Source organism: Nyctibius grandis, chromosome 28, assembly GCF_013368605.1.
Source record: "Nyctibius grandis isolate bNycGra1 chromosome 28, bNycGra1.pri, whole genome shotgun sequence".
Taxonomy (NCBI): Eukaryota; Metazoa; Chordata; class Aves; order Nyctibiiformes; family Nyctibiidae; genus Nyctibius; species Nyctibius grandis.
This window is the reverse complement of record NC_090685.1, coordinates 6110824-6227792: the sequence shown is the minus strand read 5'-3', so window position 1 is coordinate 6227792 and position 116969 is coordinate 6110824. Positions and strand designations below refer to the sequence as shown.

The window sequence follows — 116969 nt, the reverse complement described above, 5'->3', positions numbered from 1 at the left end:
TAGCTCAGGAAGAGGGCAAGGCCCTGGGCTGAGCTTAAATAGAGCTCCTGGCCCACGGCTGTGGGGCCAGGTGAGGCTGGTCAGGGCCATTAAGGTCCATTAGTGTTCTCAGGGCTCTGCCACTTGCAGTGTCAGATCCTGCAAAGCAAAGCTGGGTGATTGCCTCCAGTCCTCTGCCACTCTGACCCAGGGCACAGAGACCACGTGGAGCTCTTAAACCTGGCAGACAGCAGGGTTTGGTCCTGGCACTGATCCATCCCTGCTGCTGCTCTGCTCTGCCTGTAGGTGGTTTTGGGTGATACAGGAGCTATTTTCATGCCCAGAGAGCAATAACTTAAACTGTCCTCCCTGGTCCCAGCTCAAGGTTGCCATCCCAGGATGCCCAGATCACCCACCTTGCAGTGCCAGCTAGGGGCTGGCTCATCCCGCACTGGGGGTCACAGCATTCACACGTGGGGTCCTGGTACCAGGAGATGTTCAGTCCTCAAACTGGGCTTGCAGACCACCAGCAGAAATATCAATGCTAGGGGCTATTGCATCAGGTGCTATTAAAAGGAGAGATAGCAGGTAGGGAGAGAAAGGCCGGTGAAGGGGAGAGGAAGCAGGAGAAGGGGAACAGCTGGGTTCTCCCACCCGTCTCCCCAGTGTTGCTGTGATGGTGCTGCTGGAGCATACGGGGGGCTGCCTGGCTGCTGCCCCAGCAAAAGTCGGCTGCAAGCCCCAGGGCAGACTGGGCACGGGCCTCTGCTCGGGCAAAAAGTGTTTGAAGAGAAACTGATCCTCACTGCATCGAGCTGGAAATTTCTGGAGACACTTTAATTCATCTAATCCAGGGCCCTGACCCAATTAATATTCTATAGGCTCTCCTGGAGCTCTTGTTTTGTTCTGTTCTTGGCATCAAGGGCTGCAGAAGAAATTGAAAACAGATTATTGGGAAGAAAACAGCTTCAATTTTTAGACAGCTGTCTCTGGTGAAGTTGGCTTCACTTCTAATCATTCCCCAGGCATGATGCAAGCCTGGCTATAAAAAGTTTGTCCCCAGTGGCAGCAGAAAGGCTTTGCTTTAAAAGCAAAAGGTGAATATCCAGGAATGGTGCTGAGCAAAGAAAGAACAGGCTCTACCTGCGAACCTTGCTCACACCTCCAGCAGCCCTGGGCACAAAGTTATCATCAGCCCGTGTGTGACCCAGCGAAGGGGCGCGGGGACGGAGGGCGGGGGGCAGAGCGGGGGGCCGGGGGGCAGTCGGGGAGCCCGGGGGGATGTCGGGGAGCCCAGGGGGCAGTCGGGGAGCCCGGGGCAGGGATGCTAGAAGGACATGCGGGGCCAGGCGTGCAGCCCCTCGCCTGCGCCCGGCGGAGCCCGAGCAGAGTGGCCACGAGAGGGAGGCAGAGCCCGGGCGCTGCGGGGCCGGGCTGCGGAGCGGGGGATGCGGGGTCGGGCGCTGCAGGCTAGGGGCTGCGGGACCAGGGGCTGCGGGATCGGGGTCTGCGGGACCGGGGCTGTGGGGCCGGGGGCGATGTAGGGCTGTGGCCCCACCACCACCCGCCCCAGCCCAGACCGCGGCTCCAGCCCCCCCGGACCCCGGGCGATGGGGGCGATGGGCCCCGATCCAGCAGGGCAGCACGTGTGCCCCGGGGCAGGCCAGTCACCTGCGGTGGTCCCTGAACGAGATCACTGCCCACAGCCCCGGGGACCTTCGGTTCTTCTGCTCGGCCTGGCTGGGGAAAAGAGGATGAGTATTTGAATACAGAAGTTATGGCTAAAGTGCTCTTGAAGGGCTATTTTCTCCTCCGGTGTCAGCCCAGATGCCAAGGCTGTGTCCCACTCCCCGTTCACGCCACAGACATCAGTTGCGGGATGGGATATCTTGCAGGTCAGCAGCAGACCCAGGCAGAGGGGAAGCCTGGGAAGTCCCTGCAGTTCAGCTCCCATCTGTAAATCAGGGGCAGTCACCCCACTGTGCCTTACAGAGGGACCGTGCAGACACAACGCATCAAGCAGGGGATGGGCTGTCAGTCCCCATGGCTGTATGTCCATCCTTTGTCAATGGTTCTGGTTTGTCCACAGTTAACACCGTGACAGGCTGATGATCAGCACTGAGTGGGGTCAGGATCCCATTCCCACCACAGGTTTGGTGCCCAAATGGGCTCCAAAGGCACAGTCAGCGAGCCCCCGATGAAACCCCATCAGCAGAGGGGTGTCCTGTTAGCAGCCGGGCATGATCCGACAGCCCAGGACATTGTCACGCCCCTTGGGAGACTGCTGACACCGCTGCTGAAAGACACGAACAATCGCTGACAGCAAAGAGACCAGGCGCTAGTGGGACCAAACATGCCTGGCAGGGAAGAGGCAGCTGAACCGGCACGGACTTCGAGTGCAGACTTTGCAGTGACACGCGGGAGAACTGGCTCTGTGACACAAAAGTGGCCCAGGCAGTGACTCATGATAATCCGGTGACGTTTTAAACACCTTATTTCCAGCTAAGTGAAGACTTCTAAAAGAACAACCTGAGTTCAGCCTGGGAAGTTGTCACCATAAGGAAAACCACTCCTTGCAATAATCAGCCTTTTGGGGGGATGCTGCACAGAGGGTGGCACCTGTGGCACAGCGGAGCGGGTCCCCGGGCGCTGCCAGCACCCTCCGCGTGCGCTGCCAGGCCAGAGCCAGCAACGCACCCGGCCGGCTCTTGTCTGCCTCGTGGCTTTCTAAGACAGACAGAGAGCCCAGGGCTGCCCGCCCGCCCCGTTCGCCAACTCGGGAAAGGAGCGGGGAGGGCAGAGGAATGCAAACCAGACCGGAGGACTCATTCATCCTCCCGCTCCCGGCTTCGGTGCGCTCCAGGCAATCTTACTACAATGCAGCATTTTGTGTGCTGCAATCCATCCATACACACGCTCGCCTCTCATCCTCTGCCAGGACTTACTCTCCCAAGGCACCTAGAGCTGAGTCCGTAATAAATCAGGCAGCAGCCTCCATCCAAGACACGCACACCCCGGTTTGCTCTGCTGAAAAACGAGCGACTTGCTTTTCATCTGCGCACCTGCAGCAGGCAGGCAGCCGTGCTGACCCGGGGTGCCGTATCGCCTCCCGAATGAAAGGCACGTTGCTGTTCAGACACTGTCTCCCTGGCCGGTTTGCTGCACTCCGGCGTTTTCCTTTGGCCCTTACAGGGCAGGGAGGTGACTCCCACATCCTGAGCCCTCAGGCTCTGGATGCCCTGGTTTGGCTCAGTGCTGTCAAAGTGAGTTTGAGTCCACCAGCCTCTAAATTCAGTGATGCAGGTGCTGAGCGTGGCCATTGCTCTCTGACGAGCTGGTGAGAGATTGGCAGCAAAATCCTCCCAATGCGCGGATGGAGGCTGGGAGGGAGACCTGGAAACGGGCACATGGTGAAGGGATGTGCTCCTGCCCAGCCACAGGCACCTGGAGAAACATCTCCAGTGGGAGAGGTGGGCAAGAGGGGATTTTGCCCAGGGCTCCTGCGGTAGCACACCGGCAGATCCATCCCCGGGCGCAAGCACGGCTCTGCCAGCCACAGGAGGAAGAGCAGCAGTGGTGCTCGGAGACAACTTGCTGCACTGAGATGCTTGGGAAAGCCAGGAGAGTGACCGGAGCCAGGACATGGGGTGCAGGAGGGCGGCCACACTCCCAGAGACACCCAGTGAGGGTGGCCAGGTCCCCGGCAGCTGGGCCAGCGCATGGTCCTACCGCAGCACGGAGCCTGCGGAGACAGCGGCCTGAGGTGGGGGGCTCACAGCCTCAAGCTCCCTGAGCTGCACAGCGGGGCATGGCCCCGCTTGGGGTAGCTGGAGCCAGGGCCAAACCCGTCTGGCTTTGCACGCTGCTGAGATCTTTTTTGTTGGGTTTATTTTCACGCAGATCCCCAAACGCAGAGACAGGCAGGAAAGTGAGAGCTGAAAGCAAACAGGAAAAAGGCAGGTTCCCTCCACTGCTATTTTTAACACTGCAAACAGCATTAGTGTCATTATATTTAGAAAAAAAATTCGGAGCGTTTCCTGCCTCCCCTTTCAATACCTTCAGCTATTTCCTTGCAGATGTTTCCAGAGGCCAGGGCTCAGAGGCAGGAGGAGAGATGCTGGGCTCTCACCCCACAGACCAGCCCAGGGAGGGGAAGGTCCTGGAAGAGGAAAGCCAGCTCGAAGCAGGTGCCCATGGCCCTGCATGGGGACAGGGAGGACAACCAGGATGTGGAGGACGTGCCAGGGTCCAAGCAGAAGCTGTGTTCCACTGCAGAGCCTTCAAGCTGCCTCTCTGTGAGCTGTAGCACCTTTGGTGCCATCAAAGGTGGCACAAGGGTGAGTGCAATGCAGGGCAGGGCACAGCAGCACTGTCATGGCACAGGTTCAGGGAGAGTGGCTGCGGCAGCCGAGTCTGGAGGCACGGCTCTGCCCCGCGGCAGGGACCCTGGGCTCAGCAGAGGTGGCACCATCGGTCTCCTCTCACACCCATCGCTACCTCTGTGACAGGGATCACACGTGGGATGGGTGAACAGCGGCAGCAGCAAAGTGAGACCTCAAAACCAGGACTGCATGTAGAGGGTGGCTGATGTCCCTCGTAGCCACAGCGTCTGAGCTTGTCCCTTCTCCGCTCGCGCCTACCAGGCTGGCTCGGCGTCACCTGTGCGGCTCAGAGGATCTGCCCCTTTGCTCTGACAGCTCTCGGCTCGTTGCCTCGCGCTCAAGGACTGCGGTTTTCAAAGTGTTTTTGTTTAATTCTCACAGAGGCGATCCAGAGCATGTTTTCTGGATGGCAGGCCAGCGGAGTGGCTTCGCCTGCGCGGGCGGCAGACCACATCTCAGCAGGACCAGGGGATGTAAAGAAAACCGGGGTTTGAATGCGGTCAGCTTCTGGTGGTGGAGAGTGCAGCCAGCTGCCGGGGAAATGGCTCTCCTAACCCCAGCCGCGCTGTGCTAGATGTGGTTTCCAGGAAAATCACAGCACAGGGAGACCAGGATTTCTCCACATGGCCTGGGGAGTTCCCTGCTCTAGGAAGGACACGGAGATAATGTAGGAAATGCGGCATGGGCAGCGTGCACGGCAGCCAAAAGCACCTCATAAAAAACCCTCTAGCCCGGGCTGTTAGAGGGGCTGAAGAGCAGCCTGGCTGCCCCATGCACACGCTGCTCTCCACGCTCTAAGTTGCTGCCTCAGCAGTACCTGTAAGAGATGTCATCCTTTACTGGGCTCAGCCAGAGCAGGGAGAGCAGACATCTGTCCTGGCCCACACTGCCAGGGCTCCTGGGCTGTGTTTGCCTTCCTGGAGTTGGTCCATGAGAGGAGCTGCCTTGTGAGATTCTGCTCTAGGGCTCTGGATGACTCCAAACCGGAGAGGGAAGCCTGGCCAGGAGCAGCTCCCGGGACAAGCCAAGCTGCAGTCAGGCTGCCATGGCCAGCCCTGGGCAACCAGGTGCAGACAGTCCCATCGGTCACACACTCCCTTTCCATATTTCCCTCCCCAAAGCCCCGCAGTAGGTGGAAACCCAACCCCAAAGGGTCTTGATTTGAGGACTACATGAAGGATGTTCTGCAATTCCCAGTACAGCCCAGCCCATCCCAGTTCCCAGCATGGCTGAGGGCAGGAGGCAGTCCCACTGCAGCTCCACCATGAGCCATTGGGCTTTTTCCCAGGGTGGAGGCAATGGCTGCGGGTGGGAACCTTGCTCTGGTGAGCCCCGGCAGGAGCTCCTCCTATTTTTTGCCTGGGGCTGCAGGGATCTGGGCTTCTGTCAAGGCACACGTGGTTTTCACAACACCACCCTGCCCAACTCACCAAGATGTCCCTGCAGATGGTCCCGGAGGTCTGCGGCCAGCTCGGCGGGGCAGCAATGCTCGGCGATGCTCGGCGATGGTCAGCAGGCTCCTCTCGCCCCGGATTGCCCGAGTTCTCAAAGGGAGCTCACCAGCAGGCTCCTTGGAGGAGCCATTCCCGGTGGTGCGGTCAGAGCCAGGGAGGTGTCGATCTCTGTGCCAGAAACAGAACTGGACCGGTTATGCAAGTGGAAAAGGCAATCCGTGGCGAAGGCGACCAGCCCAGAGCGAGCAGATGCTAATCCAGAACCAGACACATCCCAGTGAGTCACGAGTCACGGGCTTTTTTTTTGCTTTTTTTTTTCCTCCTTTTTTAAGAAAATAATCAAAAAACTTTAGGCAGAAAAGGAAAAACTCCCAGAATAGTCTCCCTTCCCATAGCTGAGAGGGCCGTGGTTGCAGGGACCCCATGCAAGCAGGGTTTGCACAGCTGAGAGCCAACGGAGTCCCATTAAATAAGAATCGAGGAGTTTTCCTGCAGCTGCTAATCGAGCATCTCATGGGGTGGCTGCAGTGCAAGAGCATCAGGTGGTGGCTGTAACTTGCAGCCTCACTCTGCCAGGTAAAGACGGAGCTGTCACCACAGAAGATGGAGACATCACCTTGTTTGATGGGCAGCTCAAAGCCTGCAGAGCAGCTCGGGTGGGAAGGTGAAGCACTCACCACTCCATCTCCTCCTGCCACCGTGGTGCCGGGGTGCGGGTAGCTCCCAGCCCAGGGGCTCCGTTCCTCTTCTGTTCCTATTTCTGCCTGTCAGACATCGTGGTGTCTGGGGACACTCTCCTGAGAAGAAGCCTGGGTGGAGGGAGACTTTCATTGTGGGGTTTTCCAGTCTCCCTGGGGAACAGCAGGACACAAATGAGACAGTCACAGCCCTTCTGCTTCCCTTTCCTCACCACACCAGGGAAAACACCAGTTTGTGGGACACCCTCATGTCCCAGGACACTGTCCCAGGATACACAAGCCTCTGCTTGCCTTCTCAGGAGGAAATTCCTGCCATCTCCAGATGGCTGCAGGCAACAGCTTCACGGGGACTTGCTGTAGGGGGATCTCCCAGACTGCGCTTCCTCCTCCAGATCTGCTTTTGAGGGTGCAGCTCCCCCAGACACAGCTATGCCCTTGAGGAGGAAGCATCTCTCCCATGCAGATTGACACCACGCTTGACATAGCTCGGGCTCAGCCAGCATGAGGTCTGAGGACACCGTCGCCTCCAGCTCTGTCCCTGCAGTCCTGCAGGTCCCCAGCCCCACCAGTACCCACACAGAGCCCACCAAAACCTCCCCTCATCGCAGGGGCCAGCATAAGGCAGCACAGAAGCAGTCCAGCCAAGCAGGCTGGTTGCTTTTAATTAGGCTCAGGACCTGCGTGTGGCAGCCGCCTCCCTGTTCCTCTGTGGGGGGTTCTCATTTAGGGGCCACTGGTTTGCAATTAGCGAGTCGCTGCTCTCCCACCTCCCTCCCACAGCAGCAGGTCACCCTGCCCTGTGGGCAGCCTGACAGCCGGGCGAGAGCGCGCCCAGCCAAACACCTCTTACAAATCATTCTGCATAGTTTGCATTCTCGGCTGGTTTATGAGCATTTCAGCTCCTCATATTGATCAGGGCTGGAGCCGAAGTAATTACGTTCATCAGAAATAATTTCCCCTGATTTTGAGTCGTATTTGAGCGGGTGCCCACATCCTCCGCTCGCCCCTCGACACAGGCAGCTCTCATTGCTCGCTGGTACATACTTTCCAGGCGACATCGCTGCTTTCATAACCATAGTGAGACCGAGAGGTTTGTTTTTCCCAACTGGATCCCACACACCCACTGAAGGTTTCACTCGTGTCTTTATTGTCTTGGCTGGAGATGTGGACAAGAGGAGGTGGTTTATGTGAAGTGCATGCTTGGGAGGTGTCTCCAGATGTCTCTGGCGTTGGGAGAGGAGGTCTGGGGGTCTGAGACCCCTCTGCATCGCTGGCCTCAGCCTTTCTAGTCTTGCTTAGGAGATGCAGAGCAAGCCCAGCCCTTACTTTATTCACTGAGGTAGAGGAAGGGAGTGGGAGTCACCCTCAAAGCCTTTGGTGTGAGCCCTGGGGAGTAGCAGCAGGTCCCCTTGCCAACTGGTTTTGGGTGGTGACCAGTCATGTGGGTTTTTTAAGTGCTGGGTTTGAAAGAAGCCCTGGTGCAAGACAGGTGAGTTGACAGCTCTTCAGTCCTCCACAGACCAGCCCACTGGTCTGGGGACCAAGGAGCCCCTTCCCTGCACAGGCCAGACTCCTTCAAATCAGCAAGGATGTGAAGTGCCTGCTGCACAAGGTCTCTGGGAAGGTCCCAGCAACAACCAGGGGTTTGCAAGGAAGCTCTGCAGGGCGTCCACTGGAGATATGCCAGCTGAGGAAGGCTACCTTTGCCCCAGGTCACTGTCCCCTCCCCAGCACCATCCTGTCCCAACACCATCACCTCCCTCCCCTGCACACAGTCCCAGAGTCCTGGATCCACCGGTGCCCCGAGCTGCTCTGGCTCGCAATGCTCCTGCTGATGGCAAGCCAAGGCCAGCCCTGGGGACACGAAGGGCTGTGACATTGGGAGCAGACACAACCTGTATCACCCAAACCTCTTCCAGCACCACCCGCCTCCCAGGCGCAGCACTAGCTGCTGCACGGGTGCAGCGCTTGCATCCTCAAAAGTCTTCCCAGGGTCACAGAAAGTAAGGCTGGAAGGAAACTCAGAGGTCACTTAAGCTCTCCCGCTCTAAAGCAGAGCTGGGTGCAATTAAAAGGCAAGTTTGGCAAGAACTAAAAGCGTCACTGGCTGTACCTTAGTGCATGCCTCCATCTGCAGCCTGTTCGATGCTGCAAGGGACACGACAGCTGCTTGAGAACACATAGCACGCCTGAGCAAGACAAGAACTGAAGGAAAAACACAGTCAATTTTAGCCTGAAATCACAAGAAAAACAGAGATAGTTAAAAAGAATGAGCAATGTGATCAGGAAACATGAGTTAGCCATGCAGCTCCATGGAAAATACCAAGGGCCTGTCAGTAACCACACAAGGTCAGGATCTGGGGTTTATATCTTGTCTGAAAGACAAAACTTCTAGTGAGATTTTTTTAAAAGAAGTTTATGTTTGATGATGTTTGATACCAAAACTAAACTCTCAGAGGATCATAATGTTTGATATGTGATGATTTCTGACACTGTTTTCCAAATAATAATGGAAAGACTCATCTGGCTGGAGTTCCCAGGCTTTGTTTTACAAAAGTCTTATTCATTGGTTTATCTGAATGTTTAACTTAGGGGGACAATTATGAATTGCTCTTGTCTGGACTGCAGAAAAAAAAAAAATCACACAGAATTCCTGCCCGGGGTTTGAGATGTCTATGAAGAAAAAGCGTTGTCCTTTCACAACAGCTGATACAAGGCTGGGCTGTGCTAATGAGAAGCCCCTTGGTCTGAATGATGAGATCTCACTATAGCTTTGGCTAAGCAAGGTTGTGATAGTCCGTCTGCTCCCCGTGTAATCGCTCAGCTCCTTCCTCTTGGCAACGTCAGGCTTTGAGACCAGAACTAGCACCGCATCCCATTTATCAGTGCTCCTTTCTAATGAAACCTACTTAAAAATGCCTGGAAAATGGTGAAGGATCAAGTGTCCCCACCACCGCACCACCACGTACCGCTCCCCGTACAACAGACCCTTTCTCCTTGGAAGAGGGCAATGCCCGGCTGTTGCTCGCTCCCTCGCTGAGAGCTTGGAGGGGTCACTTGGTCCCAGATGAAGCCGAAGCTTTCTGATATAGTTGCCTGACCATCAGAAACTGGACGGCAGCCCTGAATTCTTTTCTTGCAAGTCACTTGGCCAGGCCCCAGATGGTAAATACTTTCAGTCTCTCCTAGCCCGGGTCTGGGGTGGAAGCAGTGACCTCAAGGTAAAAGATTGCCTGGCCCGTCCGTCGTCCCTCAGGGTGGCCAGTCCTCCCAGCCCAGCTCTGCTCTCCAGCTAAGGTGCGAGAACCAGAGGGAATAAAAATGGCCAGACAGGGATGGAAATGGCCATCACCACCTCTCTTGGCTCTGGCTGTTTGAAACTGGAGCTGGATTTGTTCTGGGTAGGAAACAACTTTCCCATCCTGCCAAAAATGAAGGTATTTCAAAGTTTCCCAAAGCCGGGGTGTTCCCAGAAGTCTCATGAAAAACAGCCAGCAGCCACCCCAAAGTGTCCAACAGCTGAGGGAGACCTGAGATATCTCCTTTTCATCTCGGAGCTCTTGGCTTTCCCAAGCTGGGTGTCTGCCCAGCTTTCCCACCCATGCTGTCCACCCTCCATGGACAGCCCTGCTCCCCTGCAGCAGGGATTTGAGCCAGGAGTGCCCAGAAGCGAAGGGAACATCCTCTCCACCAAGGTATGGAGCTGGGCTCACCCTAGACCCATGATTTCACTGTTGATACGAAGGGGAATAGAGCCAGCAAGGACCCAGGACAGCCTAGGTTCTCCCCAGCAGAAATGAACATCCAGTCCCTGGTCCGACTTCAGCCAGGTCTAGAGAGGGTGTTCAACACAGCAAAGAGTAAAGACAGGGAGAATCTTAAGCAAAGGAAAGGGATGGAGGGAGAATATGGTCTATATCCGTCACAGACAGATGCAATTTCAGCTGAGCAGGGTGCACAAATGAGAGCTTCGCAGTGTTATTCACGATGGCACGTTAAATGGCACAGACATGAAAAAAAACAGCTGTCTAAAATGTAAATTCACTGGGTTGGTTCCTTCATTTCTATAGAAACAGCAGAGCCTGCCAGCGGCTAACTCAAAGGAGATGTATCCAGATCCCTGGATCAACTATTTTCTTGCACAATTTACCACAAAAAGAAAAAAGTTACAACCCCCAAAAATCCTGACAATAACACCATGGAAACTGCAGAGCACAACATATGGGCTTAATTACTAGCTATGAAATCCCACGTATGCTACAGAACACGTATGGGGTGTGTGCTCCAGGTTATAACTGAGTATTTATAAAACAAACTGCTAAAGTGCTGCTCTCACATGGCTTCGCAAATCAAAACCTGCCCAAGGGCTGTATGGCTTTGCCAGGCTCTGCCCACAGCCCCCAGCCCCCCAGCACAGTGACCTGGGTGGGCACGTGGGACCCAGAGAGCCGGGACAAGAGAAGCTCAAGCCCAGGTCACCCATGGAAAAGCCTCCTCGGGAAGGCAGGGTCACGGTGGGCTTTGTGGGTGCCCCTCCAGCCGGCTCCTCCGGGCACCCCCAAAACGCAGCGAGGTCCCGCCGAGGATTGCCGATGCCAGCTGAAGTCTGGGCAGCTGGGTGCGCATGGGGCAGTGGATTTGGCCCCTGTCCGGCTGTGTGACTCTCTGCCTGAGCTCTGCTGGCTTCCTGGTGATGTCATACCATCACAGTGACGTCATACCATCACAGTGATGTCACCTTACTGCAACAAAATCTCAGTGGCATCGGGTGTGGGGGGGGAAGCAATGTCCCCTCTTGTCCCAAGCTCAGGGAGAGGGTAAAGAAGGGATTCCCACCCCAAAAAGCTGAACCTGTACCCAAGAGAGGGCAGGTGAGGGGGGGGTTAATCGCCAGTGGTGTCCCCTGGGCAGCCATGAGTCCGCTGCCCCCCCCAAGGCCTCAGGCACGGGGCTTTGACTGCTCCCAGAGCTGCTCACTGAGGGTGACGAGAGGTTTTTATTTCCCTTACCAGCACTGTCATCTGATTTCTAACTGGGAAATGAAGTCATGCCCATTAATCACAAGTCCCTAATAAACACAAGCCTGGAATAATTAATTGAACTTGCCGTCCCCCTGCAGCAAGACTGGATCAGGGCTTTGGCTGCTCTCAAGCCGTTGCTGATAGAGGCATGGCAGCCTCTATCCATCCGGGATGTCTGGCTGAGCTGTGGCACCCGAACTGCGGCGGCCGTAGGAATGGCACCAGCTCTGGGGAGCAGAGGAGAAAACGGCAGCACGAGATGTGCCTCCAGCCTTTGGCACCAAACGTGCTGGCTTGCGAGCAGCCATCAGTAGGGCCTGAACCCACCTGCTAGCGAGGACGGAGCGGTGTGTGGTCCTCATGCCTCCCCCCTGGCACCAGGGCTGCCTCCGGGCAGGGCTCAGGCGATGCAGGGAGCTGGCGCTCCTCCACGAGAGACTCCAGCGCTGGGATAAGTGACAGCAGCCTTTGGAAGGTGGCCTGGTTATTTCCACGAGCTGCCATGACCTCGTTAACAGACTGATTGCAGCTAACAAAGCAAAACCAAAGCGGAGAATCAGGGTGGTGATGGGAGAGCTCTGACTGCGCTCTCCTCCCGGCCGGGCTCTGCCCTCCCTGCTCCTGCCAGGCTCCAGCAAGTGGCAGAGCTGAGGTCAGGATTGCTGCTCAGGTGGCTGAGGACCTGCTTTGCAAAAGCAAAAGGAAGGGAAAAAAGGGTGGCGGGAGGGATGGGGTATCACTCCTAGTGACATCATTTCAGTGCCCTGCTCACACAGCACCCAGCCCCTCCTGCACGTTTGCTGACATATATCACAATACAGGACACACAGCAGCAGTTCTCGTCATGCCTGTGAGACATGGAGGGTGTCAGTTGTGCGGAGCATGATCCCAGAGGTCTCTTCCAACCTCATTGATTCTGTGATTCATCCCTTGGGCCAGGGCCCCAGACCATGTCCTGCAGGCAAGGGGGTGCAGGAGAGGAGCCGGGGAGAGCTGCAGGGCACCCACAGCCTTAGTTGAACTCAGGCCTTTCCTTCAAGCTCTGGACTCACAAATTCCCCTTCTTGCATCTTGTGATAAGATTTGGGGGATGGGAACATGGGGAAGGGGCTCAGTTTCCTGAAGGCCTTGAGATGTTGAGGTTTTTCTTTCCTAAGAGCCAGCCTCGCATCCCCAGACACAGCGGCCGAGAGGAAAGCTTGCACAGGGCAGACTGAGAAGTGAGAAAGCATTGGGAGGCAACTGCTGAGCACCCGCTCCTCTTCCCCAAACTTGGATTTTAAATTCTCATGATTGCTTAAGACGCTTATCATTTTTCAGGAGCTGAAGATGGGTTTACAAGGCTTGAAATCAGCGGGGCTAGACTGCAGCCTTCTCTGCATCATGTACCGAGGGCAATGAAACACGATGTGCCCCAGCAGCCTCCCCAGGCATCCGCAGCCCCACGCAGGATGGGGATGCTGTGGCAGCACCACGACCATGGCAAAACCCTTCCCAGCTCTTGCTGTGTTGGAGAAACAGAGAGGGAAGCGCACGGGTACTGCCCGGAGAGCTTGCCGCACAGCCTGCCGCAGCCTCAGCTGCTGGCGATCAAAAGCAAGTCACACGCTGTCCCCAGCGACGGAGGGACAGGGTCCTGCCCGTGGCTTCAGGGCTCCGTGCAGCGTGGGCAGCTCACCCCTCTCCCACAGCCTGCCACACGCTGGGCTCAGCATTAAATACTGGGGTGGGTGCCCTGTTCCTGCTTGGTGGTGGCCATGTCGCAGGGTGGCAGCAGGGACAGCCCTGCCAAACCCTTCGATACACAGGGGGAAGACACGGGATCTGTCTGGACGGACCTCGAGCAGTCGGAAGAGGCATGGACCTTCCCTCCATGGCTGGCAGTGAGGAGCTGGTTCACCCCACCAGCCCCGCTCCCCAGCCCCTCTCAGAGAGCGGCCCTTCCCTTTGCTCGCTGTCTCGGTGGACAGCACGTTCTCACCTCGAGGGGAGTGGAAATGGCAGCTGGAATGTGGGCTGGAAAAAAACAAAAAGAAAGAAAAAAAAAAAAGAAAAAAAAGAGAAAATCTTGAGGCTTGTCCAAACCTACTTGTGTTTATATTGGAGCCTGCGAATGACATCAGAGCAGGGAGAGTATAAACAGCAGCAGGACCTACACGGGGCTTTAAAACCTGCGAACACGCTGCCGCTGCCTCCAACTGCCTGGGGGGTGATGTGCTGAAGCGGCAGAGGGGAGAGCAGCATGAGGCTCCGGCTGGAGAAGCAGCTCCTCTTCCTCTCCCTCCTCTGCATCCTCTCCAAGGTAAGGGAGATGGGACCCTGGGGTGGCTTTAGCCTTGCTTGGGAAAGCACCCAAAGTGAGAGGCAGGGAGGAACGGGGGTTTCGACGAGCCTGGTGGCTGTGTTTATGCAGTCCCTATGCTTGGGAGAGGCATTTGCAATTAAGCAGCAGGGTCTTAACGTCCGTGGGCCAAAGGCGTTGGTGCTGCAAGCCCCTGGAGCATGCGGGAATGCCAGCAATGCACTTGGTTTGCTCGCCCGTCCCTGCAGCCCTCCGGGGCTGGGGTGTGCGTCCCTGCGAGCCAGCAGCGGTGGCTCTGCGGCCGCCTCGGTCCCTGCCCAGGCTCCCGGGGCAGGGGCCAAGCAGCGAGCACCAGCCTCGGCATTACTCCCCTCTCCTCCCTCCCCGGGATGCTCATGCAAAGCCAAAGCCTCTGACAGAATTTGGGTTGTTGTGGTGATTTTTGTTGTTTCTCTTGGACTCCGTGTGAAAAGAGTTGCCTGTGCAGAGAACAGGGAAGTTGAAAAGTTTGGGGTATCTCAGCTCCAACTTCTAATTGCTGCTTGTATCCCAAAGCAGAGCTGCAAGCAGGGTCATCATGGCAGCGTCGTGATAATTTGACTCCTTTCCCAGCCAGTTAAGATCTCTGACAGGAGCCACGCTGTCAGCTAAAGACGAGTTAATTACAAGGAGCAGGGGGAAACGGATTAATGGAGTTCGCTTGGCTAATCTTTCTAAAGCATTGATCTGTAATAGCAACCTCCTGCGAGATGACAAATGCCCTTGGCTGCCTGGGTAAGCTGTGATGGAGAAATGACTCCTGCTCCAGGCACGCTCATGAGGGGCTGGAGAATCACCAAGGGCCCTTGTGCCTCCAGCTCAGAGCTGGCCACCACAGCCGCTCCTTCACTCCCTGCCACGAGTCCCTCTCTGGTTTCTGCCACACTATTAATGCTGCTCACTGATAAACTAGACCAGAACCCAGACTGCCTGCCCCATTTCAGATATATTTTATCTCCAGCTCCTGGCACTGACATTTCTACAGGCCCATAAAAAACATGTGAACTGCTGCAAATGGGGAACAGACAGCACACCAGTACCCACCTTCTGTGCCTAACTGGTCATGTCAGACCTGATGCTACTGGGAGAAACTAAAAGAAAAATGGTGTCTAAAATACATGTAGTCCAGCTGAACCCATTGATCTCTTGGCAGCCCCAGCAGAGACACCAGAGTCTGGAGCAGCACAGGGATGAATTTTTTTGGTTGCACGTTTCCCGAGCTGCTGCCTGCATTGCACGTGCTGGCCGTGCAGCAAGCAGAGCAGCTGGGCTGCCGCTCCAGCTCCGCTGCCGATGCGATGCCCTGTTTCTTGGTGTGACTGAGAGCTGCCAAGGCTGTTGGAGGTGCTGTGCTCTCACCATGTGCGTTCAGCCCCAGCAGAGCCACATCTCCAGCTGGGCATAAGCCACTGCCTCAGTGGCAGGCATGGGGGCAGGCTGCTTCCCCCCCTTCCCACACCGTTAAATGACCACCACTAAATGGGATGTTCACTTTGTAGCTCCATCCCCCTCCTGTGTATTCAGAGCAGTGGGGCGTTCAAGTCCCCATCCTGCAGAGTGCCGAGCATCCCTGATTCTCCCTGGTTTTCCATAGGTGCCCGTCACGCTGTGCCCTGGGAGGACTGCATCTTTGCCGTATTCCCATGGATTTGCAGAGCCTCCCTCCACCGAAAATCTGCCCCCATGACTGAGAGAGGGTTACCCAGCTGTCCCAGTGAGAAAGCAGCCTTTAGCCAAAAAATAACCTGTAATTGAATCAGCGATGTCTTTGCCTCCGCAGGTGTGTGCCCAGCTGTGCCGGAGACCATGCTACTGCCCCTGGGTGCCACCCCGCTGCCCCCGCGGGTCCCCCCTGGTCCTGGACGGCTGCGGCTGCTGTAAGATCTGCGCCCGGCGCCTGGGAGAGCCCTGCGACTTCCTCCACGTCTGCGACCGGAGCCAGGGCCTCGTCTGTGACTACAGCACAGCGCCCGCGGGGACAGGAGCCACCTGCAACTGTGAGCACAGGGGTGCCCGCTCCCCACCAGGGATGCCCCCATGCCCCCAGCCCAGCACTCACCCCAGCTCCGGCCAGGGCCCCAGCCAGCTCCAGGCATCCCTTGCCGTTTTCAGGGAAGATGTTAAGGCTCTGAAAGCAGCTTCACTGAGGCTGAGGCACACAGCTTGGCTGCAGGGCTGTGCGGCACCTCCAGCCAGCTCTCATGCTGTTTGCCGATGGGGGTTTCGGGGTGGTTTGAGCAGGGATGGACACAGGGGTCCTGAGGATGCTGCAGTCACCCTGACAGGGTTGGAGCTGGTGGTCCTGCAGAGAAATTTCAGAGAAACTTTTTCTAGCCTGAAAACCCCAAAAGGCAGGGTCAGAACTGAAGGGCAGCAGGTTTCTCACCCACGGTGAGCTGCTGCTTTGAAAATACCGAGAGATGAGGAGGAGAGGAGGTAGGGAAGAGGAGAAGGTCGGGCAACTCACACGCTGCTACAAACCCCTATCTGCCCCAAACACCCCCCCAGTCACTTCTGTGGCCCCCCCGGTTCAGTCCCTTCGTGCCAGCCCCACGCTTTCCCCCAGCAGTCCCCTCTGCCATCCTCATCTCTGTCACTTTGTCCCTAACGGCCTCCCTGACTGTTGCTTGCAGTTGAAGATGGCGAGGAGGGCTGCGAGGTGAATGGCCGGCTCTATCGGGACGGGGAGGTTTTCCAGCCCAGCTGCAAACTCCAGTGCCGCTGCCTGGACGGGGGCTTCACGTGCGTCCCGCTCTGCCAGGAGGACGTCCGGCTGCCCACCCCGGACTGCCCCTACCCACGGCGCGTGGAGGTCCCGGGGAAGTGCTGCCCAGAGTGGATCTGCGAGGCCCGGGACCGGCACCTCCTCCGGGATGCCGGGGCAGGTAGGATACACGACATGCTGGCGAGGGGATGCCCACGCAGGTCTGTGGGGATGGTCCCTTTACCCCAGACATCAACAGCAGACACCTCATTGCCCATTTCCCCACCATGCAGGGCTACGTCCGCAGCACCCGCCGGGCACGCTGCACAGCACCTCGCTCCAACCACCCTTTTCCTCTCTTCTCTTTTCATCCAGCCCCTGGGGCAGCGTCCCCACTGCTGTCGTACCCCTGCCAGGAGTGGGGCACGGAGTGGAGCGCCTGCTCGGCCACCTGCGGCGTGGGCTTTTCTACCCGCGTCTCCAACCAGAACCGCTACTGCAGGCTGGAGACTCAGCGGCGGCTCTGCATGGCCAGACCCTGCCCGGCTCTGCCAGCAGCATCCCCGGCGGTAAGTGAGGGCCTCGGTGAAGCAGGCACCTCTCGGCCAAAGGTGTGACCGAGAAAGGGAAATGCCAGCCAACACGAGCCATGGACCCCCAATTACCTGTGGGCACCCCATCACCCCTCCCCAGTCATGACCTGGCCGTGTCTCAGGGAGAGATAAACTATCTCCTGAATGTGCGCTGGGAAAACAGCTGATGGCAGGTGCAGACCTGAATTTTGGGGCCTCTGGATATCTGAATCCAAGAGCACTGTGGATCCCACATAACCCTGAGCCCCACCGGTGGGCTTGACCTGCCGCTGTGGCTGGAGAGGCATTGGCAGCTCCTGCCTGGCTCCCTGGGTACACCCGAGAGTCAGGGCTCTGCCACCCCTTTGATTAGCCTGGCACAGCCCCAGGGTGGACACGGTGCAAAACTGCCTTGCTCATGTGCAGCCAGCACCCGCCCTGCCCAGGGCCCCTGCACACCAGACGTAGGGGACACGCCACCACCCCGCTCCATCTCCCCGTCACTCTCTGCTCTGTCTTTCCAGAGGGGAAGAGGAGGTCGTCCGTAGCTGTGCCTACCCCAGTCGCATCCTGGAGCCAACGCCTCATCCTGGCAGAGTCTGGCACAAGCCCACGGCACTGTGGTTTCGGTGGAGATGGAGGATGCATCCCTGGGAAAACTGGGGAAGAACTGATGGACTCTGGCTGCAAAGGAGGGTGGAAACAAAGAACAAGATTCCCATGTCACGCAGCATCTGCCCCCTCAGTGCACTCTGCTGCCCCAAGCAGGGTTACTGGGCAGCATCCCTGAGTTTCTTAGGCTGAATGAAATGGGAAATGGGGAAACCTGCCATGAGCATGAACCCATCTGAGAAACCGGGAATTGGTCCTTTCCCAGACTGGTGAGGCTTTTGGAGAGGTGATGCTCCTCCTGCACCATGTCATGCATGCAGCTCTGCTCTGCAAGGGCTGCAAGAGAGATCACCTCCAGCACCGGGACACCCACACCTCCGGGGGGTCCCTCGCACCCGGGACAGGAGGAGGCACATCGGGCTGCACACCCCAAGCCACTGCCACACCAGGCTGCACAGCTCAACCACACACGAGCTCAGCCATCCCACGATACCCATCCCGCAACCCAGCAGCCACATTCCCGGGCACGGGCAGAGGCATCCTCCTGATGGCAGCTCTCATTCACCTTCCCGCATCTCTCCAGAATAAACACGAACCTTCCCGCTCCGTCTGGCTGCCTCCTCCCCAAAGCGCTGGCGGTTTGGCAGGGCTTTGGCGAGCGAGGAGCTCAGACGCAGGAGACACCGCTCCGCAGCACCAGACATACCGCCTGCCATCCAAGCACATACCCCGCCAGCCGAGGCCAAAAGAAATGCAGGAAAAAAAAGAGAAAACAAATCACAAAATGAGTCGGGGCCATCTCCCGATACGCTGGAGCTGCTCCAGCTGTGCAAGAGTCGGCGCAGGAGAGCTGCTCGGCAGCTCTGCCTTTACTTTCTCATAGCAATAATCCTTGTGGGTGATTGAAAAATGAAACCCAAATGCCCTCTAACGGCCTCGCACAAGTGCGCAGGGACCGCGCAGCCCACGGCGGGGTGAGAAGGGCGACTGGGAAGGAGCAGTGGTTTAGGTGACGTGTCCCAGCGAGATCTGGGCAGTTTAGGTGTGTATTTGTGAAACTGAGTATGAAGATGTGCTCGTCTAGGTCTGGAGCTTGCCTGAGTGTGGCTGTGCGGGGTGAGCCCGGCTCCGGTGTGCCCTGGGGAGCCCCGCTGCCCACGGCCAGCTCGGCTCCTGCAGGAAAGGCCTGACCCAGGACGGGACAGCTTGGAGGCACCTCAATTCAGGCTGCTTAGAATAAGAAAATTTTAAAAAAGAAAAATATGTTAATTAAAGCACTGAAAACATTATTACAGTATATTACATCCTGGATTAAATTCTGCCCCTTTGCTTTTACCCAGCCATGAGCTCCATCTGCTCTGCCGATGGGACCGACCCTGGCCGTGGCAGTGCCCGGGTACCCACTCACTGCTGGGACGTGCGGGAGAGCACAGCACGGCACTGGCTGCGTTACTGCTGGGTCTGCAGCCCCAGGCACAGACCGGGCCGTGCCTCTTCTCAGCCTCCCAAAAACCAAAGCCCAAATTCTCCCCCTGCAACTCATGCCTCCCTCTGCCAGCCCCACACCAGGATTTCCCCAGCATCACGCTACCATCGTCACCAGCTGACTGTCCTCCCCACCCAGGCCAGTGCGATACCGGGGCTGATTTGGGGGTGCAGGTGCAAAAGGGTGAATGGCAGAGGGAGCTCGTCTCTCCTGCCTGGGGCAAAGCCTCCCCACAGGCAGCAGGAAAGGCAGCAGGGCCAAGGCAGCCACTCATCCGCTCCCCTGGCCCCTGCAAGTGCTGAAAATAAAAGTCAAAGATGCTTTTCCGTCACCTCTTGGGGTGGGAAAAAGAAAAAATAAATCTCACCGCTCACGCAGTAAAACATTGCTTACAAAGAGAATTATTTACTGTGATCATCTGGTGCCCGAATTGAAATCATTATTCGGTTTGACACGGGGGACGTGGTGAACCTCTGGCAGGCAGCAAATGAATGTGCCCTGGTCTGCAGCTTTTGTTGGCTTTTTTCATCTCTGCAATGGCTGTGCCAAAAAAGCCACGACACGAGGCTCATGTAGACTTTAAAACTACAATGTTCCTCGATTGACACGGATAAGACGTGTTCTGTATACTGAAAATCCTGGGGTTTAAGCCAGTTCTTGTTTCAGCATGTTGGGACACAGCCGCCAAGGCTGGGTGAGCTGCCGGTGGGGAGCACTGCCAGGGCTCTCGCCCCCTCCCAGATCCTGCCCAGCTGCCTCTGGGTGATGGCAAAAATCAAAAGGTCACTTTTTTAAGCAGCAACCTGCAATTCTCATCTCAAACAGAAATGACTCAACGCACCTCTGCTATAATTTTCTTTCTTTTTTTTCCCCTGCCAAATGTCATTTCTCCCTGATTCACTAAGCAGAAAATATCTAAATAATGAATTAATGAATCCAAATAAATCAGAGTTATTTTTCCCTAAGAATACAGGGAAATCAACTCTTGCAATTTGATTGCCAGTCTCACAGTATTTGCTGTTCCCTCTAAAGCCCTGCTACCCTGGAAACATGAGGATCACATTTATTGCAGCCCCTGATGCAGAGGGTCCTGGGCTTTGCCTGCTCTTGTGGGGCAGTAGAGAAACACTCTGCTGTCCACAATTATGGTCACCTGTAAAGATAATAAACCCCCGAAACCAGAAGACAACTCACCCCTGTCCTCACGGCATACTGCCGCATCTGCACACATAAACGCTGTGTGATTTGACAACCATATTCCCAAAGCAGCGGTGAGCAACAGATCACAGCTCATTTCAGCGCAAGCACATGCAGCAGCTGAAGGAGAAACCGTGCAGTAATGTGTGAGCAAACAATATGCACCAGAATTCTTTTTTCCAAGCCATTCTCATGACTGATGATTTTTAAAAGCATGGAGCTGGCTGAGAAAGGGCTGGAGGAGCCCCTGATTAAAGCTAAACGTTTTCAGATACCTCCCTGAGAACAAGAGGACTCAATAAAAAAAAAAGTAGATCAAGACCCTTTTTTCGCTGTTGCTGAAGAGCCTTGAATCGGTTGCCCGAAAGCCCATCGCTGAGGTTATGTGTTTGACACCTGCAGGAGCCATCCCAGCCCCGAGCTCTCGCACTGCCCTGGACGCCCTGGCAGCAGCATCACTGCCCTGCTGGAGCCGGGATCCGGGGGGACACCCCAATACAGGGTGCTCGGGCAGAGCTGGGCGGTAGCACCTCTATTGTGAGTGAGATCACGGGTGAAGTGAACCCCTTAAACACACCCGAGGCAGGCAGGAGAGAGGAGCCGGCAGGTCCGGGGAGCAGGGGATGTGGAGGGCAGTGCTCCCCGTGCCCTGCCCTGCTCCTCCCTCCCCATGGCAGGAGCCACCAGCCCCAAGCCTTCATTTTGGGAACAGAGAAAGTTTTCCCTACAGTGCCGAGAGCAGCTTGTGACCCGTCCCATGATTACAGCAGCCCTCCCAGCCAGCTGCTCTCTCTGCCTCAGTTTCCCCAATGGTTGATGCTCTCGGACAAAGGGGACCTCTCCCAGTTTGTTCCTCTCATCTCGCTGCACTTCTGCACCTCCATAATGTTGCTCTGCAAGTGCCAGCCCAACCCCGGGCTGCAGGAGCAGCTGAAATGCATGGAGGCAAAGGGGGCAGGAGCAGGGCAGGGTAGAGGAATGCTTTCCTGAGGGGTGAACACCCATGGACCCCCTCCTCTGCTCCTCCAGGAGCACAGTTCCACTAGAGCCTCCGCAAACCTCAGAAAAGCCATACTCTCACCCCACAGAAACAGCTTTTAAGCTTCACCTCTCATGGTCCGCCTGTAGCGGTTAGATTTTATCACGTAGGCAGGAAATCACGTACAGCCTCTCCCATCGTCTACCCGCTCCAGCAAGCACTTTTTGGAGTCAACACACTGATACTCACAACAAGCAACTACCACCACCTTGGGCTCCCCTACGCTGGCACCAACCTGCCATGCCTGAGTATAGCCCAGCGGGGATGTTTGGTGGCTCCCAAGTAGGGAAGGGCAGTCAGGATGGACTCACCTCACCTCCTTCTCTGTTGGTGGGTGAGATAACAGCCTTTTCCCACCCCCTGCCCGAGATTAAGTTCCAGGAAAGCAGGTGGCCATGGCCCTTCCCGGGCCCAGCCCTTCACCTGAACTTGTTTTGCCAAGGTCGTTTCCCTATGGCTTGCCAGGGTAAACCTTCTCCCTTCTGATTGCCTTTACTTCTGTACCCAGAGATAAAGTTATTTCTGGTCTTATGCTGCTCAGCAATGCAAAGAGGGGCTGGCTTTCCTTGGGGGTCCTCTTTGGGGTTGCTGGTTTTAGCTCTTGCCCCAGCCTCACAGTATCTCGTTGTCTTCTGCATGACATCCCCTGCGACAGGGAAGGCAGGAGAGGAAGGTCACACCACGCATTTCATCCCTGCATGGGTCAAAGCCACTCAAAGGAGGGGGGGAAGAGGGTTTAGTGTTTGGGGAGGGATGTAGAAGTAGGCAGCAAGAGCAGGGGGTTTCTGTGGGCTGCAGGGAAGGTGCAGGCAGCCTGGCACTGCCTGCAGCACCAGCTGCCTGCTCCAGCGGGGCTGGCGGCACGAGCTCCCAGTCAGCTGGAACTTCTCCAGTTAACCAGGACTGCCGGTAGATAATAGAGTGTGGTTTGGCAAGTAGAAGCAGGCTAAAGCTTTGTCCCCCGCCATCAGCCATCTCCCACCCGCTCCAGGGCAGAGCCACCCTCCCGCCTCCCTCCCGCTCCCTCCAGGCATGCACAGCGTCCAAAATAGCCGGGGCCTGCGCGCCCCCGCCGCCCGGCTCAAAATATCTCAAGTGGGCTGGCGGCGGGCGCCGGGAGAGCGGCGGAAGCCACCCGACACCCGGGCTCGCCCTCGCCACATCCTCCCCACGCTGCCGGGGAGAGCCCAGGCCCACAGGAGCCGGGGCACATCGCGCCGCCAGGGCTGGCTCTGGGCACGGCGCTGCTGGTGCTGCCCCACCCCTGCCACGGGACACCACTTCGCTGGCCACCGGCACCTTGGAGCACCGCCGCAACCAGCACCGCCCCGGAGCAGCCACCCACCGCGGTGCCCGATGGCCACGGAGGCTCCCACACTGCGGGCCAGCAATGGCAGCGGAGCCCTGTGCCCCGTGGACGCCGCCTTCGCCCAGCACTTCTTGCCTGCCGTGTACCTGGCGGTGATCCCCCTGGGGCTGGTGGGGAATGGGCTGGGGCTGTGGCACCTCTGCACCGGGCCCCGGCACGGCGGCCGCCCTCCCCTCAGCCTGCTGGTGGGCAACCTGGGCCTCGCCGACCTGCTGTACGTCAGCACGCTGCCCTTCCTCGTCAGCTACTACCTGCGGGGCAGAGTGTGGCTCTTCGGGCACGGCTGGTGCCGGGTCACCCGGGGCCTCTTCCACCTCAACCTGTACGCCAGCATCGGCTTCCTCACCTGCATCAGCGTCCACCGCTACCTGGGCATCGTGCACCCGCTGAAGACGCGGGGCAGGTGCCAAGGGGCAACCTCTTCAGTGTGGCTCAGCGCGACGGTCTGGGTGTGGGTCGTCGCGCAGGTAGCTCCCGATTTCGCCTTTAGCAAGATGGAAGGCTGGGGGATGCGGTGCCATGACACGACGGGGCATGAGAACCTGGGTGTTTACTTACCGTACACCGTGGCCGTCACCGTGACTGGGTTTGTCATCCCCTTCCTCATCATCATCGGGTGTTACTGCCACGTGGTGGTGGTGCTCTGCAGGAACGACACTGTGGACCCCAGCCTCAGGAGAAGAAGCATCAGACTGGTGATTCTCGTGATGGTCCTCTTCTCCATCTGCTTCCTCCCCTACCACATCTTCAGAAACCTCAACTTGTTGTCACGAGGCTGGCAGCTGCAAGGGTCCTGCACGCAGGCTTTAAAGAACATCTACGTTTCCTACCAGGTGACTCGGGGCCTGGCCAGCTTCAACAGCGCCCTCAACCCCCTGCTCTACGTGATGACCAGCGAAGACTGCATGTCACGCATGAGGAGCATCCGCCAAAGAGCCAGCCAGTCCCTGGGGAGGAACACTTCTTGCCAGGTGGATGAGAAAAAGAAGAGCATCATTCTTTGTGAGGAGGAGGCTTCTGAGGAGCTCTGAAGCACCCAACACCCCCTCCAAAGGATGCACCACTTCAGTTTGCGCTTGGCCCCTTCTCAGGAGCAGCCCCCACACCTTGACGCCTGTTTTGCAGTGAGATGGTGACTGCAGCATCACTGGCTCCAGTCTCACACAAGGGATAGACATCAGAGAGCAAACTGGGACCAGGTTTTAGAGCAAAGCTACTCAACCCATCTTTGCCTACAGTACGCCTGGAGATGGAAAGGTAAATGTTGTGTTTACTCCAGTCCTGAAGTATTTCTCAGTCCAGCCTCCAACGCAGCGGTCCGAGCTGGTTAACGTCCCCCTGGCTCCCCGGCCACTCATTGTGCTCCTCGGTGAGTGAGGGATGGGGATGAACGATGTCTTGTCCCCCCGCTGCATCCCCTTTCCCCAACTGGACATGGGTTTGAGACAGGATTCCCTCCTTCACCTAAGGAGAGGGCACCGGTAATTGACTACCTGCATCGCAAGACAGCTGAGAGGGTGATTTTTTGCACGGGGGAAGTGCTTTGGAAATGGAAATATTCATTAAAATATCAGGTTTTAAATATATGATTCAGCCGTGCCTGTTCCCGAGTTAGCTGTTCCTGGGTGACTGAGCTGCTTCAGGATCTGTGTTATCCTCTACTGCCCACCTCCTTCGCAGAAGAAAAAAGAATTTTAGCATTACTCACTCTCTTTTGGAAGAGCATGCAGCAGATAACAGCAAATTGGCATTTTAAAGTTTCTGGAGGCTGTTGGTTGGTGGGTTTGTTTTTTTTTTGCAAGGCAAATGACTGCAGTAGCCTGAACATCTGCTGTCAGCAGGCAAATCCCAGGGAGTTTTGAAATCTTCAGGTGGGTGACCGCACCTCACTCTTGCATCCAGCCTTGCGAGGGGATTAGACATGACTGTTAAAAGTTAGATGTGCAAAAAAAAAGCGAGGCAACGCTGGTTTGAAGGCATGTGAAGGCACGATTCGATGGCGAGGGCAGCCCACGTGTCATTGCCGGGGGGGCCGTGGGGATCTCTGCTTCGGGGGGAGCAGAGGCTCCCAAGCGGCTTTTCAGTTTTTGCTCTTGATGTAAAAGCTGCTCCACAAACAGCTTGAGCGTTTCAGTCCTTGTGAAAGGAGTAACGTGATTTGCAGCAGCAGATCTTGCAGCTCGGCTGAAGGAAGTGGGTTGTGAGTCAAAAATCAGCCTGTGCTGGGAAAGTACCGACCCACGGACGCTGCGGTCTTTGGACCAAAGCCCGACATCTATCACGGTCGGCTGCTCCTCGCATGCACCCACCTTCACTGCCGTGCAAAGGCAGCCGCTGCCGGCTTTCATACGGAGTTAATATGTCTAAAGTGCAAATAAACACCTAACGCTTTCAGTCGTGGGTCACCTGGCTTCTTTTAAAGCTTTATAGGGACACAGGAGCCAGCTGGCCTGCGGGCTGGAGCAGGGGCCTGCCTGCTGCTGGGAGCGGTGACGAGTTTCCCAGGTCTCTGCAGACAGGGAGCTGCTGGGAGCGGTGACGAGTTGCCCAGGTCTCTGCAGACAGGGAGCTGCTGGGAGCGGTGACGAGTTGCCCAGGTCTCTGCAGACAGGGAGCTGCTGGGAGCGGTGATGAGTTTCCCAGGGCTCTGCAGACTGGGAGCGGTGATGAGTTTCCCAGGGCTCTGCAGACAGGGAGCTGCCGGGAGCTGTGACGAGTTTCCCAGGTCTCTGCAGACAGGGAGCTGCCTGCCTGTGCGGTGAGACTTCAGGCAGCCAGCGGAGAGCAGTGCTGGGCCAGGCATGTGCTGAGGGAGGTCTCCAGAGTTTGTTCAGCATCTGGCAGGGGTCCAGCAAAGCCCTGAAACTTTCAGCTCCCACTTCACCCAGAGGAAACCCAAAGACGAAGCTTAAATCCCCAAATGAGATGTTCTTCTGTCTCTGCAGTAGGGAAGATCTTTGGGACATTAAGACCAGGTCTGGCCTCTGTTGCTCGCACGCACTTCCCAGATCTGGGCTTCTCCAGAGCTCTGAACTCTTCTCCTCCTTTCCTGAAAAAATACCCACACCTCCAAAAGCTGTCCAGCTCTTCCACCTTCGCACACGGATCCCATCCGAGGTGCTACAGCTCCCCACAGAACCAGCCTCGGCTCCCTGCAGCCCATAGGAGCTGCAGCACCCTGTCACTGCACCCACTTCGCACATAATTCATTGAAATAAAGCATCACCACATCCCCAGGGAGGAAGAGCTGCACAGGGCATGCCAGCAGACTCTGCTCTCACCCCCTGCACCACTGTGCCCAACTCTGTCTTCTCCAGTGCCTCTCATGTCGTTGTTAATGATGATTTAAAGATCTGCTTCCCAAGAAGCATCTCTGAGCCCTAGAGACAGTTGCAGCTGTAAATCTGCTCATTTTTCTGTGTCCCACATCTGTCAAAGCAGCAAAACCCATTAAGGATCCATGTGTTGGGCTGATGCCCCTGAGATACTGGGGTGTGGTGGGTGTTTTGTTTTTTTTTTTTGTATCTCTTGCCTTGCAGCCCCCTCAGTTCCCAGACAATGCTTCTTCCCCCGTGAACTGAAGGGATGAGCTTCTTCCCTTTATTAGCTGTAGGTGTAATTAAGGGCCAACTGCTGGCACATGAGACTGCATGGCCGGCTTTTGCAGCTGGTGATGGAGCAGCAAAGCAGCCCTCCTTCCTGCAGCCCTCGCCGTCAAGGGAGGCTGCTTTCCGCGGGACACTGCAGGTGCACGGTCACCGCTGGGGACCTGCCCAAAATGTGGTGGCACTGCTGACCCCTCAAAACCTCCCCAGTGCTCTTTATCCCCTGGGAGCTGAGGGGTGGGATTGTCCCTGGAGCAACTGGAACGGGCAGCTCTTGCTCTGTGCCAGTCCCCACTCATGGCATGGGGAGGCAAGGATGTAGTGCATGTTTTGGCAGTGGGTGAGGGCACAGGGAAGGTGGGGAGCTGCCATATTCCTCCTCCCCCTTCTCCCAGCGGCTCTGCCAGCCATTGGCAGGGCCACGCACAAGCATTTGCTGCTGGCAGGAGGGGGTCAGAGCCCACCAGAGCTGCTGTGCCGTGGCTGCATCCTGAACCAGGCATCACCCTGGGTTCCTGGCTGGCACCCACCTGCTCAGGGGCTGGCTTTGAGCGAGGTCCTTTCCCCTCTGCTGTAGGGACCTTCCAGCGCTGTCGGGTTCCTTCACACGAGCTGCACATCCTCATGGGGTGAGATGGCTCTGCAGGAAGAAATTAATTCATTTCACCTCTTTTGGTCTCCTGCCTCAAGATGATCTGAATGTTCCTCTTTCCCTCCCGTGGCTATCTGTGCTGGACTTGAAAATACCTAAAATCAGGCTAGAGGAATCCTGCCTGTTTTGTCTGCTTTTCCCACAGACCCTGGCACAGCGAAGTGGAGCAATGAACTTGTCTGCAAATCCAACCCGAACGCAGATTTTTAACTCCCTTACCCAGATTAGGCCCAACCAAACGTGGTGGGAACTCTCCTGACATTAATGGAATTGGGATCAAGTCTGGAAATTTGGCAGCATTTCTTGCTTCATTAAATAAACCCCTCTTGGTTGAGGATTTGTTGCAAACACAGTCAAGATTTGTTACGTTAAAGAGAACTTTTGAGCTGACAGCCCCGGGAAGCCGTTCAGGCTGAATTGACAGGCACACGCATAGATGTACAACCGTTTTCTTTCCCTAAAATGCAAAACTGTTTTTCTTGGCATCCAAAACACTCTACAAGAAGAAAATACCGCTATCAGCAGCAGCTAAATGCATAGGACTCAACTCTGTTTAATTCTTTATTTCACTTTGCAGAGATTTCTAAAAATCCTGTTTCCAGGGTCGTCGTGTCTCCGGAGGCACCGGCAAAGCGAGGGGCGAGCGGCTCTGGCGTGCGAGCGGTGGGGAGGGGAGCGAGCAGCGAGCGCTGCTGGAGCTGCAGAGGCTCCGTCCATTTAGCAAAACATTTGCCAGGCCTTGTTTAACAGCTGCTGGCTGCGGAGGTACAAGGCAGTAGCCCGCTGGAGTAGGAGGATTTGCCCCCGCTGATGAATACAGAGTTCCCGGTGTGTGATACATGGTGAAATCGGGCCCACCTCACCTCAGGGGGGCTGGTATGGACAGTAAAGCCCTCTTTGTTAAACAAACGTGGGTTGAAAACATGGATTTATGCATTTGTCTCCCTGTCAGAGATTTCCCCAGCCTGAGGGAGCAGGAGCTGGTGCTCGGACAGAGGCTGGAGGTGCCAGGGGGGTTGGAAGCAGATGATCTTTAAGGTCCCTTCCAGCCCAAACCATTCTATGCCAGGGTCATCGCTGCAGGACTGAGATGTTCAGCCCCGGGATGCTGCACCACGGGGTTCCCCACCATGCAAACAGGGCATCTCCATAACGTGAGAGCCCCCAGACCCAGGCGGAGGTGTGAAGACCACGTGCGAAGACAGAGAAGTGGCATGAGCAGGAAGGTCCTGCCAGTCTCAGCTCACCATTACGCCGGGCACCAGCCAGCGGGACTTTGTGGTGCATCTTTCACGGCGTGGTGTGAGGCTGCAGCGCGCACACCAGAAGGGGTGAGTCACTGAGGTCACTAATGAAAGGTCACAGCATCCTCAGATTCAGCAAGAGGCATTTATTTCTTCAGCAAAACCATTTCATTGCTCAAGTACCTTTGGCTACAGGGACAACAGACCTGACAGGTTATCTTATTTACCAAGGGTATCGATCAGACTGGGGAAGGAATAGTAGATGCAATTACTCCAGGTGACCTGGGAAAAAATGGTAAATATATCTGGGACTTGGTGCCATTGGTGAAGATTTTAATAAAAGGGAAAAATCCAAGTCTTTTTCTATGCTATACAGAGTGTTTTGTCATCTGTGAGACCAACAGCTTGTGAAGAAGAGCAAATCACATAAATAGAACAACACTCAGCGTGACTGCATGAGGCCATCAGTCTAATATTATTCCTGCAGCGCACGCAGTTATAAATAGGTGATGCCATGTAGCGTGGGACCTGGGCAGAGCGAGAGCTGAGGAATGCACTCGCGGCTTGCAGCTGTGACACGCATTTGTATGGGCGTTACACAGCGACTGCGGCTGCGCCCCGCAGGCAGGGCTCGGGCCTGGAGGACTTGGTGAGCCCAGGCTTAAGAGAGATGTGCCATTTTTCAGACCATCCCTCTAAACAGCCCCCAGCAGCAAGCCCTCCGTGCCCCTCGCCGTCAGTGCTGCTCGTTGCTTGAGGCGGGGGTCAGCCCAGGGAGTGGGGCACTCAGAAACCCCCGGGAGCTGCTCTGTGTGCCACGACCTGCGCTGCCCTCTCAGCAACCTGGGAGGAGATTGAATCTCCCTCAACATGTCCACTCTGGACCAGGAGATGCTCAGGTTGGAGCTGGCTCCCTGAAGAGCCCATCGTGCCAGGGCACAGCCCAGCCAGCGTGAAATTCTTCTGCTTGTTTGGGCTCATGGGCAAAAACGTTACCCTAAGGAGCATCAGAAAGCTCCCAGGCTTCTCAGTAGCACCACAGCTCCTCCTCGAGAGGCTGCTTCCATGCTGTGCAGAGGATGTCCAAGGACAGGAGACAGATTAACTCTGTCCTGGCTGCCTTTGCTCTGATGAGGAGGCGCCGCTCAGCAGAGGTGGGGAAGAATCGCACACTACAGTGCCCAGTCAGCCTGGGATCCACCCCACCCTGAAGCACTGCTGGGCCTCCAGTCCAGGCCATTTAGAGTGAGAAGGTCCCATGGAAACGGAAAGCTGCTGGCATGGAGGAGAGCTCAGGGGTAGGTTTGGTGGTGGTGATGCTAGGAGCCAGGCACTCTCACTGAATGAAGAGTTATTTGGTTGTGGAGGCAAAAATCCCGCTATAAAAGAGTGTGCAATGCTGGGATGGCAACACAGTGCCATGCTGAGAGCCCAGAGGAGCCGGGGATGCAGAGAGCCCTTGGGATGCAGCCCATCTGGGTGCCTGGGGCTGTCCAAGACCCCACTGGGTCTTCAGTACCCAGCAGGAGATGCTGCAGCCTCCCCAGCGCTCTGCAAAGCAGAAACAACAGTCCCATCACCATAGTCACTATCACACTGCGTTGAGCTGGGAGGTGAGGAGGAGCTCTGGCAGGTTTTCCCCAGAGCCAGCTGCAGAACCGAGACACCATGGTGCCCCGTGAAGCAGAGAGGCCCCATGAGCTGAAATATTAGGGAGAAGTCTGTGTTTTAACACATCCATCCATAGGGATGAGCATGAGTCACTTCTGCATGGCTGGATTTTATGGCCACAGCTGGTGGTGGAGGAGCCAGTCTCTGGGTGGGTCAGTGCCTCTTCCCCCTCCTTGCCAAGTCTCCATCTCATAACTCCTCATCCCCAGATCTACTGTCAGTAGCTCTGGGTAGTCCCAACAGGAGCAGTCCCAGCAGCACGGAAGGCGAGAGGAGGGTTTATTTTCCTTTCCAGTGCCGCATGGGTGAGGAGCAGAGGGTGGTTCATGGGTGAGGAGCAGAGGGTGGTTCGTGGATGAACCCAAGTAGCAGCCTCAGCCTGGGAGGATGAGCAGCATCCCCTCCCAAAGGCACAGCACAGGAGTGAGCGATGGACTTGGAGCTGCTCCTGCAGATCCCGGGCTGGGTGACAGCTGGTGGCTCTCAGTCCTCCTACATAAAGGAGACCATTCAAACGCAGTTCTCAAGCCAGAAATCCAAAAATGGCCACAGCCCGACTCTGTCCCTTGGCCCTCTGTGGAGGTGCCCTGGGGAGATACCCAAAGGAGCATCATCTTCAGTCACTGCTCAGCACCTCAGCTCCCACCCCAACGGACACTCAAACAAGGGACCTAAAAGTGAGCTGAATATTTCAGAACCTGGAGAAGCCTCTGGTTTCTTTTCCCACTTAGCTCACGGGGTTTGCCTGCCTCCAGAAAAGCCAAGTGTTAATTTGATTCCCTATAACTGATTCACGGCAGATCTGGCGTCCTGATGCAGTGACTCCTGCACTGCTGTTTGCTCTGCCCCAGGGACACCGCACAGCCCCTGAGCGTGGCTGGAAAGAAAGGACCAGGGCTGGAGCAGGACACAAACAGCTGGGCCAGGCGGGAACATCTTTGCATTTGCAATTCAAAGAGGATGTGTCTCATCTCCCCAGTTAATCCTTCCAGAGCAAAGCCTGGAGAGAAGCAGCTGGAAAATCTCTGCATACAAACAAGACTTAGCAAAATCTGCAATTTGGAGGTAGAGGAAGAAATGTGGCCCCAATGCGGTGCTTTCACCACAAAAGAAAACAAGTAATTCATTTTGTTGTATTCATTCCCCACGGGGAACCTGCTGTGCTCTCAGGCACAGCGCAGCTGGGAGCATTTTCACAGGGTAATTCACTGCTCCCTCGGCTGGGAAATCGCTGGTGGCCCCAAAGCTGGAGATGCTTCTGGCCAGCAGAGGCTGGCGGCTGGGACCAGCCTGTGCAGCATCGCTCACAGGGAAACAAAAAATGCATCTTGGTGGAATCAAACACGCCACAGAAATAAGCTGGTGCCTGGCCGGGAAGCGCAGTCAGCATCTCGGTGCCGGTTCCCGGAGCTGCGGAGGCAGAACAGGAAAGGACGTCTTGAGCGTTACAAATAAACGCATTTTTCCCCAGTTGAAGTGCTGGGGCCAATTTGTTTCCTGCCGGGTTATTTTTAGCATCGAAACAAGCCATTTGCTGTAAACTGTCTGCCTGGGAAGCGAAGCCCTGGGCCGGCAGCCGGGGCTGCCACAGCTCCCACACCGCGAGGTCACCGTCCTGCTGCCAGAGCGCGGCTCAGCTCGCCGGTGGGACGGGAGCCACCGCCGTTGCTCCTTCCAGCACACCCGCACACGGACCCCAGCCAGGCACACGCCTCCTGCCCCAGCCAGCCTGGGTGCCCTGCGGCCACGGGCAGGAGGGTGCCATGGGACCAGGGAACCCTGTTAATGAACTGACCCTGTGGGCAGGCACCTTCGGCACTGAAGCCACCCGCGGGGCTCCTGGCAGGGGCTGCGGCGCTCACCGGGTGCCATGTGGGTTACAACGTGGCACACAGCACGCTGGAGCCCATCGCTCACCCAGGGTGCCCCACAGGAACCCTACGGTGGTTCAGGACCTTTCCCATCCCCGCGGTGCAGTCTGCCTTGCAGGATAGGGGCGAAGCTGTCACAGGGCACCCTCTGAAGGAGCCTCACATATTTGCAATTCATTTCCGGATCCTTTGCCGCCCCCCCCCCTTGACCTTCCCGGCAACCTCGCGGGCTGCAGTGCAGGACAGTAATTTATAGCATCGCGACGCTGCCGTGGTGGGAGCAGAGGCACGCTTGGGATCAGGCCCTGCTCTGCTCTTGGCCAAGGGTTTGACATGGCTGTGTTTGTATGCTGAGTCTGCGGTCGTGGCCGTGGCAGCTCACGTCCAGATTAACCTTCCCAGGAGCGGGACCCTTCTCCAGACACACTCCCAAAGCCTCTCTCCTTCGTCACTGGGGTCTGGTGGCTCCTCGCAGGGACCAGCCCACCCCGGCGCCGGCAGCAGCACCACAGATCCTCCCACCCCTGAGCCCCAATCCAAATTGGTTGCCAGTTCTCATTTAACAGTCTCTCAGGAAATATTTCCACAAACTATTAAGCAGCAGCATTATTATTTTATCTTATTTTATTGTTAAAGCAAAGATCCTCAAACCAAATAAATTAACCAACTAAAGCAGCTGAGATTAAGAACTTGCTAAAGCAGAGCAGCACCTTTCCCTTTTGGTTGTGGTCCAAGCAGTTTATGGCAGGTACTTTGTGCCTGGCTGAGGTTCAACTGACAGCTTTCCAAGCATATAAAAAACTTATTAGGCTGAAAATAGAGTTTGTGACCATAAACTGTCAAGAGCACTGTCAGCATTTCCAGCCCAGGTTTGCTTCGGGTACAACCACTGGCAGATCAGGCTGCCAGGGGAAGCAGGGGTGGGGAGGATGGGGCTGTGCGGCCCATTGCAGGACCCATTTTGGGTAGGAAGGGTAACTGGGGAAGGGTCACTAATGGGCTGGGGGTGTCAGGACATCTGAAGGAGGTACGGCCGAGGTTTAGCATGGCTGGTACTAGGCAAGGTGGTTGAAGACAGTCATATGTGGAGCTGTGTCCACCTGCCCTGGGGTTTGAAACCTGCAAGCCACATCCATGGTGATCATGCAGAGACAATCTGCATTGTAATGGTTTATATGCTCAGAGGGCTGGAGCCCCTCTGCTATGGAGACAGGCTGAGAGAGCTGGGGCTGTTCAGCCTGGAGAAGAGAAGGATCCAGGGAGACCTTCTAGCACCTTCCAGTACCTGAAGGGGCTACAGGAAAGCTGGAGAGGGGCTTTTTACAAGGGCATGGAGTCATAGGATGAGGGGAACAGTTTTAAACTGAAAGAGGGGAGATTTAGATGAGATATTAGGAAGAAATTCTTTCCTGTGAGGGTGGTGAGACCCTGGCCCAGGTTGCCCAGAGAAGCTGTGGCTGCCCCCTCCCTGGCAGTGTTCAAGGCCAGGTTGGATGGGGCTGGGAACAACCTGGTCTGGTGGAAGGTGTCCCTGCCTGTAGCAGGGGGTTGGAACTAGATGATCTTTAAGCTCCCTTCCAACCCAAACCATTCTGTGATTCTATAATATCCAACACTTCATTAATTCCCTTGCTGAGTTTCCAGATTACAACCCAGAGCAAAGCGCTCGCAGCTACAAAGAGTCAGGGAGGAAGGCAGTGGGGAAATCCCAGAGCCAACGGGAAGCCATGAGGCTCCTGAGCCTCCAATAACCCAGTGCATGGCCCGTAGGACAGAGCCGAGTTAGCTCTGGCTAGCAGGAGGATATTTTACAGGAAGATTTATGGAGTCATGGGGCAGAAGCAAACTTTGCTATGTCCAGCCCGGATCCAGTCAGGCACGCTGCGTCTGCAGAAGAAGGCATCTCCATGCCCCTCGCGCGGAGAGGAGGGATGGCTCCCTGCACCCGGCTCACGGCAGCCTGGCTGGGGCAGCCCGGCAGTGCTCCGAGTCCCACACCCGCCTGGGCAGCTGCAGCTGGTTGTTATGCGTATCTCGGTATCTAATCCTTTTTAGAAATGAACTAATCCATTGCTTTAAAAATATCCCGTGGCACTGCGAGGCTGTAATCTTGGTATTAAATGGCATTACAGCCAGAATAGCTGATGCTTTTACTAAGGCAAAAGAAAACATCTATTTGTTCTCTAAAAATAACTGAAAGAAGCTGAGCACGCCAGGAGGGTCCCCAGGCTCCTGGAGAGCACATTGTGGCTAAAACCCGGGAGGGGGCTGACGCCTGCCAGACCCCGTCCTCAGCCCTGCTGCCACCCATGAGTACGTGGGCAGCGCAGGTGGAGGTGCCATGGCAGCCGGGACCATACGTCCCGCTAACATCAACCCCTTTGCTCGGGGACCAGGAGCTGTTGGGCCAGGCCAGCGCAGAGCGAGGCAGCGTCGGTGCCCGAAGCAGCTCGGGCAAAGCTGGTGGGATGCTCCCACCTCTCCCCATGCACGCTGGGCCATGGGACCATCTCAAACAGACCCACGCTGCTCGGCCCTATTTAACTTCTTTTGTCGGAGATGGTTAAGCAGCTTTGCTTATTTCAATCCATCAAAACTAGAAAAGCCTGTTAATAAATTCCCCGCCAGCCTGGAATTAGTAGACGTGAGCCAATGAGACACATTAATTAGGCACTGGTTTAAACACAGATGAGGTTTGACTTTGTTTACCAACCTCGGAAGGAAGCAGCTTCTCAAATTCACCTCCAAAGGACTGAACAAACAAACAAGGTATGTTCGTTCCAGGTCACAAGCACCTTTACAGCAGAAACACATCACTTCGACTTCTATTTCATTTTCAGCGCTCTTGCTTTCTCTCTGCCTCCCCATGCAATAAAAATGAGACATTTAATCTCATAATGCAACTTCTCACTGGAAATCAATGATAAAGTACATTATCCTGCCTGGCCTGATCCTGTGGCTCCCACCTGACCTTTCTCAAGCAAAGTCGTCACCGCTGCATTTGTTACCGGGGGGTTTCATATTAGGAGGTGGATCCTGCTACCCTTGTTCCTTCTAGGCAGCATTTACTCCACAGGAGCCCATGACCTGCATGAGGTCAAACCAAACCCCAAAAGGAGAAACCAGTGACATCCCCAACCCTGGTGAGAGTGATCAGCAGCCGTTTCGTTGTGCCTGTAGCTGAATGAGACCCTCTTCCAACGCTGCTCCATCAATGGCATCCCCTTTTCCGGACAAAAGATTTGCCTGAATGTCTGTAACTCCCAGCGTAGCAGGGAAAGGCCGTGCCGAGGGAAGACCTGTTCCACAAGACGTTGCCAGGTGAGGATTTCTGGTCAGGAGAAGACCTTGGAGTCAGCCAAGGTCGACCCACCACAAGACCCAAGGAGGACAGGGCTAGCAGAAATCACACTGAGGAAATGCCAAGAGCTGTTCTTACTGCAGGGGCAGAGATGGCTCCCCCTGGCCCAAACGGTCCCAGACACAAGGAGGGTGAGATCCCACTCACAGACCCCCTCCCTACGTAGGTAGTGCTTTGAGAAGGCTGTGCTCTACCATCTCTGCCCAAGCACTGCTGGCTGTCATGACAGATACATGTTTGGAAACAAACTGTGGAGGATTTAGGTAGTCCATGACTATCTAGGGTTGACGCTGCTGCTGCTAAAGGAAACTCTGCATGTAGCTTCTGCCTATCTTCTCCCACGGCTGGAGAGCTTCTCCCAGGGTTTTGCATGCTTGAACCTGCCCTGGTGTGTTGGCCCAACGTCTGCACAGAGCAGCAGAAAACATGCTACAGCATCAGCTTAATGCTCCAGTTATTACCTGGGGATCCCAGAATTTGGCCTGCCAGGCACTGGAGGCCCCAAAACCCTCCTAAAAGATGTGTGACAGGTACACAGTGATGTAATCACTGTGAGATCTGCTTCTTCTGTAATGGAACCAACAGGAGCTCAATTAGCAGCACTGTGTCCTGTCTTCAAGGTGGGATGTCATCGCTGACCAGTGGAAAAAATCCCCAGCAGCTGGACGGTGGCAGGTGAAGCGTATCTTCACTAGCACGTGGCCCCCACATTGCTCTGGGTCCCGAGGCTTGACAGCATCCCAGACCCCGTCAGCAGGGCTGCAAATGACACCATGGAGAACACAAACCAGACACGCTCCGCCAGCGGAGTCTTTGCCACGTGATTTAGGAGGCTGCAAGCGCTACGATGTCAAACAGCGATCCACCGACAGCTTGTGCTGCTGGTGATGGATGCTGGAGCCTGTATTTTTTCTTCAGTAACAACTTTCACTAATGGTGCTGGCACGGAGGCTCGGCAAGGAGGAGGGAAGTGGCAAGTGGCCAGGGTGAAAAAGAGTTCACAATTACAGCGGGAAAGGGCACCGTGTCCCTCGTGTTGGCCATGGGAATGCAGAGGACAGGGCTGGGAGGGACTCCAGGAGGACAGCGAGTCATCCCCTGCTCCAGGAGAGCATCAGCTGTACTCAGTGCACTTTCAGCAGACATCCACATATCTGCTTATCTTATTTTTAAACTCCTCCAGTCATGGGCCTGCCACAATCTCCCCAAGCAATCTGTTCCAGTGTTTCACTGTCTTCATGGTTAAAAAGTTCTTCTTATGTCCAATTCAAACCTCCTTTACTGCAATTAAAGCCCTGAACATCTTGTCCTCTCCAGAGAAGCGAGATGGATGAAGAAGGCTGTAAGCCTGCTCGTTGGTTTGTTTTCCTTGTTTTATTTGCTGTCAAAAGAAGGAGAGTTTATTTCTTGAAAGAGATGCTATCTCCTGCAACATACAACTCAGAGAAGTCTTTCTATTTTTAAAAGTGAAACAGAAGGGTTATATAAAAGCTCAGGAAACCCGTAATGAGAAACAGGGGCTTCACTTTGTGGGCTCTGCCTCCTACCACAGCTAATTTCCCCGCACCTCCGAGCCGACCGGGGCTGTCCGCAGCGCATCAGTACGGGAAGGGTCTGCTCGCTGTCCCCCACGCCAGCACAGGGCTGGTGGGCCCTCCGTCCCCCTGCGCCTGAAGCATCTGGGGAATAGGCCAGAGAAAGCGTCAGAAACACTGAACCTGGTTATTTTGTTCCTTTCTGCTCCCTTAAAACAGCACAGGACATAACGGGCCAGGCCGGCTGGAAAAAGCAGAGATAACACAGATAACACACACCACTGCACGTTCCTCGCTGCCAGGGGTGTGAGGTGGCACCTCCCTGCCCAGAGCTGGACGGAGCAGCAGGGGCGAGGGCTGCCCGTGACGGCAGCGCAGGGCTGCAGAGCAGTGGTGGTCCGCACAGCCCTGAAGGCCCCTGCTTTCAGGCAGGGCAGGCGGCGAGGGCGCTGGCACAAGGAACTCCTCCAGCGTGGGAGCACGCAGCCAGGTGCAGCTTTGGGGAAAGGGGCCGTTATTAATGTCACCGGCACAGGATGAAGCGCGGCCTTCTCGGGCTCGCCGGTTGTGCAGGGGCCAGTCTTGGCGCGAACAGGAACCGGTGCTGGTGCCTGCAGGAGCTGGTTGGAGCAGTGGGTGCCCGGGGAGTTGGTGCCTGGTGCGTGCAGGAGCCGGTGTGTGGTGCAGGCGGTGCCCGGTGCACAGGGGCTGGTGCCTGGGGAGCAGCTGGTGCCCATTGCAGCCGGTGCCCGGTGCATGCAGGAGCCAGTGTGCAGTGCAGCCGGTACCCAGCGCCCGCAGGAGCCGGTGCCCAGAGCGCAGCCGGTGCCCGGTACCCACAGGAGGCGGTGCACGGTGCAGGTGGCGCCCGGTGCGCAGGGGCCGGTGCCCCGTGCATGCAGGAGGCGGTGCCCGGAGCAGCCGGTGCCCGGTGCGCAGGGGCCGGTGCCCGGAGCAGCCGGTGCCCGGTGCACGCAGGAGGCGGTGCGCGGTGCACGGGCCCTCGCTGCGCGGAGCGGGCGCTGCGCGGGGCGCGCAGGGGGCGGGGCGCGGGCGCGCGGGGGGCGGTGCGGCGGGCGCGGGGGCTGCGCGGCGGGGGCGCGGCGGGGCCCGCGGGGGGCGGCGGCGGGGCCATGCGGAGCCCGGGCTGAGGCGCCGCGGCCGCCCCTCGCCATGAAGCGGCAGAACCTGCGCACGGCCGCGCTCATCCTCTGCATCTTCTCCTACCTGCTGGTGGGCGCCGCCGTGTTCGATGCGCTGGAGTCGGAGGCGGAGAGCGGGCGCAAGCGGCTGCTGGAGCAGAAGCGCGGGGAGCTGCGGAGGAAGTACCGCTTCTCCGCCGACGACTACCGGGAGCTGGAGCGGCTGGTGCTGCAGGCCGAGCCGCACCGCGCCGGGCGGCAGTGGAAGTTCGCCGGCTCCTTCTACTTCGCCATCACGGTCATCACCACCATCGGTGAGTGCTGGCATCCCAGCGCGCGTCCTGCGCCCCGCCGGCCCCGGGTCCCGGCACCCCTCCATCCCCGCATCCCCCACACCCCTCCATCCCCGCATCCCTCCATCCCCACACCCCTCCATCCCCACCCTCCCACACCTCCACCACCTCTGGGTGCCCCACCGCAGCCCGGGGTGGGGTTTGCCTGCACAGGAGAGGCAGCTCTCACCCTTGCAAGGCTGGGACATCTCTTCAGGCCACCCCCCCGAGCTGACCCTGTGGGACCCCCAGTGCCCTGGGGGGAAGAGAGGTAACTCATGGGCAAGCTGGGGGCCACTCAGTTCTGGGGGATGTCGGGGGGCTGCAATGGCTGGGGCCACGAAACGTGACACACACGTTGTCCCAGGGAGGCGGCAGCACGTGGAGCTTCTGCAGGCACCTTTGGGGTAGCAGCTGTAGAAGGTGGCAGGGGTGTAGGAGGGCAGAGGTGGGAGCCACGTCCGTCCTCTGTGCAGCGTTGTAGCCAGCGAGCCAGGCTGAAGAGCTGGGCAAGGACTGTTGGCACCTTTGGCGGCTCAAAACTCTGGATGTTTGGCTGTAGGAGACCTGCTTCAGGGAGCCAAGAGCCACCAGCTGCTGAACCGCGCTCTGCCTGCACGGGAACCTGCACAGAGATGGGTGTGAATTAGCTTGGAGGGGGACAAATCACATTACGTCCCTATGTAGACACAGTCACCCATACTAGACCCCAGTGCCTTGGCTTGCCCTCTTCAATTTTGCAAGAGAATGAAACTAAATTGAATGAGGATTGTCTTAATTCTAGGGAACGTTAGCCACAGAGGAGTTTAGCATTGTTTAATTAATCCAGTTTTATCAATCCATGCACCCTGAGCATGCTCGTGCTGGGATGTCAATCAGCAGCCGTGTTTCGGAGGCAGGAACCTGCCACAGCCAGCAGCCACCTCCTCACCCGTAGGACGGGGCTCAGCCTTACCGAGGGGCTTGGAGTGGGTGAATACATCTGGTAGCTGAAAGCACCATCCCTCAGGACAAGGGCTGGGGGGGATCAGCTGTGCTGTGGTACCAGGGGACAAGAAGTGGTGGAGGGGCAGGTACCCCTCAGGCCCTGCCCCGGGGGCTCCGGGTGCCCCCACGAAAGGGGCTGTGGGGTTTGTGCAGCCGGGAACACAGCGGGCCGGCAAACAGCGACGGGTTCAGGGCACGGTTAGTGTCAGGCCCCAGCAGGGGGGCAGGATGAATGGCTTCAGTGAGAACCTCCATCATCCCGTGACAGGTTATAGCTTCATTTACATGAGTTTTCTGTTGGCTGTGACAAACAATTGCTACGTTTATCACACGCCCCGTGGGATAAATCATTTCAGCCCAAGTGCCATATTTCTAAAATGCTGGCACATCAGATCTCTTTGTATTGGGCTGTGCCCCAAGTCGCAGTTTTAACGTTAATGTAGCTGTGTTTACTCTTTCAAATTCCCTTTGTCGTTTTGAAAGCATCAGTCAGATGCTCTTTCAGCAGTCTCTCAGGGTACAACAACTGTTTTTCCACTTACCTCTCTTCTGGATCATTGTATTTACCTCCTCATTGCTGTCCTTGTATTATCTTATAGCCTAGGACCTGGTAATTGCACTCAGTTATTAAGCTTGGATCTGACTGGGGTTTTTGCCACCACAGCCTCACGGCTGCTCTGTGTTCTGTGACGTGTGGCATACAGGCATTAAATTTATCATTTTTGATTGCGTGGGTTTACGAACAGACAGAGCCATTAGAAACCAACCGGTCCCTTCCTGCCTGCTTGCAGTCGTGGTTGAGGATAACACTGTCCTCGGCCTCCCAGCCCTGTCCCATTGCAGGAGTTTCCTGGAGCGGGAGGTGTGCTCGGGAGCCTGGGACAACGTGGTTATCACCCTCTGCTCTTCCCATCGCTGCGTGCTAACGGCTTCCCTCAGAGTCCTGGAAATCCGTTGGCAGCAGAGACAGGGGTGAAGCCAAGTCACAGCTTTGAACGGGACTGAGAAATGAAAAAGGTCTTTTTTTTCCCCCCCATCTTTATGCAAAATCACGTGGTTACCTGGAAAAAGTGAAAATATAAACAGGTGTTTGGCACAGGCCCCGCAGCAGCGCGGGGAGGAGCCGGTGCTGGTCTGCAGCGCCTTCAGAAGGGACGTCACTCAAGAGAAAGGCTCGGGTGCCTCCAGACGCCGTTCCTCCCCGTGCCGCGTGACTCCCTTGCACTGAGTTAGTTGCTCACCCCCTTGGGTCAGAGGCTGCGGTTCCTGTTAAGCTCATATGATTGAGGTGGGCACAGGATCACTGAAGTCTGGAAGAGCGCAGTGAGTAGCTCATTACTACTCACGGTGTAACTGCGTGTGTCCTTGAGTCACAGCTCTGAAACTTGGAGCAAGGTGGGGAAATTAAATCTCAGGCGGCGTTCAAGGAGAACCTTGTCCTCCTTGAGCTCCTTGTCCCCGGGACAAGGGCTGACAGGGCTGCGGTGGCGCAAATACTTCCCTGCATTTCAAACAGCACAACCCCTCCTCCCCAATGGTCCAGCAGTGCTTTAGGTCCGAGTCTTAGTGATACTGGAATAAACCCGAAGTTGCTCTGCAGAAGTTCTCCCATACTTAGCTGCTCCCGCAGGGACTGACCCTATAGCGCAGGGGCCCTGTAGCTCCCGTCCAACCGGCCACGCAGCAAACGAGCACACAGTGGAGAGTCAAGGATGCATGTGACACCGGAGGGCTCAGGGGACAGGAGGGGCAGGAGCGGATGCCGAGGGGAGGAGACAATGGCCCTGCAAGGGCAGTTGTGGACGGGACTGGCTGGGTGCCCGCAGGGTGACCAGCGCTGTTGGTCTCAGCATCCTGCAGAAGCTCCGTCCTCCCCCGCTGTGGGGATTCAGGTCACCCCGCAGACCCAGCGCTGGCATGGCATCATTGCCCCTAAATTGCTCGTGAGCTGCAGAAGGCCTGAGACCCCAGTGCAGCTCTAGAGATCCTCTTGGCCTCCTCATACAAGCTCAGGGGTTATCAGGAGGGTACCTTCTCTCTTTAGGGCCAAACGAGATTCTGCTCACATGATACTGCAATGTGCCATCATCCCAAAGGACGAGGCATCCCATGGCCCCATTAGCATTGCCTGCAGATCTGTCACTGATTCATTTTCCATTTCCCCCCCGTTCACCTTCTCCATTTCTCCTACTTGGTCCCAGGGCAGCCTTGCTGGAGACCCCAGTGAGGCCCTGACGCCTGCCTTTCCTCTTGCCTTCGCAGGCTATGGACACGCCGCCCCGGGCACGGACGCCGGCAAAGTTTTCTGCATGTTCTACGCCATCCTGGGCATCCCCCTGACGCTGGTGATGTTCCAGAGCCTGGGGGAGCGCATGAACACCGTTGTGCGGCTACTGCTCAAGAAGATCAAGAAGTGTCTGGGCATGAGGACAACCAACGTCTCCATGGAGAACATGGTCCTAGTTGGCTTTCTGTCCTGCATGGGGACCCTGTGCATCGGCGCAGCAGCCTTCTCTTATTTTGAGGGCTGGACTTTCTTTCACGCCTATTACTACTGCTTCATAACCTTGACCACTATCGGCTTTGGAGACTTTGTGGCTCTGCAGAAGAACGAGGCTTTGCAAAAGAAGCCCCCGTACGTGGCTTTCAGCTTCATGTACATCCTGGTGGGCCTGACCGTCATCGGCGCCTTCCTCAACCTGGTGGTGCTGCGGTTCCTGACCATGAACTCGGAGGACGAGCGGCGGGACGCTGAAGAGCGAGCCTCGCTGAGGAGAGCCCGCAACAACATCCACCTCAAGCCGAAAGAGGACAGCCGGAGCAGCAATGCCATTTTTCTCCCCGTGGAGGACAGGACGAGCCAGATGAACCTCATCCCGCTGGTCCCGGAGGACGCGGAGAGGCAGCGGCGCCGGTCGGCCAACTCGGCGGCCGCCGTCCCCTCCTTCTGCACGTGCCTGTGCTACAGACCTCAGCTGTGCGGCAGCCCGGCGCCCTCCCACCCCGAGACCCTGAGCTGCCACACCAACCCTGTGTATTACAACTCCATTTCCTACAAAATCGACGAGGTCTCCCTGAGCACGCGGGGTCAGACCGGCTCTTCCCCGGGGAGCACTTTATCATCCAACAGCCCTCGCTGCCGGCAACACCCCCGCCTGCGGAGGAAATCCATCTAGGAGCGGGTTCTGAGCCGTACTTGGTGCTCGAGTCTTACTATGATGATAAATTAAGAACAGAGATGTCAGGTCCTTCTTTCTGCTCTCATTTCTTCTGTTCCTCTCCCCTTTCAGCTGGCAGCCAGCCCCACGCAGGGTCCAGCCTTTCAACCCTGTTGAGAAACAATCATTCCTTTTGGCAGGCACTGAATGACATTGTTGGTTTTTCTTTACTTTTTTCCTCCCAAGTAGGTTCAAGCATTTGGGTCTGGCAAGAGCCCCCCGCGATGTGAAGCCCAGCAAGCTGTAGGTGTGCTGTCCCTCCTCCCTGCTCCCGAAGCGGAGGTGTTGCTGCCTCCCACCCTGCCCAGCCTTGGCCGTGGCTGCTGCCAGGACGTGCCTCTGGCTACGTGGGCTGGATTGCACTTGCTGGGAGCGTATCAAAAGCAAAGCCCGTGTTAGTGAGCCCTGCAGGGTTGGGGATCTTTAAGTTGTCCCGACACCGGGCGCAGGTAAGTCGAGGCCACACGGCAGATTTGCAGCTGGGGGGTGGGCAGGGAGAGGTGGGCAGGAGGGGCTGGGCTGCAGCCCTACTGCCCAGCACATGGGGACGGTGGCATGGCACTGCGTGTCCCGTGACCTGCCCTCCAGGCCTGAGCTCTGGCTTGGGGCAGGCTCAGCACTTTTGGAAGCTGGAGGTCCATGCGCTCACCCGCCAGCACACCTTACCTCGCTACTGGTAGGTCCTCCAGGCTGGTGGGATGCTGTGTCCTGTTCGCAGGGGAAGCTGAACACCCCCAGCCCAGCCACAGCCCTCCTCTGCGATGAGCCCAGACTGTGCTAAGGGCGCAGCCCCACGGAGAGCCTCCCTGGGCCATACAGGGCCACCTGTGAAGGGTTTGGCCCTGATGAGACCATTAGCTAAAATCACCCTTCCCTTCACCTCCTTTGCTCCAGCTGGCAGCCCACAGCTCCTCCTCCTAGTCCCCATGAGTTTGTGCTCATGGCTGCTGGGGTTATCGGAGGCGGGGTGATCCCATCCCAGTGTGCGTCCCCAGGTGGGATGTGGTACCCGCACAGCCCTACCTGGGGGGCTGTTTCCAGATGGGGCCCCCCGACGTGACCCGTGTCCATCCTGCCTCATCTGCAAGAAAGCAGGACTGGGCTCTGACAGCGGTAGGAGCTCTGTTTCACTTTTTTTCCCCAATAAAGGGACATTTTCACTCTTGGTTCTATATAAAACACCCTCTGAGGGGGTTTTCCTGGAGAAAAATCCCCTTTTCCTGGTGGGGAAGGCATGCAGAGCACCAGCGTTGGGAAGGCCTCATGGCAGGCTTTGCTCTCTCCTCTTTTTGTTCTAGGCAGTTTAATAAAAGGTGAATCCAGCTGGTGGTGGTTGGTTATTTGTCACAAGGGGGAGCAGAGGGATGTGTCCGAGCCCCAAACCCCAGCCCTGCTCAGCTGCAGGGGTATGCCAGGGCTGGCTCCCGTGCCACGGGGCTGTGGGCAGTGTTTGTATCCAGGGATGTTATCCCTGTGGATGTTTGGGCATCGGAGCGGGGCAGAGTGGCTGTCCCAGAGATGCTGCCTGTTGTGGCATGGTGTCTTTGCCCCCTGCATGGGGATGCCCTGGGCTCCTCCACCCTCCCTGGCCAGTGACCTTCACGTTTCCAATCTTTCCTGGTGTTTGGGGCTTCCCTGGAGGTGGCTTTGGGCTTTGATGTCACCCCATATATGTGCAGGCTTGTTACGACTGGGGCTTTCTTGTTCCCGTCTCTAAAATAGCAGGGATTTGGGCTTCGAGACAGGTGATGCCCAAGCAGGCAAGCACAGGGATGTGCAGGAGCGCTGATTGCTGGGGCTGGCAGAGCAGAGCAGTGCCACAGGGCAGGTCTGCGGGGGGACTGCTGGGCTGCCCAGGTGGGTGAGGGGGGTTCCTCCCCTGGTGCCTTTATCTGGGGGATGCTCTGTGGCACGGCTGCCTGCTCCCTGCCAGGTTCTCCATCCTACTGGAGGCAGAGGTAGGACTTCACACCATGCTCGGGGTGCGACATGGCCACAACACATCCATCCTTCCAGCGCAGCAGGACTCTCCTGTGAGCTGCTTCCTGGCCTCAGCCTGTCCCCTCGTCCCACGTGGGGCAGGGAAGGGACAGTGACGGAGCCCAGAGCACAGCCTGGGGCACGCGGGCGGGGAGGGTGCTGCAGGTGCTTCTGGGCTGGCACGAGGGGCTGGTTTGTGAGACCTTCGCCTGGATGCTCCCCAGGGCCCTTTGGGGTGCGTGGCATCGCGCAGGCAGGAGGGCAGGGGGGTGGAGAGCCTCCCACCACCACAATGGGTGCGCTTCCCCCAGGTGCTCAGCAGCTGCATCGCTCTGCACCAGTGGCCCCAATCCGGACCAGGTGTGTCAGCCTTGGTTTAAACAGAAAGGGGGAGGAGCGGGGGAGCAAGCTGTGAGCATATGGTGGAGGCAACAGAGAGGGCAGAGACACCACAAAAAAACCTCCAGCACACAGCAGGAAAAAAAAAAGGTTTTTATTATCACCATTATCAACGTTTTCATTAGCTTAACACGGAATTGTAAATCACTCAATCATTACATATTGTCTGAATAAAACCTACAGACAGGAAAAAAGTACAGCAGAATCCTCCCCCGCCTACAGCCGAGCGGCCACCGGTGCTGCCGGGACGGCTCCCACCTTCCACCCAAGGCAGCCCTCGCACCTCGCCCGCGACTCGCCATGGCGGCACGCAGGCTGCCCGGCCCCATTGCCTGTGCTCCCTCTGGCTCCACGGAGGTTACATCTCACCGCATGACATTAAAAACCTCCAAAAAGTTTTGGAGAGCGTTACAGAGGCCAAAAAGAGCAGATCAGCTGCCCCCACTCCTACGGAAAGGCAAGAGGAGAGGTAGCAACCGTGCAGTGCCCTGCAAAGCCACCGGGCATCGTGGAGCAATTAATGAAGTAAAAAGGTTTAACCCCGTGACAGCAGATTTCCCTACCGTGGCCAGGCCCTGGGCAGCGGGGGTACGAGGCGGAGTGCGGGCACGCTGGGAGGTGAGAGCGGGGATGGGCCGGGGGTGGCTCCATCCCCGGGCAGAGGCCAGCTCTGCTGCACCGCCCCGGGGCTCCCCACGGGCAGCGCGGGATGGAGGCGTCAGTGCAAAGAGATGTTGCGGGCAGCCTCGGTCCCCTCGGGATGGAATAAGGCCTCGTATCGAGAGGGAAGGGAGAACCCACGTAGGGGGAAGCAAAGGGAACCTGGAGGAGAGCTCGCGGGGAGCTCCCCTTCTCCCTGGCCAGCACAGAGGCAGCTCCCTCCCTGTCCCTGCCTTCTCCTGGCCGTCCACACGGCACATCTGGGCTGCGGAGCCCCTGCAGAAGACTCCTAGCTCCTACCAAGAATGGGAAAGGAAGGACCCACTGTGGCCTGAATTCAGGAGTGCCACAAATCGTGGGCAGGACACCGGCACCCCAGGTGGGTGGCAAGCCACGGCAGTGCTGCGGGAGGGGGTCTCGGGTGAGGCACGGCATCCCCAGGACGCCCTCTCCACCCAGCAAGCCAGCAAGGTGGGGCTGGGGGAACGTGCCTTGGGTTCACTCTCCAAGCCTCACTCTTCCTTGCTCCAAACAAAGCCAAAACCAGCTCCAGGTCGAGGAGATGAAATCACCAAAGCAGACACCAGTGAGCAGCTCTGGGTAAGGAGCAACAGCCCCAAAGAAAAAACGGCTGCGGGATTTAAAGTTCCAGGCTGGTGTTTAATGGGATCTGGAGCCCCGGTGGGCAGCCATCCCTGTCTGTGGTGCCCAAGCAACTACAAACACCCAGCTCCTGGAAAGCTCGTGGGCATGGCTTCAGCAGCGTGCGTCGGTTCTGCCCTGGGGTTGCTGTGCCCCCATGCCCGCTCACTGCTGCCCACGCCTGCGTGTCCCTGCACGGCCCCTCTGCAGGACAAAGCCCTTTCCTTCCCCTGCGAGGGGGTCCCAAGCCCACCGGAGATGCCCAGCGTGCAGTGTAAATGCAAAGGCTGTCACTGACCTGGCGGAGTGGGGCTTAACGCTATAGCTTTGGTTGCCATTTTAGCTACTGGAAAGTCACGAAGGGAAAATCGTTAGGTCGTAGCCTCTGTTTGCTGGTGCTCTGTAAAGGGCTGGTGCTGGCTCCTTCTCAGTTTCAGCTGCTAAAGTGCAAAGAACCAAATGCTACAAGAAACTCTCCCCGGTTCCTATCCTCTACCAGGATGAGAGCAGCTACCACGGGAAAGGGAGGGCAGAAGGGTGTCTACACCACGAGAAGAGCCTGAGGTTCCCCCGGAACGAGCCCGATGCTGCTGTCGTGGGCGAGCGGCTGGGGCCAGGGATGGACGTGCGGCTGCTCGGTCACTGGGACGTCGGCCACTGAGCAGAGAGGAGTCTGGCAGTGTGAGTTTAAGACTCTCTAGCCCCATTTTGAGAATACCTAATCACCTGCGAACTCCCTGGGGCATTACCACGTCCACAGCCGCACGCTGGAAAGCCAGGCAGACCGTGAGATACGGCCAGGGCGCAGCTCTGGTCTCTGCCACGCCGGGTTTCACGAGCGTCCCACAGACATGGGCAAAGGGCTCGCAGAAGGGAATGAGACCCTGGTCGCACAACCAGCCAGCCCCTCCAGAGGGGTTTCGCCTCCCTAAGGGAACCTGGCATTTTCCAAAGGTTTCTGGAAGGTTTTTCCAGGCATTACTGAGCGCCGTACGCCTGTATACATTCGTACAGGCACACACATATGGACACCCACAAACATACACGCATTGGCAGGTGTGCACTTTCACTCATCATCCTCTTCTCTAAATGTTTGGCTCAAATTTGGTAGCTGCAATTTCATTTTAGATGCTCGCTCCAGGTCTCAGGATGCCCCTTGGCACTATTAAAGGTGCTATAACGTGTCGTTTCCTGGACCTCTCCGCTGACGGCCCTTTGCATTTACACGGCTCTTTTTATTCTCAAAGCATTTCACAAAAAAAACGTGCATTATTTCATCATTCACTGGGGCTCCCAGTATCACCGGGCCAGTGACCTGCTGCATGCCTGGCAATCTTGAGAACAAGGTGAAGATTTTTCCTATGGGAAATGCTGCAAGAAATCCACAGGCAATGAACTGGGATGCTGGTTGGAAGCTGTTTCATTTTATGCACTGCAGCAATGATAGAGCTGACTTAAAATCCAATATCCCGATCCTGCCACTTTGGAAAAATCTGTAGATGAGCCCAGCATTAGCGAACTTCTGAAGGATGGCACAGAACAGCCTGCTCCTGTTTGACACGTTAGTGCCCCGCGATCCTCTGCGAAGGTGCAACCTCTCTGCCTTGGGTGGAATTTGCTAACAAAACGGACAAATACCATCTATGAAACGGACAAAATAACCCACGACGCCTTTAAAGACGAGCAGCTCAACCTGCTGCTCTGTAAAAGCACCCTCCCTTTAGCTTGCCCCCGGCATCTCGAGGGAAACAGGCAGCTGCCAGGCAGAACTCGTGGCCCCAGAGAGCAAAGGCTTTTTTGCTTTGTCAGGGCTACAGTGGCAGTGGGAACCATTCGCGTTTGAGTTACAAACACTAGATAGCCTAAGAAAAACAGGGAGATCGAAACAGTCAGGAAGTTTATATTGAAACTATTTTTAACCTCTGTAGTATAAAGTCACCTACAGCTGTTCCATCCTTCACCTAAGAGAGATTTCATGTCGATGGGCACATACACTCACAGAGAAGTCTATAGGATGAATATATCTCACAAGGCAACAGCCCAGTCTTCGGGGGTTTTTTTTTACAATCAAAGTTAATTAATATGGATCTTTTTCAAAAGTGATGTCATTGAGATTGAAGACAATTATAAACTGTATCAACAATATGTACTACAGCCTGCAAGTCACAATCTGTGCACACCAAATGGAATATATTATTGCTTGTTAGCCTATTAGACTTTCTTTATAAAAAGATTTTTATACAGAGTACAGGATTATGACAAAACTAGCTAAGTAGTCCTCATCTTGAAAATACAACATCAATTCTTTCAACAAAGGCTTGAATAGTAGCTGAGAGTTCATGAACGATAACAAATACTTACTAATAATTTTATGGCCAGTTTGAACAGAATTTCTTATAGGACTCTTTTCTGGTGTTTATTTACATATGTCTCTTTTTCTTTTGGAAAAAAGTTGATAAAATATAACAAGGAACATAGAAATCAAAAGAATGAGTAAACTTCATACCAAGAACATTAAACATTTTTGAAAACACTAAATTATATTTATCTGTTAAAAAACATACATCATTTTGTCTTTAAAGAAAAATATTTTTCCTGTTTTAAAATATTACCAACAGCATGTAATAAACTAACTTAAAATGAGTTTCATAAAAAAGTTGTCTTGCTGTCTAAACATTACTAAACATGCTTAGGTTGAGATTCTGTCAACTGCCTCAACATCTTTAAAACAGCTCCTTTACAGGAACTTGTGATATTTGTACTCCAGAAGACCTGCAAATTTAGAACAGTACATTGATAAAGGATCCGGTAGCTAGAAACTTTAAATATATATTTTCATTCAAAGCAAATAATTCTGCAATGTCCCTTGAAACAATCTATGGCCAAGAAGTGGGGATGTACTTGGCTAAACAATAAAGTCACCCGGCCCTTACCCTGCCCGCGCACACAAAGGCCCTGGCGCAGCGCAGAAGGGACCCGTGGATTGAACTGCAGAGCGAGGACCTTGTGTTGGCTCTGCGGCACCCCAGCTGTGTCGGGGCAAAGGGAAAGCAACACCAGGAGACTGGGAAAATATCACATTTTTTGCCTGAACAAACCAGGACTAACCACGGACACGGCTGCTTTTTGCTCAGACCACGGAGAGGACAGAGCCGTGTGTGAGGCACGGTTTCCGTGCTCTGCTCTCCCTGTGTGCGGGGGATGCAGCATCAGGATTGCTTTGTTTTCAATGGTAATAGTAATGGAGGTGACATTTAGGGACTGGCTCTCCTTTTTTGGCAAGCAATCCTCCCATTACTATTAAAATGTAGTATTTCATGCACAAGGAACAGGGAATCAGCCCTGAGCGGGGCAGGTATTTCCCTCTCCTCAGTCTCAACCCTCACCATCGCTCACAGACCAAAAATACTACGATGCCTTTTTTAAAGTCTCCTGCTCTTCCTCTCCCTGCCCATCCCTGACAATAACTAACAGCTAGACTCAGACACAGGAAAAAACTCAGTCAGGGCTTGCAAAGGGGACCACCGTTTAGTTGTCAGCTGCTCATCACCGTAGCAAACCGCTACTTTTTACATGGCCACACTGGTAACCCCAACTGTTATATCACATCACCTTCGACAGAAACTGGCAAGTCAAATTTGGAGGGGAAAAAAAACAGTTAGGCTTTATAAAAACAAGCTATTCCAAGCCTGAGACTTGCCTTGGATGCTGTAGTGAGAGTCTTTAAATGGATGGATAACTAGAAGATTTCTTTTTTAACTACAACACGCCACGGTCAGCGCAGGAATCACGGGCACGAGCGAAGCAAGAATTTAGACCGTAGGGTACCGTGCACCCCTCCTGCCTCAGTCTGCGCCCGCGGGCACGCTCCCAGGGGCTCCCGCCAGCCTGCTCTAGGAAGGACCATCATCTGCGCTTGCCGGTTCGCGTGACTTTGCTGTGCGTGGCAGCCAGGGGTTGCGACGTTCGCTTACTAGGGAGAAACAGGACTTGGAAGTGAGTAGAAACAAAAGCGAGAACCACTGGACTACAATCAACCACGTAAAAAAATGCAGAAGAAAACAGGACGGAGCAGACTGTTAAAACTGCCTCCAAATTCCAGAATCTGAGACATTAACAAAAATAACACAAGTAGAAGTGTAACTTTTTATTTACCCTGACAGTGACCTTTTAGCGTGATTAAAACCAGACGGAAGATAGTCCTCAGTCCTACTGCAACTAAACCAATCACCTCTGAGCTTGCAGAGCTTTTGGAGGGGTAGGAGAGAGACACGTTGCATTTGCCAGGCGTACAGGAACTGAGCTTTTCAACAGACGGTCATTAAACAAAGTTTTCTGGGGGAATATTTTTGGCATATATAGTCTCCTACTCCCCACTAAAGACTCCAAAAATGCTGCATTCATCTTATTGGACGCAGGAAACCCACGATTAACTAGCTGTTACTGGTAGATAACGTCCAAACTAAGTACCAACATAAAGTATTCGTCATACCTTAAGACAGAAGCCCTGTTACTCAGCCGCCAGGTCTGGCACGTACCTGGAGCTGCCCACCGTCCTTTTAAAGACATAGTTATTAAAAGATCCAGTGCTACAAACCACTAAATCTACCTAATCTATTCTAGTTCATACACATATTGTACAATATTGCCTAGTACTCACTACATACCAAGAGGAAAAGATGCCAACTTGAATTACAGTAAATGTGCTTTTTTAAAAAAAATAAAAGAGAGAGCCACAACATAGTTTGACCAGCATGCAACAGCTTTCTTCGGCTAATATATAGAAATCGTCTAATACGATTAGAAAAAATAATTAGTGAGAGGCCAGAGACGTATTTGATCAAGGAAATTAAGAGATTTATCTGAAATGTTGAGGCTTTTGCCACTGAAGACTCAAAAACCTATTCATTCTATGTCCCTTATCCTCCTTCCCTCTCCTTTATATTATATAATTTTTACAGAGATTATTGTAAGGCCTATTATCTTTGCATCTGTCCTGTAATTTATGTCAAAATAATTTAAAATGCCATTGACAAGCTAGGACCAAAAGCAACTGCTTTCACCATCACTCAACACTCATGCTTTTATTCTAACAAAGCTGAGGTCCACATGCAGAAATAAACGTTCAGTATGCCTCTACGACAGGTCAAGGATCTGCTCATTCCTAAACGTGACGTGGGACCTTCACTTTTAAATCACAAAGTAAAACATCTCCAAGAGCTTATTCTGAGACAGCAGCCATCAAACCCTCATTAGGAACTAAGACAAAACCCAGCCAGAACAGGTCTATCAACAGAAAATCTTTGGAGATTCTCTGTGATTTTGGATAATTTTTTAATTGTCTGAAGGATCTAGTGCACTTACTCCAGCACGTGACTGCTGACAACAGCCGCTGTAGCTCGGCAGCTCAGAGAACGTGCTTTACTGGCTTAATCTCCAAGACTCATTTACAGTCAGTGTTGCACTTTAATTAACAAAATATACATGCTGTGACCACTGCGTCTTCAACTCCTCACCCACTACCTCTCCATACTTCGGGGATTGCACGTCCTCTTGCAGGACACTGGACAACGTTTGTGCACTACCGAGACTGCCTAAAGCACCCTTCTCTCCACAAGGAAGGTTACACACTCTCCAGCACCTTCTTGTCAGGTGACAAACTGAGGTTGCTTTCTTCTGCACCCCCAGAAACCTCCATCTCCTCTCCCGTGGCAGAATAAAACAGTCCTGTTTCAGGTCAGTCCATAGCACAACAGGAAGGGCAGCATCTCCAGCAGATATGTACCAGTACAAAGGAGATGGAAGAAAAGCAGGAGATAGAGGACATCGTGACTGAAGGATGCACAGCAACAAGTAAGGGAGTCAGCAAATTGCAGAACATTGTATCTGACAATATAAAACATATCTCAAGCTGCAAGCCTGATGTTCAGCTCCCACTTCTAGTGTGTTGGTTTTTTTTTTCTGAGCGAAATTGCAGTTAATTAGCCTGCTAAACTCTGTTCAAACTGCCTGGTGTAAGTAGGCGCTACTTACTCTCCCACCAAGTATGCTTCATCAGCAGTGTTAGACAAGTAATGCAGTAAAGACACTTGCTGGTAATTTGGCACAGTTTGAAAACACAGCGACGACAGTGTTACAGTTACCATGACTCAGTGACAGGGAACTGATTCTAAAGAGAGAGTTGCAGGTTTCTTTCTTTTTCTTCCTTTTTAAGAAGAAAGGCCTTATAAAAATCCTAATGCTTCCTCTGAAACTTTCTGCTCCTGCTGTTTTTAGGTCAGATATCAGCCTCTGAATTTTTCAGGTACTTTCTCATGAAAGAATCCGTATTAGAGATTTCTAAGACACACAGTTAAGAAGAATACCTTCCTCACTCCCCGCCAATGCTTTCAAATGCTGCAACTTTCCAGGGTTAATGCTGATCTGAAACAAGGGTCCAAGAATGACAGCGAGAGAAGTGAAACAAGAGGTGTATGTCTAATTTGACAACTAGGACTCATGCCCCACGGCACCTCCTCCTCGGACGGAGAGGGCACAGCGCCCTCCCCCTCGTCTTCTGTCTAAGGTCACTGGTTTATCCTCCTCTTCCAGCTCCACAAGAACTGACTGAACATGCATCGCGCTTGAGGTCAGAGTTCCAGCAAACAAAACCTTGACAGCATGTTTAAAAAACAAAAGCAGTTCCCCCTTCCTTACTCACTAAGACCTGTCACAGCAGGGTCCCACTGTGCTCTCCAGGGAAAGCTGTGAGGACTGACGCAGGAGCGGGCCTGTAGTGGGATCTACCATCGAGGAGGTTGGGAAGAGCTTGTACCAGCCGATCGCTAAAGTTGACAAATCCAGTTCTTCCAGGAGGACCCTGGCGACTCCCATGAAGTGCTTGCGCTCCATGCGTCCATAGTTTCCCCAGACTATCACCTTAGGAACAAGAGAGGGGAGCACAGTTAATCCTCCAACTTGCACACTTGCTCGGGAAGCACAAGTCTGATCAATCCTTCTTTCTACTCATCCAACTTCCCAGGGCTTTACTACAGTTCAAGAAGAGTAGAAAGGTTTACTCTAGCACCAGGTGATGTGAAGCTCTGCCTGATGATTTTACATTTTTTTTAAGCACAGTTTTACAAATCCTGATGTTATCAGACTTTTTTTTTTCCTCCATGGAAAAGAGGGGAATGCGCACATGGATGAGACACCATCCTGCTGTTCTACCTGCTGGGCAGGGCCAGCGTGTGTACAAGGTATCCCTGGAACTGGCTCCAGCATCTGCAGGTAAAACTGGTCCTGGCACAGTAATGGGCCTTGGACACAACAAAAGGTGTCCTGAGGGAAAAGAGCAGGAAGGATTCCTAATCTGGAAAAACAAACTAACAAAAAAAAAAGGTGGGCAATAGCTTGGGTCAAAAGGCAACGGTCTGAGAAAAAAAGCATGTCTTAACTTCTGCACTTGGTGCTTGTGACACAGGGCAGATGGAGACGAGGCACGGCTACTCACCTGGAGAAAGGGCAGGAGCCAAGCGCTGGCAAGCGGGACCGGTGACGCAAGGGGCACACATGGAGTGGCATGCAGGGGAGGCAGAACAGACTGCCGAGAAAGGCTTGGAGACACCGAGGAAGGTCTGATGAAAGAGAGCTGGCAGACGAGCAGGGAAAGCTGAATCACACTTACGACACGATGGAGACCAGTGGGTGGAACAACAGATGTAGTGAGGGTCATGGGCTTGGGCATGCTGGAGGTCTGCACGTGACCAAGTGGCCCTATGAGGCTCAAGACAAAGGTGACAACTGACTCCAGAGCAAGTCCGTGTGCTGAAGAGGAGAGGATGAGCACGATGGGTTATGATGGTGACTAGTGACCTCTGGCTAATCCCGACAGTGTCTTTCCCTAGGCTCCAAATAACCAGAACATTAAAAATTTCTGTAAAGTGAGGTAGGAGAGACAACGAATGTCAATTAAAAGACAAAAATTAACACTCTAGGTCAACATGAGATGGAGCAAGCCACTGCAGAAAATTGGTTTGGTGGCACGGCTGCTGGTAGAAAGCCAAACTCCTCATTTTATTCTCTTTGAATAAGTACCTTTCCTGGCAGCAAGGCAGCAGGTAAGGAAACCCGTGCAAGGGAGGAGCAGACCAAGCCAGGTCCCACCCCATTTTGAAAATGCGAAGTCTCATTGCAACAGGGTACAATGCTTCTAATCGAGGTAAATGAGGAAGAGCTCACTAATGAGAAGCATCCAGCAGGTCAGCTGGCAATTCATATGCCAGTGGAGGTAAGCAATAGAAACTTGCAGATTAATTACGTCAGTATTACCAGTGGATTTTAGCCAGACTTTATTGGATGGAAATGATATAGGTATGAATTAACAATGCAAATCACTCTTTGCTCTGGAAACATAGGTGCAGAATTGAAAATATGAGTATGGCAGACAATGTATGGCAGTAAAAGAAAAGAGGTAGAAAAAGGTAGGATACGTGACTGGGTGATGACCAAAGCAGAGTGCTCTGAATATGTATAAATACAGAAGACAACCTATGCTGCAAGATTGTTTAGCATCTACAGGTACTACCTATCTCCTAACTGGGTGGGGAAAAAAAGAATTAAAAAAATAAAAATAAACCTTTTCCTGGTAGGCACTCATGTTACTTAGCAGGGTGTCAAATAATAATCAGTTTTGAGTATGAAAAAAAGGTTTTCCTTTCCATTTGTTACATTCAGATCGAGTGCATTTGGTTTAATGAAAACACTGACTTTTTCTCATCTATGTTAATTATCCAGGTCCCTTGCCAGACTTAATATCTTCCAGCAGAGGTGGAAGAGAGAGATGGGCAGACCTGAGACTGGCTTGTCTTACCTGTAATACTTTGCCCTGGGGGCTCTCAGCAAACAGTAACACCTGATTGTACAAAGGGTCTAACGATTTGCGAGCCACTTTTGTCTTCTTTTTCGCAATGCACACGCCGTTCTCTAGCAGGTAAGCTTTGATGTAAGCAGCTGGAAAAAATAAATATGGTCACATATGAAAAAATCCTCATGCTCACTTTAGAAAAGCAGAGTGCCACGTCTCAGGTATTTCTAAAGAAGGCATTTACAGCAGTGAAAAGATTTGCTCGACCAGCCTTATTTTCAATACCACATACAGACAGCCTATTCCTGCAGAAGCCAAGCAGAATTACAATTTTTCCTATTCACAAGCATCGCAGGAGGCTGGGCTCCGTGTGTTACTTTAGGAGGTCAAAGCATACTACCTGGCAGTGTTTTGGAGCCGGGTTTTGGTGTCAGTCCTCGAGCCTGAATGATATCCACTTCTAGCTGCCCATTTCGCTCTTGCAAGCCAATTTCCACATCCCCTAAACCAAAATGTCAAAACAGACAGAAGACTTTCAAAACCATGTATCTGTGGGCTACTAAAATGTTACAATCAATCAATCCTCATGTCATGCCTGCTACCAGCTGTAACAAACTGTAGGCCCTGAGTGCCTGATCTCCTCCTGCGTTACTCTGGAGCAGCTCTGCACTGATTCAAGCCCACATTTTCAAAAGCAATCTCTACTTCAGGGCAGCTGGCCCCTCATCTCTCCCAAACTGGAGTACCTAGAGTTGCAGGCTGCTTTAGAAAATGCAATTATGGTGAACCATAAGAAAATCTTTAGAGCCCAGTGGGTCTTACAGAGCAAGAAAAACACGAAGACGCAGAGGATGCATTTTCAGGATTTTAGCTGCGTTTCAGTCTATGCCTTTCAGGTCTGACAGAGGAAAGCACAAAGCTGGTGCTCTCCTACTAACTCTGCATTCACAGCGATCAGCAAAACCTTTCAGCCGTGCTTACTAGCTTTAACAGAAACAGAGCAGAGGAGTGGTAGAGCCTCAGATGCTGGACACATTATTAGGTGGCTTGCAGGAGTGGTCTGTTCAAGGTTAAATTAAAGCCACCTAACATCTTAGTGTTCCTTACCCATGGAGGTGGTGGCCAAGGTCTGACGCCCAACAAATTGTGCAGGGCCCATGCTCCCCAGGAAGTCACTGAACTGCCCAGCAGATGCCAGATGGACTCCACTGAAATTCAAGCTGCAAAAGAAATTGATTTTGGCAAGTGGTTAATTTGCATTTTAAAGCAACTTGGTAACTAAAGAACCAGATCTAATATATCTTTGAAATTAATGACATCTACAGAAGCCTTTTTCCCTTGCAAAAATCACTGATTTCCAGGCAGTTTAGTTACATGGAATCCATTTAAAACCCTTTTCCTTGTACAAAAAAACCCAGTAATGGTTGCAGTCACCAGGTGGTTAATACTTGTTTAACTATAACTAATTGTCTGTAAGGGAAAATCTCTGCCATCTCAGGCTCATATGCAGTCTGTCAGCTCTTCGAGGTAGCATTATAATCCAAGCAGCTTCCCGGCATAGCTTACAGGATCTCTCTTGGTACCTGTCCCTTCCCAATCCTCATTTCTGGACAGGCAATAAAGCATCTAGAGCAGTACTTAAAAGTGAGATGAGGGGTGCTGGCATCAATCCCCTTGGGACTCAATTCCCTATTTATTTCTCACACATACACAGAGCAACGCATCTCCTTCTTGACCAGAGGGCCCCATTTCCTACCGCTCAACACCAGCAGCATCCATCACATCAACCGTGAAGTTTGCACACCTGCTTCCATGATCAGGCCTGAAGCAATCGTGAAGAGAACCTGGACACTGGTGCAAGGCTAAAGGGACAACACCCTCAAACACCAGCAATACTTCTGCCGCAGGCACTGCAGCAAAATAAAAGGTGTCAGGGGGACACAGCCCCCAAATCTATTCACCAGGCACCTGAGGCTGGTCTACAGCATGGCTACAGGTGCTGGTCACTGCACTGGACATGGGTGAAGCAACACAAAAGGGTCAAACCCCGTGGTACACCAACACAAACCAAGGTTTGCCCAGCTGTACCCTGATTTACGCAGCTGTTTCAGAGGTTGTGGGAAAACTTGGTACAAATGGGAAGGAGGAGGCTTGAAGCCATCATTCGACACCTACGTCTGTCCCACTGGCATCTGCCAAACCACGACACAGCTACTGAAACACAAGTCAGGAGCTGTGTGCCGGGGTACCCACACTACCACGCCGGGTTTTGCACTGCCTCTGGGGAAGCCACTGCACGCCGAAGTCAGGCACAATTACGAACCTCCTGCACCTTCCCAAACATCCTCGGAGGAGGACGATTACTCACGCAATGATACAGCTCCCTCTGCCCCAAATTCGTTTCTTAGAAAGGATGCTGTGAGGAGGCTGCACGTTGGGTACAAGTGAAGCCAGAGAGGAACCCTGCCTGCGGGGCGGGCTGGGGACCACAGGCTCTCACACAGCCTGAGTCAGCCACAAAGATTCAGTGATTCCCCCCCCCAAGCCAGTTACATTTAAAAGACATTTAAAAAAGGATTTTTTTTTTTAAACCCCATTCAGCCAGAAGAGTGTTAATTTCAGGTTGGGATTTCAGCTCTCATTCGCTATTTGTAGACCTAGTCTCAGCCCCATAGGAATATTTATTTCTTCAGACAAGGAATGAGGAAGCCAGCCCACACACCTCAGCATCTCGTCACGCATGGGACCGAAGAGGACGTGTCACTAGCACGTCCTTGTGGCAGGTTCATGGGGTGGCCCAGCTCATTGTGATGGGGCACCGAATTAAATGGCCAGACTTTTCCCTGGAGCACTGCACCTCCCCTCTGTGCTCACCCGGCTCCGAGAAACCTGGTTATCGCTGCCACGCAGGGAGCTGCTGAGCCTCCGGCGTGGAAAAACCTGTCCTTGAGCTCTTTACGAATGTCACCTTTGTGAAAAGGGATGAGGGAGGAGGGTGCCTGGGCACGCTGGAAGACAGGCTGAGGAGGGGCTCTGCATGGGGTGGACATTCCCTGGTCTGGTGTTTTTTCACCCTGCATCCACCGCACAAACACTCTGGGTGGTATTTTGAGATCCAGGATTTGTAACTGGCACTGACTGCAGAGAGGGCTTAAGGCTTGTCTTGGTTTGCGGTGTCACTGACTCCTCAGAGGCGCAAGGCACATCCCCAGTGCCACCATCCGTCCCGGGGGCAGAGGCAGCGTGGGGCCGCACTCAGCTCCCGGTGGGTCCAGCTCCTGCCCCATGGCCCAGCTGGCGCCCGCTGGCGCAGCCCTCTCCGGGAGCAGCGCCCCGAGCACAGGGCCAGGGCAGAGGTGCTGGCTGTGCAGCCAGGCTGTGAGGACAGACCGTGCACAGGGACAGCCCCAGGGCTGGTAAATCTGCAGCGACAGGGACATGTGACAGTGAAAGCAGGGGAAGGGGGAGCCCGGAGCCAGACGGGCTTCATCAGGCTGAGGAGTTGCCCAAACAAGGAGGGGAGCAGTGAGCCCTGGTGCACACAAGGACCAGCAAGACTCCTCGAGCCTGCTGGCTCAGGCGTTTTGAGCTGCCCATAGAGAGTCAAAAAAGGACGAAAACTAGTGCTTAGAGAACCCAAAATAGTTCAAGAAAAAGCAGACCTGACAGAGAAAGACATAAGATTCAGCAGGAGATGGATGGGCTATCAGCCAGAAGGTAAATGTTTTCTTTATTCTCCTCAACATGGAAGATAAATGGGCCGAGCTTGGGTCTCACTCCTACCCCGGGGAGTATGTGACCTGAACGAGCACGTAAATAACAAGCTGGCAAGACAACTCACAGCCGTTCAGGGAAATGTTCACTGCTGCGCTCAAAACAGATGCTTGGGCTCATTAACAAGATGCCTGGGACCGCGGAGGGAAGCCCAGGGCTGAGCGAAGCCTCGCGCTGCGAGGGCCCGCAGCACACCCAGAACCAGCTCTCGGAGCCATCCCTCTTCGGGGTGAAGTCCGGCTGCGTTACTGCAGTGGGGACAGACAGCTGGGAGATCACCCACAGAAACTCCACTTGCTGCAGGACAGCAAAGAAGAGAGACCCTTCTGGCCCCTGAACACTCAAAATAATTCACAAAACCTTCCCCAGGAGACCATTTCCCCTTACCTGCTGGGGACAGAATGATGTCAAAGGCTGATACCAAGTATTTGTCCGCGCTGGATATGTGCATGGAGAGAAACCACCCATGCTCACACACCAGCTCACCTCTCCTTTGGGTAGCACTGCTTCCAAAGGCTCTGCCCAGCAGCTGGGGCACCAAGGAGCAAATAAAAGCACCTGCTGATGGAGCAGCTGGTGCTGCAGCCTACATCAATGACATGGAGCAAAACAGGAGAGCCTGGAGAGAGGGGTTAAAAAGCACAAGAACAAGAGCTGTTGGGCTAAAGGTGAACCAACGGCAAGTGGGAGTGTTTACAGCAAAGCAAACGTTGCTGTTATCTCCACACAGACTCAGAAGTCAGAGGGTGCGGGGTGACCTCAAAACAACGAACGCTCCCTCAGTGCAAATCACAGCGAGAGGGCAGGATGTTGCTGCAGGGACACCGGGGCTGTGCCGCCAGCACGGACCCTCGCAAGCAGAGCAGTCGAGCTGCTGCTTGAGTGAAGCTGCTGCTGCTTTGTAACACCGAGGCTGATCTCAAGAGGAATGGCAAAGCCCACTTAGAAACACACGCCAAGGTCAAGACTCCATCAGTTTGGATAACAGCCTCAGTTAGCAGGTTACTAGCACTATAGGGAACTCAGTATTAGGTTAGACAGTTAGTGTTCCCAGTTGTTGTTATACTTGACTAGGAAGGGAAGACATAGGGAATTAATTCTTTAATAGATTATGCCATTAGCTTGTGGGGCTGGCTGCTGCGTTGCACAGAGGCTGACCTTTTGCAGTGCTGCTTTATTAGACATTAGAAGCAGCAGCTCTAAATCAGGCTCCTTGGCTTTGACCAATTCCTGGACATATAGTTGGGTATTGCCAATAACTCTGGAATGGAAACAATTTCTGTCTGGAAAAATCATAAGCCACCTCCAAGAAAGCCATTGCTTCTCCCTGGAGAGGAGAGGGAAGGGGAAAATAAAACTGCAGAAATTTAGTATGCATGTGAATTAAAAACAGCAGGAACCACTTAGCAGCATTGGCTAAATTTAGGATGCTTAAATCCAGCTCAGTGAGCTCTGTCTGTCAAGTGCCTGGAGAGAAGCTGGGATGCCGAGGTGAGGGGGCCGTGTACGGTGTGGTTCTGAGATCGGTGGGACAGACCTTCTCCATTCACTCACTTGCTTTTCCTGCAGCTGAAGCAGGGAGGAAAAGAGCTCCAGGGACCACCGTGACTTCTTTCAGGTCTTTAAAGACAGCCTTGGTGCTCCCAAGAGCCCTCCCCTGCCACTCTGCCACATGCTGCACACTCAGCAGACTTTTCCTGCCTGACCTCTGCAGAAACCGAGTCGGTCCTCACCTGCCCTTGATTCAGCAACCAGCTCTCCAGCTGAACGACCACATGCTGGACATGCTGGCAGGGGATGCGCTCCCAAAGGGATCTGCCGCAGGTGATGGTGCCGGTTTCACCTCGGGTGACAGCAGCAGATGCATTTCACACCCCGGAAAGCCCTTCCCCTCCCATCGCCAAACACGCCTCTCCCTTAAGGGAAGAAATCACTACAACCTGGTTATCACCAATACGAGATTTTTTTTTTTTTTTAATTGCAATCTAAAAAGAAGCGCTAAAAATAGCTGGAGGAATAAAGAGGGAGCATTTTGCAGCTGACTTGCACACAGCAGCTGTCATAACCAGCAGTGCCCTGGGGACTGGGGCTGCAGCAGGACCATCTCGTGCTGACAAACAGCCACACGCAGAGAAGATTAACAGGTGACACTTGTCAGCCTGTCGTCTAAAGGGCACAAACCCTCCACCGAGCGAGGGCAGTGCAGCCTTTTGAACAGGAAAGCAATTAATTATCTCTTCTGTGGCCCTCTGCTTTTACTAATCATGATCCACAGGCTCTGCTTTGCCACAGCTGAATGAGAATGATTTTAATGAAGCTAAAGATTATGGGGTTTGCTGTGGCATTGGTTGCAAGTCGAATGTCACTCTGTTATTGACCTGAAGGCACAGGGAGAGCACAGGGAGGTCAGTGACACCTCCAGGGTGTCAAGGACAAATGAAGGACATTTTGCTGGAGAACCCGCAGAACATGGCCCTCGGCTGTAGCAGGGAGGCAGAGCAGGGGCAGCAGCAGGACAACACTCTGGATACTATTGATCCTGGGGTCTCTGAGCCCACCAACGCAGAGTAGCATCAGCAGAAACCTGCACAAACATTAATTTTATTTACATAGGTACCGGCTCCACCCCAAGGCTCAGCACAGGCTGCAAACCCCATTTCAGAAACACGGATAAAATAGCCATTTCCAAGCCCAAGCTGTCACGGACACACCTTGGGACAGGAGGGGACAACTGCTCTTGTTGCAGTCGTTTGGACACCCACGAGAGGGAGACAAGACCACGCCGAGAGCGGGCTGCGAGGCCACAGCTGGCAGGCAGAGCCCCCAGCTCCAAGCAATGCCCGTATGCCATCCCCACGCAGAGCACGCACCTAATTACCACCCCCAACTTGATGAAAAAGGTGACTGCATAAACAATTTATTTCTTTTGTGACACGTTTATATGCAGAATAAAACTGAGTTCACTCAATCTCGGGAACCGTGTGCTCAAACTGGGGCTGAGATTGCCTAGATGTTCTTCTTTTTAAACCCAACATGCATAATCCTGATTATTTAGGAAATCTGTGCAGCAGTCTCTGAAGACTGTGCTCCTGCGTTGCACACTGTAGGTCAGGGCATATGAAATCTGTCCCCTGTAGTGTAATTTAAGAGTGGCTTAAAGGCTCTTTGCCAGCTGCTTGCTTCTCTGCTCTTTCAGGGCAGCAGCATTTCCTGACCTACCCACGGCAAGGATCTGTGCCCTTCCTCTCCACATGCAAAGCATCACGCAGCTGGGTCCTTCACAGCAAGGATGCTGCTCTTCATACATATTTGGATGCAGAACTATCAAAGTTTGCTTGTAAACTGATCAGAATTTAAATACCTAGATAGACAATGCTGATTTCAATAAAAAATGGTATAAAGAAAACTCAGAGCACCTGTGCTGATCCCTCTCATGCCACATATGTGACTCTGCTCAGCCTCTTCCGCACCCCCACCCATCGTTCGCTGCACATTAGCATGCGGAGCGTGTAACGGCACAGACACATTTAGGGAAAATGTATCATTAATTTCTTTTCCTGTCCATGTGGAGTTTGTCTGACCTCTTTTCTAAATCTATTTTTAAATTGCTTCTGGGACTCTGTATGCCAGGTATACCATTAAGCTGCTGCAAGTGTCTGCAGAATCAGCTTGTCAAAACCTTGCAAAACTCGCAGGAAATATGGTAAGGCGGCGTCTCCACAGTTCACCCAGTCCACACCCAGGTCCCAAGGCTAGAACAGCTTTATTTACATCATTTGTGACAGCTGCTTGTCTAACCTGTTCTTAAAATCCCTCCCTAGAGAATTTATTCCTGTGCTTTGCTCTACTTTTTTCTTCCACATCTTCTTCCAGTCCTTCCTCTTTGCACATCAGTCCTCAACACCATTTGTGAGTTTCCAGTTCGAAGCACACACCAGCATCCTTCCTTTCTTTTGCCCTTGATACAGTACTTCTTAATTCTATCTTACAAGGTCTTGGGACTGGTCTCGATTGTACCAACTTGTAATGGCACACACTGGCTGCTATGTCTGAGCAGAAGAAACGCAGAGCGAGGTATTCATCACCTGCTCCCTTCCCAGGCTGGGTTAACACCCTTTTGTCGAGGAGCTCTGTCAAGAGCAGGGGTATTCTGAGAAGACTTTGTGTCCTCCCCCTTGGCCCGAATCCCCATTACTGCCTCTCTATTACACTTGTGCATCTTCTCTTCCGCAGAGCTGCACTGCTCCACTGCTGGGGGTCCAGGCAGGGTGGTGGTGAAGTCAGACAGCTTCAACGCAGCCACCCCCCAGGAACAGCCAGAGAACAGCTATTTTCAGAAGATAACATTTTGTCTTGTGCGTCTCATGGATTTATTCACACTATCCACACAACTGCCTATCTGCCATCAACTCAAGCCTTCAGAAGCGATACACTCAAAGAGGTATGTACTAGGCACAGTGGAGCACATGGGATGTGTTTGGGCCAGGGCTCAGAAATCATTGTTCTGTTCTCGTAAATATTTTCTAAAAGACTTTTTTGTGCCCTCTTAGCACACAAAGTTGCAATTAATAAGCAAGTTGCCTAAACACAGCCACAGGACTGAATGGTTTGACTTGCACAGCTGAACTAACAAATTTGCTATAGGTCTACATCTAATGCATAGCTACGTTCTCCAGCTCCGTCTTTAAAAAACAGGGACAGCAACACGTACTTCCTTCATCCAGAAGAAAGGCAGAGAAGTCTCCTCTGAGACTGACAAAATATTTGATAGTTATTTTATCTAAGCATAAAAAAAAAAAAGCCATCAGAGCTCCAATTTCAGGGAGCAGGAATGTACTGTGTAACAATTGCTCTCATCCATATTGCACATTAAGGTCTTTTAAACTGCATCTTACACGCAGAAGCCAAGTAGGTATCTATCAGCTAAGGAGGAAGGCAGAACTGCTTAATTTAATGTCCGCTGCTCCTATCTTTATAATATTTATGGTGCACATCAGGAATTATTAATGCAATACACATCTGACTATATTGTCAGGGGACTGGGCACACAGCCCCTTACCCTGTCACAGTCAATGTGAATGCTGCAGGAGCCTTCGCTTTGGTTGGGAAGTTTTCCCATGAGCACCTATCCCTGCAGGACCCAAACCCAACCTAACCCCACTGACCGCACACCTCTCCTCTGCCAGGCAATATGCCCATCTCTGCCTCTCAACAAGCTCCGCTTCTCTTCTCCCCACTCCACTTTCTGCAACATTTTTAGCACTGTGACGTGCTGTCTTATGTGCTGTAACACACTGTACTCTGCTCGTGTATCTGATTCCTTCTGCTGTATGAATTCTGCCACCTAAACGGAGCTATAAAAACTATGCAGTGAATTCTGTACGAAGACCTCCCCCACTCTCTTCCCCACCTTACCAGGCTAGCTCCATGTTTAGCAATCACAAGTCATCTCAGATGTACTGAATAAAAGATAGCTACCTGCCTTCAGAGAGCAATTCTGCCTGTTCCCAAGAGGTTGCTGAAGGTGGGATTCAGTGTATTTCCTGCTGTAACGACAGCTCTCAAGGTCGCATCCTCTCTGAGTTGTGCTGGTCAAGCTCAACAGCACAAAAGGATGTGCTGCTGCTGAACAGGCTAATTTCTTCGCATATTATAGAAACAATCTCCATGCCTTTCCCAGTTCTATCTCAAAAGGCCTTGATTTCTTGTAGCCTGAACTGTATTAACACATTTCATTACATTTTTTAAAAGGACTTGAATCAAAGAAGAGTCCTAAAGATACTTTGCTATAAAAGAGTCTAGAAGTCCCCTGGCTTTGGATACTGAAAAAGAGACATTCAGTGAATAGCTACAACATGAATCTCCTGAATGGTGCGTTTAGGAACCAAGTCTTTTGGTAATTCTCGAATGACAATGGATCATTTTTGGTGAAGGAAAGTGAATTTTCACACGTCACAAGCCAGGCCAGTATTTTCTCCAGCTTCCTTTCAGTTCCTGCTCCACAGTGAAGCAGAGAAGGGCAGGGAGCTCTCCTAGCCTCAGTCCCAGCACTGGTTCACATCAGCCCTGCACGTACAGATGGGAAAACTGGTACAAGCCATAGCTTGCAGAAACAGCACGAGACAAACCAAAGCTGAGAGGCGTGAGATGCCCGTGCCAGCAGCACGTGTGCCAGGCTGCATTCTGTCTCCAGCCCTTGTCACAACGGTGGCTTCAGGCAGGGCTCAGGCTCTGCTGCCCTCACAATGGGAAAAGAGAAATTACATGGCTAACGACAAGATGCTTCCTTGCTGGACAGGCAGATTCACCTCAGATAATACAAGAACAATCCTCTAAGTCTTTGCTAGTCATCACCTGCTGTGGTTTTCTAAGGTTAAAATCACCTTAGCTCTCCAGAACTTAATAATCTCAGCAGTAGCCAGCAAGAACAAGAAAGCCAACGAGTACCACTTATTAGGGACTATGGCAGCTAGCAGTCTTTTGTTCCAGGTCCATTATTGTCTTTCTGCTCCATTTTCAGAAAGAAAAGTGGTTGGCAGAAGTAAGTTACACATCAGTCCAGAATCTATTGCCTTCTGAATGTTGTACATGGTCTCGTGCAGCTGCAGCAAAACTCAGCCAAAACAAGGTGTAGGTTGTACAAGAGCCAGGATGGAGCTGGAAATCTCTGTTGAATCTCAGGGCTTTGTTTGTGAGTTATTCCTATATTCAGAATTTTATCCTTGCAGCAATCTTGGTGTCCTGAAAATACCCAGTAGGCACTTGCTACAGTGGCTAACTATCCTCTCATGCAGATTTTTAAGCACACACATAGAAGAAAATACCCACTGCTGTAGAGATTTGTAACCAGCACTAAGATTGGTCTGGATGAATTACGAATGGAAACATCTGTGTGTGTGAAAGCACAACCAACCTGTCAGCAGCAGACCTGTCCTCTGATAGCACGAGGAGGACAATAACGTTAGAGAGCACATCCCTTCCATAGCCTGTCTGAAGGCAGGCTATAGCCATGAAGAGTCCCCAAACAAGGAAACAAAAAGGTAGCAGCACCGCTTAAGATCCATGGAAGCCAAAGACAGGAAGACCCTGAGGTGAAAGATCACCCCATAATAACAGGTAAATCCTAGAAAACATAAAAAACAGTCCAAGAGCCAGTCTGCTGTGAAGAACAACTCAGAAGACATAGCGAAGGCTTGACAGATGGTGTCCCTGGTCCTCCCTGCAGCACACAACCAAGCCTGGCTACAGCACCTGGATCCACAGGGCTTGGCATCTGCACGGGGCGGCGAGAGCGCGAGTGAGTGAAACCTAGAAGCATGAATGACTGAAAACAGTTTTGTTTAGAATAAATATCACCTTTCCCTTCTATAAGGTCTCACATTGAGTTTTATTATATTAATTTCCTACGCCGGTGCACAACCACTGTGCTGTATAAAAGCTGAGTAATGTAGCTGGGAGACTTTTTGTACAGCAAAAAATTAAACGAGGCAGTGTGTTGACGTTGTCAGCACTTACTGGCATGCACAGGAGCTTTAATTCCAGGAGACACACTCTTTAGACCAGCTAATCTTCTGTGTACTTCATCTTCAGGTAAAACCCTAAAGGGAATATTTTCTTGAAGGAGGGTCTAGCATATCTGAGGAGCAGTATATCCCTACGTAATAAGCCTCTGCATAAAAAAACCCTGGGTTTCATGCACTCTGGTATTCACATGAAAAGCAGCACTGCTCAAAATCATGCACTACAGAAAATTCTTCAACTGCGATGCTTTGCACTGGCACTGAGCAGCTGTAGCTAGCTGCAGCCAGCTCGCCACAACAAACACAAAAGCAGTCGATCAGCATCACTTTAAAAGCACATCTGTATGACCGAGAAGGCATTTTAAGACCTTCTGCAGCGAAGTTTCACTGAATCTTTGATCATTTCAGTGTGCCACTTTCAGAAGCTATCCTTTTAGTCCTTAAACTGAAAAGGATTATAAAAACATATGTAACTTGGGAAAGCAAACCCTCTTGGAAGATGAGGTTTTGAATCCATTTTCTTCCCTGTGTGAACATACCGAAGAGATGCATGGGTAGGAAGAACTAGGGCAACCTCGTCTTGCTGAAAACTGGGTTTTTGACAGCCACTGGTGAAAACTCTCTCTGTCCTAGCAGTATCTGCATCAGTTAGAAAACCAGCATACAAAGGAAATAAATCTGCCACAGCTAACACAGTCATATGAATCTTCATTTTACCTTCCTGGGAACACAGCTACAGCAAACGAGAGCAGTCAAGAGAAATCTGATTTAGGAAAATAGATTTCTGTCCCTCAAAGCTATTCCCCAAACAATTCCTTTCTTTGCCGCAGGAAAAGAAAGTGAAGAAACTGCCATGTTTCAAGAGAATAGAGCCCTCTTTGTACTCTCAGCCCTGTTTGCTTATCACTTGTAGCTCAGACAGCTGCAATTCCCACCGGCTTTCCAGAGGAGATCAATTATCCCACCTAGGAACAAAGCGTCCAGGAACCACTTAATCACACTTTTCAGAGAAGGAAGAGGAGAAATCGTCCCATCCCTGGCAGAGGGGCTGGCAAGGATGTTCTGGCAGCGCTCGAGGTTGCAGTACCAAATGTTAGACTTGTTCTAATAAAGACATTTGGATTGCAAGACAGGATTTTTCTTTCTTTGTTGAGCTGATAGCTACATGCCGCCTGCCTTCAGGGTAACACAGCACTTGTATGGGCGCAATATTTTGTTGGCAGAAATATTCTCTCTCCAGGAAAGCGCAGTCAAAGCGGCCAGCGTATGCAATGATAGGACACAGACCTTTCAGAGAATTATACCCCTTCCCAGGAAGGTAAGCTATGTAAATACAAGAAGGAAAGAACTCTACTCTGCACGAAAGCAGATTCTTGCCCCGCATTGCCAAGGGACTGAACTTAATCACTAATCCCCTGCATCGCGTAGCGGAGGCAGAACTCCAAGCCACAGGACTGTGATGGTGTAGCAGGAATATTTCCCTGGAGACAGCAGCTCACAGAAGAGATAAGGTACACCACAGCTCCGGAGTGGCGAGATTGCTATCACAGCCTGCGCCTCGTTACTATTTCCAACCTTCAGCACAGGTCTATGATGCCTTTCCAGGATTAGCCTACTTCTAAAGCTAAAGAAAGTCTCTCTTAATTTACAGTCTGTTACTTATTTAACACCAGCATCACATTAATTGTGAGCAGCTGTGGACTATCCTAACATTTTAGCAGTACGGTGTACTTGGCATAACACGTAAGACTAGAGGGCGTACAGAGCGATGCCAAGCACGATACTTGGCTTAAACAGAGCACGTTTTAGGTATACAAACATTTTGCCCTCATACCTAGAAGCATGGAATCTGATAGTATATATTGCCCCCTTTTTTAAATACTGGGATTTTTTGGCCTCCAAAGATTCCCATGAATGGTCATCTTAATAAAATGATGATAATCTCCATATATGGCTTCAAATAATGGAAATACAGAAACAAGAATTGGAGACAAGTGCCAAAGTTCTGGCCTAAGAATCCCCTACTTTGCATTCTAGTATAAAGCCTAAGTGCAGCAAAGTGTGTTATAACTTTCCTTGGGATCAAAAAACATTTCTAAAATACATTCTTTTAGGACACTGTAACTCAGATGAAACAAAAGAAGGCTTGTTACCAGAAATATACACAGGCTTCTAAATATGTATTTTGATAACAGAATTATTATTTTGCTCTTTGCATCCTTTTCATCACGGTGGGACTTTTCTTTTTCCCCAAACCAAAAGGCTGTCTTGAAATAGGGAAGATGGACAGCTATTGTGCAACGTTAAAGACTACTGGCTTATAATTTATTACCGGTAATGAGCCTCAGCTATTCACCCTGAATTATTCTTCTAAAGGCAAAGCGGTTCAAAGTAATGGGTATCTGCTTCAGCTCAGAATAATGAGGACACTAAAAAAAGTATATAAACAGCTAGAGTATGTGCCAGCTATGCAGGCAGAGAAATCCGCTCCACCCTAATTGAATGGGCTGTGCACCTGCAGCACAGGCAAGTCATGCAAACACATCACCTATCATGCTGGAGGAAAATTAATAGGTGTAAGAAGAACAGTGCCTCCCACAAGCGATTACCCAGCTCCCTTTCAACAACTTACTTTCCCTCTGAGCCATAGCTGTTCATGCTGTCCTCGATGGACTCATGGCTGGCTTGACGGATGGTCCGGCTGGGCATTTCAACTGCCAGCCCAGTTTCTGTGCTCCTTTGGATGGCTCCTTTCAGTCTCCGACCATCCCCATCTAGGAACAAAAGGGGAAAAAAGACAGTCAGCTACTGTTCCCAGAGCCTTTTGCAAGGACAGAGTCAAGGAGAAGCAGAGAAGGTCTTTCAGGAGATCAGCCTGGCATCTGGCAGCCAGGCAGTATTTTGCACTCACGCAGCGTTTCGTTACTCAGCCCTGCTTCATCAGCAGCTCCCAGTCATCTCTGGAACAAATCCACTGCTCCAGCAAGCCAAGGCCCAGCAGAAACTCAAACCATACATACCACCCTACCTCCTCCAACCATTAGTACAATTAATGATGCACCGAGCGCAGGTGCAGGCAGGCACACAAGCTGCCTGCACGTGGAGCTACCCAGCTGGGGACCACAGCAGCAGCAGCCACAGGCAGAGCTCAGGTGTACAGCCTGACCGTGCCTCAAAACATTTCCTAAATCCCATGTTGCTGCCTCAGATCGTGCAGAACAAAGAGCCACAGCTCCTGGTGAGCATCAAGGGAGTAGAGGGGAGGAAAAGGCCAGGCAGCACCAGAGGTGCTGTGAGGCAGGAGCCCTCCCAGATGCGCCATAAGGGAATAAGCTGGACACGGCCAAAACGTTCCCTTGGTGGCACCTGGAACGGCACCAGCAGTAGAAAGCCCCAGAGAGCACTATTCCCCTTCGTACACGCCCTCGGCCAGAACGCAAAGGGAATTAAGTAGGTTCTGGTTCCTCCTGGGTGCAGCCTTCAGAGGCTCAGCCCTTGGAAATTAACAGATGCTATTTCCATCCTCCATCTCGAGCAGTCTGTTTCTCAGAACCATGTTATGTAATGAAGATGTAATGAATACCATTACTATTAATTGCTTTAGCTAGTGTTAGGAAGCTCCAGATTTCATCCCACATACAGCACTCATCCTGAAACACAGCTGCTACAAGTTTTCTGAACAAAGCAGAATTAGCTAAATCCTTTAAAGGTGCCCGTCCATTAACCTGGATTCAGGCAACAAACCTCCGACTCACAGTGCTCTCAAAAACCCATCAGCTTTTTGAGTACCACCTTGGAGAAGAAATGCCCCAGCTACTGAGTCTAAAGAACCCAGGATCCCCAAATATCAAAGAAAACAAGTCTTTCCCAACTACTGTGGAAATATAAGGATAACTGTAAGAAGCTGTCTAAAATATGCAGAACATTATTTGTATAGAAAGCTGCTTGACCTAAAACACTTTTCTTTGGATCTTGGTGTGAGCAGGCACTTTAAAAAAATAAAAAAAATAAAATCAGTAAGATATCAGAAATGCTTCCTATCCTACTTCTCAAATTATACCTACAGTGAAATGCAAAGGCAAAAATTCTTCTGTAAACTCAGTTATAAAGCGCCTTTTCCTCTGGTATCATGAGCTTTCCAACTGGGCAAACGTGTTGGCCCCAGGGCTCTGTACCAGCTGCCGTCCCCACATATGGTGCAGTGTGTACGCACGTCCCCATGGGCTAAGAGGATAGAATATGCATGTTCTGGGTTAACATTAACTACAGTTTGTATTGTTTGTGTGCCTAGAGCAATGTATGAAACATATTGTATAAATCAGGAAGTCACACAAATGTAAAACACAATTTTAACATGCTTTCAAAATCCAAACCTTCAGGCCAGAATAACAACATAGGCATCAAAAAAGCAGAGCCTTGTGAAATGGCCTCACCCACTTCCCCAACCACTACCGCACAGCTCCCTTTGACAAGCCTTGTACAGCTCGCTGGATCCTCTGACGAGGTTCCAGAGAGATCCCCCAGCCTTGCGGGCAGACTTGATGGTCCATTTAACTTGCCTCACATTCACCTCCACAAGCAATCTCTTCGACATCTGCATCCATCAATGTCCATCCCTCCTTCCTGTGTCCACTCTCAGAACACTCATCCTTCTGCGCTTTTTAGGTTAGTCCTTACAAGAGCCTTGGTAGGCAACCACAGCCAAAGCAGCAAATTGACATATATGTAGAAAACGAATTTAAAACGCCCAGTTGCCCAACTGTGCAACAGCTGTTTAGAAAAATCTCTCATTTCCCCAGTCTAATGAGACATGCTTGGAGACGTTCATACTTAGAACATCTGGCAAGGAACCAGAGGCTTGGGACAGAGCAAGGCCGTAGAGCAACCCAAGGTGCTTACTGCTTCCTATCAGCCATCTCCTGATTCAAAGCTAAGGACACAAAGACAGGGAAAGGCAGCGCCGTGGAAGACGGGCAGTACCAGAGCACTGTACCAGAGACGATTCAGCTGGCATGGGGCAAGTTCAGCCACAGCACCGCAGGCACAGCTTTGCACTGCTGGCTTGCTATGAGTGGGTAGTTTTCTAGTATTCCTGACTGCTTTTACAGCTATGACACATGAATATTCTTACTTTAACAAAAAAAAATATAATGGAGAAATTCTAGAAAACAAGACGACAGGAATAGATGACAAGAATCCTTCGCTCCTCCCTCCTCTTCCAGACAGAGACACACAGCGACTCCTGCATCTCACAAACCATCTCCCATTATTCTGGAGAAAGGTTTCTCCAGCCTTTTCCCCCTCCAGTGTCTTTTTGCCAGAAGTTTCCCTTGAGCAGAAGGGGAGGAACATGTTTTGCCAAAAAGGCAAGCTCCCAAACCACCGCAGCCAGAGTCAAGACTGAAACGGGATAAGAGATTGGCATAAGCACCCGAGATACCACCAGAAATGGGACATGCGTTCCTAAATCACTCACTCAAACCCTTTAGTCAAACTTTACCCATAGTCAGCACATTAGAAAAGGACAGTGTTTTAATCCCTCAGCTGGGAGAGAAAGGCAGATCAGGAGTAGCACACCTGGAAAGGGTCAGAGCAGAAAAGAAACAAATATGGACAAAGCTGCACTGCACCAACAACATTTCACGAGCAACGGTCACCTACTAGCAACCTTCTCTGGCCAGCATGGAGCATCTCATAGGGGCTGTGCCTCCTCCCTTACCTGAAATCCTGTGCTTCAACACCTTTACAAATCAAGAAGGTAAATGATACGTGTCTATGTGGGTGTTGCCTGGCAAAACCATTTGTCTTAATTTAATTGTTAGCGGTATCTGGAACAAGTAAGAGCAGTATTGACGTTTTCTGCAGTGTCACCGAATTTATTCCCTGCACCTCTTCCACTTAAGCAGTACATGACAAAGGTTAAGCAGCTGGTCAAACTCTGCAGTACAACATGCAGCTAAGAGCAGATTCTGCCTCAGAATGACCTTGGGAAGAAGAAATTTTTTTCCCAAATATCCAGTCGACACCCAGCACCTTGCAGACGCCAGGAACCAGAAGGGCCCAGCAGACACTTTGCCAGGTTTTCTGGGTCGACAGGCACTTAGATTTCGCTCTGTTCAGCCAAACAATTTACGTTTGGCTAAAGACTATCTTCTAAAAAGCTATCCACTCTGGATTTGAAGATATCGAGAGATGAAGAATCTGCCATTTGCCTGTGCAGTTTATTTTACTACCTGACATTTAGAGATGTGACTTAAGTTTGTCTGGTTTCAGCTTTCAGCCATCACTTTTTTTAATGCCCTTCTCCACCGTGAGGGCTGCTTTGTGTTCTCGCCATAAAGACTCTTCTGCAGCGTAATCAAGTCATCTCTCGATCTTTTTTGATGAGTTGAACAGATTGAGCTCTTTATGTTTCTCATGCTCTGGCATTTTTTTCTCCGACACTTCAATCTTTTTAATGACCTCCCCAGGTTTTAAATGCCCTTTCAGAACATGCACACCAAAACTGAAGACTGCATTTTAGTACAAAAACATGTAGAGAGGTAAAAATCAGCTTGTACTCTCATCTTCACCGCTTTTGCTTGCATCTCCCAAGACCACAGTAAGCTCTTGGTATAGCATCACACCTCACCTGGACACTGCGCAGTCCCTGCCTGTCCTGCTGGTATTACCTTGTAGAACATTATATTAAGAAATATGTAAGAAAACATATTTTAAGGGAGAATAAGCCACCTGCCTTTGAGGCTTTTCCTTGACAACTGCTTTTGGAGATGCACAGTAAGTTTTAATCTATTTATCACTATGAGATTTTTTAGGGTCACGTTGTTCTAGGACAAAACCCTTACACACTTACCACATTTACCCAGATACCTGCTTCTACTAAAACTTGGAGGAAAAAAAATGTCTGACAAGACCCATTTTCCCTAAATCCTTCTTGACTAGTATTAATTATATTCCCATAATTTTGTTCTTTATTAATTGGATCTCATTATAATGCTTCCCCTAATTCTGTCTAAGAGTGACACCATCAGACCAACTAACCAGAAGTTCCCTCCAGACAACCCAGTAACGGACAAAGGGGAGTAAAGTGGTAGTGCAGGACCTGCGCAGAGCAAAGCATCCCTTGGAGAGTTCCCTTCCTTAAATCTAGTTTCAGCTGTCAACCACATCAAGAGGCAGCTCTTCTCAAGGATGATGCCACTCCTGTGGCAGAACTGCCTGCCACCAAAAATTGTATTTGCATTGATCTTAGTGGTGGGATGTAAATAAGTAAGAGTGGCATTGTCCCTTTCTCTCCCCCCAAGGAAAGAGCCACCATTTCTCTTCTGTGTCAGTCTAACGCACGACTCTTCAAAGACGTTCCTCTCTGCTACTGACAGGTCTCTCCACACTCAGAAGACATCAAGTCTTGAAAAAAATCTGAGTTCTGCAATAACTCATCACAAGGTCATGATTATGTAATTATTACTACTATGCAGAATTACTCTACAATAGATGATTATCGAGTTGATGTTTCTGAGTGACAAAGCATGCCCCTTTCACTACCTCCTCCCTTGTTGCTTCCTCTTCCCCCACCCAGGTGCTTAGGATCTTCCTCCTATTTTCCAATTTGGTTTCAGTTTTCTCCTCCATGTTCACTCAGTTTGCTGGATGCTACCGACACAAAAAGAAACCAGCATGATACATGTGCTACAGACCCTCCCATACTTTAGAACTAATTGATATTGATTTAACCCTGAGATTAGGAATTGACGAATTTCAACTCAATCAGCCTTGCTTCTAAATTAACCAACTGCTTCCAAGCACAGAACATGTTGGTACCCAAAGCACGTGGCCGGGCAGCACCAACACAGGCCATCCAAGACACACCAAGGGTCCAGCAGAACAGCCTGGTTAGCTTTTTTCCCTTCCCAAATTTCACCTTGGGGTGCAAGGGGAAAATCAGGAAGGGACATTGGCTGGACGCTTACTTTCAGGTTGCGTTTGTTCCTATTGCAAATCTCTGGAAAAAATAACATTTTGTATTTTCCAGGAAAAAACTAGTCCAAGCTTAAACAAAGAGACTGCATTTCTACTGCTTTTCTTCCCCTGGCCAAGCAGCATGCATCGATTTGCATCCACACATGCTGCCGGGTATCGACCTGGGCACACTCTGCTCCCTGGCTTTACGCCTGGGTTCCTCAGCAAGTGAATTATCTGCTGCTCCAAAATGAGGCCCAGGTACAAACCAGCACTTCTGAAGCATGGAGAATTGACAAACCCAGCAGGGAAACAGAGAAATACCCATCTGACAGAGTCGATACACCCTTCAGAGCATGCTGTAGATCATGCAGAAGCAGAAATGAGCAGAGACGAGTGGTATGAACACCCACGACAGCAGAGTGCATCCGCAGGGGCCACCTGGCCGGGTGGGACAGGACCCGACTGCCTCCAAAGGAGATATGCCCCGAGCTATGCAGCAGTTTATGCCAAATCTGCCTGCATCCTTGGCTCAAACATGGTCTCGCAAGCCTTTTCATTTCCCACAGCCACAAACTTCACTCTTAAGGTCAAAAACAAAGAGCTGATTCTTGCTGTATTCTCCATGAAATTTTGCCCCAGGAAAAAAGACGATGCAAGTCAGTTTGGGGCTGAAAGTGAACAAGGAAAACAGCAAGCACCCATCTGGATATTACCACCTGCTGAGATCAGTAAGAGAGTCTCCAAGTCCAACAACTGGTCTTCAGCACGTCTGTGGGCATACAGTAGAAGCAGCAGCAGGAGCCTCAGCTCAGCACCCTGTGAGACTTCTCAGAGTATTTGAAAATAAGAAGTAGGTGAAATGGTCAGCGCTGCAGCAAAGAGACACCTTGTTAGCTTCTCTGCTTCAAACTTTGCCACTGCATTGTTGTTCCTAATGGGCTTAAAAATAAAAGATTTCTTTCTGTTTAGTCAGATGCCGAATCCCTACAGACACGTGCTAAGATTCATATGCCACGAATCAATTCTGAGATGAATAAAAGAATTCCATTGTTCAGCTTCAAACAGAAAAAAGAAAAGTCTTCCCACAGCCTTGCATGAATATCCAACACCTGCAACAGCCTGGCACATGCTGAGCAGAGCGGCTGTCGGGGTGGGCATCGCAGACCCTTTTACATGGGTGTCTGTGTTTGGAGCAAGCCATGCTGCTCTCCTAAGGGGATGCTACTGCTGAGGAAAAAAAAAAATATATATAAATACTGGATTGTCATTTCAGAATGCAGTTTAACGAGATGAACTCAATCTCATCATGCCTGGCAAGCTCTGACATCCTGCCAAGTATTCCCTACATCGACATCCTAATGGAGTGTGAATTATGAGCACCTAAAGAGAGGCAGTTTGTACTGTGCTCCAGAACATGCCAGGCTATCATCACAGCCTGAATAATCCACCAGAAATGATGGAAAATGGCTGGGGATGAACAGGGGCACTAATCAGGCCGTTTGCTTCCTTCCCCTTGTCCTAGATTCAGAAGCTAATAAAATCACACCTTTTCTTCCCAAATTAAGCAGAAAATCTTCTATGGGATGGAAAAAAAAAATATTTCAACATGGTTAATTCTTAATCTGTGCAGATTAAGTACATCCCCAGGGCTGGGAAAGGTCAGCCAATTCTTGTGAGAGCCAAAAAGTAGTTACATTAGCAACTATTTGTATTGCTGCGACAGCTACAGACCGCAGCTAAGGGCAGAGCGGGGCCAGGACACCCTACCTGCACAGGCAGCCTGAGGAGATGCCAGCAAGGCTCCTCCGAACTCCCACCCGTAACACAGTCATGGGCACGTCCCGCTGCTCCTGGGCCAGTATATGGTATTTTAGCACAAGAAGCTTTCTCTCGTCCTAGCGTTCAGCCCTGCCTTTCCTCGCCCGCACCAACAGGCAGCGGTTGCACCCGTGCCCAGACACGTGCACATCAAACCAGCTTCCCTCCGAACCCATAATTTTTTTTTTTCTTCCTCCTCACCGTTAAAAGAGGACCAAAAATTATTCACAGGGTTATTTTTATTAATCAGGCACCTGGCAGCAGTCTCAGAATCTGTCTCCCCTTCTTCACCCACGGAGCACGAGATGCACAACAGAAAACTTCCTCCGTCCCGCAGAAGGACAACTCGTTAGGTAGCTGGGCACGGCACAGGAGCTCTGCAAGTCTTCATAAAGCAACAGCGTTATTTTTAAAGCCTAACAGCAGCTTAATTTAGGCAGGACAAAGCTAACCACCTTCCTCTTGCTTCCTATAAACGCTAAAAATGGAACACAGATCTGACGCTCCCCTGCACAGCCCGTCCTTGCCTCCCACCCACCCCAGTGAGACAACCCTGGCAGAAGAGTATTTCACCCTTTATCCCTCTCCCACCCCACCAGCGTGGGCCGGGGAAGCACCAAACCCCACATATCGGTTTTTTAGGCTTGTCTGTAGTTCTAACCACCCCACAACCCAGCCCAGAGCCCTGACTCCTCACCCACTTTAAAGCAGCAAATGTTTTCTCCTCCAAGCTGGGCTGAGCTGCAGTTTAAGTCCAGCTATGTCTGCATTCAAGCAGGTCTCCACCCCCAGTAAGATGTTATCACCTCTTGCAGGTTGGCTGGAGCACTGGTAAAGCATTGATTTTGCTCTGGACTTTCGTGAGATCCATTTTCATATTTCAAACTTGGAAACCATGATATACTTTTTCTGCTCCTTTTGAGGTTAAAACCAAACAGTTCCCATGATACTATTTTTAATTTTGACCTTTTTGATAATTAATCTATATAAAAAAATTTTAATGGCCAAAATTTTCATTTAAAAATGTCTAACGAAAAAGTTCTGCAACTAACATGTAGCCAGGAAAATTAGTTTTGAGATTTTTTTACCTTCACTGACAAAAGAGAAAGCTAAGAAACCAAAAGGTAAACACATATATTCCACTGTCAATGACTTTTAAACAGATTTTTGACTCCCATAAAAAAATTGTTTAGCTTTTCACCATAAAAAAGTTACAGTACTACAACACTAACAAAAACGTTTGTTTCTTTCAGAGTCTTTCATGGGAACTGCTTTGCAGCTATGTCCAACTCCTCAGAATTCTTTCCATGTCTCTGTTTAGTTTGCAGCAGCAGGATCCAAATAGCTTCATCTGACGGCTGCTCCTGCATTTTTATAAGAAAAGGGAACACGCTGCCCCCTTCTCTCCCCCAATCTGCCGTGCTCTGCAGGACAGTCAGTTAAACGAAATGTCCACATGCACACAGCAAAGTCACTGCTGTAACATTTCTCCAGCAGCCCAGGAATGAAACCCCAACGCTGCCCCGTCCGCAGCCCACGGCTCCAGGGACAGACGCACGGGGCTGCTGGTGCTGCACCAGTCGTCCCTGGAAGAGCTGCACGGCTGGGACAGACACATCCCAGGGCTTTCTCCATCTTCTGCTTCTTTTGTGCTTGGGCAAGGACTGAGGACTTAAAAATATTCTTACTATGATATTGATAATGCAATAAACCACATATATATATATACACACACATTCCTATTGCACAGCATTGAGGGGATCCGATCTTGTCACTTCATGGATTTTGTGGTTTAAGCCTCTCTAAGAGTTTAACTCGCCCTCTTTGGCATTTGCCCACCTGGGAGGCCCCGGGGTCTGCTGTCGGGGTCTGCTGCCGGAGCACATGCCTAGCCAAGGAAAGGTTAGCTGATGGGCTCAGAGAACAGGTACATTTGGCACAGCCACAGGCGATTAATAACCGTAACGAACGGATTTTATTTAAACTACTACGTTGTCGTATTTATTCCCTAGAAAGCTGGGGGAAATGTCAGACATCGCACCAACAACAAGCGATGCTTTAAGAAAAAAATGTTCTCAGTTCAAAACTCTTAAAACTTTGCCAACTATGAAGACCTGGGCACCAGGAAAACATGAAAAGCTGAGAGGTGGGTGGCTAGTTTGTCTGCCAGAGCCATCCCAGGGCTTGCTTCTTGTGATTTCACAAGGAGGACCAGAGGTGGAGCCGACCTGTGCCCTGTGGCGCTGACCAACATAAGTTATGAAGGCAGGTCAGGATCTCTACTTAATTACAAGTGAGCTGAACTGGAGCACTCTGTCCTAATTCTGCCGTCCACCTCACACTATTAATAACTCTGAGGATGTTGTCTAAGTCCAGGATCTGAAATATGAATGAGCCTGAGCTGCAGAAAACCTCTCAATTTAGCAGAAGATCACAAAAATGAGGTGACTTTACAGAAATAAAGCAGCTAGAAAGCGTCATTGTAAAAGAAGGATGGCATGAGATGAAAGAGCTGTCCTGCCTACGCTTCGCTAAGCCAGGAAGGTTTGTCCAAGGCTGTTCTGCCCTTCCTGAGCCCGCTGAACCTGCCTGCTTGCTAACTGTCCTCCTGGAAGGGCCACCGTCCTGCTCTTCACTCAGTAGCTCCTGGGAAGAAAGCAGTGGGCAAAATAACAAAGCATCCTCAAGCTGTGTTTTCCTGTTGTAGAAGAGGACACAGAGGTCATGAGCCTCCCGAAGCAACCACAGCTTCTCAGATAAGCTGACACACCTTTCCATCCAGGGGACTTAACATGTTCAGCTCCAGGGGTTTGTTTTCCCTCAGAACATTAGTTTTAAACTGAGATTATGTATCAGACCTTTTCTTCTGGGACCACTAATTTGGGTCTTTCTCTCTGCCCGGAGCCATCATAAGGTCTTCATATCTGCCACCTCTCCACCAAATTTGGCCAAAAGTGGAAAGCATGTGCTACATTTATAGGAATGATGGAGAGAGGGGAGACGGTGAGGACAGGGCTCTGCCTTATCTACTGAAGAAATTATTACCTCCCTCATATTCACAGCTAGAATACATAAACTTTAGTTTTGGTACAGATGAAATGCAGGGGGAAAGAGCTGACAAGGCCAGATTTATTAACAAGATCTTTCCCTTTTCTTGTGTCCCACTGACACTCCTTTAGGAGCAAGCAGCTTTGTCAAGACCACATGTGTGTGAACGCAGAGTGAGCAACAGTCTTGGCACAGTGAATGAGTCATGTAACCTTTTGTTCATTTGTTATAAACCCCATTTAAAACACAGCCACACTTCTTTATCAGGCATGAAGCCACAGAACCCTGGAGTCATTCATAAACCAGAATCATGGTGCAGAATTGCGCTTAGAATAGCCTTTGATTTGTGTTTAGCTTGGGTTGTAATTACTTCATCATATTTTCCTTAAGGAAATGAATGATCAAATTCACAAGGAGTTGACTTTAATTATACACACTGCTTAATAACTTGTGTCCATTTGGAAGCAATTATTTGATCCACTGTGGAAACAGAGACGGGGAGATGATGGTCTGGCTTCCAGAAAAGTCAAACAATTTCAGGCATTCAGCTTCTAATTCCAGGCAACTTCACCAGATGATACAACCATCTGTGTCAGCCTTCTCCAAAGGTGCTTTCATGTCATACCTGCAGCAAATGCTAAGGGAAGCAAGCAAGCCAGCACACTCTTCACCTCTCATTCTACACGTTGCCTTGACTCACGCAGAGACATCCTTTGACAGGTCCATGGCCACGCAGTGCCCGTTCTGCCGGGCAACCACCATGTCCCACCATAGGTGCGCTAAAGGGAACCATTTTCTTCCCAAGTGGTACAAGGAGGAGCATGAGAAAACCTCCGCTCGCAGCACGCCGAGGTGGGGAGCACGGGGGGTGGCTGTGTTTCCCAAAAGCCTGGGGAAGAGCCCAGCGCTTTCTGGCAGGCAGAGAGAGGATCTGGCACAGCAGCAGCCTGACTTGCTCACCAGCTCTTCCAACCCACGAAGAGCTCTGCTCTTGCAAATGGATCCACTGTGCTCCTATCAGTTCTCACACAGATCCCTCCTCAGGATCTGGGATCACTTTAATACAGCCCTGATTCTGCTTGGCTGGAGTGAAAGGAGAGCACCTTCATGACTGTGATAATTTGGCTGCAGGCATCTCTGGACAGCTAGAAGAGAGGGTCAGGCTTCGGTGCTCAGAAGCAGGACAGGACCAGCCATCATGCTGCAGCATTACCTTACAACACAAAGTGATTCATGGTGACTAAGAAATCAAAGCGGTCAAAGCGCTGGGTTCCATCTCATGGCAAACAGCCCTGCCAATCATACATCATAGGTATCTTCAGCTAGTGACAACTCAAGCTGTTAAACACAGAAAACACCATCCAATACTAAAACCAGAGGCACGGAAATTTAACTAGCAGCCCCCTAACAAAAAATTAAAAAAAACCCACAACACTAAAGCAAAATTTTCACAGCCTAAACCCTGAAGAGATGCACGCAGACTCTCATCTGAGGGATAAACTCTCCCACAGACGAACATGGCAGACACATAACTGCCTCCTACATCTGTCTCCTGCATGCACAAAAGCAGCGCTCGGATATAAACACACCCCAAATTATTTGGGAAATTCAGTTCACCGTTTGTCCAAGCAGAGTACTGAGCTTCCAATAGTAGAAAAAAAACAACCACCTTTGGCCAGAGCTGGAAAATAGATATAACATCTTCATCTCTCCTGAAAGATACTGGAGAACATGGGAAACCAACCAAAATACCATGCCTGTCTGAAGGTTACTGAGGATTAGAGGAAAAAGCCATCAACGGAGCAGATTAATATGTTTTAGGAACAACACCAAGATCTAATTTTCTCAATTAACAACCATTAGATGCAGGAAGAACCAGTCCTTTGTCAAGAAGAGACACACTACGGTGTTCAAGATTAAATTGAATTCGTGTTAATCACTCACAGTGTAAAACGGCCGCGCAGCAGCCCCGCTTCACGAGCAGCAGATGGCTGTTTGTAGTGTGGCTACCCCATGACAAATACATGGCAGCGAGTTCACCAAAATCCCATGATTTGTGCTAAATATTTCTAAATATATTTTGTAGAAGGAGCAGGGATGAACAAAACGCTTCAGAGCGTGTTGTCGATTTCTCTCTCTCTACTATAAGAGCAGATGAAAAAGAAATGAGGGAGAAGTATGGACTTGTGATACAGCCAGTATCAGTCTTGCAGACAACACTGCCAGCTCAGGAAGATCAAACATGCACTACAGAGCAATGTGGATCTTTATTTAGGAGTGAAAAAATAGTTTTAACATAACTAACAAAATGCTTGATGGGAACCTCTTTATGTGCAGGCAACAACTGACCAACAGTAATGAAACAAGGTCAAGAAGAGGACACTGTGCATTAACCTTGCTCACGAAGCACCTGTATCTGCATAACCTGCTTCCTCCTCACCCCTGCAGGTAACTTTTACATTTCTAATCTCATACTGAAAAGGCCGGGCTGACATAAGGAGGGCTTGGGATTTCTTGAGATGGTCCTGGCAAGGTCAGAGAGGTTCATTTCAGATGCAGCACAATCCCCTTCCATCGCCGACTGCGCCCCGAGCGCCCCGTCTCACTCCGCTGTGTACAGTAACTGTGGTAGTGACCCGCGTGCGTACAGCCTCCTGCCCCATGGCGTCGGCACGAGGGGGGAGCGGTGCCGGCACGCTCCGGCCTTCGCGTTTATTTCAACACAGGAACAAACCTGAGCAGGCAGGACACACAATTCTGAGAGTGACCTTCAGAGAGAGACCCTCAGTCCCGACCCATTCACAGTCCCCCATCATGAGTTAAAATTACAAAGCAAGCTCAGGAGTGAAACTGTCCTTCCCTCCTCCTCCTCCTGCCTGCGGAGCCATGAGTTCAGGGCTCCGTTTCCCTGGCAACAAAAAAGAGCATCACAACAGCCTCCTCGTGAGCAAACGCATACAAAATTGTGTCATTTTATTTCTCTCTGGTATCTTTTATCCCTAGGGAAGAAGCCTGAACTCAGAACTCACCACTCAGCAAAGATGAAAATAGATATTATTGCCATTTAAAAATCTAAGTATCTGGAGCCTTTAAGCTTGTCCTGAGACAGATAGTGAGTAAGGGATTTTAATTTATTAAGTTAAAAAAAAACCCTTGCTGAAGCTCACCTTTAGAGACAAATTACAGAACTTGAGGAGTTTGGGGAAAAAAATGCAGCTCAAATTTAATATCTGTATTTTAGATTCTGTTAATATTTACTTTTGAAAAGCATTAGAAATGAAGATTACAAATTTAATAATGCAACACAGAAGAGGAATTATCCTCCCTCCCCATATAAAAAGGCAATTTGTTCTTGCCTATAAATTGACTTTCTATTACTGTCATTAAACCAGCATAACGTGCTAAAATTAGGGTCTGCCCCACCACAGCTCTGTGCCAATCCACAGCCAAGAACTCATCATGCCAACAACTTTTCTTTTTCTTTTAAACCTGTTTCACCCGTACTTTATGCAGCAGGCAGCTACAAGACTTGCTCACGTCTTAGTTACTTCTACAAGAAATCTGAGCAACTAGCACTGAGGAATGAGTTTATAGCACCTCTGATGGTTCTCAGTCATCAATATTTGCTTAAAAACTTCCTATTTACCCAACTTTTCATTTGAAGAAGCTTCATGGTTGGAATAATGGCAGAAAGTGGACACGAAGGGGACTTGTGATGACCAAAGCGAACCCATTTGTGAGTCTGACACATGCACAGAAAGCACTCTGCAGGCTCCACCAAAGCCTGGCTTTAGTCTCCCTGCTGAAGCAGTTTCTAGGTCATAACACGTGCAGATGATGTTTGGAGGTCCGAGCTTTGTCCTTGGCCTAATTTGGAGAATAACATTATGCTTTGCTTCTGCTCTGACTGCACATTTCAATCAGAGTAAACCATAAGGCCAAACGTGACTTGAAGTCGCTACTAAATTTTAGTCCTCTGGATCCACGAATGACTAGTACATCTCCCTGGTATCCTGTAAGCCATACTCCTTCTCAAAGCGTCCTCCTGGGGTATCCCTTCTCCTTAGAAATCTCACTTTACCAAGCATGAGTTGGTCCTTCTGAATGTTACACAATATTTGTCTTTTTCATGTATTTTCTGCTACAGATATGTGACCTTTCCCCCTGTATTTTACTGTTGTGTAAGACAGCTTTCCCTTTCAACAGTCCCCCCTCCTTTGCACAGCTGCTTAATGAATTCAAAGTGTGACATTTTGTTTTCCACAGTGAGGTACAAGAGAAGCTGTAAACCATCACTGTGAGATGAACTAGAAAACACAGAAGGCAGCAAGCCCTTCCCACCAGTCAGCCGCAGTTCTCTCAACAGCACCCACCACACATTGCAAGACTCTGCTTGTACTCAACTAATCAACCAACTTCACTAAACAAATCAAAATGTCAACTTGAGGGAGTACATACAAGCTTCTATACACAATACAGTTTCACAACCCCCAAAGAGATTCTCTCATTTTTGATACTCCATGTGCTATCCCTACCTGGCCACTCAGATGCTTTGCTCAAGTAACAGTTCCAGGAGCCAAGTGGATTTAAAACCTAGAAAGACTTTCCAGAGTATTGCACAAATTCCTCTGATGCCACCCACACAGGAGGCTACAAATTGGCACCAGTAGTCGTCAACATTTTGTTTTGATTTTTCAGCAAACAAATCCACCCTCTGAAATGTTTGCAGGATGCAGAGATAAAAAGCAGTAATGAATAAAGACCAAAGAAGTTTGAAGGGTTTATTTTTACCCAGTAATCAATACCTTCTGGCACTCTTCCTCCAGCTCTAATAATACCAGCGAGGACAGTAACCCTTGGCTGGTTTTGCACGCTGCTCTACAAACATTATCTAATTAACCATCACAATCCACTTCTGAAAAAAAGAAATATGACCTGAAGTTCTTCTGTAGCAAGAGACAGACAGAGGATGAGTGTTGGGAAGGGACGCTGATGGACAAAACAAGGGTAGAGTTTACGAGCTCCAGTTCTTGCACGCCCAACCCACTAACCACGCTGTCCCTCTGGGATCAGCTCCAGGGAACCGGTGTATTGTTCCCACAGTGTGTGCTCACGTCTGCAGTCTGTGCTCAGCACAACCCTTGGCTTCACTTTGCTGTGATAGAGCATTAGGGGACAGCTGTCCGAGCCAACTCATTAATAAATCAAATGACAATAAAGCAGTTGGAGGGGGACGAATTTGCATACTTTTACATGGCCATTTCTCCATCTTCACTCCACTGGAGCCAAGAGGTGGATCCATCCCCGAAGCACGCAGCAGTGGGCCATGCCGGGTTAGCGGAGCTGTATCACCCTGCCCTTGCAAAGGCACTGGTATCGCTGCCCTGGCACCCAGCCACAGAAGGGCATTTGTGGCATTTCTCTACTTCCCAAGTGTAACCTTAACACTTGCTCACAGCTCCCTAACCAGCAGGTTGGACCTCCTCCTCCTGATATGGCAGACCTGTGGTCCTCGCAGCTCATTTTTACTTTATGCTGTCCACTTCCTAGAGCACCCCAAATCAGCAGTGAACGTTCTCAAAATGGGGAGCCAAAGCCCACCTTTAATGCCGTGTGACCTCCTCTGTAGGAAAGCCAGAACATGGGAAGATAAAACTAGTAATAATTCAGAAGTCTCACTGGAGGACTCTCACTGGGCTTCTGGATATCACTCGCTGATTAACCCCTGATGCCCAGCAGATGATGGGCAGATGACAGTAACCCACTGACTGATCTTCTCCATCCAAACTCAATCTATGTGACCAGCCCGGCACAAGAGTCAGCTGAAATTTCTTATATATGATCTAGTCCTTGGGATCTAGCCTCCTTTCACAGCTGGCTATTCCCTTTAACTTCCACTGCAATGCAGCACGGGCATATGTATCCAGGAGAGAACTCTTCTAAATCCTACTTGCTAAAATCAAAAGTACCCTGCACAGACTATTATATTAGAATGGAAAAAAATTCCCATTGAAAACATAAGTAAAACAGCAGTTGCATTAAATAAAATTTTTTCTTCCACATTTGCGCTCAACAAACACAGAACTATATTCAAAGATCCCAATTATAAAGCAGTGTATAATGTAAATCCATTTCTCATAGTCATTTGAGCCCAGCGACAGAATATGTTTCATACTGACACATTTTATATAGATGGTTTTATCTTTGAAGATTAACAGATTCCTGATACACACCTCTAATAATGATTTCACTGACAAGATGAAAGTCACTGCAAACATTTTCTTGAGAGCTAATTATTTACCACAGCTTCTGATTATTTACACTTCACACCCCAGGCCTCTGGCTCTGTGAAAGGTCTGGAGCTCCCTGTGGTCCACAGCCTCCAGGAGACTTTGCAGAACCCCCAGCACGGCGAGCGAGGAGGGCTCAACCTGCCCACAGCCCCCCATGCCCCGCAGGAAGGGGTGCACTGGCTGCCTGCCCACAAAACGACACCCCTCAGCCTCTCATCACCTGCCAAAGGCCAAATTCTTAAGGATCTTTAGCCTCTTGACAACACAGATACTGGACCAGTGGGAACTGGCACATGAAGCGCTCTTTAAAGCTCTGGGGGCTCTTTAGGTGTCTAAATACCCTTGGAGATCTGACCCTTGCTCTAAGCACACAACCCAGCAGCAGTAGTTTCCCTCTGTGCAGAGCAAGGATAACCTTTTCAATGGAGCTGCCTCTGGAAACAAGACTTGTCTCTCCTCTTTTTCCATCCTCCATAACTTCTGAACCTTTGAACTACACCGGACAGAGAGGTCAGGTTTCAGAGGCAGCATATTCCCAAAGATTCATGAAAATGAGCACCCATGGACAGAAGAGAGGTGTGAATTAATGTCCCCATCAAAGGAAACATCCATTACAGTTCAGCCTCTTATCTGCCACAAGAAGCAAGAGCCAGGTGAATGGTGAGGACAGATGCTCCAGCTATGCCCACGCTGCAGCCTGCACATCCCAAGGGGCCGCGGGTGATGGCAGGAGCGGGCAGAGCCCCGGCAGGGGGTCTGGGAAGGAGAGGTGTCATTGGGGCAGCTATGCCTGCAGCAGTCCTTCAAAGGCAGGGAGGAGCGCCAGTTGAAATGTAGGCTTCCAAAAATTAGTCAAAACCAGTTTAGAGTCCTAAATCTGTTCCCTTCCCACTCACACATTACTCCAGTTTCTGTGATTTTACAGTCAGATTCACCTACTTGAAAAAGTTTTTCTCTTTTCTCCCAACACAGCATGAAAGCCCCAAAGAAACTGGGGGGGAATTTCTCACCTGCAAATTTTCTGCAGGGAAACAGAAGTGGAGTGTGCTCCTGCTAAAGAAATAAGAAACAAGAAACTTGTAACAATTACATACTATTACTTATCTCCAACTCTGTTGTCAAAAATAAGCAGTAATGAGATTTTGTTTAAAAAACAGAGCAATAAAAAAAACAGAGAAACTGCTTCCTCCAACACTGGCTATGTCCTTCGCAGCAAGGAGGAGAGCAGATGCCCTCCCTAGCTCCCTACCCTCTGGGAAGCACACACACCACCAAGCAAAGGTTACAGAATAATTCCACCGGGGCTCCATACTGCAATATTAGCAGCAAATGTTCTTCACAAGAGCCAAAACCACGCACTCCGCTGCATGCAAAATTTCCCTCTCCTGCAGCTCTGCTTCAATGTTCCCAATGGAAAAATTATGTCAACCACAAATCTCTGGTCAAAGCATCTCAATATTAGGATGGCACTTTCACTTCTGTTGGCTTTTATTGGTTTGAGACAAATCTTGAACTTTAAAACACATTAACATACAACTTTGTTTCCTCTAAGACACAAGAAAGCAGATCTGAGAATGGCTGTAGGGCCAGACTGAAGGCAAAACACGGCCAGTAACAATGCAAACACTGATCCTAGAACAGCAGAGAGACGGATACTAGAGAAAATCAGAGTTTGCTCAAAGTCCTCAATAGTACATTCACTGAACACATGGAGGAGTTCAGTACCTTGTTGAAAATTATAATTTAAGATGCAGTGATAAGACATCAGAGAAAATCCAGTCCCAGATCAGGCATTATATAAAAGACGTGACAAAGTCGGTATTAAGACAAAGAGCAACCCCACCCTACCGAGAGCAACTCCTACTTATCCCTCTAAGCACCATGGAAGTTGCACCTTCTGCAGATTCTTTTTGCGTACACAAACCAGTTTTGTAGCACTAAGAAAAACAGTTCCAGTACAGATATAATTTCCTTTAATACCAGACAAAGAGCCACCAATGGCCTAAGTGACTCCAAACAGTTTTCATACTCCCACCTGTACCAAGGTTCAGAAGAGGAATAAATTCTCTAACAGCATTTCAGTGAGGTACCTGATATTTCGATGCTCATCATTAATATTAAAGATGGAAGATGAATCTCAGGTCATCAAGTCAACCAGGAAAGCATCTCCAGGGGACGCTCACCTTGACCTAAGCCAAGTCTAAGAAACAGGTCTAAACCTGGAGTCAGCATATGTGTCAACACAAATCCACTTCTGGAGTCTTCCGAACAAACTATTTGCTATTACTTTGGGGCAGTCATTACAGAATCACAATATTTTGTCAACCTTTTACTTCTACAGTCATTAATCATGCACCATTTAACTACTGGTTTGTCATTTACCCTCCTAATCCTTTTCAGATCCTTCTGCTTATTTTCACATCTTTTTTCAATCCCATTCTACGTGTCTTCCTAATTACACTCCTTCACTGTCATAGGCTGTTTCAACACAGACACGTCAAGCCAGAGGTGGTTTGATCGCTTGCTGTGTTATATGCCCAAAGAATCATTTGCTATTGTGATATTTAAAATATAAACAGTGTTACTGGAAGATGATCAACTGTATGTAATTATCTGGGCAGTTACTTTTAACTCTAGGGGAGGAAGGGTGAATGACCGTTCGGTGGTGTACTTGAAAACAAGGTTTCTAACCTTGTAGAAAAGAACAATGATAAAGGGGAAAAAATGCTCAGGGTTTCCATCTTCTCACAATAAGGAATTTTGCTCCCTTGCCGGACAGGACTGTTTTCAAAGGACCGTTATTTGCAATTTTGCCGTGTCCTGAGCCAGCTGTTCCTGCCGGTCTCGGGAGACTCTCCGTCTCCAGAAGTCAGCACACGAGGCCAGCCTAAGAGTCACAGGTCAGCAAAAGCAAAGTCACATCCCAATGACAGATGCCAAAAACGGGTGATAGGTGAATGAGACAGAGCAGACATCACCTGAAAACTTAAAACACAATTGAATTATTCATGGCCAAAAGGAAGAGACAGTATGATGTATGTAAGAGAAAGAAGGGAAAGAACAAACTGAGATAAGTAGATAACTGACGGCTCTAAGGAGCTATGGAGCTCTCGGAGGTACCCGGAGCATTAGAGATCTCAGCCCAAACGTACAGGTCCACAGATTTACTCCCAGCGACAAGCCTGACTACACAACTCAACAGCGAGCCAACGCCATCCTGAACACTTCCTCTCTTGAATCTCAGTTTTCATTCCACTTCTACAACAACGTCTTGACCTATCATGCTGGTGATGCAAACCATAAAACCGCACATACGTAATGCAGAGATGACTTTACTAAGAGCCTGGAAGAGTAACCAACTCATCCACCTCAGAGGACAGTTAACAGAGGCTGGTGAGGACCAGTTATATGCCGCTATCGTTAGCTACTAACTCAGTATCTTCAAAGAAGATGGTGGGAAGAAACAAACACTTCCGTCTCCTCTCCAATCTCCTCACAGGTGGCTAGCAGCCTACACCGAGGAAAGCATGCAAGGCTCAAAGGAGAGCTGAACTCGAAGTACTTGGTACAGCTTGAAGAGTACCATAAGCATGGTTTGCCACAACACCACTTCCCATTGAAGCTAAAATGTTCAAGTAAAACTAGTGAAGGACCAAATACCTCCCAAAACAACACCAGCACTATGCAGGCATTGGTTGGACAGCTTCCACTTGCCAAGAAAAACGCTGTGGACACAGTAACTCCCAAATACACTCACGTCATGTAACTCCATTAGATCAGCAGCTCCTAATTAATTTAGAGTGTGGATCAGTCCTCAAACACCTTTTGCTATCAGTAAGACCTACTGAAAGTGATGAAGAGGAATCATTATGCATAACACCTGCAAGAACTTGCTGTAAACACATTTGGCAGCACAGGGAGGTTCCTTTACGGCATAATCCATTTTCATATACACCTAATATTGTCAGGTTTTCAACCGATTGTCAATGCGTTTGTAGAGGCTGTTAATGAATCTCATTGCTAAAAGCCATTACAATTCTGTAGCTATTAATACAACGTGGCATCAGTTATGTCAGCTTCCGAGTGAATCACAGTTGCAAACTTGTAGGTGTTCGATAGCTGGTTGTCAAGTCGAAATAGAACATTGTTAAATATAATCCAAGTCTGCCCTAGTTTTGCAGCTCTTCTCCCCTTTCTGCACTGCAGCCTTAGTGGACTGAATGCCTGCAGGTCTGAAGAGATAAGCACAGGAAAATCAAGGGGAAAAAACAGGTCGACTATTAGACCACTTAGATCAGCAAGTTTTAAATGTTCACTTTTGACTGCAATTTCCTCTCAAACCTGATGACTATAAGAGCTTAAGAGAGCAGGTCACTACATCTTTTACAATGTCTAAACCTTGTAAGAAGTACTCCTGTCAAGATGTTAAGCTTTTTTTTTCCCCCTTACAAACTGAAATAAAAGGCTGAGAATCTTTCCTGACATAGTAGTTTAGCGTTAGAGCAGGCAAAATCCAGTTTCCAAACCATTTACTGAACACCAGAGGCCAAATGCTGCTTTAATCTGCATTACCGACACTTGCAGATCACTTCTGTATTGGTCAACTCATACGTAAAAGCACTTTCTTCACAAAACTGACAGAAGCCTGGGAAATTACTAATTAATATTTTGATCAGTGAAACATTTTCAGGTCATCATGTTGTCACCGCTTCAGGATTCACTTCCCCAACCCAACTTTTTTTCACACAGCTAGTACCCCGTAGAGGTGATCTTTGGAAACCCAGTCTTAGGGCTCTAGGGGAAAGGTGTTTTAGGAAATAAACACCTTTCTAGATTTCAGGCAATTAAACAAAATTACAGCCCGAAATAAGACTTCTTGATTTTCACAATCTGTCCTACAAGCTTGCTGTCTCTCTGCAGCAGATGGCTGCAGTGAACAGACTGTGAAAACAAGAGAGTCAAATTCACCAACTAAAATGCACTGTGGATAATTTGCCTGGTATTATTCCTAGAGCAGCATGCCAAATTTTTGCCTCAACCAACCATGCAATATTTCATGGAGCTCTCTAGTAGGTAAGCCAGGGAATACTGAGATAGAAATAGAAAAACATTGAAACAGGGCCGACACAATGCCAAGTTGAGAGGCACTTGGCTTGGGTTGGGTCTTGGGAAAAACTGAGGTCAGGACATAGTAGCCGCCTCCTGTCCAGGAGCAGTAAGAGTGTTTCTGCAGAGACAGAGCAGGCAGGTCACAGGAACGGAACTACTCCTGCTACTAGGTGGAAGCTAGGAGTTCAGTGGAACCAGACGAAAAGCAAGTTTTTAGAAAGATAACCTGGGACTGTGGCACGACTCAAAGCAGAGCCCTGGGCAAAACGGGAGAGCTGAGAATTATTGTTGTGAAACAGTCCAGAAGTGGGTCCTGAGGGACAGATATGACCAAAAGTCAAGTTCTGCTCCTTCTCCTAGTCCTGACCTGTACTTTCTCAAGTCTCACATTTATCCTCTCAGTCCCTTCAAGTGAAATACTTTGGACCAGATGTTAAAATCACAAGCCCTGGGGTGTATCATACACGATCCCTTTACGCTACAGCACTGCTGTGTGAGAAATAGCCATGCTGTGCACCCACGTACCTAGATTGCACATCCACAGCTCATGCATATTGAGCAGGCAAATCGTGAGTTAAACGACTGTCTCTTTACCCATCCAATTTTCAGAACCTACACACGCACAATAACTAAACCAAGATCTCTCTACTGCTCTTACAAAGCACCAAGCAGATGTGAAAAACATGTGCTGGTGGAAGGCCCGTGGGCTGCATACAGAAAACATCTTTACCTTTATTATTTCTTGCCAAAGCTCCAGCTTATCAATAAAATACTGAGAAGAGCTTTCTCAGGGAAAAGAGCCAATAAACACGTGTTGCCTGCACAGTGAAAAAAAAAAAACATGATGCTAATTTTGGAATATACCACCTGGTGGAAATACAGAAAGAAAAGGGAAAAAGACCCCAGGGGGAATACTGACAATCCTAGCGGGACATTGTTACTGCAGAGGTAGTAGCAGGAGTTGAAATATTTATAGGCAGGCCAAAACCATTGATCAAGACACGAATGAAACCAGGAGCCAGCCATGGATGAGCCTCTACCCAAAGACCTCAGGCTGCTCTCCAACACCAGCCCCACGGTCAGCAGTGTCCGGAGCAGACGATGGCTCCTGCAAAGGAAGGGGAGGAGGAAGCAGACCGCTGTTGGGCTGCAGATGGACAGCAGCCATGAGCTTTCTCCAGGCTGAAGGGATCGGACCTGAAACAAGACTGGAGTGTCTTCACAAATTGGGTAATCTCGGAGTCGCCTGACGAAGAGCTGTGCGATAGGAGTGCGGGGGCCTCTGATGGCAGGAACAAACAGCTATTGCAGCGAGCTGTCTGATCACAGAGGGGAAGCTGCTTTTTAGTGCAGCAGAAAGCACAACCAGGTGCTTTTAGGCTGAATTATGTGAGAGTTGCTATGCTAAAAGAAGGAATACTTGCCTTAAGACACCCGAAAGCCCAGAGAGAGCATCTCTTCCACCCTCACCCCATAACTACAAGCAGTCACCGAAGAAATCTGTCTGATCAGTACCACGGCATGCCTAAAGGCCCCAGATGGAGGAAGAAAGTGCAGCGACGACAGCACACGCTGACACCGCAGCACAAGAACGGGTGCCACGGGATGCTAACGTTACCATGGAAATGTCCTCGTACCGCGTAACATTTTGACACCGTCACTCTTCCGTGAGGCAGCAGCGACGTGGCAGCCTGCAAAGCCTGCATGAAACGGCTGTTAAGGGTTTTGCCACGGTTATTACTGCAGCCGGCAGCCAATTCAAACTGTCTGGGCACTGGATTTTGACCAATCTGGCAGCTCCGCTTTCTAAAGAGCACGAGGAAGCTTTTAACAGAAACAGTTCCATAAATCACCCCGATTTAACACGCACTGTCTGCCAGGCTGAGCGCTGGCCTGCACGCCTACTTTCGGCATCGCTTGCCCTGCTTTCCAGACCAGCGTTTTCAATGTTCATTCTTCATCAACTTACTCGAATCGCAGAATCCAAGGGTGAGCCTGCCCCGCTGCTCGAGCTGCCTCGGCATGGGCAGCAGTCTCAGCCCCACGCTTGCAGGGCTGCGGGGTGATTTTCTGAACTGAAGGCAGGTACGGTCCCAAATCCCATTCACTGTCAACAAATACTAGAGACTAAAACTCCCAGGCGTTTTTGAAAATGCCCGACTTTTCATATTTAATACTTAAAACAAGCACAGACTCTTGTCAAAACTATGCTCATTGCAGAAAGCTTGTTTTTACGAGGCGATTACATCAGGTTATACGACCTAACCTTCTCCTCTTTGCTTATATTGAAACAAAAGTCCCAGATCTGGAGGGGATGCAACTGTGGACTACATGATTCACAAAGGCAGATGTACAGGGATCAACCCCCACAAAAATGTGTGGTTTTTCGTCAAATGTACCAAAATCACCATCAAAATGTGACACTGGGTTGTGACAGCAATTCCTTCTGGTTTTGGGGGAATTGGGGGAAAGCAGAATACTGACAAACCTCAAAAGTTAGTCTGGACCACTATGTACTTTTATTGTATATTTAATTAAAACTACTATAAAGATGAAAAGGCTCTGCAGCAGCTGTGCAGAGCAATTGCTCTAATCCCACGGGTCACTGGTGAGATTTCACAGCAGGTAGCAGGGCTTCAGCCAGAGGGACGGCAGCGTGAACTGAATGTAAGAGACAAAGAAAGCTACTGGTTCCCATTTGTCATGGTACCGCCATCCAGAAGTCAGTCGAATACAACAGCTGGAAGTCTAACAGGCATTAGAAAGAGGAAAAGCCTTCTCATTCATCTTCCTGACAATCTGATTAAAACCCAAATATGGATATTGCGTTAAGCAACCTTAAAATCTTGATTCAAATTTTCCTAACTTTTCACACACATCAAATACAAGAAAGGAAAGGTAAACAGTAAAAATAAAAGAAAAAAACACCCACCCACACAATCCTTCCAGGATGCTGAGAAGTGCTAAACAAGGAGCTGGATTTCCAACAACAACAAAAAAATCTTAATCTTCTTAGACATCTTGGCTGCAACACAATTAACATGTTTTCCATCCACGTGGCAGGACACATTCCCTGCTAACTGTAAATATGTATACTGCTGGTGGGCTGCTGGCAAAAGCCCCACACCCCTGGGAAACTGTCAGCCTCATCCATAGTGCCCGTGGAGCCAAGCGAGGGGCAGGCGGTGCCCACATTCCTGTCCACTGGTGACACTGCTGTTTCCTTGCCAAGCTGGGTCCTTCTGCAGGTCTGACCCCACCAACAGCTAAGCTGTTGCACCTAAGAGGACAGTCAGCTCCAGAGAGGGACACAATCACGTGTTCCCTGGGGAAGGGAACTATAACCTCTTAAATCAGATCTGCCACCAACGTGAAGTTCCGTTAACCACAATTATCTTTATTCTAGCTACTAACTGTGAATGACACCTCAACAGTCCCTTGAACAGAGCATTGCAAAATGAGGCGATGACAAGGTGCCTGAAAAAACAGGCTGCTCCAGATGCACTGAAAGCAAAGGTTTTCAAGGATGCTGCACTTCACCCATGGATCCTCAGTTACAGAGGATCTCCTCCAGCTGCCAAAATCATCCACCAAACAGTGCAGTATTCCTGGAGCCTGTAGGACAAAGCACCTTATCACAGCCAGTTACCCCACCTCCCAATCCCACAAAGATCCCAGCAGCACTGGTCTTGCTAAACAACAGATACAGAACTCAGATCAATATCGATGGGATAAAACAGCTCACCCCTCCCAATCAATACAAGGAAATTCAATAAAGGCACGTGTACAAAGCAGTAACTTCAGAACGTTGAAAAAATTCAATACACAAATGTGAGAAAGGGAACGAGTAGCCAGGCAGCAGTCCTGCGGAGAATGATCTGGAAAGTGGTACAGATCATACCCCAAATGTGCGGACACTCTGGCAAAGCACTATGTGTATTTACAGGAATACTGCACACAAAGGGTGGGAGACAGTTATTCCTCCCTGCTAGGAGCCAGACAGCAGCCAGAGCACTGTCCACGCTGCTCCTCCTGCAAGATCCCGAGTCCAGCAACAAGGCCAACCTGATGCTTGGAAAACTGCTCTATGCAGAAAAATGCAACCAGGCTTCTTTGGTCCAAAAAGCAAAAGAGAGAGGGAGAGCAGACAGTGATGGTTGTGATTACGGTCACTTCCTGGCTTGGGATTATTGGCACAGGGAAGAACAGCTTTGCAATGTGAAGAGTTGTTCTGAAGATAGCAGCGATCAATTGTTTCCCATGTTGCTGAGAGCAAGACAATAGTAATCTGCTTAATTTCCATGAAGATTTAAGCTAAATTTTAGGATAAACGGTCCTTCTAATTAGGAATAGGTTAGTTACTCGGGGAGCAGCCACAAGCGACTCCTCAGGATCCCTTCTACCTCTACATTTGTAAGAATAAGGACACACAGACATTAGCACGAGTTCCTCTTAACCATAAAACAGTTTCGAGAAAAATGTGACATTTACCTCTGTACATTCTGTACTCCCCAAATTGTTGAGCACTCAAACATTTTAGACTGGCTTCTGCAAGGCTGTATCTTTGTGTATTGGACAAAGGTAATATAACACCCTAATGGCATGAAGCTGAAACATTATCTGCCACAGAGATTTATCTGTGGCTGGATTTGGTTAAAAGATAGGGCTGCTGAGCTTTGCTGTATTGCTACATGAAGTTAGGCCGTACCAGGGCTTCCCAGACTTCACATGGGTGCTGTTTTGCAAAAGCAAAGCCAGAGATGTATCTCAAACACAGACCCCAAAGCAAGCATGGTTTGACAGCGAAAGCAGAGTATGCCTAATTTGTGCATGTCATCAGCAGATGACTTAAGCAATGGCACCTACTGAGGCATCATTTGTGTTGCAGGATTCCTATCACGACACATGTTCCCATACAGTACAGCGCATGGTTTTCACACCCTCTCCCAGAAAATAAAACCAAACCTCAAAGGAACGTCATTTGGATAGATGGATATTCAAATTGCATTGAATGGTTCTGCAGAAGACCAGAAATCCTTATTCAAATATGCTAACAGTGCTTCATGACAGATGTCTGTGGGGAAGAGGAGAAGATGGCAGGGCTGAGAAGCCTGTGTGAGCCAGGTCTCACTGCCTCAGTAAAACACATTAGCAACTTGCAGACCATCTCCTAAATTAAAATGTTTACATTTCTAATCTAACTGAAGGCACTCAACTAGGAGCAGATAGTGCTTCAGAAAATAATTGCACAGCTAAATTATTCCTCAAAACAACTACTCCAATCACAAAGCAGATACATCCATTCTGTCAAATAGAAATGTTGAAGCAAAGTAGTTACAGCTTTTCACAACTTGTCCTGATGTAGGAATCTGACGGAGTAAAGATAATTTTTGTAGCCTGGAGAATAGAGTGCTTTTGAATTAATAAATGTTGCATTAGAAATAACTTCACACGAAACAGAAGCAGTAAGGAAACAGTCTTTCCTAGACAGAAAGCTTTCCAGGGACAGACTCTACTATTTGGAAGTCAATTGACAGCAAAATAAGAGCAAGAGATCTCCTTCCCCTGCGGCCGGCAGGGGTCACGTATAACCAGCCCCCTACAGCTGCTGCACACATGGCTGGAACGCAACATCATCCTCCAAACACCTATAACGTATGCCAGGCCAGACACAGCCACCTTCGAGGGAAGGAGACAACACTGTGCTTTCCCACGACTGCACACTAAGGGGACAGCACAGTGTCACCATCAGGAGGCCCATGACCTCATCCACGTCCCCCCTCCCCTGTAAATCTACACCCAGATGACCACCAAGGAAATGTCCACGCAGCACATCGTGGCACAGTGCTTGAGATCCCAGGGCGAGCCGGTACCTCTCTTCTCCCCCATCCTACAGCACTGTTTAAGACAGCTCCTCAGCCTACATCCAGCATCAGGCACACGCGGATGCTCCAGGCTGGGGCGTGCTGGACGACCGCAAGCTCTTTGGGACAGAGACTGACATTGTGCTTTGCATTTCTACAGGCACAGCGTGAACTTGGCTGAGGACTACGGCTCTCACGTGTGGCCACAACACCAAGTGCAACACAAATAGGGACGAGGTTTCGAATCGCTTGTTCCTAGTGCTGACTCATTCACAGGGCTCCTGCTCTGCTCTCACATGGCCACAGGAGAAGACCAAACCCGTCCTCTGTAATTGCTGTCTAACGATCACATATGCAGGCAACAGATCCAGAGAGCACAAAGCTCCCTTTAGTGCACAGGGGATGTAAGAACAGCACGGCTTGTTCAGCTCTGCTCTGACTAGGTGCATCCGCTGTGTCAGAGTCAGTCTTTGCATTTATGATCTGGATTAACTCATGACTGGGTGTGAGATCACCAACCTCTGCAGGTATTATCCGCAGCATCTTCTTCTAGGCTGTTGGTCCGTTTCATACACTTCCCTCTGATGAAAGACTGATTTGACAGCTGCCCTTCTAAACCTGTTCTCATTTTTTATTTCATTTTAATCCATTTATGAAACAAACATCTGCTTACCTAGAGCTAGAATGCGCCCAGCAGGCAGAGAGGCATTTCTCACAATCACTAGGATAACCTACAGCCAAGGATACACCCCTTACTGCACAAGAAGAGGGAAAAGCCATGGCTTTTGCTGCCTCCTGCACCAGCCAAGAGAGCTGGCCAGGTGCGCAGCAGGGATTAGGTCACAGGCAAACTCTCTACACACCTGTATATCCCAAGACTGATTCAGATTTGTCCTGCAGCATCCCTGGGGTAATGCATTGCCAGATAAGCCCTAGAGCCTGGGTCTTTGCAGGGTTACAGGGATGAACTACCGTTTCACTCGTAAAAGATTAGTAAGAAAAATAGTTAACATTCCAGATGTGCAAATAATTTCCCTTGCCCCTGTATGTCTGCCATGTGGACATGGTTACCTGCCCAACAAACAACTGACAAAACTGGTTAGAGGCTTAAAAAACTTCTAAGGTAACTTTGGATGAAGGAAAAACAGGCTAAACACCAAAAGGACTTAACACGCTTGATACAGATACATTTAAAAAATATACAAATGGACTAGTTGGAAGACTTGAATCATCATTTTCTTTAAAAACCATATGTACCCCAATCCAATACAGTGCTGCAACTGAGAAGTACCCATGGCAATGTGAAAACACACACAGGGGCTCTCTCTATTTAATAACTTTGTGACACGTCAATGTTTAAAATTACGGAGAAGTTCAAGAGATAAAACCCAGACAAAAGAGTATTCTAAACTCCACGTTCACAGCACGTTCTTCCACCCCGTTTCAAAGGTTTTTATCAATCCATTAAATTAATATTCCAGATAGCTTCCCTTCAAAGCAATTGATCGTAACACAGTGCATCTGCCAGTACTTGATAGTGTGTGAAAGCAGCAGCCTAGGCTGAATTTTATCTCTAACTCAACTCTTTTCTGAACAAGCAGCTGACACGAGGAAGGCTTACCGTCAGTATCTAGGAGACATTTTGACTTTGGAAACCATTTTCTTTCTGACAAACCCTTGGTTCCAGCTGGCTGAGACACGATTTGATGCTGCTGTCTTGGAGCCAGGGCAGAGGTCTGCCAAGCTGGACAGTCCCTGTGCTGGGGTCCTGACCACGGGACCCTTACACGTCCCTCGCAGCTATTCTGTACCTTCTCCTGCTTCCCGATACAAGCATCGCTGTTCTTCACACTTGCATGTGTGTAAGATTCCTGTAAGGAACACGTGCATTTCCCCTTGGGCAGATGCACAAGTTGTATCTGGACTTCAGGGCAGCTGCATTTGCAATATGACCCATGGCTATAGTCTCCCAAACATCCAAATCTGCATCCCTGCCAGGGCACGCCTCCGATACCTCCTGCCAGTGCAAGTGGGTGTCCTTCCCGAGAAAACCAGGATGCAGGATGAAACAGAAAGGAGTCGGTGCATTACTGCATCTCACACACTTAAGCCACAGCACAGCCAGAGCACACACCCAGGCCCGAGAAGCGCTCCTAGATCCTGCAGTTCAGGCACAGGGGCTTAAGGAAACCCCATCCCCTTCAGCAACTTTTGGCATTCCCTACCTGCGTTTCTTTAGGTGTAGTCCTTGTCCTCTGTAGTACACAGGGTCCTCATCTGGAAGCTCTCACCTCTTCACAGCTGAGGACTGCTTCTGGCTTCTTGACTCCCAGTACATCCACTACTGTTACACTGACTGTCCCTGCTACTAAAACCACCTCCTCTCTCCTGCCCAACACTCGCTGGGTTTTGCATGTGCAGCTCCAAGTCAGTTGCTGTTGCTGTCTATCAAAACCTCACTTTCTGTTCTGCTTTAGCCAGTTTTCCAAACTTTGTGCTCCGCACATGGAGCAAGTTGGTTCTCCTCCATGCCGGCAAACACATCCCCTTTAACCTTAAGGACATCCCCCATCCTGGACTGGGCAGGGCTGTGCTAAGGCCACTGTCAGTCAAAGGTGGATTTCATACACCCCATTCCACGAGCCTGCAGTTTTAATTGCAAACTGCACCCAGGACTCACAAGCTGCCTACAAGGCAGGTCCCTACAGTCATTGTGGATCCTCAACACCCTATTATTAACCCCCATGCACTTGCCATTTGGTAGTTCAGTCCTTGGCAGTTTGGTCCCTTCTAACATGTTGCTACAGGAATACCAGCATACTGAATGGCTGATTCCAGACAAGACCAAGCGTACGGCAGATCCTCAGGACAGATAAGATCTGCCTATTTCTAACAGCGTGAACACACTGATTTAAGGCTCACATTTCTAGAGAAGCGCCCACAAAGAATGCATGATTGACTTTTATCTCTTTTTAGTCTACTAGTCTGTAACTGAAAAATCATCAGAGCTCAGGATAGATATTTGCGTAAGTTAAACCAACAATTATGATGATGATAACCACAGTTTAAAAGTCCTTAACGTCACTGACATTGCTGGGGACCTCAACGGAGCAAAGATAGTGGCACTCAGCCAGCAGGAAGGACAGCAACATTACCATGCCGAGATCAAATGAGTTACTAACCCAGAGTCCTTACATTACTGAGTACAGACAGTAATTTCTGTTCTTTCAAAGCCCCACTGCAGCTTACTGGTGAACAGAGCTCAGTGTTTGCTCAGAGCATCCTCTTTGTATACGTAGACGAGGAATGAAAAGCGTATTACAACATAGGAGTGCCAGTCCACATCCACCTCTTTGGAGAGGCAGGCACACGGCCTTATTTGCCACAGGACACATCTGAAACTCAATCACTCTTACGCTCTGGAAGTATTCAAAGTGATCCAGTTTCTTGCTCCAAGTCCTACTGCTATCCTGCCTATGCTGGCTGCCTGCTCCTGTGCACTCAGATGTAAGCAGGTATTATCTGCATCCACTTCACTGCCAAGAACTCAGTCCAGACACACCGGTGACGTGGCAAGCAGAAGAGCTGTGGAAGATGAGAAGAGTCTTCTCACCTAATGTCCAGAAGGTAGACAGCAAAGACCAAAAGGGCCGTGGCGGAAAGGCAAATATTCTAGAAGTAAAGGCATTTTTCAAAAGCAGAGACATTTTTCAAGACTAAAAGCGGGAAATACTGGAACCCAGAGGTATCATCAGCACTGGCCAGACGTGGCTAGCTGTGTTTCCACATCGCCATGGCCCTCGGCATAGGCACTCCTGCAAATTTCCTTTTGCACTCCTTTAACATGACCCACAAACGAAACACCTCAAGAATTTTTCTTCTTTGTAGATTTGAGCTCTCTTTAGGCTGTTTCCCCTTTTCAGAGGAAAACGACATGTTTCCTTTAAGCTTGGCCATTTCTCAGCTCCTCTCTTTTTTCCATTCTCTAAAGATGTGGTTCTCAGCTTCAGACAAAATGGATGGTGTGTCTGTTTGAAATAGGATTGTTTACTTTGTCAATGCTCGTGGGATCAATTTTTTTTTTTTCCTGCCATCTCCTGTGGAGAACATCTTGCCAAGTGCAGTATTCATCTCCCTGAATGAGCTATCAAGATCTATTTTTTTGACAGGAATCACGCTGCAACCCAAACTGGTCAGAATCTCTCTCAATTTCAGGAGCATGCATGGGTATGAATAATACAGAATCCTGTCTGGCACAATTTCAGCATTTCTTTTATCATTTCTCTTTCATCACATTTATTTTCTTGAGAAAATTATACGCTTGTAGTTTTAATGCAAAAAATACAAAGCAGGACACGTTCTTTCTTGCTGTTTGCTCATGTGTGTCTGAATACACATATGAACACTGCAATGTCCTCACTGTACTGAATGTTACCCCAAGCAGCTTTACTAACGAGACTAACTCAAGCAGGCAAGATCCACTAACGAGCTGCTGGAGAATGAGGTCTTAATGGTAGATTTATTTAATTCAGAGACAAGTACTTGTGCTGTATTAAGAGCAGCCCATTAACGTTCATGCATGAGCATTCAGTAAGTATGAATAAATACAATTCAGTGCAAAACCATTTTTCTAAGTGCTGGAAGAGGAAGCATTCGCTTAAACCGTCACCCTGCTCCCAAGAGGGGTTGGACACGGGGGAATGTTCAGCGGTTCAAGGCATTGTGTCAGGTTCTCGTACTCGAGCGTGTCTCACTATCAATCATTTCTGAAGCAACAGCGCCGAGACTTCCCAAAGCTCCCGTTATTGCCATGTACGCTCGCCAGCATTCGAACCAAATATGAAGTGCAAAGAAATCATCAGCAAAATTTTGAGAACTAAATTTTTAAAAAATACATCCACTGGAGGATACAATCTTCTCCCTGACACCCCTGCACGATGCTGATGACAATCCTAGGTTAATCACACAGATGATGAATTTATTCTTACGTCAATTCCTTTACAAACAACAACGTTACAGGTGTAGCAGCTAACGGGCTGATTTGCCCGTGTATTCCTGCTGGCATCTGCACATCTTGGGATGAGCCGCTAGACAAAGGAGCACGCCGGCATTTTGAGGGATGCAACCATGACAGCCAGTGCTCAAATACGCCCTAGTTACCAACTTTCATTATCTGCCACTCAAAATATTCACTTACATGTTCAGTCTCCGGTATAGCGTGTACTGTGAAAAACATCCCTCGTTTACAAGTGAGCCACCGGGAACGGACCGAGTGCTCATCCACAGCTCCCCATCCACTCCCTCGTATGCCCTCCCTCCCCACGCAGCTGCTGTGCTGCCCTCTACTCCCAGCACCTTCTCCAGCACCCAGCGCCTTTCCTTTCCCGTTCAACCCAATTTCTTTCCTACTTTTCCTTACCAATGGCCCTCTTCTTGAAGCCTGGTCTTATTTTATGACCGCTGCCAACTCTTTGAGGCCAGAAAGGTCCTTACGAAGCAGGCAAAAATCACTGGATCCATTCTGAAAGGTTTTTGTACATGTTTCGCAATCTGCTTCGCCCTCATTTAAACAGAATCCCTTTTATTCCCCTCTCGGAAAGCAGCATGGTGTATTGTGCTAACGACCTCTCAGAACAATCAGCCCGAGAGTTCATCGTGTACAAATCAGCGGCAGATGGACACAGCGTCCAGCAGAACGGCTGCCTTCTCCCGAGCACTGCCCTTCACCACCTCACGCAGCTCGGCGCTGGAGGAGGGCTGGAGCGCAAGCCGCTCCACCTGCAAACACCCCGCTTTTGCTATCGACGAGAAGGGCGAGCGCGTTTCACCGTCACTAACAAATTCTCCCCTTCAGTCTCCACAGGCACACGCTTCCTGCACAAACCCTTCAGCACCCCAGCCCCGGGCACCCCGCTGCACACACACCCCCCGCTGAAAACCCGCCGGGCAGCGGAGCGGGATCCCCGACACCCCAAACCCGCGGCGGGGTCAGGGCTAGCGCCGACACACCGCGGCCCCCCCCCTCCCCCTGCCCACACCGCCCCAGCCCGCGCCGCCCCCCTGCTCCCACGGCACCCGTGGGAGGACACACACGCACTGGAAACCGGCCCCCGGCCCCACCGACACCCCCGGGTCTCCCCCTGCTTTGGGGCGCCCTCCCCACCCCACGCACACACCCGCCCCCCCTCCACACCCCTACCGCCCCCAGCCCCACTCGCGACCGAGACCCACCGGCCCAGCTGCAGCCCCCGACCCCCGCCACACCGACCCCCCCGCATCGTACCCGCGTCCTCCTCGTCGAAGCTGTTCATGCAGGGGAAGTAGATGGCCAGGGCCTCGAAGGAGGCGGAGAGGCTGAGGCGGCTCTGCGACCGCTCCATGAAGAGCCCGGCTCCGGGGGCGCCGCCGGGGGCCTCCCCCGCCGCCGCCGCCGCCGCCGGCGGCTTGGCCAGCTTGGCCGCCCCATTCTTCACTCGGAGCACGGCCCGCGGCGTCTTGGCTGCGGCGGGGGCCGCGGTGAGGCGGCGGGGCGAGGCGAGGCGGGAGCGCGGAGCTGAGCCGTGCGGTCCGGAGCGGAGCGCAGCGCAGGCACCTGCTGCCGCCCGGCGCTCTGGGCGCCGCCCCGCCCCGCCTCACGCCCGGCAGCGCCGCCGCCAATCGCTGCCCGGAGGGGAGGGACGGGCCGCGGCGGGGCCCGGCGGCGGGAGAGGCCGGAGGGGGCTCCTCACCCCCGCGGCCATCTTCCTCACGGGGGCCGCGGAGGAGGGCTCGGGGGAGCGGGACGGGCCTTATCCCGCCCCACGCCTCCTCGCACGGCCCCGGGTCTGTGTGCCCCCCAAAAAATAATCCGGAGTCTTTCAGGAGGTTTATTTCAAAAGGGTGGAGAAGATAAATGACACTCGGGTGATTCTAAGGAGCAGCCCAGCCCCACAAACAGCCATCTCAGGGGGCAGCTGATCCCCTGAGGCAGACGTGGGGTCAGGGCATCTCCACAGCCCTACAGCGCCTGCAGGCTGGGAGCCAGCAGCAATGGGGAGACCCTCGGCTCCCACTTCTGAAAGGAGGCTTCATCCCTTAGCCGTATCAGAGGACCCTCTGTCTCCCCAGAAAAGGCTGCTGCCAACCAGGCCCTGATAGCATTTAGTTCCATGCATTAAACTCTCTCCCCTTTCCTCCTCCTTCACCCCATTGTCCTCACCACAACCATCCTCATTCCCCAGGTACATCTCTTCAGGCACACCAAAATAACCACTGTTTGGAAGTACCCAAGCTCCCAGGTAGAAAGCATAGAAACCAAGAGGTTTCCCTTGGTGGTCAATTGGAGGGTTAAATTAAATTGGAAGGCTGCTGCCTGTTCTGGCTCAGCATTTAAACCAGTCCTGCAGCACACCATGGGGTAGGTGCTGGTGGGAACTCGGGGTGCTATGTGAAAGAGTTACTTTTCAGTCCTTCCCAAAGGCTAGCTTCTTGCCTTTCTCGCCAGCATTATGGAGAATTACTGCCTCAGAAATACCAGCTGTCTGCAGGTGCTGAACACCACTTGCTCCAAAGTGGCACAGACGTAATGGATCACCCCTTCCCACTTCAGGGAAGGAAACCCAGCATATCCCGGTTTATTCAGTGCAACTAAATCTGGGATGGGGATGAGACAGCATGTTTTCTGATAGTGACTTGGTCTCCTTAGCAAGGATGCTGTCCCCTCGGGGCACAAAGGAGGATGTTCCTCATGTACTTGGTCTGTCCACCCATCACGATAACCAAATGCCATCCCGCTGAACACATGAAGCGACAGGCCTGTTTGTGCTATTCCAAAAATGCAGACTAGAGCCCAACAGCCCCATAAGGAAAAGTACAGCTAAAACTACTATATGCTGAGTGCTGCAGAACAACAGCTTCGAGTGAAAAAGTGTTTTCCTCCTCCAGTGCTGGAGCCCAGCTGCAGACAACCAGAGGATGACCAGACTGGGCATCCTGGGGTCAGTCACTCCCTGCGCTCAGCTCAACCCCACTTGAGCTTTAAGGCTGTAATAGGGCCGGAGACCTCATACTTACAAATACTGCTTTTGTTTTTATTTCCATGCACAGCAAGCAACACAAGAATTATAGCTCATAATATTACCTGTACTCTTCTCTCAAATAGTTAATAAATCAATTCATTAAGAGTCTTCCATCTACTGAAAATCCTACCAGAGCTGGAGTGTATTTGTGGCTGCCAGCATGAGGAATCAGCAAGAGGAGGGTTGCTCCCAGGGCAGGGAGCCAGGAACAGCCCCAGCACAGTGCAGGAACAACCCCACTGATTAGGCACAGTCCCATACCACAGGAGGTGGAGCAGGGTGGTGATGGCAATGGGTCGCATCATCACACCAGCTCCAAGGTCAGCCAAAAAAAGCCAAACACCTATTTGGGAACAGGTCTGAGACAAGCTCACCTACAACATGGCCCATGCAAGAACTAAAGGCCCTCAGCACTGGAGGTTAAATGGAGCTCCTGGCAGAGAGGATGAATGTGAGCCCCAGATGAGGCTAGTCAGGGCAATTAAGGCCTATTAGTGCACTCCCAGCCCTGACATCCAGAGTCTTCATTACTGGTGATGCATCCAGAATAGCAGAGGTCATCTGAATATCAGAAGCCAAGCTGAGTTTGCAGGGCTTCCCAATAGAAAACATGTTTTTTAATTCAAAAAATAATCAAAATTTGCTCTGAAGTTAGTGAGTTACACGAATTCCTTCATCACAGCTAGGCTGTGCAGGCTGCAAACCAGAAGAACAGAATAAACTTATTACAGACAATGATGACTCCAGGTCTGAGTTTTGAAAGGCAGGGACATCCGTGAGGAATGTATTACCATATGTTTAAGAAGAGCTTTCAATAGCACCAATCAAGGCATTAGCAGCAGCTATAGGGACAAATCCAAGTGCATTAAAGCTGCTAAGACAGCTCCTGTCTACCAGTCCTGGCAGCACATTTGATCGGAGGAGCAAGAGGCATCTGTGAATCAAAATCTGCTTCCAGGTTCCCAGGCACAGGAGCTACCTAGAAGTGCTGAGAGCTGCTTTCTATTCACTTAAAGCATGTGAGGAAAAATTTAAATGGGGAATAGAAATTTAATCTCAAGCATATGCTGTGGTCATCTAAATGTCTCTTGTTTCACTGCATCTCGAAAGTGTAGTGATGGCAGAGGTACCAGTGCCTAACGGACAGCACAGGCCTGTGATTTGGATAGCTGATCTCTATCCCCAACACTCTTTGTCCTTTGCTTTCTTCACTGGTGCACCGGGACTGAAGACCCTTCTGCTTTGAGATCTGCTTATGAGATGCTGCAGAAGACCGTCACCATCACCCACCTCACCATTGTGCACCTTTCCCCACGCTCCATCCATCTGCCGCCTTCCTCTCACTCTGAGGGTTCAGTTTGAAGCCCTTGTGTCTGCACAGCTTCTCAGCACCACTTGGTCACATCTTCTCAATGCTCCTTTTGTGCGTTTTTTACCATACCTGTGGGACTGACCATGCTTGAGTCCTTTCCTGCGCCCTTCTGCTATAGAGGGGCTTGGGCTGAGTGCTTTCAGCATGATCCCTTAGCTTTGGTGTCATGTGCCTCTCATTTGCCTGCTATGTTTTGCTCCTCGGGGCAGGGACGTGCCTAATTTGTGTACTGCAGGGCTCTTTGATTACTAGTTGGGCCAAAACATCCTAAACTAAAACCATCTGCCTTCAAGTGAGAAAAAATGCATTGACAGCTGGAAATCAGATGGACAGTTAAAGGCGTAATGCCCTCCAGATGCCTGGAGGAAACAGTTTGTTTTGGCTGCCTGTTTAAGGGAAATAAGGATTTGCAGTGAAGCTGGAAACTGTTAGTCCAGAAATGTTCTTCTTCACTGATCATGGACAGAAAGATCCTTGGGCAAAACTTGGAGAAGTGAGGATAAGCAAGGAGGAAGATCCCTGTGATGTTGTAAATAAGCTGACAGTGCAACTGAGAACAAATAAACTCAAAGATTTGCTACCTCCAGAATAGCATGTCTGTGGCTGCTCTAGTGGAAGCGGTTAATTGATTGTTTCCCCAGTGAAGCAGGCTCTGACTGATTGAACCATGGAAAGCTCTGATAGATTTTTCCTGCTGGCACTTTCTCTTCCCACTAGTCACGTAGCTTTTATTTTTGCCTTGAGTCTTAGGTGTCTGGGTCAGCCTAGGCAGTTAGGTTTTATATACTGGAGTGAGAGGATATGCTGCCCTCTCCCTCTTGTTCTCCCCTGCGGTTCTGTGTATGCCAGTTTGGAAATAAAACCAAACTCCCTGGTCTGTGTATGTTGCTCTCTCTGCCCTGTCTGCCCACTGCTTGGGCAAAAAAGAGTCCATGTGCTGGGAGCTCAAATGCAGTAGAGAAACAAACCCTGCTAGTGAGAACATATCATCTCGTGCATAAATCTACTCAGACTAAATACAGCATCCTGAAGGGTGAGGAGAGTTCAGCTCCTCCCTGTCTCATACTACCCCTTCCTTCCCCAGGGCGAAGTTGATGCTGGAGCCAGGCAGTTCGTAGTTGGTAGTACGCGACGTTCCCCAGCTCCCAAAAGCAAGAGCAAACATGATCATCCCTGCTTTCCAGGGCTCTAATCAATTCCCTGACCTGATTTGAGGAGTTCTTGGTCTTTCTGGACAGGCTGGAGGGCAGGAGGTGAGATGTGCTGAGCATGGATACACACAATCAGTGAATAAACACCACAGAATGGCCTGGCATTGCCACCTCTGGTCTTGTGGCATTGCATCAGTATGGGATGATGCTGAGAGATACGGACTCACGTGCCCAACTACACCAAGTACCACAGTTTCCCTGGGCTTGGTTGTTGTACGCTTGTATAACAATATGCATTTTAACTTATTTATTATTTCTTGTTATTTGTGTTGAGGGAATATTGCAGACTGATGCCCTGAAGAACCAGGCACAGTGTAAACACAGAGGGAGAGCCTTTCTCTTCCCCAAGTGCTCACTGTCTGTGTAGGCAAGACACAGAACAGAAGGCAGTATAATTTTTCTTATACAAGTTCAGGGTATGAAGCATGGGAGTTGTACTTGGCTTGCCCAAGACCACATAAGGAAAGTCTCTGTTGGAGCTAAGAATTGAATGCAGATTTCCTGCCTTAATCTCAAGACTACCTGCTGCTTTTCACTAATGCAAGCAATATTCTAACCTCAGCAAAATGACATTGAAAGCCAGACAGGCTTTTACAGCATCCCTTGCTGGCTGGGATCTAGGCAAGCCAGGAGTGCCCTGGGTTGTTGATAGCCCAACCACATCCATGCCTTGCTGTGGCATAGCACGTGCTGCCCTGAGGAGCTAGCCAGAATGCTACGCTGTGTGCACAGTGTAGTTCAAAATACGCTGCATTTAAACCCAAAACTCCATCTAGAAGCAGATTTGTTTTCAGTCTTGCTGTTATTCCACCCTTCTCTCCTAATATCCTGTTGTCTTAGCGTTGCATCTCTCGCTCCCTCTCTAGCGATCAAAACCAAGCCCACAAGGTGCTAAACCACTGGTGAGATGAGTAATGAGATGCTGAGCCATCAGCCTTGGGTCCCTTGCTAGCCCTGCTTCTTCTCACATTTGTCTAGCCAGCCTTTTCCAGAGGTTTAAGAGAACTCAAGGCTTCACAGCACATGCTGCACTCTGGTTTTACTGTTTTACTAAATCTGAACGGGTCCAGCCCATTCAGTGGCTTCCGACCCCTGGGAACAGGAGTGTGGGAATGGGTTGGGTATTTCCATGGGGTATAACTCAGCAGACCATCTTCTGCGTCACTGTGCCTTCCCAAATGTTGGGGTTTTGGTTGGGTTTCTCCAGTTCAGACAGCCAGGATGGGTAAATGGATGTTAAGTCAGGCTGATTCTTTTCTGATGACTAAAATGTGGACCCAGACTGACGAAGTGCAGGGTCGCAGTAATTTGCATACGCATGTCTTCCATTGCGATATTCAGCCACAAGCAAAAGGGAAGAGGAAACACCCGCATGGAGAAAATGCCGTCAAGAGCAGTCACTTGCTTTATCCACTTCCCTGATTTATCATAAACACACCACCTCCCCAGGGGCTGAGCTGTTCCCCAGCTCTCCGGGCTGGGAAATGCTGGGCACAGTGAGGAAAAGCTTGAGAGGCCTGGGAAAAAGAGGATGGAAGAACAAAAGCAAGAAGAAAGCCAAAAATGCTGAACTGGAGGAGGCACAAGGAGGGAAGGAAAGCACTGGGGAGTTTAACCAGTCAGAAGAAGTTTTGCAGCCATAGGCACGTTCAGGAGAGCTGGAGAAAGGGACTTGGGGCACATCCTATGGCCGGGAGCAAACATGAGACACTAAGTAGGAGCTCATGTACATGAACAGCTCATCTAGCTCCTCTAAAAAGCATCATAAGAGAAAAGCCCACCTGGAAACTCGATCAATAGTCATAGGCATCTGTGTATTAAAGTAGCAGGTTGACTGGCCACAAATGACTGAGGGCGGCAGCTCAGGCAGGTGTCTGTCTGTCCTGCATGGGTATGAAAACAAAGAAGCTGCTTTTGAAAACCTGAACGACCATGTCTTCATTCTACAAAGCATCCTGTAGAACAGACATTTTGTGGAAAATATCCCGAGGGTTTGGGAGAGAGGGGTTAGCAGATTGTGGCAGAATGAAAGCTTGGGACTGTGCAGACAAACCACTTCCTTCAGTCCTCTCATTCATACCCGCTCGTGGTGTTGGCATTGTCACAAGCGGAGGCGATGCTGGGAATGACAGGTGGGATTTAGTGCGTTTGAATTTTAATCAGCAATTATTGTAAAACACACTAATGCTTCAACTGGTGGGTAATTTAGCTCCAATTCCAAAAATATAGACTCATCCACTCTAGCTGTAAATTTCCAAGCTCTTTCCTCCAAGCAAACTAGCATATAGAAATGTATGAATGATAACCAAGCAAAGTAATGATGGCTGGAGAATTAAGATGGCTCAGAACTCTCCAGCCAAACTGCATAGCAATGGTATGGCACCCAGCCCAGCCCATGCTTGGAAAGATTCAGGCTTACTTCTCTCTCTGACATTAAATGGACTGTGACTCCGCCTGATTGCCCTGTGCACACACACAGGCACAAGTTTGTGTGTGTGAAAGGAGAGTAAATGTTTAAATACTGTTGTAACGTCAATATTCAGTGCCAAGACCGGGAAGTTCTGCTATCTGTGCAACTAGACCATTTCCTGGATGGGATATGGAAAATGGACATCTCAGCTTTCCGATATTAGCTTCTGAGTTTGAAAATGTCAGTCTAGCATTTTAGCTAAGGATGCGTTCGTGAGCTGCCCCATGTGCTGGTGTTCAGCAGCCCTCCGTGAAGGACACCTCCCAGCCACCCCCAGGGACCATCCCGTAGCGGGGACCACCCCATGCCCTGGGCAGCCCTGAGGCACCAAGCTGGATTTACAGGGCTTGGGTAGCACAGCTCCTCATTGGGAGGCCAAGAAACCCACCAGATAAGGGCATGTGAGCTCTGTGCTGCATCAAATGGCGTGCTGCTGGCACTCGAGCTAACTGGGAGCTGGTTTTGTTTGGGTTTTTCTGCAGTATGTGGCATAAACCTTCCCTTAGAGCAGATACCTCTCAGCAGCTCAGCAAATGGTAATTTAATTTCTATTTACTGTTAGGATTTGGGTCCTTTAGTTGCCAGAACATATAATCATGTGGACAAAATGTTCCTCACTGCAGCGTGCCCCATCTCGGCGTTTCTGCTCCCTCCACAGGAGAGGCACGTTGGGGTCATCAATGCTGCTGAAGCTGGTGGCTTTCAGACTACCCGCCGCTTTGCACACACGCTCTCAGCCTGGGAGGCAGCAGGTTTGTGAAATATCTTTTTTAAATGAGTCTGCTGAGACTGTAATAAGAGGAGGACAGAAATAATCCTGTGCGTGGCTTCCTACAGATGGGCTTTAGTACTTGTAAAAGTTGTAGCAAATGGATTTGCTCTGAGCTTGGAGAGACATTGACAGGTTTAGAATGAGAGGTGATGCAACGCAGTGGCTACAGCAAAAGCGCATCTTGGAGGGAGAAATCACTGCAAGTACTTGAGGGTACTTCGAATGCGTTGCCATCTTGCGCCTGCGCGCAGGCTGGTCTTGGACAAAAAGGGCTTTTGTGTCCTGCAGTGCAGGGCAAGACCCTAGAAGCCAATGGAGAAAGTGAAAAAATGCTTTTTCTTCATCTCAAAAGCCAGCAACAGTTGGGTAAAATGCGTTTGTATTTTTGTGGCACTGCCACAAAGGCTGCTTTTACCCTTTTTCTTTTTTGCCTTGCCTTTTCCCTCCCTCCCTCCTCCAGGCTGCCATAAACATGTTCCAAAATGAAAGGAAGATTCACTTGCCTGTGGTTACCAAAGGGGCTAAATTTGTTATACGTTATGCACATTTTTCACGATGCAGCATTTTGTGCTGAACTTGAAAGGAATAATGTTACATAAGGAGCCCTGAACAGATTGTTTATAGAAGACTATACAAGACCAATAATTTGAAGCTGTGACTCAAACTGTGTAACTGCAAACTGAAGGCAAGACCAGTTACGATCAACCAGGAGATAACACGTTTTATCATAATACCCTAAAACGTTGCATCAACTTGAAAATAAACAGAGAACTCAAGAACCTGCTGCAGTCCTCACCAGCAAGCTCACATTTAGCTTCACGAGTCTCTTCTGTCTTCTGACATAACCCATCCTAAAGCCAAAAATAATGTGCTCTGCCTTTCAAAATGCCTTGTCTATATATGCCACCAACAGACTGCTCTTTCAAGTGTTGTAACTCCTCTCTTAATTCTCTAGAGTATAGAAAACTATAGGAGGAAATGTAAGGGATTTTGTACTGGGAAGAATGTATATCTTCTGAAAGTTTAAAATTAAAGAAGCATACGATAAAGTTCACTACAAGCATATCTTGGAAATAATACATTTTTACATTGATTGCTTTAGTAGTCTCAGAGCTATTGTATTTCTTATTATCTGTCTATAAAGATACATTGGTTCTGGTAGTACCAGTAAAAACCCAGATAATGCTTTCATTTTTTTATGGAGACTATATTTCATATGAAGTACTTGGATATATCACTCCATTTCTTATCTCACTGGTCTTATATTTATTCCCCTCTTTACACTTAATTTCAACTTTTTTTTGTATTTGCAATCTCATCAAATCACTCACTTTTGTCGATCTTTTTGAGGGCATCGTTGTTGACATTCCTAATGCAATTCAGACCAGGTTTCACACTTTTTCCCAAGGAGAATTCTTCAAGTTCATCCAAATTTCTTCCAATCTTCAAAATATTAGGCCCATTTGTTCAAATACTCAGTGAAAGTCATGTAAAAAGAGTTCACCATATTTTTTTACTTTTGCTGTCAAAAAGACTCCCTCACTTTCAAGTTCAACTGTTAAAGTGTTTATCATTATGGCCTGAAAACCTGCCCTTTTTTTTTTACTTTGATTCTTACCATTAGAGGCTTGATGTTCCCCGTTTCACAAAGGTACCGTCTTCAGTCTCCTTGTCTCTGGTGGAAAACATCTTCAGTTTGCTTTTGACAAAATGGAGTTGCAGCAGTGATTCAGGACTGCTGGAAAACTGCTTTAATAAAATAGGACACTTGTCATATGAAAGAAAATATGGTTTGAATACATCTTAGAGGTCAATAAATCTGCTGCTGGCTGTCTGTAGAGATAACTACCTTGTCTTACAAGGTCCAAGAATTGCTTTTAGTTTATTTCAATAAAATTGTGGGGGATGTAGAAATATGGGAAGGAGGTATTCACCGCTGATTATGCATCAACATGTATTGTGCCAGCTCTTTGATGCCTTGTGGACCGGGTGGACAACACAACCCTCGTCCTAGAGGTTCAGGCTTAGGGGTGTTTTTAGTTTTGTAAATACTGTGTTTGTTTCTTTCCCTCCTGCCTGTCTAAACTTCACATCACTAAAGGAGGCAGGAATTTTGTTTAACCAGCGGCGTCTGCCCAAGGTCTTAGTAGACTGGTGACATGCTCCTCAGCATTTGTACCAGCTCACTGTGGGGATCCAGTGGCTCGAATCCACTTTCATTTTTTCATGAACAAAGTGCCTAATTAAACTTGTTTCTGTCATGATCGTATGTGTCGGCTCTGACAGAGCTGTACCCCATGCCACTCAACCCCAGGAAATCTCTTGTTGCCCAGGGCTGGTGCATTGGCTGCGCTCTGGTGCCCATGCAACACCCCTGCACCACTGACTGCTCCGGCGTGAGCTTGAGCTGATCCAGCAGATGCATTGCTGCCCTGGGGCAGCTCACTCATTGGAGCAGTTGCTTATTTTGCTTTTCAAGGCAAAATACACTCGATGCTGCAGCCCTGGATGGACTCTGGAGCAGGTACTCTCCCCATACACACTTTCCTCAGTCCCCAGCTGATGGGTCTGCAGGCATCTGCCCAGCTTCCCTGTGCTGCCAGGGGCTCTGCTCCCTAGCAAGGGCACTTTCTCTAATGCAAGTGAGAGTTAGAGTGGCCTTATACATCTAGGTGTTTGAAGGAAATGTGAAATACTGACATATGAAGAGATGAGGTGTGGGTAATTAGAGACCAGGCTTAAGCATAGAGCCCTGAATTCTGAAAACTCTCCTATAATGAACTTTGCAGCAGAAACCTGGGCACCCTGTGAGCTGTACCCCAGCCCCGTGGGGTTTGCTCCCATCGCCTGGCTGCTGGAGGAGCCGCAGGGTGCTCAGCACTCAGCTCTGTTGTCCCCACCTGGCTGGGATGGGGCCCTGGCATGGCAGTTTGGGAGCACTCCTGTCCCCGGGTATATGCCGTGGGTGTTATCTGCATTGATGCGATGGAAGAACCTGCCTGGTTTCTCCTCATGCAGGAGACAGAAGCAGAGGTTGTCTGAACACCTCTAAGACATCTGCTCTTGTCACATCATGAGTCCTCTTTGTCCCTCTTTGGTGCACAACCTTATTCTGGAGGTTGGTCCTTGAGAGGAGGATCATCGCCTCATGGACTGCAGGGTTTCCCTGATTTTGCCTGTTTTTCCCAGGTTTTAGCTAGTCCTGGGTCACCTCCCTACTCTTCTGCTGTCCCCCCAGTGCAGACACAGGGAGCCAGAGGCTACCAGTGCCGTACCGGGTGGGATGCCCGGAGTGGCACTGCCCGCCTTGGCTGCCAGTCAGATCAAAATCCGGAAACTGGATCCATCTCCAAAAGACTTTGATTTTTTAATTTGCTTTCTGCTCAATTTAGCTATTTTCTGAAACAATCTCAGCAGTGAAAAGCCTTTTCAGAATAGAACAGGAAGGTTTTCTTTCTCCTGAAAACACTGAAACAAGATGTTTTGATGGTGCCAGATCTTTTTGTTTGTTTGTTTCATTTCAAAACAAAATTCCAGTGAAATGCAGACAATTTTGTGAAGTACTTTGATTTTCATGGGTCCATGTATGCTAGCTTGAATATTTTTCTGGCTATCTTGGTTTGGGAGAAGCAAGAGGGAAGGCAGAGCAGATGTCACCCAGTGCGTTGCAGAACTGGAGAATCTGGCACCCATCTGACAAACAGCCTTCGGAAGTGTGGGAACATGGTGTGGGTGCATCCGGGGCTCAGGAAGGGACACGCTAAGGAAGTAGGAGACTCATAGAAACCTGCCTGGTGGCAGGTCCCTGGAAACCACCGATGGCCTGGCTCTGGTACCAGCCTCTGCTACTGACTTTCCGAGTGACCTCAAGCAAATGTCTGTGGCCCAGTGACCTGTAAGAAGGCAATAACAGAGTGACCCCCTCAGATCGCTGCATCTGCTGAGAATTTAGGCTTTTTAGGGCTGCGACACCCTTTTGATTTGTTGTTTTGAACAGCAGCTTGAACAACACAGCCCTCTCCTAGGTTGAGGGCTGTTTGCTCCGTGCAAAGCAAAAAAGCACAGTAATTGCCTGGACCTGTGAGTTTTTGTTACGACAGGCAGTGGCAGAAGAACGTAAATGCAGATCCCAGCATCCGGCAGACACAAAAAGAAATCCAGGCTTTGCAAAGTCAAAGAGAAGCAGTTTTGTTCTCCTGGGAGCTACAAAATAGGTTGGGATGCCAAAAATAACCTGCTACTAGTTATAGATGCTCCAGCTCTTTCACTGAGACGTGAAAACTTGAGCTGGGTTTAATACAAGACACTTGTTTAGTGTCACTGTGACCTTCTGCAGTTTTCCCACCCCAGCTCTAACAAATTACAAATGAATCCGTCCTGTCACTTCATTTCTTTATTCTGGCTCTTGTGCTGAGCTGGGCTGCTCAGTGAGATTCAACTCATTTTTGTAAGAGCTCCGTTTCCTCCGCTAATTTATTTGCATGAAAACCTGGTTCCCAAGCAGTGGGTCCATGTCGTCAGGGAATGGAGACGAATTCAGGCTCCAGCTCTCAGAAACACCCAAATGAAACAGGAGCTTCTCACAGGTGGTTTCAGGGCTTGGGGTCGCTGCCTCTATCGATTTAGGGTAGGGGACCCAGTTAGCTTAGGACATTTAACAGCTTCACACACTGCATGGACAGAGCAGCAATCACACCAGATGTCAGAGAGAAAATATTTGCCCCTCCTAAGAGAGTTACAGCCCAAGGATTTTTCTAAGGGAAATTATCTAAACTGCAAATCAAGCTGGCAAATTCCTCCTCTGGAGACCATTCTGTTGGAGACAGGGAAAATAGAGGAAATCATCTGAGCAGGGCCACAGAGGTGGCCTCACCCTGGGGGCATTCGGGTGCCCATAGTGCTGGGGCTCAGGGTGCTGGGGTGAAGTGGGGTGCGCCCACGCAGGGTCTCGCAGCCGGTTCCAAGCCCAGCTCCTCTCGCCCGATGCCCAGCCCTGCCAGCAGCAGCAGAGCATGCAAAAAGCCTGGCTCAGTCCCATCAAGAGTTGGCCTGAGCCAAGCCAGGGTGGAGCATCTGTGTGTCCCTCCATCCTAGGACACCCCTCTGGCCCTCAGCAGGAGGGTGATGCCTCCACAGCCCTGTCTGCAAGCACAGAGAAGACCGAGTTCTCGCTGTGGCAGTGGAGGAGATTAGAGGCAGGAGGTGAAGGGATGGAGGGGGTGAGACGTGGAGGTTGGTCCTTCTCCTCCCCTTTCTCATTCCAGCTATCACCTATTTCTCGTGCTCCTTTCTAGCCTCAGGAGTGCCAGACCCTGCTCTGTGTTTTGGAGGAGCCGTGAGCTGGACGGAGGCAGAGATTCAGCTGGGAACAGGATGGCTCAGAGGAAAGATGGACAGTCTGAGATTCAGGGCTGGGAGTGATCACGTCTCCTGCTCCCTCTGCCCTCAGTCCCTCCTACAGCACCCGAGCAGAGGCAGCAAAGGGGGTCACTGGAACAAAGAGAGAGAAACAAAGGATAATCTTTCGGGAAACAATTCATCGTTTCAGCCAAAGCAGAAAAACAATTTCCCAGCTAGCGCAGCATTAAACAGATGGACTAAACCACTTCAGCGGCAAGCAAGCCTCTCAGGGCTCAGAAAACCCATCGGTCCGTGGCCACGGGGAGATTATCCCGCATGGCTCAGGTGTTTCCAAGCCCAGACAGCCAAACCCCTCACTGTGGCCACTGCTTTTACAGATTTATTTATTTGCACAAAGGGCCAGCGATGCCTCTGGAGGATGCCTGCAGTGGTACAGCCCCTGCCCCAGGAACAGATGCTCTCGCGAATCACTTCCATTGGCAAGATCCCACATCAAGAGAGCAAACATGAGCCAGTCGTGCTGCCTTCGCCCCAGCATCCTCCTCTGCCCTCAGCTCGGCCCTGGCCTTGCCCTGCCTCTGCCGGAGCTGCTGCTCGGTGTCAAAGCACGCAATAACTGCGTTAGGCTCCTGCTGATCCGCCTGGTTTACTTCAGGCAGAGCCCTCGCCTCGTCCAGGTCGTGTTGGAGGTGCTTGGCGTTACAGTCTGGCACTCAGCACATTCATGAATTTTCCGAACCAGGAAGAAGCCAGAGAAGGGGCCGTGGAGCACTTTGTTAGGAACAAATCCCGGGGGGAGGTTTGGAGGCGTTTGTGCTGCACCTGGGAAGTGCTGGGCTGGCATCTGCTCTGCTCCATGGCTCCTGGGAGCAGCCCAGCTCCCCTCCACCGCTCCCTCCTGAGCTGCAGACTGCGCTGAGCTGCTGTGAAGGCCCAGCGGGAGGGCAGGGCTGGAGGGAGCACCTCGCCCTGTCTGTGACAGGATACCTCCATCACGGAGCTCCGACAGCTCCGTAGCCATGTGGCATCCAGTAAGCAGGAAAGCGTCTTTCCTCTCCTCCTCCACCCAGGAGATTTGCAGGCAGCGGGCAGGTCGATGCTGGGGCAGCCTGTTTGTCTGCGCTGAAAGGCTGGCGAGGAGGAGGAGGAGGAGGAGGGCTCCGAGCTACCCAGAGGCGGCTGATGCTGCTGTTGCCGTTGGCAAGCTGTCACTCTGACACCTCGCTGCGCAGAGCCCTGACGTCAGATGCCTCTGACAAACTTTGCTGTCAGTCAAAAGCCTTTTCACAAACAGAGGCAGTGACAGTTTGCGATGCAAACACCAGTCCTGCCTGGCTTCC

The 116969-nt window shown here is 50.8% G+C and overlaps 4 protein-coding genes across 8 annotated transcripts; 3 read left to right on the top strand and 1 right to left on the bottom strand.

The window, feature by feature from the left end:
- The first annotated feature begins 13716 nt into the window (after positions 1-13716).
- CCN5 (cellular communication network factor 5) lies at positions 13717-19408 on the top strand. 3 transcript variants are annotated; one of them, XM_068419707.1, is made up of 5 exons: positions 13717-13836; positions 15656-15872; positions 16509-16760; positions 16955-17148; positions 17676-17788. In XM_068419707.1, the coding sequence occupies exons 1-5, from the start codon at positions 13777-13779 to the stop codon at positions 17697-17699; spliced, it is 747 nt and encodes a 248-aa protein (XP_068275808.1). In that variant the 5' UTR covers positions 13717-13776; the 3' UTR covers positions 17700-17788. The 3 variants fall into 3 exon arrangements, with proteins under 3 accessions (XP_068275808.1, XP_068275807.1, XP_068275806.1); XM_068419706.1 differs by having other exon boundaries at positions 16955-17190; XM_068419705.1 differs by lacking the exon at positions 16955-17148 and having other exon boundaries at positions 17676-19408.
- Positions 19409-22593: 3185 nt separating this feature from the next.
- On the top strand, positions 22594-25248 carry LOC137674394 (P2Y purinoceptor 1-like). The gene has a single exon (XM_068419709.1). The coding sequence runs from the start codon at positions 22842-22844 to the stop codon at positions 23883-23885; it is 1044 nt and encodes a 347-aa protein (XP_068275810.1). The 5' UTR covers positions 22594-22841; the 3' UTR covers positions 23886-25248.
- Positions 25249-37923: 12675 nt separating this feature from the next.
- Positions 37924-43795, top strand: KCNK15 (potassium two pore domain channel subfamily K member 15). The gene is made up of 2 exons (XM_068419699.1): positions 37924-38249; positions 41517-43795. Exons 1-2 carry the CDS (start codon positions 37967-37969, stop codon positions 42428-42430), a joined length of 1197 nt encoding a protein of 398 aa, XP_068275800.1. The 5' UTR covers positions 37924-37966; the 3' UTR covers positions 42431-43795.
- A 1134-nt stretch (positions 43796-44929) lies between these two features.
- On the bottom strand, positions 44930-102918 carry RIMS4 (regulating synaptic membrane exocytosis 4). Of its 3 annotated transcripts, none has more exons than XM_068419626.1 (7): positions 102670-102918; positions 68925-69066; positions 56106-56218; positions 55399-55500; positions 55005-55144; positions 53646-53783; positions 44930-53071 (listed from the first exon to the last, which is right to left on the bottom strand). In XM_068419626.1, exons 1-7 carry the CDS (start codon positions 102764-102766, stop codon positions 52853-52855), a joined length of 951 nt encoding a protein of 316 aa, XP_068275727.1. In that variant the 5' UTR covers positions 102767-102918; the 3' UTR covers positions 44930-52852. The 3 variants fall into 3 exon arrangements, with proteins under 3 accessions (XP_068275727.1, XP_068275729.1, XP_068275730.1); XM_068419629.1 differs by lacking the exon at positions 44930-53071 and adding an exon at positions 53079-53517; XM_068419628.1 differs by lacking the exon at positions 53646-53783.
- Positions 102919-116969: the final 14051 nt, after the last annotated feature.

Bases quoted from the DNA above. Each gene is read 5' to 3' on its own strand.
- CCN5 (XM_068419705.1), top strand. From the start codon at position 13,777: ATGAGGCTCCGGCTGGAGAAGCAGCTCCTCTTCCTCTCCCTCCTCTGC. The intron at 13,837-15,655 runs GTAAGGGAGATG...TTGCCTCCGCAG, and splicing joins TCCTCTGCATCCTCTCCAAG to GTGTGTGCCCAGCTGTGCCG. The intron at 15,873-16,508 runs GTGAGCACAGGG...TGTTGCTTGCAG, and splicing joins GACAGGAGCCACCTGCAACT to TTGAAGATGGCGAGGAGGGC.
- LOC137674394 (XM_068419709.1), top strand. From the start codon at position 22,842: ATGGCCACGGAGGCTCCCACACTGCGGGCCAGCAATGGCAGCGGAGCC.
- KCNK15 (XM_068419699.1), top strand. From the start codon at position 37,967: ATGAAGCGGCAGAACCTGCGCACGGCCGCGCTCATCCTCTGCATCTTC. The intron at 38,250-41,516 runs GTGAGTGCTGGC...TTGCCTTCGCAG, and splicing joins CACGGTCATCACCACCATCG to GCTATGGACACGCCGCCCCG.
- RIMS4 (XM_068419626.1), bottom strand. From the start codon at position 102,766: ATGGAGCGGTCGCAGAGCCGCCTCAGCCTCTCCGCCTCCTTCGAGGCC. The intron at 69,067-102,669 runs GTACGATGCGGG...TTTTGTTCCTAG, and splicing joins CTTCGACGAGGAGGACGCGG to ATGGGGATGGTCGGAGACTG. The intron at 53,784-55,004 runs GTAAGACAAGCC...CTCGTCTGCCAG, and splicing joins CCCAGGGCAAAGTATTACAG to CTCTCTTTCATCAGACCTTC.